The sequence below is a fragment of the Melanotaenia boesemani genome, chromosome 16 (assembly GCF_017639745.1).
Source record: "Melanotaenia boesemani isolate fMelBoe1 chromosome 16, fMelBoe1.pri, whole genome shotgun sequence".
Taxonomy (NCBI): Eukaryota; Metazoa; Chordata; class Actinopteri; order Atheriniformes; family Melanotaeniidae; genus Melanotaenia; species Melanotaenia boesemani.
Genome location: NC_055697.1, coordinates 16,432,240 through 16,546,721, shown reverse-complemented (window position 1 = coordinate 16,546,721; position 114,482 = coordinate 16,432,240). Strand labels below are relative to the sequence as shown.

The 114,482-nt window shown below is 37.7% G+C and overlaps 2 protein-coding genes across 5 annotated transcripts; one reads left to right on the top strand and one right to left on the bottom strand.

Annotated features, from left to right (window-relative positions):
• Window positions 1–720: 720 nt before the first annotated feature.
• Window positions 721–7,501, top strand: LOC121655640 (cytochrome c oxidase assembly protein COX15 homolog). Its single transcript, XM_042010418.1, has 9 exons — window positions 721–909; window positions 2,195–2,382; window positions 2,480–2,602; window positions 2,780–2,966; window positions 3,091–3,258; window positions 3,380–3,461; window positions 3,994–4,148; window positions 4,291–4,404; window positions 6,817–7,501. The coding sequence occupies exons 1-9, from the start codon at window positions 835–837 to the stop codon at window positions 6,946–6,948; spliced, it is 1,224 nt and encodes a 407-aa protein (XP_041866352.1). The 5' UTR covers window positions 721–834; the 3' UTR covers window positions 6,949–7,501.
• A 1,780-nt stretch (window positions 7,502–9,281) lies between these two features.
• LOC121655641 (Kv channel-interacting protein 2-like) lies at window positions 9,282–107,241 on the bottom strand. Of its 4 annotated transcripts, XM_042010419.1 has the most exons (10): window positions 107,153–107,241; window positions 106,950–107,049; window positions 16,812–16,910; window positions 13,610–13,734; window positions 13,345–13,414; window positions 12,934–13,004; window positions 12,625–12,732; window positions 12,278–12,382; window positions 12,113–12,175; window positions 9,282–11,255 (listed from the first exon to the last, which is right to left on the bottom strand). In XM_042010419.1, exons 2-10 carry the CDS (start codon window positions 107,020–107,022, stop codon window positions 11,208–11,210), a joined length of 762 nt encoding a protein of 253 aa, XP_041866353.1. In that variant the 5' UTR covers window positions 107,023–107,049; window positions 107,153–107,241; the 3' UTR covers window positions 9,282–11,207. The 4 variants fall into 4 exon arrangements, with proteins under 4 accessions (XP_041866353.1, XP_041866356.1, XP_041866355.1 ...); XM_042010422.1 differs by lacking the exon at window positions 16,812–16,910; XM_042010421.1 differs by lacking the exons at window positions 16,812–16,910; window positions 106,950–107,049; window positions 107,153–107,241 and adding an exon at window positions 59,093–59,330.
• Between the last annotated feature and the right edge of the window lie 7,241 nt (window positions 107,242–114,482).

Below are 114,482 nucleotides of genomic sequence, written 5' to 3'. Positions count from 1 at the left end.
AAGCACCCCCCTTAAGGAACATCTCACCTTACCAAAAGCCTGAACTAACCTGCTGCAAAAAAGAAAATTATCAATAACTGTTTTTTGGGGGGCTGTAAGTGATTTGGTGTCAGATATAGAAAATCAGATACAGTACATCTACGCCTGTTGGTCCTGGTCCTACTATTTCTGTGTGACCTTATACAGACCATTTAAGCATAATTGTTTTTCTGTGTTACACACACACACACACACACACATATATATATATATATATATATATATACATATATATATATATATATATATATATATATATATATATATATATATATATATATATATATATATATATAATCATATTTGTCACTCCCGATGTGGTACATCAACGGTGCCCTATGTAATTATTTCATTTTATTTTATTTATTTATTTATTTATTTATTTGTTTGTTTGTTTGTTTGTTTATTCCCCATTTTTGTATTTGAACCTCATCTGGCCAGCCAAAACTATTGCAATGTGGACCTAGCCTAAGATGTGTAACAGGCAGTAACATGAAAAAGAAAGTGTGTCTGTAAGATGCCCTAGTTTGATTATAGTTTTTTTTCCCATGCGGACGTGGTTCAACCTCGCCATAAACAACTATTTAATTCCCCAAAAGGCAGAGAAATTAGCCACTTCCTTAGTTGCATAAACACTGAATCAGAAGCTAACATCAGTTTTGGTGACGTCGGGAGGTTAAAGTTGAACAGCGTCATTCTGAGTTAGGTTAACCAGTGGGGTATCAACAGTCCTCTCATGCATACATAACAGCATAGCGGCATCTTTTTAGCTCTGGTGGACTTTGATACACAAAGATGTTGCTTTCTTCTTTACGAACAACTATTTTTTGCGGTTGCAGAAGTGCTGGCAAGGAGTTTCAACGCAGCAGCGTGAGTAGTTAGCTTCCGCTGCTATTATGAGCTAGCATGTTATATGAGGTCACAGCAAAAAAATTAATAAATAAATAAAATATCACAATGTGTCAAATAACCCATCGACAACTACTGTGATTTTGCCATCAGTGTTGTTTGCGTAGTAAATAAAGGTAGAAAATGTGAGTATGGCTTTGGAAACCGCAGTCACGTCCGCATGGATCAGTTAACAACTAAATTACATCACTGTCCTCCAGCCATCCCAAAATAGTAATAATAATAAAAAGAATAACATTGAAGGTCAAAAATTAATTTGATTACCAATATAAAATCTATTTATTTTTATTTCAGAAATGCTGCTCCATATTAGCAATTAAAACAGCAACGATTGAAAACATCAAAACATTAAATAAAACTACAGTGACCATTTAAAATACTTGTTCTTGTGCATCCAAAAACAAGAGGAATACCTTGTATCAATTCTTGTTATCCCGGTCAAGATCATTATAATTGCATTTTAGAACCATTTAACAGACACGTGAAATTCCTCAATACAGCATGAATGGTAGAAAAAAATTGATAAAATCATGGGGCTTGTGCTTGTTCACTCGGCTTGATTTTCATGACGGCATAAACAAACGATATGTTTATGTATGTGTTAACTATAAGTAATTTGGATTCCCCGTCAAGAAATTGTCTGCATCCAGCGTTAGCTACCAGCACTTGTCCATATTTAAGAATTCAATCATACCTCCCCTTTTATAATTTAGACATCAGATGGAAATTAGAAATATTACGCAACAATGCTGTCAATGCATTTTGTATTCTTTTCAACCATTTCCTCTACCATCTTTTAAAAAAATCTATTTTTTTTTCTGGTTATCTAACCACACCGTTGACTAACAATTTGGTTCCAGTTAATTCATCGCCTGTATTTGGCTCATTTTTGGGAGGATTTCTTTTATGTTAAAACTTTCTGCACATTAAGAGGAGTTCAAACAAATCTCATTATGTTTGGCAACAAAGATCATATGAATATAGGCATGTGTTCTCCTGAGGGTTAAGCATCAAGTCCACATCTATGTGCATCAATTCAGACTTGGCTTTAAAGTGAAGGTCTACTTAATTTGTGTAAAATTTCATTGGAGCTTCTTGGAAACACTCTCAGCTTTGGAAGCATATATTCTTTCACACCTTGCAGTTAAATCCTCTAGTTATTATTACATTTTTGTTACAGAGAAGAGGGGATTTCAGAGATGTGTTTTTATAATAATTCTTCTCTCTCTTTTGTTTACAACATCAGCGGAGTCCCCAGCTACGACAATGGCTTGTGAAAAGAAATCAGAGCACCATCACAGTGCAGACAGGAGCCGCCTCTACTCCATCAGCAGCTGCTGTTCCCAGCGCAGCCACAAATCGCGTCGTGGGCCGCTGGTTAATCGGCTGCAGCGGTCTGGTGGTTGGAGCTGTGGTCTTGGGGGGTGTCACAAGGTATGAGTGGTGGAAAGGCAATTTGTCTGTGTAATACTCTTTATGTTGTACTGGTGTTAATTAGTAATTAATGTGTGGGTCCACTTGTTTGAATCAGGCTAACAGAGTCTGGGCTCTCCATGGTTGACTGGCATCTGGTCAGAGAGATGAAGCCGCCTCAGACAGAAGCCCAGTGGGAGGCTGAGTTTTCTAAGTACCAGCAGTTTCCAGAGTTTAAAATGTGCGTCCTCTTTTTTTCCTCTTTACCATTATTGGATAAAATTGAACAAGGCTGAAGTTTGTGGTGTTTTTATAGTGATGCTGCATGCTCAATTCTAAAAGTTTTCATAATTATGTTACTGAACACATCTGAGTTTTATACGTAGGTCAGAGCTTTAATTAAAAAAATTCCTCCCAGATTGAACCATGACATGACTTTGCCAGAGTTTAAGTTTATCTTCTACATGGAGTGGGGTCATCGCATGTGGGGCAGACTGGTTGGACTGGCATACATCCTCCCCACCATTTACTTCTGGAGAAAAGGATACTTCACACGCTCCATGAAAGGAAAAGTCTTGGGAATGTGTGGATTTGTCTTTTTCCAAGTAAGACTATTAATTAAAGGTCCAGATGAATGTTTTGTTTAATTTGTCTTGACGGAGATGTAAAGTTGCAGTAGTGGGAAAATCATATTTATATCATTTTATGAAATTGCATGCATCTCCTTAGGGCCTTCTGGGGTGGTACATGGTAAAAAGTGGGCTGGAGGAGAAGCCTGAGTCACATGACGTCCCTCGGGTCAGCCAGTATCGTCTGAGTGCTCATCTTGGTTCAGCATTGTTGCTTTACACAGCCAGTCTCTGGACTGGGCTTACTCTGCTGCTCCCAGCTCACAAGGTAAGCAGAAATGCTTACTTAGTTATTGATTTTAACTCAGACACCTTGATTTTTTTCCTGAGTAAATAGTATGCAGTAACTAGGCTTTTTTCTTCATTCATGGTGTCATCTCATTTTATAGTTGGCAGAAACCAAACATCTCATGCAGCTCAGGAGGTTTGCCAAGGGTACTGGTGGACTTGTCTTCCTTACTGCTCTTTCAGGTACTAGTTACTGTCCCATCTAAACTTGTTTGAGTGCAATTTAACAGGTTTCCCATGAAATGTCTGCAGGGATGGTAGTACTTTCAAGGGCTTTTTGCATTTAAACACTTGAGTTTTCATATTTTAAAATATTACAGAGGTCCCAACCACTCTGCTTTTAATCTACCACTAGCTAGTTATTGATAGTATCATTTCATGGTCATTCCCTCAGTCTTGAGGGATATGAATATCGAAGAAGGCAAGAGCCGAAATGAAGGAGTAAGTTTAACTTACATTAAAAGTAAAGAAAAAGTTTTTCATCATCAGTAATATTATAAAAAAGATGATTATTTAAATCATGTTTTTAGATATGTAGAATATGTGTTAACGAAGATGAGTTGTGTATCTAAGAGGTAGTTTTTGTAATTTTTTGTTTTAGGAAATTGGATTTGCTTCATGCTAACTAATGTTTTCATTAGCTTACGTCTCTGTTAATGCTGTGTAATTCCATTCACCTTCACTTCTAACAGCTTGGCTGATGGTTTGTCCACAGGTGCTTTTGTTGCTGGTTTGGATGCTGGGCTGGTGTATAACTCCTTCCCTAAGATGGCAGATAAATGGATTCCTGACGATCTGCTGGCCTTTTCTCCAATCCTCAAGAACTTCTTTGAAAATCCCACCACTGTGCAATTTGACCACAGAGTTCTGGTATGTCTTTACCTGAAAAGACGTTTTAGTGTTTGTGACAGTGTTTCACATATAAAGTCTCTTGTATTTAACGTCAGTCAGTAAACAGATGGGCAGCAACAGGTTGTTGATGTTTGTCTGCGTTTTTTCCCCGTATTTTTAGGCTATCTCTTCCCTGGCAGCGATTACAGGCCTGTATCTGTTCTCAAGGAGGGTGATGCTGCCCAGGAGGGCTAAGATTGCCATCGGCCTCCTAGCAACAATGGCCTACACACAGGTATGGTGTTAGACAGATTTACATATACAGATGAGTCCAGAGGGTTATTGCACGAAACTAAGATAAGGGATTAAGCCGGGATAAGTCGGTTGCATGAAAGCAGCTCAAACTAAACCCGGCCAAGTTACTGTGGTGATTTATCCGCTGCAGCTAGCCTGCTCCAGACCAGGCTAACTGCCGGAAGATTAATGCTAGCAAGTCACCTGCATGTCCAACGTCAATTCTGTGAGGAATTAATGTGTTTTACAGCATGTCTATGGTCTTCCTAAGTATGGCGCGTCATTTTAATCATCCAGTATTAAAATATTACATATACAGTCACTGTACATTTAATCCAAATCTGTTCGTAATCGCAACAGCCTTTTTATATGGATTCGAGTTGCAGTATTATTACTCAGGCCAAGTGTTATATTGCTATGCTAATGAAGACTGCTCGTCAAATTGCTGTCAGAGGTTTTATAAATATGTGTTTTATTGCATTAATTGAGATTACAAAACACAGCGGATGAGGTTACAAAGGTGTATTCAAAGAAATCCGTGATGAGGGCAATGTAGAATATATAGGTCCAACTCCCCTTCACCTGTTCCCTCTTCATAATGGCTTGCCCATTTTTCGGCGGATGTGCTGGACGAGGAAGCCCGCATCCTCAGAAGAGCATTCAGACGTGAACGAGTCTTCAGGGACAGGTCACATCCCCTGGCCTTTGGAGATGACTATGTCATTGAGAGATACAGATTTTCGGTTACTGGATTTCCAGGTCCAGTTTTCTGAGTGTCCGGCGTTTAATCTCAAGATCCAGCTCCAGTCCTTGGAGCTTGCTCTTTTTGAGTCAGCTTTTAACATCTGCCAGCTCTATCTCTCTCTCGCCCTGAATAAAGCGTTCTGACAGTTTGTGAAGTCTGTAACGGAAATGTCAATTAGCACAGCAGGATTTGTGCATAACGTAGATTTACTTTAGCCAATACTCACAATGTTACCAGGCCGCTTAGGAGACTGTGCAGTATCCGGGTCCTGCTACACATTTTCTATTAGCACCACATCACTGACTTCATATCCTTCATGGAATAAATAAGCAGGCCAATCCCATAAAATTGACATGCCTCAAGCCTTCTGGACTCCACTGACACAGTCTCCTCATCTGCAGACGTGCATTCTGCAGCTGCAGATGTGCCTTCCCCCTGCCGTATACATGCAGCGAGAGGACTCGGATTAAGATTTCACAGAACATACCAAGCCTGTGATTTCGAGACACTGTACTAACCGGATCATCTTCTGGTGGCTCCAAAAGTGTAATTGTGTTCCCAGACACTGCAAGGTTATCCAAAGTCAGACACTATATTATATTTGATTGTGTTCCATGTGCAGTAGAATTGCAGTACGTGATGTACCTTGTATGAAGCGGACAGTTTCTGTGGCTGGGACAGAGTCAGTTATTGTCCCTCCCTGGATCCCCTCCATCACTGGCCTCCCTTTATTTAAATGGAGTGCCAGTTCCTCTGCTGGAGTCACATCCTGGCTTGGTGGGCCGCCCCCTGTGCCAGTTCTATAGGCCTTTTTTTTAACTGCTACAATCATAAAGACATTGAACATGTCAGCAGACACCTCATCTATTCACCTCATTTGTTCACGGTTATCTACTTTGGAGTCACTTACCAGCCTGCAAAATGTTCTTATATTTAATTTTTTCTTGCTGCCAGGTCCTTTTATGGCCAGACAGGTTTGTCCTTTATGAAGGACAGAAAGATGAAATAGATAAAAACGTTACATGAGGAAAATAGATTAAATGGCACATTGTGGATAATTGTTTACACCTAATCATACTCTACATTTCCTGAGTAACATGCACCTGCTTGTCACTCTTAAAGTATACAACAGTTAGTGGATTTGAAAAGTAACTCCTTTAATTGTAGCCTAATTATGACAGTTCCAGTGGAGCACTGTTTATTAATTGTACAGTTTTTGACTACTTACGCATTGAGCCGGTCGGCTATTGTCTGCCAGGCTCTCTCGCGTTCTTTACTTATGGCATTGGTATTGCCTTTTTTCCTTATAATATCCGTAACTTCGTCAGAGAACTCCGTCAGGAGCTGTTGTTCAGCGGCCGTGACGTAGGACGCGCGACTTTTATCCATTTCCCCATCGGTGATTCTGTGAGCGATCGCGAGGTCTGCTTCAGTATGCCGTGCACACGCACTTATCCCAACTATCTCCACCTGGCTTAACCTAGCCGCACCTTCTCATCCTGGCTCAGCAAACGTGCAACCAATTAAGCCAGGATAGGCCGCGCAAGCTAGGTCAAGCTGGGCTTGCTTAATTATCCTGGATTTCTTTATTCTGGTTTCGTGCAATACCCCTCAGTACCTTTTAGTGTAATCCTCACTGTGTTGTTTTTTTCTGTCTTTGCTCTATAGGTGGCCCTTGGTATCAGCACCCTCTTACTGTATGTCCCCACGTCACTGGCAGCAACTCACCAGTCTGGCTCGGTGGCTCTTCTGTCACTTGCTATTTGGGTTCTGGCTGAGCTTCGCAAAATACCCAAGTAAAGTACTTAACAGTCATTTCCAAACCCTGGAAGCCACACGGCTAACCTGTAGGAATCAGCAGTGTCACTACATCAGGAAACTGTGAAAAATGGAGGAATGTTCTGGGTTTAATCTTGGATTTGAAGTTATATGCTGTATTTTTCTTGCATAGTAAGCCTCATGGGGGATGGTAAGATGTATTTATCATGCTATTGTGAATGCAAGTATGTTATTTGATTTTCGGTGATAAAAATTACAAGTACACATCTTGGCTCTCAGGACCATTTTTAAAAACTTGTCATCAGCTGTAACTGCATGGGAATGAAGTTATGGAAAAGCAAAAAAAAAAAAATATATCCAGCTTTAATGTATCTACAGGTTTGCAATCAGCTGGATTCCTGTAGGTATGTTTTGTTTGTACAGAATTTTAACAAGATTTTAGGAATGGAAATCTGGTATCAGATGTCTGCTCTTGCTTTGTATCTGGACACGAACAGCTTCTAAATGAAAATGAATTATAATCCATCTCTTTTTGAGATTGTTATAAATTATTGTTAAATAGTAATTCGCTTTCTTGCTGTTTCAGGTTTTAATGTGTTATTCTGCACTTTCCTCAATTATTTTTTTACTGCAACTAAAATTTGTGGGAATTTTTAATTTTTTAATAAAATACTAACTAGGGACATTTTAGACATTTAGGGATCTTTAATGTGAACTAGTCAGGCTTTTCAAAATCGATTAGTCGTAGCATCATGACTTCATCAATAATGAAATGGGGGAAAAATCTATCTCCAAATGGAAATTGTAAAACATGTGTGAGATGTTATTTGTATATTGTGTGTGTTCCATAAACAAGTGTTTTTTACATTGTTATATTTATAAGATTGTGTGGGCTTTAGTGTCCTTTATTGTATAGCAGGTAGATGAGAAAGTGGGTCAGGGAGAAGTCGGGATCGAACCTGGGTTGGCTGCATTTATGCCATAAACACTGCACCCCCAGGAGTACTCACCAACAACAAAACCAGTTATTTTCCTCGTTTCCAGCTGGTCTTTTTACTCCTGAAGCAACATTTCTGAGGGTTTAGTAACCATGCCGCTCTGGTCTGTTGCCTCCACTTTCCTGCTTCCACCTCCAAATCGAGGTTGGGAAGCGAAGGAGGGGTGATTACTCCTGGGTGAAGCTGGAGCTAGCTTTGGGGTTAGCTCCCTTCACTTTACCCAGCAGTGGTGAAACAAACACGGGACACTGCTGAAACTAGAAGAGCTGTGTGTGTAAACAGGCTGTTTCTCACAGCGACTTACGCTGCTCCAACATTCCTTCAACCCCTTCCTACCTCTCTGACGCTGTGCGTCTCTCTTCTTCATCAGCTCGACTATTCTTAAAGGAACCACAATGTTCTTTTAGCACAGCGCTGTAAACACCATCCTGTCTCTGCGCAATAACACATAACTCCTCCAAACAAAACGCTGACTTCTAAGAAAAACAGCTGTTGATGTTTAATCGATAAGTCCTGCACATCCCTAATACTGACTGTTGTTAAATAATAGCTCAGATTCTTTTGTTTAGATGTTTTCAACCTAAGTTAGATCTGGTCCAGCTGTGCGTAACTGACATCTTTGAACATGATGAGATAGTGAAGTTATCAGCATGTACAGTACCAGTCAAAACTTTGGACACACCTGTTCATATATTTTCCTTGAATTACTGTTTGTCGGCACGAGAATCGTCCATGAGGTGTCAAGCTACAAAAAACCTTAACAGTTCCCTAAAGCACATGAAATTAAAACACATCGTTATGAAATGGGAGAAGTTTAGAATTTTGTATTTGGGAACAGAGCATCTTTATATCTAAAAAAAATCCAACAAGCCAGTTACAATGAAAGAGATCCAGTTAGTCCACGTTAGTGCCGTACACTCTGTAGTTAGAGGCCTTTCTTTATTAAAAAGGCACATAATGGGAATGATATGATGAAACATTACTGTTTGGTTTTAATTTCTGAACTGTAGGGACAACCTCATCAACTGAGCATCACTTCATTAATCCCATCTTTATGGTCAAACATGGAGATCAGCATCACTCTGTGGGAATAGTTTTCTAGGATCAAGAGACGGTTACTACTCAGGAAAGCGTCAGACAAAAGATATAAAGAATTCCTGAAAACCATTTCTTGAAAATACCAGTGTTTATGCAGTTTGAGTCTGAACCTTATCTTCTTAGTGGCAAATTGGTTAGTTGGTAATGGATACTGCTAAATGGACTTAATGAACATAATTCCCAGTTTTGCATAGTAACTGTGATTTTTATTGTTTCTGTACAAAATATACACATTTTAAATATTTAATGCAACCGGTTGAGGCTAGCTAATTAGACAGTCATTACAACAGGTTAGTAGGATTTCATTGTTCTAAACACAGTACATGCGGGTATAGACAGGTTTTTACTTGTGGTCAAGACTTAAAAATTCTTGGCAATCAAAGCCGAACCACTTTTCTCCTGGGAAAAAACTAAAAGAAAAAAAAAGAACAAATCTTGAATTGCTAAACAGGGGAAAAAAAACAGGGCTGGAAGTGCATATTTTTTAAAAGAACATTACTGCACCCCTATACTGTGCTCTGAGAGGAAAGAGAGGTTGGATGAGTGGAAAGGTACTGTGATAGAGAACATTATTGCTATTCCATGTTAGTCTGCACTGAATTTAATTAAGGTTTGAGAGCCTCTGGTACATCATCTTAAATGGAGTAGAAGTTTCAGTGTAAAAAGAGGCAAATGAGTGGCTGCAAATTATTCTAAAATATTCATCCGAGCTCAACATGCAGGTTTAAAACCCAGAGTTACACGTAAGTCAGGACAGTGTGCAGGCATACCAAATAGCTTCTTTTATCCAGCTAAATACATATGATCTCCCTCTATCTTCACCCACTGCTGGGCTATAGGTCATAGCATAGGTTTTATGTACCTCTTTAATATTTTCTCTTTGGTGTTACAGAGAAAGGAAGAATAAAAAGTGGGAGGAGTGGAAAAGAAAATGAATCCATGTCCCTCAATAATGATGCACACAAACATGATATGCCTTTTTGAAACTGGATTAGCCTAATTTAATGCATTTTTGAAGTGGTAGAACCTGCTACAACCACATGACATCTCAGAATACAATAAGTTCACGAGTACAGTCTGCGATCTAATAAATTTCCTTTGATTGTATTTCAATAAACCAGTATGACAGTGGCCCATTTTGAGAGATGCTTGATTGATCAAGAGCTTATTGAGCACAAAGCAATCCCCATATTGTACTGGCTAATTATCACACCACTGGGAAAGCTATAAATAGTACGACAGTCAACAGACAACTACTGCTAGGTCTGTAATAGTTTGGAAGGCCAGGAATTATTCCACCAGAATTCCATGAATGGAGGTGGTAGTGTGACTAGACATGGATATTGTCCCATAGGTAAGATGGTCAGCCTCTCTTTCCATTACACATGCACACACACAAACATACACAAAGGGTGAGGCACCTGTGAATGACTAGGAACAGCAGACAGACGAGCAGACTTTGGAGTATCTCTGTAAATACGTAATTAGATATTAGTGACATCATCATGCGATACTGAAATCAGTTCCTCATGGAAAAGAATACTTTTGACCCTCCATCTGTCATACAGGGTCGCTTCCATCTCCAAACTGTTGGGTGTTCCCCCAGGATGTGTATTTTTTCTCTTTTGTCCACCAGGTGGCCACAGACTCATTTCTATCTTTATGGGCCGGCTCCAGGGAGGTGTTCCCACACGCACGGAGGCAGGATAAATCAAGTCACCACATCAGGAAGAAAGTGAGCTTAAATCAAGAATAAGGGCAACTTCCTCCCTCTGAGAGCAGCCATCGGGGGCTGTGATAGTTCTTCCATCAGTTATAAATAAAAGTTCAGATAAAACAGGTGGGTTGGGGGGTGCTGTTAGGTGTGGCGGCAGCTGTGAGCCCAATGCAAGCGATATTTCTCTGTGCCTCTGGGTTCAGACTAAGGTTCTGCATGATGATGATGGGAGTCGAGGAAACTCTGCAGTTGCTTGGAGAAATGCCACTGAGGGTCCAGGAGGAACCACCTCTCTGTGCCCTCAGGACTCACGGCTCTCAACAGTGACACAAGCACAAGCTTGCGAGTCATTCGATCACACAAACACACACACACATTCACAAAGTCTCTTTTATCTGTTCCACTTCGGTTTCACTTCCACATCCACTCTCCCCCCCTGGTGCCAGTGTCCCTTCAAATCCGCATTCCTAGATGACGTTGTCAAACAGCTGCATGGACTGCATGATGTTGTCGTCCTGGAAAAAGACAGGAGGCAGTGAGATTTGTACTTATGTGGAAAATAAGTGGCTCAAACTGGGGAAAGTAAGGATTAAAATAGTCTTACAATCAACAATTTTTTTATTTTAGTTCCTTTTATGATTTGATATGAACTGTAGTGACTGGACTAAATCAGCATGTGATATATCAATCATTGACTAAATTGAATCTAAATTGAGTTGTGGTAGAATTTGTGATATCGGCAGCATTAAACATGTAATATTGTATTGATGACAAACTTGTGATTGACACCTCTTCTGTTAACGTATTCTTGTTGAGTGTTATATTAAAAATAAATATATATATATATATGTTTGTGTCAAAGTAAGGGAAACAGCTGCTCCAGATAAATCAAATGATTAGGTTTTATGAATGATTTTTCCATGAAATCTTTTCCCCATAGCCCCTGTCCTTCATTTCACAAGGAAGTTGCCCCTTTTCTAGATCAGGTTTTAGACATCATCTAGCCATCCAACACCCCTTTTTGAAGAGCTAAACAACAACTATGAGTTGATCCCCAAAAGAAATGAGGCCCATTTCACTTGCAAACCAAGGTGTGGGGATAAGGGGAAAGAACTGTGTGAGGCCTAAAAAATTATCTACCAGCGCCTATGACACTTGCTAATTAACACATGTGTTTATGAATGCAGCAACAGATGCAAAACCTATGACAGAGGCAAACTATGTTTCCCTTGACATTCAGTCTTTATTCTACGCTAAGCTGAATGTCTCCTTATTCTTGTTGCATGCTTAATGTGGCAAGAATGCAAATAAGCCAGCAAAAATCCACAAAAATGTCCAACTATTCCTGTAGGACTTAGCTTTCCTGACATACCTTTTTACAAGACTCGATGAACTCATCTATGGTGACCACTCCATCTTTATTCTGGTCCATTTTCTGAAAGGCAACAGCAGCCAGGTTAACTAAAGAACAGTTTCTGTGGTTTGACACAATTATGCAGGGGAAACTAATGAGAAAGCAAAGACTGCTGAGTTGGACCTGGAAGAAGCTCTCTACATGTTCTCTTGGGGCATCGTCCTGCATGGTGGGGTACGTGTACTTCCCCATCATGTCATAGATGGATGTCATGATGTCCAGCATCTCCTGCAAGTTGCAGGTCAAAAGGAATAGGTTACTAACTAGCGTGGTAGACATTATACACTCATCTTTCTTTTTAGTTCACATGTTTTTTGAGACATTTGAGCTGCCAGATATAAAAGTTGATGTGCTCATAGATCAACTCATCAGTAACAGGTTGCCAAAACCTCCACAAGGACTCATCATGGAGAGATACCACCTTAATCAAACCAGCTTATGTCAGTGTAACGTCTGCATGCGTGTGATACCTCTTTGGTGATGCAGCCGTCCTTGTTCAGGTCATAAAGGTTGAAGGCCCAGTTTAGCCTGTCATTAACAGTCCCTCTCAGGATGATAGATAAGCCAAATACAAAGTCCTGAGATAAAAGGGAAACTGTTTAAGCTTCGCTGAGGTTCTGACAGTAAATAAAGTCAAATGGTTGTGACAGCTTTTTCTCTCTGGGTAGGTATTTAGAAGTAACACCTTTGTGTGGATACAACTGTTGTGGCAAGTTTCAAAGGGGCAGATATGTGTTTTTATCCCTTCAAAAGAGGTCAATTTTTTTAACAGCGCTCACCTCAAAACTAACGGAGCCATTCTTGTTTGTATCGAAGGCTTCAAACAGGAAATGTGCATACATACTCGAATCTGCAAAGGTAGACACTTCCAGTAACCCAAGAGCCCTTTGAGCATTGAGGATTAGCAGTGATCTAAATATAGACTAGTTATAAAAATAATTTCAAATACAACTGGAGGCAAGTGGTTAACATTTCATCAAGCTAAATATCACAAAATGAAAAATGACTTTGCCTCTGCGGTGCAAGTATTACAGCCCAGCATCATAATGAGTTAATTACAGTATATTCATTCATTGCGGTTATAAAACCTCTCTTTCTCTCTTTTATTTTAATATCACAGACAGATAGAAGTATTGTTGTAAAAGTAGGTATTTACACAGGTGCACATCTCAGTGTTTGAGGGAGCTCACCTCCCTGAGGAAAGAACTGGGAGTAAATGTTCTTAAAGTTCTCCTCATTTACCACTCCACTTGGACACTCCTGGGACAAAAAAGAAAGGTAATTGAGAGAGGCCATTAATTTCCATCTAGCAGAGAACACAGAAAGGACAGCATAGATACTTCACCCCTGAACAAATTGATACTGCTTTAAACTCCCATTAGGATGTACCACAGCCATATTTCTAAGATTTATTTATCATGTACAGTGTTTCTTCTTTCGTTAAACCAGACCTACATTTTTGAAGCCCCTGTAGAGGACTTGCAGCTCTTTCTTGGTGAACTTGGTCTGCTCCTGCAGCTTGTCCATGCTTTCAGGGCGATGGCACACAGTAGATAACTCAAAGTCATCTTCCACGCTGTCTGTGTGGGACAGAAAATGATTAGTTAGAAGCTGTCGGATGGGTGACACCATCCTAATCCCCAGAGTAGCTACAACCTCATCTAGATAGTTGACCAGATTTATTAAACTATTGTTGAAATTATCATGTCTAGCTTGTATGTGGTGCTTGAATGTTGGTAAGACTTTTTACATATTTTAAATATTCCATATATCATCACAAGTATGAAGTTAAAATAAATAACATAATCAAAAAGCAGACAATAAGAACTCAGTTAAACCAAATGTTATTCTTGGTATTTATTAAGGAACTGAGCCTTTTTTGAATGACAGTAGCATCAGCAGGATTAGTAGTTAGTTTTTGGTGATGTTAGAAATTGGTATTTAGGTATTCTCATGTCATGGGATAACACTGTGGTTTGATTGGGATTCCTGTTTGATTTAATGAACTCTGAAACATCAACATATTTTTTTGTGGACGTGCATCATGGCAGTCAAAGAAAGTTTCTTAAGACCTCAGAGTGAGTTGTTGACACTCATCAGGAGAAAGTTACACAAATCTCTAATCTCTAAAGAATCTGAACTTGGCCAACTGGAGGAAGAAATCTAACAAGCAAAGACCCCTCTGAAGGGAAGGTGTTGAGGAGGTTCAAAATCATATGAACAGGACAAAGGGACATGGAAAAAAAATGTGTAGTGGACAGAAGAGCAAAAATCTAACTTTATTTTTCAAATGAGGAAAATCATTTGCATTAATTTCCATCATTAACCCTTTCACACACTGCCACTTTAAGGAGTGACTACTGCACCTTAATTGGACGCCATTGTTGTTTTGGGGAATAGTATCCCTCTGAACCTGCTTTGAAGTTAGTGTTCAAATCAACATGCAAGAGAGCCTCTAGGTACCAATGCTGTTATCACTTCTCTGATTCCACTGACATGATACAGTATTTAAAAGCATTATAGGGTGTTGCACCATCTCTACATAACCTACAGTTTGGTTGATTATTTCTTTGCTGTAACAAAGCTACTTGACAATAAACCCAAACCTTTTGAAAACCTGTTAATTTTCCTCTTCTCTGTCTATGCCGAACAGCTGAATCTGCTTTTGACTGTTGGTTGATGTCATTTATCGGATCAGATTATTACAGGTTGAATATTCAAGACATATTAACAAACAATTTATTCATTTAACAAAGATGGGCCTCAGTAGCATAGAAGAACGACACATAGCCACAACAGCATGGCACCTCCACCTCATGCTGGCCACCAGTTTGGTCACACACCGCTGTAGAATAGCATCCCATTCTTTAACCAAGCCAACCAGCGTGGCTGTTTTGGTCACTCTAGCATGAATAGCATGGCCAAGTTGATCAGACAAGTGTTCAGTGAAGCTGACGTCGTGACTACAGGCAAGCTATTCCACCATCTCCACTCCTAAGTTGCCAAGTTGGAGGTAGTCTCTGATAAGTGTTGTCATCTTGGAGGATAAAATTTGGTCCCACACTGGGGAGATACCAGATTTCCACTGGTTGCAGGATTTATATCAATCTGCTTTGATATTCCCTCCAGTGATGACAAGCCTTGTTTTTCTGATGAGGGACATACTACCTCACATCGTCATACTGCTTTTGTCCCTGTCTTCTCCACAGTTTGACCCTATGATCCAGCTGATCCAGCTGAATCTGGACTTATCGCTGAACATAACATTCCTCCATATGTCCAGGTTTCCGTGCACATGCTGTGGACACCAGTGCAAAAGGGCCTGAGGATGAAACACAGTCATGGCAGTCAAAAGCAGCACAAGAGGGCAGAGAAGATTTGGCAAGTTTACATGGATTTAACCTGCATACTCAACTCTGCTGCTTTAAAAGGGGCATTAAACAGGCTTTCCAGTGGTATAAGACTTGTTGACATTAAGCATTGTTACAACAAAGAAATAATCCACCAAACAAAATTTCTTTACTTTTTGTGCTAAATTGATATGTAGAAGCAGGAATGCACAGGTGTACTAAACAATGGCTGCATTTTCCTTCAGTGAAGGTTAATGTTCATGCTGGTTTATTGTCAAGGTTTACTGGGGCATTAAAAAGAAACACATTACACTTCTGCTTTTCATGCTGACAAGTCAAAAAGTCTTCTACAAAGGAAACTTTATTCGGTCAGTGTGATCAAGCAACAACACACAATGATGAGGGCACATTAAAAGGAAAATGTCAGGATGTCTGTTAATGAACTGAACCTGCAGAGTGAGTGGGTTCTGCAACGAGAGGGTGATTATACGAAATTAAACCGATAAAAATGTTGTGAAAAGAGGTGAAGTGAGCAGTTCAACTGAGGAACCACTATTACAGAGAAATGAGCTACAAGTCCTTCAAGCTGACTAGATTTATTTAAGTAGCAATTACTGCAGCACAGGATACTGTGTAGACACTTGCCACAGATATATAATATGTAATATGGGCTAATTTTTCTCAGTAGTGTTTCAAAGGCTCTCTTAAGAACTTACATGCACGTCAATGAAAGGTTCACAAAATTTCCAACACTTTTTTTTTTACATAGACCAGGGATATCCTTAATTTACTCATTGTTTTATTTCATTATATATATAATTGTTTCTATATCAGGAATTTCCAAGCATATTTGTTTGAATAAGTACTTTATTACAGAGAAAAGCACAAAAAAGGAAAGCATTATGTCAAGCTCAAATACACAAAAGAAGCTAAGACGAGGTCTGAAGGGAAGAAGGGAAAGAGATGTTTTATCATAATGAAAAACATTTTAAAAGTTATAAAGAAAGTCACTGACTGATGAATTTCACATCCTAGACTCATACCACCTGTCTGTAAAGTTAGCACACCTCTTGGATGTATTATAACTTAACTTCATAACTGTTAAAGGACACACACACACACACACACACTCCACCATCAAATGCCACACAAATGTAGTCCAGAAGGCCTTTGTAGATTTTTTTTCTATGTTAACACTGAATGTTTAAGTAACTGCATCCACACAGATGTCTGTGTGAATCTTCTCAATCCACTACAGATGCTGGAGGAAGGAAGCAGAGATGTATAGAGAGTGAAGGAGCACTTGCTTTGAGTGATTGAGGGGGCAGTCGAGGGCTGGCAGCACGGCAGCAGCTTGAGGAATCGCTGCTTTATGGTTTTTTTACTTTGGCTGGTGGAGGGATTACCTGCAATCGCCAACCATAGCACATGGATTAGATACACACACGTGCACGCACACAAGTCTGTGATATACTTCACAGACAAATGCCTGCAAAACGCACACAACATGCAACAGACAGATGCAACAATAAATCATGGTAGTTTGTGTTTTTTATGCAAACAGGCATCTGTCTGCTGGCTTGGCTGAGCAAAGGGAGACCATGTGTACTTCAAATAAGTGTGTCATACTGCTTTACACAGTGCTGTTGTTTTCTTACTTCTGCTGAGGATTCTTTATGAAAATAGTTTCCCGATTCAAATGACACTCATACATCATGATACATTATTGTAAGTGCATTGCAAAGGTAATAGCAGAGAGTGTCAATGCAAACTTTCCTCAACCACGTCAGACTTCATGATAACAGAAAAGCTTTTGCCAGTAGATTACGAAGCACAACACCACATTCTGAAACCCGAACACAACATGTGGCACCAGCTCGTACCAAAACATACAAACTTCACATTTCCCACGATGATAAAAATCAGAACACACAGACAAAATCTTGTACATAAACCCAGGTACGTGTTCCTTCCTCTAAGTTTCCATGGCAACAATCCCTTCACCTCTTTTAGGAGGACCCCAGCAGTCTGAGGGATGAAGGCCATTATGAGGTGAAAAACCAACAGAACCGCTGCACCTCCACTGACAACATAACCTCTGTGATGTGTCATCCTGTTGTCTCTCTGGTTCGTGCAGCCCGCGGGGGCTGTGAGTCTCCTGACCTGTGGCTCTGGCATTATTTGCAACCACAGCAGGCGGAGCACATTGTCCAGTGCAGATTCATCTATCCAGCTGTCTAACAGGCCCAACCCCATGCCCAGGGGTCTGTAAACAAGTAAGTCATTTATCTTTTTCCACATGAACCGAACAACTGACCACAATGCAGAAATCAATATAATATACTTTAAAAATTGAACAGAATAAGTCTGAAGCAAGGCATGGGAGATTATACACCTGAAATAAATTTCCCAGCCCCTGTCATCCTGCAGCAGCTCACTTCCTTACTGTCAGAAAGCTTCAAAACAGATGGACTCAGAAGTGAGTGTGTTTCATTACTACTTTTTGTAACTTCTTTGAGCATATTTTATCTTAATTCAAATATAAAGGATTTATAACATAATAAATTCATAGTACTTTTAAAAACAATTTTAACTGTTCACTATGCCAAAGTACTTCTTGACTGTTATAATTGATGCTCTGAAGGTTTGATATAGACAGACATATAGAAAAGCAACAATGACATAAAAAAGAAAAGAAGATCTATTTTTTCCAGGATTTTTACTGCCTCTGCATGAAGCAGTGAGATTGAAATGCTTATAAAGACCATAAAGGCTGACTCTCCTGGAAACTGTCAGTCATTAGGTGCTTGTTTTAGGACTGAGACGCCTTTTCCTCCATCAATGTCTCACAGCCCCCTTCCTATCTGTTTCTGCCTTTTTTGGCTTTACCTTCACCTTTACATTTCATATCTATCTATCTATCTATCTATCTATCTATCTATCTATCTATCTATCTATCTATCTATCTATCTATCTATCTATCTATCTATCTATCTATCTATCTATCTATCTATCTATCTATCTATCTGTCTGTCTGTCCATCTATCTATGAAACAGTCTGGTCTTCAGTACAGTTCAGTTAATTCTCTCCTTTGATGTTGAAGTAATGTGATAAATTTACTCTCAAGCTTTTGGTGTTACTCTTTTTTTTTTTTTTGAAATGTGGTGCTGACAATGACACAAGAAATTTTTCATTCTCAAACTGTTTCTTCGTCCATGCTCTTGGCTGTTGTGTGGCATTATGATGCTGTTAGCTTTCAGCAAGCATTATAGTGATTATGCAGTTGCAGTTCAGATGTTACCATCCAGGTAATGATGACAGACAATCACAACTTCTCTGAAAATAGAAAAGAATTTAAATAAATAAATAACAGAATCTTTCTTTTTTAGCTTGATAGTATCATTTTATGTGTGTGTTTGTGAGTGCATTATCTTGGAAAAGTTACAGAAACTTTGAGTTTTCTTATCCAAAAGATAATTTTTCACAATATGAAAACAGTGCCACAGTTAGTATATAATATATACTAACTATGGCACTGTTTTCATTACCAGCTTATCGCATACAGTGAGATTATTAGAAACACTATTTATTACTTTTAAGTGGACATACTCTAATTCACCATTAGCATTTTTTTTTAAACGTGCCAGCTAATTTTAAACAAAGATACAATGAGACCACGGCCAGCAGCTCAATTGTATAGACAATTGTTGGATGAGCGGATTGAGATCACAGTCTACCATGCCTACCATGTGGTTAAAATTGTCAAAGTACTTAAACTGAGACCTATACATTTCTCTACAAACCACAAAATAGTTTTAGTGCCTAAATCAAACAAAACAGTGAGTAAAGACAGCACATACACTTTTAAAGTTTAACATCCTTACAAGACACTTCCATTGGTCAAAGAACTTGACTTTTCTTTGAAAGTCTTATATTTTATTGCTCCATTACCACTGTAAGCTGCCTTCAAATAAGTCCTCGCCCAGTTTCATGCAGCTGTAGATGACTACTTTGCATATTGAGGAATGATGCCAAATGGGTATCCTGTGCATTAAAATAGAATAGCAAGAGTTCCTGAGGAAATGTCAGTATGTGAAGAGTTGGAGGTCAGAATGCTTTGTGCTGGTCTCAAAATGTAAAGCTGCCAAAAATAATAAAAAACTGCCCTCTTTGAGCATGAGCTCAGACAGCCCTGGTGACACCTCCAGGGTTGCATCTCCAGAGTTTATTAAAGCTCCCTCTAGTAACACATAGGCAATGCTGTTCATGATGAGAAAACTGATTTATAAGTACATCTTCATTTAATTAAAAAACTGCAAGTTATGTCCATACCTGGTAAAATAAATTGAAGACAAAATCTTTAAGATGTTTAAAATGTATAACTATATTAGATGGAGAAATGTGGATACACTGTGCATTTATCTTCAATCCTCATACAAAACCACTCACATATGCACAGTATGTACAAAAAAAGGGGCGCGACAAACATGATAGCTATTTAGTGAAGAAATTGGGCCAACATGTTTAACTCTGATAAACACAGAAAACCCACTTAATAAATGCTTATGTAGGCACCTCTTCTTTCCAGCCGTGTGTGTTCACTCCCCTACCACGTTAAACATTTTGATAAACTCGATGCTTCTCTTTCTTGCTTTCTTAACGTTTCTCTTACCTGCCACAGAGAGGTCAATAAGCCCCAGAAAGTGCATCAGTTTGAGGGAGCTGCAGACCACCAGGAGAATACCCACAGTCTGCAGCCCCTCCACCTCCCACTTTTCTTGGAAGAACAGATGCATCCTTTTCTCCTTCTTCTCCCTCTGTTCCTGTCAACAAAAATCTCTCTCCTGCCTTGGGGCGACCACGTTCCCACGCCCCCCTCCCTCAGTTTCCAAGCAGGAATGCACTGCCTTCGTCTCCTCCGTCTTTCATCTCAGTCTCCCTCTATATGCCGGTTTTTTGGCCATCCTAACTCCACACAGCTCCCCACCCGTTTTCTTCTCTGAAGGTAGATTGTTATTCTCCTCGTTTCCTCTCCCGGAGCAGTAACTGTGTGGCAGCGGGGATGTCGACTTGCTACTCCACCCCCACCTCCACTGGGTCTGTCAAAGGTAGCTTAAGTTCCAGGTGAAGTCCGGACAATTCACTGTGTGTCCTGGCAGGTTGGTGGCAATTGTTTTCTGAGTCTCTTGGTTTTCCAGCTACAGATTCTCAAACTCTCTCCACTCTCTGCCTGTCCTCCCTCTCTTTTCTCGCATTACCTCCGTCACTCTACTACTGGGTCCCTCCCATGCTTAATTGGGTCAGTGATGGGAGTGAGTGAAGGGAGGGAAAAGGTGGGGATGAGAAATTTAAGAATCAGAAAGGATAATGATGGAAGAGAACTTGTAGTGTAACTGGGGAAACAGAAAGGAGTAGACAGACAGAAGACAAATGAGCTGAATGACTTGGGAAATGAGGTAGGAATAGACACTGGGAAAGGAGGGGCAAGACAGAACAGTCAAAGCTGGAGGAAAAAGCTAACTGGGAGAATGACAAGGACAATATCCAAAAACAAGCTAGATATCAAAGAGGTGGCAGGAGTAATGAAGGACAAATTTAGAAGAAGAAGCGAAAGACAATCACAAAGGAGGAGTGAAGCTGACGACAGGAAACTGAAGCATCTGACCCAGTAGCTTCTGTGGACAAACTCACAGATGTGGCAATCTCCCCTGAGTGTAAAGTCGACACATCTGCACACACAAACACACAGCCTGGAGGTGAAATCTGACTGTAACATTTACTACATATGCAGTCCGGCATAGTGCTGAATGTTTCAGTTGGGATGAGATATATCGCTGTCCCATCTGGCACACTGACATAAACACAATCTTTAAAGCAAACAAAAAAATATAGAATGAAAAGAAACTGAATCGTGATCATGCTTTTTATTTTGTTGCTAAATTTTAGAAACCAGAGGAAATTCATGACTACTGTTGGCTACTTATTAACAAAGTAGGCATTACATTAAAAATGACAGAATAAAAACCCTTCAGCCTTTGAAACATAAAACTGGAATGACATTTGATTAAAATGGCCCAATGATTTATCCACACAGGGATAACCCAGAGTCATGTTGGACTTGAACCAAATTCAACCTTACAATATTACTATAGTACCCAATTCTGTCTAACTTGCATAAATACAATTCCAGGAAGTTTTGTGCATGTTTTACAGTTTGGAGAAGAAGAAATCATGGATCTGAATGGCAAAAGTCAACTTTTGATTTGTTTTGTAAATTCAGATGAACCGTGATTAAACTGTTCAGACAGATTTAATCTAGTTAATCCCTGAAGTATAACTTGAGGGGAAAATGATTGACGTAAGTTTATTGGAACCAGAGCCTCACAGCCTGAAGTTTAATTTTTTTTCTCAGATGCCTCTGATGTCTGTCTATTTTAATTGTGTATTTATTGTTTATTTGATTAACACAAGCAACTATAAATTATTACTATGTTCTACACTGTAAAATCAAATTAGTTGGCTTTACTAAACAAACAAAAAAAAGAAAGAAAAACAAAGCACAAAAAAAAAAAAAAAAAAAAAAACTTGTTGCCTCAAAAAAAACAAAAACTTTTTTATTAACTGGAGTGACTGAGTACAATTAACTAGAATGGTTTTAGTTTGTAGAACTTTTATGAACTTGATAAATATGATTATGATGTAAGTAAATGTGGTTGTGGAAGAAACTTGACGTAATAAAATCCACACTTTTTAGGTTTTATTTTCAACACACATGATGATTGCAAGTTCACCTTACATAAAGTAATTAATGGATCCAAAATTGTTCTTGCTTTGCAGCAGGACCTAGGTGTGAGCTGGGTTTTTGCTACAACTAATGTCAGACCACAGACATGGATAACTGTTTTAAACACAGGGATGCTCAGTAACTTGAAAGCAGTCACATGACACTACCAACATTAATCTGTTTTAGATGAGAACATCACACAAGGAGATTTGTAGCTAGACATCAACTAGGGTGACATGGGATTATGTTTTTTTTTTTTTTTTTTTTTTTTCATTTTACTATTCCTAAATAATACAAAACAAAAATTTGAGACATTTTAGCTTGGATGGTTTGAAAATGGACATTACAATATGTTAATGTCAATGTCAAGTTCATTTATAAAGCACATTTAAAACAGCCACCACTACCCAAAGTGCTGGAAATAGGCAAAACACAGTGCATTCACAAAAAATAAAGATACTGACTACAAATTCACAGAATAAAAATATACAATAAATTAAAATCCCTTAAGCTACATTATAAGACAAGAGCTGCTGGAATTCTGCTCAGGTTGTGCTGAAAGCCAGCGCAAACAGATTGGTCTTCAGAAGACTTAATATTCAAAGACTGAGCAACACCACGACGCCAGTAGAAGTTATTTCTGATCTTTCTGAAATCAGTCATTTGAATTTTTGGTCAACAAACTAAATTAAATAAAAACAAAAAGAACTTTCAAAAAGTACTGGGTAATTTCATGACTAAGCTGTTAAAGTAAAAGTAAAAGTTTCATGCAGTCAGGTATTTCTTATTTGTTGTTAGTAAAAGTGAACAGCATTGTGGGAAATCCTGCTCTCCCACCATCATCATTTGTCATGATCTTAATCACAATGATTCAGTTTAAGTACATTAATTTATGTATTACTAACAATTATACTGAAGTTAAGTAATATCCACTATATATATATTCTATTTTTATAGATTATTTAAAACCAATGTTACACTGGACTGTATATAAGTTGCAGAAAGTAACACCAGGAATCACGTTTACTTCTCTGAAACTTCAGCTTTCATATTTTACATCATTCCTCAAAATGGCTGCTAGGCTTCAAGCATGAAAGCTTTTGTTATTCTTGATCTACTTTGAACTTATTATACCCCATCTGCATCTTTTTATCTTTTCAGTTAAGTCGACCTGCATTTCTGTTACATTGCAATGTTTTGTTTTTACATTTTGTACATCAAACATTAAAAGCTGAAAGTGAAATAATTTTAAGGTTCAATTTTCTGTTTTCAGGTCTGCAACTCAAACTCTGTTCTATTAAAGTAGCTTCTTAAGTCTTTGCTGTATTTCAGGATAAATGTGCACGTGTCCATCCCTTCGCGTTTGAGCATGTTGGTCCAGAGCCAGGAAGAGAGGAGCTGGGAGATGGAGACGAAGGTAAAAGGACAGTCAACATCTTGTCTGAACCTGACTGTTGTGTGATTAATGAGCCACAAAGTCAAACTGAGACCCAGAGTTGCAGTAGTGATGCTGAGCGGACATGACAGCTTCGTGAGAACAGCAATCTACATTCAGTCAGAAAAAGACTCATGCGGTTTACCTCACAAAATGATAACAAGCGGTGCAGTCAAATATCATGGTCAGTGCAAGAAACTGAGAGTAATGGTTGCTCAAACCTACAGCCGTCATTACAATCACTATCCTCACTGTAACACTGCCAATAAGCTAAATTACACATGGGAACTGAGATTATAATGTACCTAAGAAAAATGTTACCCTACAGCTGGTTCTATAAAACCACATTGTACCCAGTAATTTAGACATACATATGGACATAATGAATTAAAGACACCGTATAAATTCCTTTATACAGTGACATATTCAGGCCAGTAAACTCACAGTGTGCAGTCAGAAAGTCAAATCAAGGGTGAGAGTAAATGAGATTAAGACTGATCACCACCTGTCATTCTTTCTTATGGTAACTTGAATACTCTCTGTAATTTTGGGGTATGTAAAAGATGTACAAAAATATTTCAAATAAGTGAAAAAACAACATATTTTAGGTGAGCAAGGCAGTCAACTGTCATGGTGTTCTCCCTTTTTACCTGAACTTGACTTGACTGACTGGCCTGTATGGTACAACAAGCTAGCTTACAACAGTCTCATGACAGAACGAGTCACGCTGTGTTGGTCTGAGATCCAAGTACATACTGACAGCATCAACCAACGTTCTTACACAGAATATTAGTCTTCCACGTATCTGCATGATGATGTTTTTATTTGCAACCTTGCTAAGAAATAAACATACACTGAACACTGTTGAGTTGCTTATTATTAGAATTAGAGATGGTGGGTGACTCTTCTATACTTTGCTGTCATTCGTGATCCCTGTCGTTTTTACATTGCTGTCAGTTAAGAGTGAATAGGATTAGGAGTTTGAGGCACATGGTTAGGACTGGAATTTACCTGCATGGTTAGATTAAGATAATATAAAATATGTGGTCAGGGTTAGAAAAATGTAGTTAGGTGGTAAATGTCTTTCAGAGACATATTACTTGAGTGATTGTTTTTACAAAAAACACAGCTTTCGCTCTGTTTTCCAACCCTGAATTGTGACACGTATAAAAACATCAGCGCATGATTTCTTTTTAGATTGGGTTGTCCGAAGACATCACAAGGTATATTATTTATTTTACTCTATTCACTCTGTTCTTACATTAATTTATACATGAACACTTAAAAACCAAAAGAGCTGTCGTCTGCTAAGTGTTATCAGTTGAGGTGCAAAGAAAGTAAGTTTCTGTCCAAGAAGCTTCCACCATTTTTCACCTTGGGAGGTGTGCACCCAAAGTATTGAAAAAAGTACCTTATACCTTCTCATTCCACAATTCTGAGCATAAACAGCATAATGAGCTTAAAGCCTAGCGATGTCAATAATGTAGGAAGTTTTATCATGTTATGAAAGTTGGGTAAATAAGAAAATCTCTTTGAATATCTCCACATGACAGCTGCCGTTTCAGTGCTAATCTAGCATGAGCCTTGTGCAATCTGTTGCCAGCTGAGTGAAAGTGTTGCTCCATTTGCTTGGAAACTGAGAGTCTGTGTGATATAATTAGCGGGCCAGTGGTGATCTTACAAAAATGCTTCCAGAAAAGTTCCTCAGATGTTCCTTTTCATGCTCCCTCCCTATCCACTCACCATCTCTTAAGGTTAAGTGAGGGCAGCCATGTTCCCTTAAAATGAGAAATCACTGAGCCTATTTTAGCCTAAACTGTTTATGGCTCATGTGCATGAGGAAATGATGGCTTCAAGACATTACATAGGATGTTATGATATTAATATAATGTTGGACATTCACTTACCAACCTGAAATCTAATCTATGGTAGATGTTGACACTCTCACACAAGTGCACATACACACTTAGGCTTTAATAAAATGTTAGGCTAATCAGTCTTAGTTGATTAGTCTCTGTGAGGCATATTTTGCCTGAAGCCAGACACACCATGTAATTGAAATGCCTCCATATTTAGACATCTACCTGGGCAATTATTTCTCTCAAAACTGATTAAAATGTCTAACAGAGAGAAAGGGGTGTGTGTGTGTGTGTGTGTGTGTGTGTGAGTGAGTGTGTGTGTGATAGCATGCAGTGAAGGAGACACGGAGGAGGTCATTGACAAATGGTGCTCAAAATTGGCTAGTGTGTTTTCAATTAGATAAGTGAAATAAGAGATCCATTTGCATAGATCATTAGCTTTTGAGGATATTTTTAATACTGCAATGTGGGACAAAAAGAAGAAGAAGAAGAAGAAGAACAAAAACAGACTGATTGCAACAAGGCTGAGCTTTTACAGCAGGAACTACAAAGACACCTGCAAAAAGACCAAACAGGTTTTCTGTTTTGAGGAATCAGTAGACCCAGTAATTCAGTTTAAATACATGAGCGACAGAAAAAAGTTCTATAAAAAAATATTTGAATACAAATATATCTCTACATAATATAATATAATATAATATAATATAATATAATATAATATAATATAATATCATATAATAAACAAAGATGTACTTAATCTATCTGTCATATATAGATAGATAGATAGATAGATAGATAGATAGATAGATAGATAGATAGATAGATAGATAGATAGATAGATAGATAGATAGATAGATAGATAGATAGATAGATAGATAGATAGATAGATAGATAGATAGATAGATAGATAGAAGTACTTTATTCATCCCAAGGAAAATTGGGAAATATATATATATATATATCTTTTTGTGTTTGACCATTTTTATTGTGGTTTATATTCTTTTTAGCATTGTTAGGAGAGCCTGGGATCTAAGAATTTCACTGCCAATGACTATTGATGTAATTCTTGTGCAATGACAATAAATTCATTCATTTATTCATTCATTCATTCATTCATTCATATCACATATAAAAAATTTCTCAAAGTTTCAGTTTCAGGTTTCTTGAATAGCATTAATTTAAATATATTACTTTCACCAACAATTGATCAAGGAATTACACATCTTAGTTGAATGAGCAACACACATGAAACCATCTTAAACAGACTGAAGACCGTGTTGATCCTGACAGAATTGAAGACTGATTAACTGTCTGATTCTCCCAAACTTCATGCTGCAGTAATTAACTTCTCCACCTGCAGAGGGCAGTGCAGTGTAAGGCATTTGATTTGCAACTCTATTAAAAAGCATTGTCAACTCCACCAATGCAGTCCCTCTCTGTGCTTTTGTGCTTCATTTCAATTCTGCACCGAAGACCAGACAAAGATCAAAAGTCACTGATAATTTCCAAAGCCACCTTATTCATAAATACAATGCTGAAAGCTATGGAAACAGTTATGTTTGCTGTCATACCATTTTCTGAGATCAAAAGCAGTGCACACCATACAGTTTCAAAAGTTAATAGTGAACTTTATTATTATTATTTTATTTATTTATTTATTTATTTTTGCTGGAACCCAACTGCTTTTCATGCTTTTCCCTTCGCGTCCTGTGTTTCTGAGTGGAGTAAAGCAGTCAATCTAAATTGGATTTGCATGGCTCACAACAATCTTCCAAACCTATTTCCATCAAATCATAAACACTCTTCTCTGCTGTTTCCTGCCAGGAGTCAAGTCAGAAAAACATCCTGACTGGGTCGATACTACATTAAAATAGATAAATAAAACAGTACAGTGTCGAACATAGTTCAACATCAGCCCTCTGATGGAAACACTTTCAGCTGATGACTGACGATATTCCAAAAACTTAAGCGGACGCAACTGTCACTGCAACTATATCACAGAGCAAACTAACTTTATTTGCAGGCAAACAACATATTAATATGTTTGAACAAGTGATAGTGAAACACTGAGAAAGCTCAATCAGCTTGCAGCAGCATATGGTCAAGTTGTTCCACTGTTTGATGTGATGTCTCCATGCACAAGCGTCAAACTGGCAACAGAGTTGTAGCATTTCTTATTGAAAGAGGGCCACAGTCTGTTCAACATAAACGCTCAATTCTGCTGAGTCTTTCAGAACTGCTTGCAAGCTCTTTTTCTTTATTATTGCATGCTGAATAATAAACAGGCAGCACAGTACAACATTAAAACCACTTTTTTAATTTTTGTGTAGGTTAATCTGATGCTACCAAAATCACACTCTGCAGTGACAAGAGATCTCTGGAAGTGTTGTTTTATGTCCAAAATCTGGATATTGGCAAAGGATTCTTTCAGTCCTTTGGTTTGAAATGAGATCTTTATAGATGGGGCTTTTCCCAGAGTGTACAGCAAGCACTCGATCAAACTGGGATCTGGGGAGTTTGCACGGCCAGGTCACTGCTTGTTTGGTCTGCAACTATGTTGAAATAGCTGCTATAGGACAAAGAGGCATCAACATCAATCCCTAAATGCACCAGAGTATTATATCATTGTAGGATGATAAATGTTCTTCTTTTGACATGTCAGAACCTGTTGTTAATGACTTTATTTATTTATTTGCACACTAGTTAGTGTTGACAAGAAACTTAAATGCCCCAAATTTCGTGTTATACCAAGATGAGTTTATTTAATATAAAAGGATAAAAAGGCAAAAAATAAATAAAACAAATGCTCTTTGGCTGTGTAAATGTCTGCTAGAGAGAAATGAAAGCAGATGTTGAGAGTTCAGTGCTGATGTATATTGCTAGTCACCAGAAATGGAAATTACGTAAGATTGTTAAACAACAGTTATTTCATTTTTAAAGCGTCTGCTACAGAGTTTAAATATGCAGTGTGTAACAATAAAGGACACCCCCAAACAATTTAGTAATAACTAATTGTATAATGACATTTTCTTTACAAAAACTTGTTTCTAGATTTCTACTGTCAAAACTTATCATTGCCCAGATTTACATTGTTCCTCCAGAACATCATTTTGGAAGACCAAAAAGCATGTGAGCTGATTGTTACCAACTACTCTGTTTAACTCCTACTCCACTAAAATACTAATACTATCTACTCTAAATGATAGCACCATAGAGCACAATCAAGGCTGCCAATTTTTTAATTAAGACATAGATCTTTACATAGTGGTCTGTTCACATATTCCCAGCTTATTCTTTCCCATCTACTTTTAGAAACAAGATAAATTAAAGCTATGAAAAAATGAGGGATATTCAGTTTGCTTGTGCTTTTTCTGTGGTAAAGTTTTCTTAAAGCAACATTACATAAGTTTCCAGCCTTAAAGCTGAGTCATTTTGATGGTACAGAGACATTTAATTTGCACATTCCCGGAGCCTGCTTTGCCTGCATCATCCCAATGCTGAGAAACTACACTCCACAACTTTTTCTCCAGCCAGCGTCGCCATGCGACAACTGCTTTTCACTGTGCTGCACAGCATTACAAACTGGAAATCAATACATTGGCATTTAAATGCACATCATGGTTGATACAGGAAAAAATCTCAAGAGGAGATTATCAGAGGAAGAACAAGTGATAAGACAAGTCAACATCAGACTGGCTTTTACCGGCTGGAGAGAGAGAAGAGAGGGTGTGCAAGACAGGCCGTGTATTAGCGTTCTCTTTGGGACCCGATTTAAGTTTCTTGGCTCCCAAAATGCCAGTATCATTTGAATGAAACATCGAAGATAAAATACTGTAGCGGATACACCTCATCTCAATGTGGACATGGGCTTAATGGAGCCTGTCTTCCTGGCTTTGAGAAACTCATGTCATTCGACTTTAGAGTGCAACACAGATAAAAACATCAATGATAAAAGTTGAAAGTAATTATATACGCTGTGGTTTTATATTTCCAAACTTAAATCTGACTATTAAAAGGAGTATTTCTGCCTCTCGCTAATAGTTACTGTTTGGCTCTATGTTAAAAAAACTTTTAACACTAGAAAAGTGAAAATAACTCTGTTTGCATTTTGAATTTGAAAAAAAAAACCAAAAAAAAAACAAGGATAAAACGTCTTTTTGTATAAGTGAATTTATACTGCTTCACCAGTATTATTTCGATATCAGATCAACAGAAATGGAGCTTAGAATGAATCGATATTGTAAAAATATTAGTTTTGGTTGAAAATTCAACATCACTCATAATCAGCCATCAAGGATTTGGTTTAGTGTCAGAGATCAAGTCTCGACATTCATGGCTGATGATGTTTCACTGCTGATTTAAATATATTTTTCTATCTGGGCTATGAAGTGAGAAAGTACCTCTTCATAAAAACATCACATTGTTGTTGCATCCCAACATTTGTTTGGGGCCCCTAAGTTTGAGAATTTAGTGTGGGGTTTAGATTTACAGTATATTACACTCAGCCTAAAGAATAAATATTCAGTTTCCACCTCGTCATCTTGCCCCAACTTCAAGTTTAGATACATGTGAGCACATATCTGTTTTTTCATGGTGTTTTCTTTATGCCTCAAGTATGACTCCAATTACTAACGTTATATCTAACCCTATTTCTCCTAGTGAATTTTAGCAGAAATATATGAAAAAATATAGAAACTAAATTAGGTTTAAGTGAGAATTACAATTTTGTCTCCTGAGCGTTGAAAGAGAAAACTGAGCAGTAAAATTGTCCTCTGGGTAGCTGCACCAGCAAAATGGTTATACTGTATTCTAGTATATATTCAATCTCATTTTTATTTTTCTGCTTAAAATGCTAATAACTTTTCACAAAATAGCATTTTATAGTTTATGCAGGGAGACTGAAGCTGCCACTGTGATGGTTCTTGGCCGAGCATCACTTGAGACCAAACGGTGTCTTTTTAGTTAGCAACAAGATCTTCAGACATGAGGCTAAGCTGAGTTAATGCAAATACTTTACATTCTAAGTTGGCAAGGGATGTTTCCAAGGGCGGGTTTGTCAGTGTGTGCTTGAATTCATTAGTTTGTTCTTAATGTTATCATCTTTCTGCAGACATGAGTTAGAGGGAGAGCAATGAAACGTCAACAGCTTCGATTCTTTTATCCACAGAGCACCTGCCATACTAATAGTCTCCCATTCAAACTCATGTACACCCACAAACACAGATGCACATATATACAACTACTGTAATTAAATCAAGAAAAGCAGTGCCAAAAGAAAAGGAACAGACACAGACAGTGAATGGAGGAGAAATAGAGAAAAGCATAGAGAAACAGGGGGGGAGGGATGGAGGGGAAAAGAGAGAGTTGCGTATTAAATATCCCCCTGTCTGATCCTCCGGTGTTCCAGGCTCTCATCTTCTAGCTGGCTAGCTATCAATGAGGCAGAGAAAGGAAGAGCGCCAGACAAGGACAACAAGGACAGTCTCCTCCACACTCACTGCAGCTTTATTACTCTTTATAAAGTTTGCCAGATTCAGAGCACCTGTTGCCAAAACCGCTAAAAGGGGCTGTTAGTTTTATACCTGTTGCTATTTTTAGCTTTCCCCAACACAGCAGAATCTAGACTTATTAAACAACTCTAGTAAAACAGTAACCTTCAAATGACATAATTTCTTTTCCATTAAGACCTGTATAGTGATGACTATAAAGTCCTAAGAGCGTGTGTGAAGCAAAACGCACACACACAAATACAGTGTGTTCTCCCATTAGCTTGCCTACCTGCTGAAGGAATAGCCAATATTTCAGATGTCCATGTTATTGTGTGGTTATGACACAAACATATAAACATATGTATGATGTCCATCCATCCCATCCACCCATTTTCTAGCAGCTTATCTGGGGTTGGGTAGCGGGGGCTGCTGCTTATAAGCAGAGAAGCCCAGACTTCCCTCTATGTGTGATGTATGATACAATTTACTGTAACAAAAATTGTTGCGCTATTTGTAAGTATAGGCATTTATTCATGTCTGTGTTACATTCCAGCCCACACTACAGGGAGAAAAAAGAAGTATGAGGCATAAAAGAAAACCTAATTACAACAGAAGAGCAAACTCTAAAGTAATGTCTTTGTAGTGTCCAGCTAAGAACTGAGACAGGACCTGATAAATGCATCTGACCCTTCAGCGGATGCACCTACTGTTCACCGAAACCTCATTAGAAATAGTCTCCAAGGCTGAGGTATGTCAAATTATAAAAGAACTGGACTGAAAATCAGTGGCAATAGGTCTTATGGACTAATTCATCTCCAGAGCTCAGACCTCAACATTATTGAGGCAATGTGGGATCATCTTGTCAGCCATTAACCAAAGAAGAACTTTGAAATCTTCTTCAAGAACCCTGGAGAACTATTCCTGAAGACTTCTTAAGGAAATGACAAGAAAGTGTGTCTAAGAGGTTTCTGGCTGCATTAAAAAATAAAGGTACTCCATCAAATAACGACTTTTGAACTTTTGAAAACTGTTATTGACTTAAATATTGTATTTCAAATTATGTTTGCACATTGTTTAATAAATAACTGCATCTGTAATTTTCTGTAATATCTGCATTAAATTAACAACTGTTTGTTCCAATTCTCTCTAAATCACAAGAGACTGACACAATATTTCACTGCATAGATTCACCAGTGAATCACTTTATTCATCCCTTACTCAATTCACACACTAAAGAAGGACCCAAAATAACCCATTAACCCTTATTTATTCTTAATAAATGACTATCCAAGAGGAGAAAAACAAAACAAAAGGATTATGTTCGGCAGGTTCCTTTGACATATGGCTTACATCCACTGCTAAATCAAATATGAATTGATATGAGATATAAAACTTGCAGAAGTGATGAAGCAGCGCTTGAGCACATCTCTGGCATCTGCTACCTCATCAAGCACAGTGCCAGGTCGTTTTTCTCCAAAATCAAAGACTGCAGTGCATGTGCCAAGATGCCACACATTTCATTTATGATGTGCGTGACCAGGAACCACAAAACATTATAGCAAAACATTTCACATTAGGTTATTATTAGTCACTCAAATCTACTAGGAGAAGGCAAGGAGTAAATCTGGATGACAGGTACAGCAGGGATAAAATAAATAGATTTATCTATAACAGTCAAGCAGAGAGTTTTTCTTTTATTTTTAGGTCTGGTGAGGTCAGCAATCTCTGTTAAGCTCTGGAACAAGAGGATAGAGAAGGATAGGTTGTTAGAAACTTTTTCTTTCAGGCACACAGCCATTCAGCATCATCTAGAACATCCTATTCAATATCCACCTCATAAAACTCTAAAGAACACACTCCAGTCATTAGCCATTAGCTTTAAATCTATCAGTACCTCATAAACTTCCTGACCAAAGTGCACCTTGCACACGCTCAATAAAGCATTTATAATTTCCTCTACTTTTCCACACAAATTTCTGCAGCATTCAGTGGGTGTGTGTGTGTGTTTAATTTATGTACAATCAGCAGCACAGCTCATTTAAGTAATTAGTCACAAGTGTCTTATATTATTTGACTTGTCTCGCTCTGTCTCACCAGTAGATGACTCGGTGTGGGTTTTGCAAAACAATTTGAGCAAGAGAGAGAAGAGAAGATGTTTCAACCACCATTGATTATTTATCTCTTTTTTTCCTCTTTTCAAAACTTGACCCTTTGGGTATATGCTCCCTTTGGGTCAAATATTACAGAACTATAGCATTAATTATCAAAGTTATGCAGATGATACACAACTTTATGTGTCTCTGTCACCAGATGACTGCAGTCCAATAGACTTATTGTGTCAGTGTCTGGAGCAAATAAACACCTGGATGAAGGAGAATTTTCTAAAATTATATGAAGACAAAATTGAGATTATTCTGTTTGGTAGCAAAGAGAAGAGGGTCAACATTGGTAAACACCTGGAGACTCGGGCTCTTAAAATCACTGACCAAGTTTGTAACCTTGGAGTGTTGATAGATAGCAGCCACATCAAAGCTGTCACTAAGACAGCTTTTAACCAGCTCAGAAACATCAACAGAATTAAAAGTTTAGTCTCCCAGAAAGACCAAGAGAAACTCATCCATGCATTCATCTCCAGTAGGCTGGATTACTGTAATGGTCTTTTAACAGGACTTCCTAAAAAGAGCACTAAACATCTGCAGCTCATCCAAAACGCTGCTGCTAGAGTTTTAATCAGGACTAAGAGATCTGAACACATCACACCAGTTTTGAAATCTTTACACTGGCTTCCAGTCAGTCACAGAATAGATTTTAAAACCCTTCTGCTTGTTTACAAATCCCAGAATGGTTTAGGCCCAGAATACATCTGTGATATGTTCAGAGAATATAAACCTAGCAGAGCTCTTAGATCCAAAGACTCTGGTCAACTAGTCCAAACCAGAGTCCAGACTAAACACGGAGAAGCAGCATTTAGCTGTTATGCTGCAAACAAGTGGAACAAACTGCCAGTGGAGATTAAACTTTTACCAAATGTAGACATTTTTAAATCCAGGTTAAAAACATTTCTTTTCTCATGCGCCTATGCATGAAATCTGCACGGTAACTTTTTTTTTTTTTTATTTTTTTTTTAACTTATCTTGCTTTTAATCATTTTAATGTAATTTATTATTGTATTGTCTTTCCCCACACTGAAATTTTATTTCTTGCATTTTATCTGTTTTATTTCCTTTATTATTGCTTTCTGCACCCTGCTGAAATGTTTTATGTAAAGCACTTTGAATTGTCTTGTACATGAAATGTGCTATACAAATAAATTTGCCTTGCCTTGCCTTCCCCTACTGAAAGGTCAGTTTTCCGTAACTAAAAGATACAATTTTTTGCCATCCACACCCCATTCTATGGGAATAGGTATGAAAAGAGACAGATTACTGTCACATGTCAGTTTTACACACATGGAAGCACATTGATCTAAGAGAGAAACTGACCTGTCACACTGTAGACAACCAGGATATCGAGTTGCTTTCATTGTGAACATCCACACACTCATGGAGTTATGTGAGTATGCATGTGCATCAACTGAATATCACATACTGTACTCATATAAAGAGCAGCTCTGAGCCCTTTAGTGATCTTGCAGATAGTCTGAGCACTCCACTCATTCTGCCATCTGGACTGGGGTCCTCCATTTAAAAAAATTCATTATCTTAAGTACTCACATGGGAGTTGGCACACATACACACATACTCTCATTAAGGTGGCCATTTTTCATAAAGCATGGTCAAAATATACTGAAGACTGCTGCTCAGATTAAAATTGAAATATAAGTGGGGTCCCCAGTGTGTACGTATGTGTGTGTATGTTTATTTATGTCCCCACAGAGTGGTGTGGCATAGATGATATGCTCCCTACAGGAACATTTCTGAGATGACAGAGCTTTTGGCACACCTTGACTACTGGGTGCAGTCCAGCAGGTACATCAGGGATGAAGAGTGTTTCTGGTAGCACAGCGTTCAGAATACTCTAGCAGAGTAAATACTTAAACTGTGTTGTATTCATATGAATAAACTGCAAGCCTGACTCATGAAACAACTCGAAACTGAAGAAGAGAATGTAGGTATGCTTATCAGGAGAAGAAAGCTTAAGATTCTGTCAGTGCCACTGTTGCCTGGAGTGGAGACTGAGATAAAAGTCTAATCTGTCCATTTGTCACTAAGAGATTAGTGATATGCAAGTGTGAACAGTGCAGACTGGACTTAGGGGGGACCAAGCATGGGTCATCCTGATAAAACAGGCGTTGTTGCATAATGACAGCTCCTTTAGGTGAGCCAGAGCTGGGCAGTAGACTCATCAGCAACATCCAATTGTTGTAAATGCAGCATTTAAAAAAACGGGACATTTTGTTTATTACTCAACAGTTATCAAGGATTTATATAAGGTTTTGCCACTTGGTGTTAAAGTAACATTATTGACTGAAAATCTTTTAACGAAAACTAAGTCACTTGAGACCCGTCAAGGCAACCGGACCACAAAACATGTCGACCTATAATCTGCTGTGAAGTCATGGTTCCTGCCATCATGCATCCTAATATAAAGGCTATAAGCTAACGTAAGTACTAAAAGTAAGGCTGACACTCCCTCTGTGAGACTAGTGCCTCCACAGAGCACTCAGACCCACTCTGTCCATAGTGTTATCGATTGAAAGGTAAAAGCACACACCCTAGGGGGAAAGAGAGGCCACACACACAGCTAAAGTTTCTCTGTACGTGTGTGTTTGGGAAGGGGGGGTTGAATGGCCCACTGGTAACCGAAACCCCTCACACAGGACTGCAGCTCGGTCAAGACCAAGAGGGAAAGGACAGTGTACATGAAAGCACTCACTCATGCACACAAATACACCCTTTAAAATCTCAATTTTTACGTCAAGTCCCATCACTACACCAGAAAAAGTCCATTACCTTCCCCACCGACGGGCTCGAACATCCCAAACTGCTCCAAAACTTTGATGAAGAGTGCCATAACCACCAGCACAGCAATCATCTCCAAGCCATCCAGACTCAGCATGTTGGGGGACCACTGTATGTCATCGCCCAGGACCGTACCAGAGAGCCAGGTCGGCCTGGCCCAAGTCTGGCCAGCAACACAGCTGCACCCAGCTATGTAGTTTTTCCACTTTAGTCCAGCTAAGTTGTCTTCCACCTTCTTCTGTATCCGCTTCAATCTGATCCCAAGTATTTTAACTTGAGATGATGAACTTGTATACACCAGGATAATAAGGAAGCTCGTCTTGTCTTTCTCACAAAATCTGGCCTCAGTTAACTCATCCTATCCCCCACTGGAGGTCATTACAAAAAGCTGGAGAAGCTACAGGCTGAATTACAGACATCCGAGTTTTCACAAAAACTGGGTGAAAGTTTTAACTTTTTTCCCCATTCTCTCCTGTCTGTGTTTTTCCTCAGGCCCCCGCCGACTGATGGAATCAGGGGATGTGCTGCGCCTACGAGTCCTTTGGCAGTGGTTGTCAGGAAGCAAATGTTGTGAGGGGGAAAGAGGGAGTGAGTGAGAGAGAACCGGCAGATAAAATGAGGGGGAGAGGATGAGTAGGAGATGGCATAGAAAATGAGAGAGAGAGGGAGAAAGACTAAATGTGCAAAACAGAGGGGAGAACACACATACACACACAAACATACACACACACACACAAACACACAGTGAAACAAAGATTGTTTGGGAGGGATGGTGAAAGAAGTTCAGGTATGCTCTCTCTCTCCAGTGGCATTACCTTGATTAGTTTGCCTAATGTGGTTTCCTTGGTAACTAGAAGAGAGATTAACTAACAACAAGAGAAGATGTTTTGGTCCATCCAAAGTCAAAAACGATCTAAAAGAGTGTATTTGGTTTTATGGAGATTGCTGCAGCTGTTCTGCAGCCTGTTGATCAATAGAATTTCCCATTAACATTTGAAATGGCTTTAAATCAAAGGTGCATGAGCAAAATATTTATGGCTCCAGTAAAGGAAAAACTGAAGAGAAAAGAAAAACACCACAGATGAGTAAAAAAGCAGCTGTATGTAATAACTATCGATGAATATTAGGGCTGTAGATAAAATGTTCTTGTGCTTATATGTTAAAAAAGCAGCCTATCAGACTTATTGACATCATGTATTCATGAAACAATACGGTTATTTCCTGTGCCAAACACCCCAGTAATGTCTATCAGTAATCATGGGATGCTGGGCTTCTCAAAGCATCAACAAGAAGAAATTTAGGCTGTTACTGTTACCTACCATCTTCCATTCTGAAACTCCCAGTGAGGGTATCACTTATAGGCAGCAGGAAATAACCAAATGTGTTTTACTGTCCCAATGTGTTTCCCTTTCTGTCCATTTCTTTGGAGAGAAGCAATGGAGAGAGGCAAGGGCTTGACAAATGTGCACTGTTTACTTTCTCCCCTGCTGTTGTGTCTCTTTCTTGACATTCCTGTTGCTTATTTACAACCAGGTAATACAGCAGCATGTCTCATTAAAGTCTCATACAAATCCTGATGATAGTATCAGTGTAGACCGTGTGGGTAATCCTAATGTCCACTGATACACACACTCACACACGGCAGATGAGTTGATAACAATGTACTTTTATATGACATCACTATTCTCAAACATGATATGATGACAAATAAACAGTATGGCACAGCTTTTTATAACTATGGCAGTAATGCATATGGGTTGTATTGGAGCAGAGCTCTGATTGCAAACATAGCAAATGTAAACAGAGAGATATTGAACCACACACTTTCACCAGGACAGAAAGAGGAGCAGAAAGAGAAATCTGAGCCTGACCTGTTGGTTGGAAATGATTTCTCAGTCCACTTACTTATTGAAGATGTGTCATTTGAGTGGAGAGATGGAGATAAGGAAAGAAAGATGAAAGGAGGCATGTTGTTGCATGAGACAGGGTGGCAGGGGAAAGCAATGGAAAGTAAGAAAATTCAGAACCCGATAGAGCAAAGGAAGGACAAACTCAAGACTAAGGTCAGATCCTTCTGTGTACAGAGAGAAGCGGCTTCTATTCCTCATTACCCTCCAGCGCCTGTCCCCTCCTGAAGGCATTTCCCTCTTGTTCTGGCTGTTACCACAGAAAATTGAATCTGCAGATGTGTTCTCTTCTTCTTCATCATTCTTTCACAAGCAGTGTGAGAACTGGCACTAAGAAAAGGACTACTCCTAATAAAAATATGTTTACTGTTATACATGTCATTTTATGTAAGTGTAAGATATAATTGCAGATGTAGAAACAAATGAATCTACAAAAAATATTTCGGCAGTGAATTTACCTTAGATTTAATCTTAGCCTTTCCTAGCTTCACTGGTAAAAAAATAAAAAAATCATATAAAAATGTTTTTAAAAGAGATTGTCAGTAATCTGACATTTGCATGTGTAATGAGCATTTTGCAGCTCACAAAGGATAGAAATTGTGTTTCTGCCTTTCTTTTTTCTTCAACTTCATGAGAGTTATTTTAAGCGTAATAGGATCAATATTTGTATTTTAAAGCACTGAGCCTGCAGACTGGATGCACTGCAGATTGCTTGAACTTTATCTCAAGAAAATCAGGAGCCATTTATTTTTCCTAAAGCAACAGTATTAAATTTTTGTTTTGTCTGCATTATAACAGAAAGCAGAGCTGGTGGTGAGGTTAAATGTGGAACAGTTTAATCCGTAAAGTGAATCTATAACATGATGCAAGTTCAACATCTTCAGCATCATACCACTAACATAGTTATATTGTGCATTATTCTATGTACTAGAGGCAGGATTCAACATGCAATACCTTGTCTATCTCATTTGTGTCAGACATCTTTGACTGAGGAGTCTTTTAAAAGCACAACAATGACATTGGCGCTCTTTAACTGCTTTCAGCTAAAATCTAAAACAGTTGTAATCGTTCAGCTTTAAGAACAAAATTCTAACTTTCCCCTCCAGCTCCTATTGATTTTTCCAATTTTACTCTGCTTCTAAATATACTGTAAAGGATGCCGTGAGACGTCAGCAGTGAGGGTAAGTGGATCAAATGACAGATGCTAAACTGAGGAGATTGTTGCTCACGTTTGTACTGTTGGCTTCATGGCTTTCATGATAGACTGAAACGAATGGCTTTATTGACTCATGTGTCAGCATTTACATGTACTGTTTGCATGCGTCAAGCTTAAGGCCTCAGGGGAGCGTTATGTATTTGCGATTTGATCTCCATCAGATTACTTCAGGTAGATGGACTGTGAGTTAAAGCAATAAAGAAGGAGGCGTGATAAATTTCAGAAATTTTAACTACAACACTGAAGCTCAAAGTTAGATGACAATGGAGTTTTTATGGTTTTATCTTGCTCTTTGGATCCTTACATGTTCATCCGCTAATCAACAGACTGCACTAATTAAAGAACATGACTATTGATCTCTGCTTCAGTAAGGCTTGGTTAGCCATGCTTAGGAGAGATGACTGTCCCAAATACACACACACACACACACACACACACACACACACACACACACACACACACACACACACACACACACACACAAATGAGAAAGAAAGAAAGAAAGAAAGAAAGAAAGAAAGAAAGAAAGAAAGAAAGAAAGAAAGAAAGAAGACGAATGGCAAATGGCCTCTAGAAGCACAGATGACTTCAAATTGATTTGATTACAATGATCACAGTCATTCTCCTGCCATCACAAAGAGTAAATTCACCTGAGCCTTTTTCCTCATGATAATAAGAGCATTTTCAATTAATAATAAGATAGCTGTCTTCCTGATAATGACGTCCTTAGTGTCTTATTGTGAGCTGGGCTGCACAGACAATAAAATACAATCCAGCGTGACGGAAGAGACAGTTTGATTGGAAACTAAAGGGTTTGGCTGTTTGCAAAGATAAACTAGGACATCTAGTGGGCACAAAGGGCAGAGATCAAACTTTGTGGTGCTAAACAAGACAGTACACTGACTTATGGGATTCAAATGAAGGAAATAAGCTCTGGAGTCACTCCTCATGTGTCATCATCTCATACAACTGCATTTTTATGTTCTGTTGTCACAATAATTAAACAGAAAACACTTGATACACAAGGTCAATTTGTTGATTGTTTAAAAACTCACATTGTAACTTTTCCCTAATTTTACTAAACCCTTTTTTTTTATTTTCTCACTGTTTTTTTTTACTACTTTACTTCTTTACTTGCACTCACTTTTCTTTTAACTATCGGCTAAGAATTCAGAAGAGCATCCCAATGATTTGATAAATGAGGTGCTTACATTTTGAAATAAGGATAATCAAAATAAGGGTCACAGAAACTTGTAATCACAAGTATGAGTCTGGAGAGATCAATTTTTAACTTCTGATAATCTGTGAAATCTTTCACTAGAAAGCATATGTTTGGGCAACAACTTATTCATTAAATTCTATAACTAGCTAACAAATATGCAGTGTGTGGGTCAAAATTAATCCATGAAACTTGCTTACAAAATATCACTCACCTTTCTTCATAAACAGCCAGTAAGTTAGAGGAAATATTGACATAATAATAATCGCATAAATGCCTCCCATGCCCTCCTCAGGCCCTCTTGCAATGACCACCAATGGAAGAGCCTGCATATCCAGCTCAGACTGGTTATGATCATCTGGAAATGTGTGACTTTCTTCTATGAAACAGCTATAAACAAAGTTAATCAGCAGCATTATCAGGCATCTCCTCCTTCTGTGGGTGAACTCACAGACATAACAGTTTGCTCCATGTATAATGCAGACCCACACATGAACACACACTCATGGTCATGCATCACCTGCTTCGACAAGCTGTGCTTGGTTTTTACTAGATGATGCTATCGAACAGGTATACAGAAAAGCCACCAATCAGCAGGTCGGAAAAAGGCCTTTGTTGCCTTTCATTTAATGTGCACTGACAGTGTGTGTTGTAAACGAACACTGTTATATTAGTTATGACCCGTAGCAACGCACAATACACCAGTAACTGTGACACGCAGCACAGCATGCAAACAAGTGCAGCAACAGGAATCTGTTACACAGCTGCTGAAAACGTAGGGAAAAAAGCAACACAAAAATAAAAAACAGTCCTATATGCAGGGTTAGAAATGAGCAATGTATTATTTATGTCATGAATCAAATACAGAATGAGTGAATTTTTGAATTTCACAGTGCCAGTGAGCAGGTGCTGGATGAATAGAAACCTACTGGGAGAGAAGAAAGAGAATGAAAAAGAAGGTTGTGGGGGAAGAAAGACAGACCAACAGACTGTAAAAGAGGAAAGAGAATTACAAAATAATACAGAAATGAGCCTGACAAGTTGAAAAAAAGGATGATGGGGGCAGTAGGAACACACAGGATGCAGAGAGGTATCATCAAACAGAAATGTAAATTCACAGGCACACACAGAGTCTCTGAAACACAACACATGCAAATTCAATCCACCTCCAGCAGAGGTCAGTATAGATTAAAATATTTACATACATTTCAAACACACACATACCCTGTGGCTTTTTTATTCAAATACACAGTGGCGGACACACACACAGATGTGCACATTCAAGCTTTATTTCATTTGTCTTTCAAATGCAATCTGCATAAAAGTCAACCTGATGAAAGTATGGGGCAGGTTAGGAATGTCGGTGATAGTCTTTCATCAGCCAAGGCTGTGCAGTATGTGAATAGTGTGTTTGGCTTTAAAGCAGCTGTATGTCATGGTGTTTGACCAGTAATGGCAATAACTAAGAATCACTGATTGATTTTATGAGCTTATTCAAACGCCTGTTCCAGCAGCATAATGACTAATCTCAAATGAATGCATACAGAAGACAAAATAGGCTCCTAATTACAGCATGTGTAATAATTTCTCTGTCACCTCATGTGATGATGAGGCTAACCACCAACTGAATGCAGCATTCATTGTTTTCACTGACTCACACCCATTTAGTTATGGACAACTAATGTTGCCAGGTTCATATCCCATCCACTGGTTTCTAAGTGAACAGGGTGCAGGACAATAGGGCAATGACAGAAAGCACGTGGAGCTGACGCAACGCTGACTCAGCAGCTAATCAAAAAGCACAAAATGATCCAACCCACAGCAAAGGACCAATGTGTCCATACTGCACACGCAAAACCCTGCAATGTCAAACAGGGTGGATGGGTGGCGCAAGGTTGGTAAACAAGAGTAATAATACATTCAAGCATGCAATCACACACAAACAAGATGGATATCAGGAATCTTTAGCCACACAGAGAGCCAATTTGTTCAAGTAAATACATGCAGCCAGTTGTTTGCATCAGGGAATACAATATATTGTGGGTAACTGTGGAGAAAAAAGGAGAGGAGTAATAGCAACAGGAGGAGAGAGAAAGTCGTGATTGTCTCTGACAGCAAGACTCGGTCAAATACTCTATTGTGTTAAACCTGTCAACTGTTACCAAAGAGAGCGAGCAAGAGCAGAACAGACTGACAGTGAGAGAGAGGGAGCCTGTCGTCATGGACACGAAGCACAGCATCAAGGTTTAGGTCTACACGAGGCTGCACATCTATTTTAACACAGACCCATGTATTGGTGAAAAGGACACAAAAAGTTGCTCCCATTTCATCTGTTTTATTGATCCAACATAGATATAACGTCTATTGTAACACACACTGAAAGAGGCACACAGTGCAGATGATGCTCCATCATTCACAGGTAAGTTTCTGCACTCCTGTCTCCTTCATGTTACTCTGTGGACATGACAGACCTCATTATCATGGTTATGCAGGCTATGCAACCCATTAGTATTCTGAAGAGCAGACTCACTAACAAACACATAAGCCCACACAAAGTGGGGTTATTCCACATAAGAGATGCCTCCTCCAGAGCAATTATTTCAAATCCTTTTTCTGCTTCTCCGCTGTACTCATAGCATAAAGGTACTACAACAATTTGAAAAGAATAATGTTTATAGACTGGTTGAATCAACCTTTTCTTAATAAATATGAATGGTTATTGTCATAATAAGTAATTGTTTTCAAGCTTTTGATTAAGGAGCGACTATATTTTGTTTTCATTATTTCATGTTAGACTGCTCGTGTGACCCACAGTTCTGTACAATGGTTCAGTTTATGGCAATGACTCCAAAATGTAACGTAGAATGCACCCAAATTACATCCAGGTACACCCAAGTCATAGATTAAGATTTTACAATGAATTGTTGTCATATTTATTCTTCACTAGAAGGTGCAACATGGCCTGTCATTGTACCAGTAATTGGTTTCATCTACGGTACACACTGTGACAACATTAGCTTACCTTCCAGAACAGCCCTGATTCACTAGTTTATGGACCTCACCGTTGCCTCACTGTTTGTCTTTTTCTTTCACATCTTGCCCACATTGTTTTTATTTGTGTGTGTGTGTGTGTAACTTATTACCTCTACTTCTGTGTATTTGAGAGGAAAATAATAGAATTTATTAAACTTCACTATCAATAACTGACAGTTTTATACATACATGTGCTCTGACAGTACAAATGACAGTTTCTGTAGAAATTAAAAATCACTGTTTATAGCACTAGTGACATTTTTGGTAATTTTAAGGAACAAATCAGTTTATCAATAGGAAAAAAAAAAAACAGTGGACACAAAAGTGTGATGAAAGAACTTCCGGCAACACATGGAACTATGAATACTTTTAAATGCACAAAGTACATCTCATATTCATGTACTATTTGCATTTAATATAATACTTTTAGTGCAGAATTTTAATTGTAAAGGGACATTTTCATTTGGATGGATTATTTGTTTTTGTGAGGAATGTGAATAATTCTTTCAAGTTAAAGATGACTTCCATCTCCAGGCTGTACTGGAATAGTATATTTACCTCAGTGAGATGCTGCACTCACACAATTGTCAGCACAGAAAAAGCTACAGTTAAATGAGAAAATACACTTAGGCAAATAAATCTTGCTAAAGAAATCACATTTTCCTTTATAATACATTTACCTTTATTGATAACCCTTATTTATGCAGGGGAGCTACTTGAGTCAGAGCTGTGTCAGGGCATGAGAAAGAAAAGTGAAATAATAACATATAACATACATACGTAAAAAACATAAATATGATTCAATAAAAAGAAAAAAAGAACATGTATCTAGTTTTCACACTGCATTTCAATCGCAATTTAAGTTGGTTAAAAGTTATTAAGATATCCAAACCTCCAAAGCCTGTTTTCCAAGCTCTGAACTAAAACTGTGACTTTTTAAGGGTGAGATATTTTTGGACATTAATACAGTGTGAAGTGTGGGTTTATAATTAAATAAAGATGGAAGATAACCTGGGAGTTTACCAAGAAAAGCTTTAATGATGAAAAGAAAGCTATGCTGTTCTCATCTTACTGCCACCATATGCTACACATGTTCTGCATGAAAGATCCATACAGAAACAGAACATTTTCTAAGCGCTCGTTAAAACAGAAGAAGTGGAGCTTCTCTAAAAACCTCGAAACACAATGCGAGAGAGCAAATACTTCCTGGAAATCTGCTACAGACGGAACAGAGACACACACACAGTCTCACACCTGATAAAATTGCTTTTAAGTGTCTTGTGCTCCTTTTTTTCCCACAAAGGCAGGAACACAGGTCATGACGTGTTACACAGAGTGGAGTGGGCCTCACAGCTATAAATAACCCTGAGAGGAATCAGATTTAGAGAACCGGAGGTGGGAACTGATGAGATCACACATAACCATATGTGAGTGTATGTGCATGCGCATGTGTATATGTGAGCGCACATACACATGCAGACACACAAAAGGCTTGGATCTGAGGAAATTGAGATGGAATCAGACTGACATCATGCAGACTGGCAGACAGACAAGCAGACAAAACAGCGGGGAAGCAGCAGAACAGAGAGCAGGAACAGGCTGAGCACACCCCCACGACTGAGAGACGGGTGTGAATTGTTACTGAGGTGCCTACATGGTGAAGGAACAAGGGAGGGGCTCACGGTGACAATCACAAGGAGGATGGTGATACACAGGGTCAAAGCTAATTTTTGAAAAATATATGAGAACAAAATGAGAAAAAAGATAAACCAAAGATGCAACAACACACTCCTTCATGTTGAATATGACACTGCAGCACTGATGTGCATTTAATATGCATGTATGCTCTGCCAACCTTTCAAGGACATCATAGTATTAATAACACATGGAACTGTGTTTGATAGATTATTCGTAGAGTATATAGTTTGGTTTGCAAGTGAATATGATTTGAATATGTTTGTCTTTCACCAAGGGCATAAAGAGATTGTCCACAGAAAAGTGTGTTACACTTTTCTGGTTTTCTCTTTCTTTACTTTTTGTGTCGTAGGGAGTCACAAAAGACACATTTTCACTGCAATAGAAGACACTGCTCCTGGACTCCATTAAAAGTTTTGTTTGTAGTCCAGCTTTTTTTTTTTTTTTTTCTCATATGTAATCATATTTGCACAATGCAGCCTGGAGGTAAGTTTGGCAAGCCTCAAACAAAAAGTGAGCAGAAGCCTTGTAATTTACCATTTTAACCAATCATCTGACTGATCACAGAATATTTATGGTGCTTTATGATAAAGGAGCTAAAACTATAGAACTTTAGTAGCTTTAATAATTGATATATTCTAGTAGACCCTCAAGGAAAATACATCAAAACTTCTAAAACCTTTCTGCAACACTTTTTCCCTCTAAATGTCCGTTTCCTGCAGTAACCTTTAGATCATGTGAGCGTCTGCATGTGACATAGAGTCGGAAAAAGGTTATGCAAAGTTTTCTTAATATCCTATTTCATCTGATCCTATCTGCATGCTGCACTCTCTATTCCCCTGACTATAAGACATCTCACTTAGCTGTGAAACAGCCACCGAGAGGCACATGCACAATCTCACTCACACACACACACGGATGTTTCAAGAGCACACAACTGACTGACAGACATCAAATTGACCCAGAGTGTAAAAATGACAGTGTCACTTGAGAAAAATGACAAGCAAGTGAGACATTTACAGTAATAGAGAGAAAAGCGACATTGGGCTTTGTCAGACACGAGAGGCGGTGGTGGTGTCGCTGCAAGCCAAGATATATTTATGTCTGCTTAGTTGTTTATTAAACATTTCTCTCTATTTTTATTTTTCGAGTTACTTCAGTTTGTTGAGCCAGGGATTTATTGTAATGAACTGTGCTCGTTACTATAAATGCTAATATATGACAAGAAAATCAGTGCTTGCGGTTGATGCTGAGATAAATGATTGACAACCTCTGGCTTCAAAGTTTGAACAAGATGTGAGACAAAATAAGGAAAAGGCAGCAGTCAAGGGTAGGCAAGGAATTTATTTATTATTTATTAACAAAAAACAAAAACAGAACATATTGTACTTTCCTTGTTGAGCTATACTTCTTTTAGTGTCTCTCTTCTCCCTTGTTTTGCTTCCTCCTGCTTAACTTCGCTTCTCTTTTTTCCACTTTATGCATTTCTTTTCAGTCTGATTACCACAATCTATTTTTTTAATTGTCTTTTTGCCTCTCCACACTTTTGACCTCTTCTCACTCTCCCTTGCCTTCAGTCTGTGATGTTGAGTGGAGGTCAGCAGCACAGTTTCTCAAGGTTGTCCCTGTCTGAGGTCTGCCCTCCTCATGCCCGGGTGGCTGAGTGGATGTGACAGCTCCATCCCAGATGGGGCCCATCAGACTTTTAGTGTCTCTGATCACTAGCCTCCCTGGTGGAGAGAACGGATGTGCACCCTTTTCTTTGTTCCTCTCTTTCCATTACAAAGAGTCTCACACAGAGAAAGAGACAGTAGCGGAATATAAAAGAGTTCCTGATTAAAAGTTTCTCCTAATGAGTCCATGAGCTTTTTTATTATTTTATTTTATTTTATTTTTTGCCATGGTTGCCATTATCTCTGTTTTTGTCATGCTCTTTGATTCTGTTTCAGTGTTTTCTATGTTATTTGGATTTCAATGTTCAACTTAAGAACCTTTCAAGTGAAATGACCCAGAATTATCTGAGTAGCAGCCATCAAAAAAGATAGCTGGAATCTCTAGATGCCATAGGAAACACTGTGCCAACCTTTAGAAAAGAAAAAGAAATAATTCCATCCAGTGAATCCTTGCGATTGAAACTTTCCGCACTCCTTATTTTTCAAACAGCTGGAATAATTAGGATTCATTTAAATAAATTTAAGGAGAGTAGGGTGACTGAGCACAGCCTGTGAGAACTTCATTCTTTCAGGCTTTTTCTCTTTTCGTTTTTAATCGCCCTGATGATGAAGTACTAGTTTTTCAAACATCTTAATATACTAAGATGATAACCTCTCTGAAAAATTGTGAAAAGAATCTATTAGACAAACTGCGTAATGTGTTTTCTGTGGAATATGTTTTGAACAGCTGTAGATTCATTACTGCAGACTCACATCACAGCTTATTATGAAATGTGGTTGGATTCTCATTACAGCACAGCCATCTTTTCATTGTCCATGAGTAATCTCATACCACCCTCCCTTAATCCCTGGAGGTTTGTCAGTGAGGTTAAAGAGAAAATGCTTGGGGAAACACAATAGAACATTATTTTCTTGGCTGTTGGACTGTATCACAGTTTGTAGTTGCTGATAGCCTCACACCTGCATTGTGTCAGTCTTTGCCTTATATCTACTTATTTTGCAGCTGCAACATTATGATTTAAATACCAATCTTAACACAAAATACAGCATGTGCTACTTTTAGCATAACATTAATAATAAGGTGTTTTTGTGTGTGGAAGGTCAAGTGAGATGATACAAGACACTGCACCTAAATAATACTGCCATAATACTTCAACTTGTTTTGCACATATAGATGAAGAAAGAATGAAAACCCTATCACCACGCTTCCCTAAGCATCTGATTGCAAAACAATTTGCATTTAGACCTCAACAATAAACAACAAGACTCAGATGTGCACATTGTGCATACAGCAGCTGAAGTGTAAGTGGGAGCTTCCTGAGGTGTAACATGGCTATACTTAGATTCATTAACTGCACTGATCGCTATAGTTAGCAGGAAATTTATCCATTGGCCAGGGGAAGTTGTCAACGAAGAGTGGAAAATGCATTTTCATTGAGTTAGCTAGTCTTTAATGACTGAGGAGCTGGGTGGAAAAAGATGATTAGAAAATGAATTATTTATCAAAATACTACTAAAAATTTCTCCTTAAAACTGAAATATTGGGAGTGAGTCACAAAGGTGTAAAACTGAATGTTCTGAACTTCGAATCAGGACTTTCTTCTTTTAAGACCAGTTTTGATTATCATGTCATCATTTATCATTTTAACAGAAAAGGCACTTCATAAATATTTTCACTACTAATCCAGTATTCATTTATTGCTGGTTATCTTTTCATTGCAACCAGTAAGCAAGTAAAAAATGTGAATGTGTCTGGAGTCAGTATTATTGCTAATTTTCATCTGTTGTCCCTTGACAGGTCACAGGTAAACATTCAACAATACCTAAATAATAAGAAAGTACAAATATAAAAAGTAAAGTGCAAACCAGTTGTAGTATATAAGGTGCATGATTTAAAGTGCAAGAGTCCATATTTCAAGTACATAAGGTTGGAGTGTAGTTATAAGAAAACAAGATAAAATACAACCACTATAACTCAGTTAAAACACTGTCAATTACAATTCAATCACACAGGATAAGTATACAGATAAAGAGAGTGCAACACATGTATACATATGCATTCTACATTGAACGCTTACACAAAATGTTCCTCTTATATGCCTATAATGAAAAAGTGTGAGCTTGTAATTCACTTTCAAGTCTAGTCTTGTTATGTGTACTTTTATAACTGCCATGAGCCAAGTTAAAATCTCTTATAAAGTTACTGGTTACCTTTATTTGTATGTATGTTGTTTTGTTTGTCTTTGTTTATACAGGAATGTAATATATTACCTCATTTGCTGAGTTTTATGCTGAGTTTGCATATAATGAAATGTTAATAAAAATTTCTATTGCCTTTAAAATCATTCAATTGTCAGGCTGTGATGTCAGTAGAAACATGAAATTAAAAAATATAAGAATGATAAATAAAAATAAAAGAAATTGGAACATTAAATGTTCTGCTTCTTTTATTGTAAGCAATTCACTCTGCCCTATTTATTTTATTAGTATTACAGTGGAAAATGCCAAACCACTCATCAAACCACACATACATACATACATGCACAAACACACACACACACACACACACACACACACACACACACACACACACACACACACACACACACACACACACACACACACACACACACACACACACAAATGGCAATATGATAGCATGAGATGGATTGTAAGGAGATAATACAGGATACAGGGAAATAGAGATAAGGATGGTGATGATGTAGCAGATGGGCTGGCTTTAACAAGTTGGAGGGAGGAGATAAATATATTGTGTCTGCTAAGGTAGTTCTTGATGTTCAAACAGATGTTTTAGATGTGAGGTTGTTCCATTTAGTTGCTTTTTGATCAACTAATTAAAAAAAAAAAACAAACTGCTAAGTTTGAGGTTAAAAGCAAAACACAGAAGAACAAAAGAGACCTTGAACGGCACTTCAGCACCAGGGACAGCGACACACATGTACAACAAATGTAGCCCAAGAATAGTCACATTTAATGTTTTCTTTGTTTTGACTTCTTTTACACAAGAACAAATTAATAAAATAAAAATGTTTAAAGTGAAAAAATCACAATAGTGCATTTTCCTGTTCTTTCACAGCAAAAAACTCACAGGAACAAAAAAAACTTAAACTCAACTGTGATCACACTCCTCTGTTTCCCTTATACACATTTAATCACACAGCGCATTAAGTCCTTACTGCTTGCTGCGACAAACACTCATTGTGAGTTTTTAACAGTAAACAGAAAAACAGTAAAAAGCATTTGCACATATATTTGTGACTTTCTGTGATTAAACAGTACAATATTCTTTAAATAATTTAGGGATGAATTAAATAAAATATGTGTTCAAAAACTTAGAATGGGAGGATAATAATGATTGAAAAGTATTAGTATTAGAAGGCATGTGCTGAAGAAGGAAATTTGAGTCTGTTTCTTACAGCCATGCTGAGTCCTTAATGGTACCTCTTCTTGCTTATGTTGTTTTTTAATCTTTTTCTTTTTAAACCTCTTCGCTCCTCTCTTAATGGGTACTGAAAAATATTCTCTTTCAAACATCCATCCTTTTAACACATCCTCTAAATGAGGTCATGTTTTCAACATGGTATCAAGCAAAGTCCTATATGGTACATTTTTACATATTAGATACATATTACATATTCTAATCAACATATTTAGTTCAGAAAATTTTAATTATAGAACAATAGAAAATGCAGCCTTATATTTTAATTTTTCCCTTTTTCCCCCCTCTGCAGATCGTATTGAATTTCTTTTGTCCTCCTTCTGAGTCCCTTTTACCCCTTTCACCTCTCTCTCCAACCTCGCATCACACTCAGACTGCTACTAATAGGAGTTTATTTTTAGCACAAGTGAGGAGTGTGTATACACATGATGGATGATGGTGATGTTTCACACATTTCTTGGAGGGAGGGTGGGGGGTGGGGGGGGTGATAAAGGGATGGATGGATGGAGGAGGTTGAAGGCAGTTCAAGGAGCTGGCTTGTGAGAGATGACACATGTTGAGAGAGCTTTCACTACACAGGAACAGAGGTGTGCAGCAGAAGAGAGATGTGCAGAAGTGATGAAGTGAGAGGGTCATGGCTTCCACCTGAAATCCCCCAGGCACAACAAACTGACCTCCAAGCAGCTGAAGATCAACAGGCTGCTCTGCACTGGATGATAGTGCTTCTCTTCAGAGAGATGAAGAATGACAGAAACAGCCTGATGTAACGTATCATCCAATTACAACATAGCTCACGCTGGCTTTAGCTTTAGGCGAAAACTGAAATTTAATCACTTATCATTTCTAGTTTCATGTCTTTACCGCAACATGTCCTGAGAGGAAGCTTGAGGGCTTCTCAGGGGAGAGAAGCAGTAACCTGCTATAAATCTTCTTGAATATCAGGAGTAGAAACTTAAGATACTACAATAATGTAAAGGGTCAATTACCTGACAGGCAGACCACGGGAAAGCAATGACTCAATCTTATTGGGACAGAGTGGAATGTGAACAGCATGGAGCAGATTAGGGCTCAAAAAATGGGACTATTGCCAGAAAAACAAAGGATAAGAAAGCAAGCAACAGATATACACAGGGATTATTCAGCATACACTGAGAGTACAAATAACTACAAACCAACTGTCGCTTTTCCTTAAATAACCTGATCTGCAATGCCACTGCTTGTGCATAAAATTGGCAGCACATGTAAAACAGAACTGTTATTTTTAACTTTTCCTGCAAAGGCTTTGACCTTGAACAAGGAGTTTATTTTTAGTTCCCCGTTTTGTCTTCATTGTGAATGTGCGAGTCAGGAGGTGTAAACAAGACGGAAACGGATGAGGGCAAGCAAGATAATTTAAGTGCGAATCTTATCGTCTGGTGACAAAACAAGTGCGTTCTTAAACCGAGTGTGAGTGCTCCGACATGATAGAAAGTAGCACTTTTAATTTCTTTTCTGTCCTTTTCTATCTCAATTTCCACCTTCCTTTTTCTTTCTAATAGGTATAATTTTTTGTGTGTCATACAATCAAATGACAAAACAGTTGTCAACTTTGTCTGCAGATAAAACAGTCATCACAAATGAAGCAGAAACCAATATCTTTCTTTGGCTCTGCTTTGAACCAAAAACTCTTCTTCGGTCTTGTTTCCTGCTGGGCTGTCATATTGCCTATTAAGCACTGATATGAGACGACACCCAGCTCAGTCTGGCACAGTGTCTCCTCCTCACCCCGATGGTAAAGCACACAAGCAGGCGACATTAGCTTGGAATAAGTTATCCTAATGGTAATGAACAATTCTCTTCCCGCTGTGAGTATCATTACCACACACTGTGATATGACTTAGAACTGTATGCATGCTTACACAGGAGCACACATGGATCATACAACCCCCTCTGCCTGCAAGCACTTGTCTGAATTTTCTATCACAGGGAGCCTATGTTTTATTCATTATGCTTAAAATGGATGTTTAGTGTTAATTTTTGTCATAAGGAAAGTGTTAGACAAGTGAGTCAAAGGCAAAAGGGTGGCAATGCTTAATTTAATAAAGTCAAGAACAAGGGGGGATGCATTCGGAGGAAATGCATATAGAGTTCATACACATCGTCTCAGTAACATGATGGATTTCTCTTTCATGTTTAATCAGTAGGCAAACAACCTTCTGGCAGCTTTGGCTTGAAAAAATTGAAAGGTTGAGAACTGAATACAGAAGCCTGATAAAGTCAGTCAGAGCAACTGGAAACACGACTCCTCTTCGAATAGTCCACGTTGCAGAGTTTTTATAACAAAACAGTAAATAGTAGCACAATGATTCATACAGACAGGTACATACAATACTCTGCATCTCTGTGTAGAGGCCACTGCTAAAACTGAATTATTTATTTATAAATGAGAAGATAACAAAATCACTTCGATCAGAGCCACAAGTGGACTACAAAAAGAATGAGTCTCTGGAAGACTGTTTCTGTCATTCTGAGTCAATATGTGCATTTACCCTCAGTGCTGTGAAATTATACATGACCATGGCACAGACAGGTGGAGTTGCACATGGATGGAGTAATCAGGTGTTATTAATTAGAGAGTAAAAAGTTCTAATGGCCTTTGGAGGAAGATTAACACCCACTTTCATTTAGAAAAATGTCAGCGCCCCTAACAAATGACTTCTTCTCCGAGGAAGGAAATGAATGTGACTATTTCATGGTGCTCATATGTATACTCTGAAGTCCTTGTGAAAGTCTTATTTCAGTAAGATTGGTGCATTAATAGAAAATGTAGTTAGTAACACAAATAAGCTAGACTCTGCGATAAAAAAAACACTGCATGTAGAAATTTGCACTAATGTACAGCATTGGTCACTTTTAATTACACATCTACCAAACTAGTTAATCTTCAGACATAAAATATTCATTTTAAAGATGCATTATGTGATTTTCCAACCTTAAAACTCCACGTTCCAGGCTCATTTGGTGGCACAATGATATTTATTAGTTACATCTCTGGAACTGTCACTGCCCAGCAGCATCCAGAGGCTGAGAAACTGCACTTGTCTGCACTTGTCTTACAGGACGCCACATGACACAGGCTAGCGTGCATATAGAACCACACCGGCTGCTTAGAACACACACTGTGGCTGATTCACCAAACAAATACAAGAAGACATTATTGGAAAAAGACAGGAAAAGAAAGAGACAGAACAAGAGATAAGACTAGAGTCAAGACAAGACTTTTCCTGGCTGGAGAGATCTGACAGCACAGGTAGGATGCAAGATGGATGAAGAGAGAAAATCTGCAAAAGTGGAGTAAAGATGTTAGGATACATGATGTATATGTGAGGAAAAATTTACTAAAAATACATTTTTAAGGATAATTTCTTATTTAGGGAAAACAAGCAAAAACAATTTATCCACTACTGAGGCACAAGCTGAAAATGCAACTGTGATTGTTATGCTATTGATGACAAAGAAAAAAGTACCACTGCCTTTCTGACAGAGGACAAACACTGTTTAAGCAAAACTGCTGCTTGAATTTGTTGCATTCATTTTACTTTCATGTGAAAAAGATGCAATTACAAGGCTTTATGAATAACAATAAATAAATAAACAAATACACAAACAAACTAATAAATAAATAAATAAACCCACCACTAATATGAACTGTATGTCTTATTGGATAAATATGGTAAATGTTAAATGAGCTGTACTTATATAGACTTTGACTCTAGAGATCTGATAATTCAAAGGTGCAAGATTTGTTTCTTGTAATATAATTAAAAAAGATTTACTTGTTGTAGTCCACCATTGTGGAGAGATTACTGTTTTGGGTTTTAAGGAAGCTCTCTCTAAGCTGTAAAGGACTGTGGTTCCTTAATTTTCCTTGTTGTCTTTCCACTGGAAACTTGAAACAAAACTAGAACCATGTTGTACTGAATCTATGTTTGCACTGCTGGCTTATAGAAACAGTACCTGAGTGGTATTGAAAAAGCACTGAGTTAGAAAAGCACAAATTACATTCAGGATGTTCTGGTTCTGGTTCGCTCTGAACCAACCAGATCCCTCAGGTCATCAGGGTCAAATCTACTTTCTGTTCCCAGAGTCAGAACTAAACGTGGAGAGGCAGCGTTCAGCTTTTATGCTCCTCACATGTGAAATAAACTCCCAGAAAAACCATGTCAGCTGAAACTCTCAGTAGTTTTAAATCAGGATTAAAACCTTTTTTTATTTTATGTCTTTTATCAAAACAGCTGTTAAAGTCCCCACACTGGAACTTTATTTCTTGTATTTTTATCTATTTATTTTAGCTTTTTTCATTCTGTTTTTATTTAATTTCTTTTATTTCTTTTCAAGTTTTTTTTAATCCACTTGTAATTGCTTCCTGCACCCTGCTGTAATGCTTTTAATGTTTTATGTAAAACACTTTGAATTGTCTTGTACATGAGATGTGCTATACAAATAAATTTGCATTGCCTTGCCTTGCCCATATGTCATCATCGTCTTAGACCCAAAATGTATTATACACACATACTTTATTAAATGACAAGGTAATTTTAACATATTATGGTTTTTAAGTCTTATTAGCTGAGATTCCTCTTTCAAAACAAACAAAAACCTAACACCTTTACAGCAACAAGCCACATACTTATTTCCTATCTGAATGTTGAACAAGCCACTGCAATGATAAAGCAGAGCTATGAGACATGAATGGGGACAATAGCTCGACTAGTGTTTCGATTAACACAATGTTAAAAGACTCATCAACAATGCTTACAGAGATCCTGCACAGTTAAAGTCACAACTAAAATATGCAAGAAAGAGGAAGACTGCACACCACAAGTTCCTGTGAGGTGCTGCACTTAAAATTTTCATATATGTGTGGGTGGCCAGACAAGTTAAACAGTTTTCAAAACATCTTAATTGCACTTAACAGAAGTTGTCCCACTATTAGGCATGCTACGGCAGAGAAAGAAAACACAAAAACACAGGCATGCTGGCAGGGTCTCTTCCAAAGACTAACGAGCCAAGATAATTGGTGGGCAAAGTAGGGTAAAAAAAAAGATTACATTTGACTGTTATCAACAATACAAACACACACAACACTAACTGAACACAATCCGACTCCTACTCTATAGGTCTGTGGTGGGGCGGACAGGGGCTTGTGAGGTCTAATTAAAGACACAGTGGGAGTATAAATGAAAACATTAAAAAAGTAAAGAATTTTCAAACAGTTTCCGCAGACTAACCGGTGAATAAAAACCAAGCTATTACCTGGGGGCATAATGTCATAATGTGTAGTTTTCTTGGCACAAGTTAAATCAAGATTAGGTTCATACACATTTTGACGCCTGAGTGAATTCTGTCTCTTCACGCCTGACTTAAATGGCATGTCCCTCAGCACCTTGGATCAGCCAAAAATGCCACAATACTCAAATACCAAACTCTGAATGGCCTTGATGAAATCCCTATGTAGCACAGCCATTATACAGTTCAGCCCTCCCTGGCTCCTGCTGCACTGAAGCAGACGTCTCTCTCTTTCTCTTTCTCTCTTCGTCTCTCATTGGAACAGACAAGCAGGAGCCAGTAGTCATGGTAACTCCATTCTGGGTAAACTTAAGGATGCGTATGTGCATGCACACAGTGTTTTTTAATAAATACCGCAAGGATGGGGGCAAATGTGCTTGGAGACTGTGGTAGCTAGTTAGCTGTTAAAACTGCGAGTAGAATCAAAGTGTCAAAAGTTTGCATTGCCGATTAGCACAAAAGATTATTAATTTTTTATTTTTTTTTACATACATAAGAAAAAAAGATATATATAAAATCCTGATTATGGATGTTACTTACAGAGTACAAATCTGATAATTTAAATGAAGACTGGTTGAAACCATAAAATAATAAAAAAAGGTTTTTAGATCTATTAACTACCAGCTGCTTTTATTATTTACTGTCTTAAAGAGGCAACATTATGTTTTTGGGTTGTCTCCTTATCTTGAGTGTGTTATACAGCAATGAGCTATAAGGTTATAACCACATCTTCTATATGTCACCAGAACGTCTGGTCAGTCGGTGTCATGGAAATGGATGTTAGGGCGTGTCTGGTACTGGAGCATTTGTTCTTTGAGTCCTGTCATGTGATGCGGTCTTTGTGGGTTGGGGTTGCTTTCCACAGATGTCGTAAAATTGACTTCAAACTTTTTGTTGTCCTCTTTCATCACTTTTCAAGGCCCCAAAGTTCACTCCAAAAAGAGATTTTCTCATCTACATTAGGTATGGTTAATGCTCAGTAAATCAGAGACAGAATCAGACCTCAACCTAAAAATGTAATTGGACTACTATCTTTGTCCCAGTATACATGCATGCATATGCCTGAAACTGCAACACTGTGGACTGTGTTCAAGACATTTTGCTGCTTCTGACTTTCATTACAGCAGGCCGTTGTGCATGTAAGCGTAGCTTAATTCACTTCACAGATGTCTATCAGAAATTTGAATGATGGTTTTGTCAGATGATGATGTGGCTTTAGAACAAGAATTTCATTAGAGCAGAATTACACCCTGGAAATGCCCTGGAAGTGCTCTTAATAAACTACTTTCAGTCACAATTTCTGATGTATATGAGCATCTGAAAAAAGGACACAAAAATTTTACAAAAACATGCACAAAAAAGTAACTTTAGAGCACATACAGCTCCTCTAGGCCCATTTGAGTCTGGTTGAGTATTTACCAACAAGACTTATTCAACCTCTTAACCTATTCTCGGTATATTAGTCCAGCTGTTGGATCTATAATAACATGCTGACTGCTCTTACACTGCCTCAGATGCCTCGTTTAAGTCCAGGCTTTTCTTCCTTCACATAATAACATCACCATAAAGCACTTTGATGATGCCTAGTTTGGCATCCCTCATTCAAAGAATCAGCAGCTGAAATGCACTCTGCCACATTTGACCATCCATCTGACCAACATGAGCAGGGCTTTGGGAAAGTGAGGAGTTCAGCAGACAGAGACATTTGAAGAAAAAATAAAAATGACAAGAGACAATGAGAATTGTTTTAGTTTTTCTTTTGTCTGTTTTTACATTTAAGAATATAAATATACATACATTTCCCTAAACAAAATTAACATGCAAATGAGGATAATTTGGCTAGTTTTATTTTTGGTGGTTGATTAGCTCGTTAATAATCTAAAGACTCACTCTTATAGCGACATAAAAGCCTTATGATGACAAATACTGTTTTTTGTTACCGCTGCCAAGGCAGAGGTCATGTATTTGGTGGTGCTGGTTTGTCTGTCTGTCTGTCTGCCTGCTTTCAACATAATCCCAAACATTATGGACAAATTTTAAATAAATTTCCAGGAAATCTCCGAAATTGATTCGATTTTGGAGGTGATCCAGATCACCACCTGTACCCAGGAATTTTATTTAAAGGCTTCTTTACAATGGGAAGATAAGAGATAATTTTGCCATTAGAGCTTCTAATTCAGAAATAATGCCCACAATCATTGGCAATAAATAAATAAATGCATACAATGGCTTTACAGTGGGCCTCACTAAGTGCTTCTAGTTCATTTTGTAAAAAGTTGTCACTGTTACTGTTTTTGATCAAGACATACACACTGGGAATGTGTGTATAAGCGCAGAAGCTCCTCTCTAAACATGCCCAACCCCTGCTTTCAGAGCACGAACTTGAGGCTGTGCAGATGTTAAAGTCTGAAGAGATAACAAGGAGAAAAGCTGGGGTGGAGACAAGCATCACAATTGTCAAATTAACATTCACACTCTGCTCTTTTGACAAGGTCATGCAAACACAGCTTTACCTCCACCCTCAGGATCAGCTGCTAGGGTTTAATAAAACCACAATACACCACTGTGTCTTCCCTGAGGCAATGTGAGCTGCTGCTCAACATAACTCAAAAGTAAAATAAAGGGAAATTGGTGTAAAGCTCAGCAGCAGGCTGTCAGTAAGCAACAATAGAAAAAAAAGAAAGAAATATAAAAAATACTCTAATCTATTTTGAATTCTAAACTATTCTAACATCTGTACACAGATTAGCATTATAAAGTTTTGTTTAATAGTAGAGTGAGCAATAGTGAAGAGAGGAGGATGGGCAGGGTTGAGTTAAAGTCATACTGAGAGCTGGATGAAAGGCTGGATAAAAGGCAGCATGTGACTTTCTCCCACTGAGAGTTTCTCAATGGAAGTGGACTGCCACATGCTTCCAGAGAGGGGACAGGAGGAGAGAGAAGGACAGAGCTGTGAAGGAGAGAGAGGGTGTCGAAAGGCAAATCGAGAAAAGGAAAGTGTGAATCCATTCAACCTCAACTGCTTTCTGATTCTCACTGTGCATTCTGAACATTGGTTCTATTATTATGCATATGAGGCGATCCAAGTGAAAAAAATCTACTGTATGCTCACAAGAAGACATTCTGCAGACACATGATGTAGAAAATAATGACTGGCATCCTTAGGCTGTTGATGTCAAAGCTTAGTATAGTCTCACCTCTGGACATGAAACAAGGCTCTGGACTGTATACACACATAAATGCCCAATATGGACACACACGCACACACATACACCCAACAAGTCACATTCTATGAAAGAAAGTACATTTTTCATCTACTCAAACATAAAGAGCACCTATTCTTCCATCATTCAGGTTGAAAAACTGAGCAGCAGACACAAGAGATCTGAGATGCACAGATCTCAAACCAGTTCTAAACGTCTTTGTCAACTTTAGTTACAAACATCCCATTTCAGTTTAGCGATCGCTTAAAGAAGCAGACCCACCAGCAAACCTCAGGGTGTAGAAGAGGAAGTTCTGGGTGCCTACCTTGGGTAAGTGTTCCCATGAGGAAACGGTAGAAATAGCGAGCCACCTTGGTAAGCTGCCTCTTGCACCTTTTCCTGCACTGGCTCATCTTGGTGCAGCTGTGGAGGTGGAGGTGATGGTAGTGATGGTGGTGTTAGTCGGCTAATCTACCCAGGGAAGGGAGCTCTAAAGGTAAGGGGGGAGAATCGGAGCGCCGGTAGTGTGTGTGTAAATGTGTGTGTGTGTGTGTGTGTGTGTGTGTGTATGAAAGTCTGACTGCAGCTGCTTCTCTTCTTCTCCTCACTCTCCCTTCCTCTTTCCTCTCTCTGTTGTCTTCTCCCCTCTTTCCGTCTCTCCGCGCTTCTTTCCACCTGTAGGGCGCTGGCTGTCAATCAGCCAGGAGGACTCTGTCTCCTCCTCCTCACGTTCTGAGAAGCCCTGTTCTGGATCCCCATTGGTTGGCAACAAAGTGTGGCGGAAAATTACGGACCGGCGCACATGGGAGTATGTATGTGTGTGAGAGGCAAATACTACGAGGAGGCTGGCTTGAGTGGCAGGTGGTGGTTTTTCTGAAGCTGCATGCTCCACACATCTTGTTGATATCGTTCTTTTATGTTTTTCTCTCTACTCACGGCTCATAAAGAAGACAGCCTGAAAGTGTGTGTGTATGTTGGAGCCAGCAGGAGGCTGAGTTAAGTGACAGGAGAAACAAAGTAAACCCATTAATTTGCATCACACACCATCCCTCTCCTCCCTGCTCATTAACAGAATTCATTAAAGTCGTTTGGAAAAAGAAGCAAAAGAGGAAATTGAAGGTACTTGAAAAGACAGGTAGAGAAGTGGAGATGGAGCAAAAAGGGAAATGCATAATTTTACTCTTTCTCCACTGTGGTAAAGTTTCAAACAGTAAAAAAAAAAAAAAAGAAAAAAAAGCTTGATAAAGGGGGAAAGAAAATGACAAAAACCAGCCTCACCGTCAGTAGATGAACGGATTATTATGTGGCAGCAGAGAAAATGACAGAAAAAAGGAGCTTTTAAATCCTGTGGGACTGAGAAAGAAAGGTGTTTATGTAAAGCCTCTCCGTCTTATCATTCTGCCTCCAGTCTCTGAACGCTTTCAGAGTCACTAAACAGGGAAACACACTTACCATGTTTTCCCTGCTGTCATATATTTATTGTTTTCCCCTCTACAACTCTCCTCTCAACTGCTGCCACTCCACTTTTATCTATTCTCTTTCTCCCTGATGTTGAATTAAAAGTGATTACCGTTACCCTGGCAACCCCAGACCCCATGGATTTTTGTTGTCGTCAGAGCAGCAAATACACACACACACATAAATACTATATGTACACACTTGTCTGCTCTACAGGTCACAGAGAAAATCAGTTAAACATCAGGCAGATGCTTCCTTTAACTTTTGGTTGTCTCTACGTCTTCTACAGTCTCTACAGTACTGTTGCTGTTGTCTAGAAGTTACAGACATGTCAAACTTCAGGTGAATGTGTGACTGCGAGGAATCAAACAGACAAACACTATCAGAGCCAGTAATAATTCCTGATGTAATCAAGCTTAAATACAAATCGTTCATAACCATATATTTAATTTTTTATGTCGTGGTCCATTAAACCAACTGACATTGCTGTTTAGCTCTTATTACATTATTAATAGAGCAGCCAATAGGACATTTTAGAGAGGAGAGGCTTCAAAGGTTAGGTGAAGTGCACAAGCTCAGGGCACAAACTTTAAATACAGAGAGGAGGATTAGAGGACAACCTTGGCAAAGGGATTGCTTCATCACTGTAAGATTGTGTTTTAAGGATGGATAGAGAGGAGGGTTTTGTATGTGGTGCATTTGTGTGTGGTGATTTTGTGGCTCACACTTGTTAAATATGACAGCTAAAGTCATTTAACTGCTACTCCATCACATAACGTGCATCTCACAACCTAACTAAAGTAAATTCAACCATGTTTGGTTTGAATCTGTCATGAAATTAGTAACAGTAGTTTTGCATGGTTTGTGACCGAATTTCTGCATAATAGGACAAAACAGCAGGACATAAAAAAAAAAAACATGAGAAAGAAAAAATCTTGACAGCTAACCGAACAAAATTAATTCTATATTTAAAATGGCAACAAAAGGAAAATTCAGTCAGTGCTCCCATGCCAGGGGCAAGATATGTGTCATCACTGTGTCCACTCAGGGAAAACATAAACACCATGACACACTTTTTTCCAATCAGTCCTAAAAACCTGGATGAGATCATGCCACTTGAAATTCATCGCTTGCTATCTTGATACCCTGCCAACAAAGCTTTTCCAGAATGTTTCAGGATGCATGGCCTCAGATATTTTAGAGATTGCAAATACGTCTCTGCTTTCAGGTGTCTTTCCTTAGACCCTAAGAAAAGCTGTCATCATTTGATGTCTACCAGTCAGGTTTTCGGACACACCACAGCACGGAAACTGCTCTAGTTAAGTTCTTCAATGACAGCCGCTTGAGCACAGATAATGGAAACATTTTAGTCCTGGTGCTAATGGATATCATTGTTGCATTTGACAAAGTCAACCATAACATCTTATTAGATCGGCTGAAAAACTGGGTAAAGCTTTCTGGCACTGCAATTAATTGGTATTAGTCCTATTTAAAAGACAGGGACAAATTTTTGTCTATAGGTAATCATAAATCAGAGTGAACAAAAAATAACCTGTGGAGTTCCCCAAGGCTCCATCCTGGGACCACTGCTGTTCAACATCTAAATGCTGCCACTCGCTTAAATTATGAAAAACAACAAAGTATGTTAACATATTCTATACTGATGACACACAAATTTGCTTAACCGTCTCATCAGGAGACTATAGCCCAATCCAAACACTGATCATTCTGATATAATAACTTTTAGAGCCCAGGAAGAAAGATTAAAAAGTCAAACAGCTAAACTAAATACCAAAAACAAAGCCATCTGAGAGTAGCTGTGGACTCAGACCTGAATTTTAGCAGTTACTTCAAGACAGTTGTGAAGTCTGCTTATAATCACTTAAAGAACATATAAAAGATTAAACACTGATGTCTCAGCAGGATTTAGAAAAACTTCCTGTCCTTAGAAGTCTCCCTAAAAAGTCCATCACACAACTAGTTAGTCCAGAACACTGCTGCTTGAGTCCTCACCAAGAAAGTGAGTCGTTTAAGTCCAGTCCTCAGATCTTTACACTGGCTTCCTGTCTGTCAAATAAAAATGGCTTCAAAATCCTGATATTAGTTTACAAAGCACTGAATAGTACTGTAGTTTGGCTATGTATGGCCAAAATATATTCCAGATCTGCTGGTTCTTTATGAGCCAACCAGATCCCTCAGGTCATCAGGATTTTCTACTTACTCAGCAGTTTTAAATCAAAGTGAACAATGTTTCTATTTGATGCTACCTGTCATAAAAACAACAGTTTATTTCTCACCCTGTAACATTTGATCTTTTATTTTACTTTAGATTGTTTTTGTTTTTATTTCATTTATTTTACTTCTTTTTAAAGTTTATTAAAATTTTGTTGTACTTTTTGATCTGTCCTCTGTACCTCACTCTAATACCTTACCTTGATCCCACCTCAGTGATGGAAATATTCAATATAAATGATTAATGAATCTGTTGCTTTTTTCTTTTTTTTTTTTTTTTTTGAGATTTGAATAAACATCCTACTACAAACAGCCACATGCAGTGAATTGCTTCTTTTCTGGTTACAGCTATGTTTCTGGGCCAATGTTGGTACTAGGGGAAAAGCCTGTGTTCAGACTGTAGATAAAAAGCATGTTACTAGTCCACTGTGTAGTCCCTCATTGCCACACAGTGGTGAATTGAGTATACAGTCCCCAGTGAAACTCACTGCAGCACAGTAACTACAGGTACAGTTACACTGTGTGAGCAAGTAGAGTGGACAGCACTCAGCTGCGCTTGTCTTCTCCCAGTACTCCCTGTTTCCATCATCTTGAGGGTGTATGTCTGAATCTGACAACATGTTATGAAATATTGAGTAATTCTCACTGCACTGCTCAGCTAAAACAGCAAAACTAAAAGAGCAGAAAAAGAGTAACAAACAGTAAATTTGCATGTAATGAGAAGATCTATAAGCAGAGAATTCCTGCAGGCTTAGATGTAAAACTGCTAAATATCCTCACAATATGGTGAAATCTCATGAATATTTATACTGTTGATAATCTATACCAGCATACAATATGTCCTGTTAGATTATGTTGTTTACACAAATACTCCCCTCTTTGTTCCTGCTATAACTAGACAGGTAGATTATGATAAATTCTTGGATACTGCAGAGAAAAAACTCATGTATTCATGCACCTTGCTTGTCTCTCCAAGCCTATAAATAATAAAAATTGATGATCCTCTCAAGAAAGAAAGTACCCAGCCACTCTCTCACATAAATCTATACACATACAGAGTGATAAAACCTGCAGAACTGAAGCAGCATATTGTCTATTCAGTGTAGCATGAAGGATTGTCGATGTGCAGTGGTAGGCTATCAAAACACACCATCTCCTGCCATGCACATACACTAATACTCACTCACTCACTCACTCACAAACTTCAGATCAAAACTTATGATCTAATTTTGAAATATAAGTGTTTCAGACAGACAACTCTGTCCTAATGGAATGGAAGGAGCAGAAAGAGGAGATTAAGTATAATTTCTATGTCTGGGGTTGTAGATGTTATACTGTGTAGTACATGAATGCAATGCTAGAGGTATAAAGCAGTAAGTGAGAACTAGAAAGAAAAAACAACAAAACACAGCATTTCTCTGGTAAAACAAAAAATCACAGGATAAGATGGGAGGATATCTTAAATGGTGATATTCTTAGATAAAAAAAATACAAGACAGATAGTGTAGCTACTCTTGTCATGTATTTTTTTTCTTTCTTGTAAACTAATTTGTGTCATATTTACACCCACTGTTACTCATCAAAATGGATTATGTGTTGATCAAAATTCTACAAATTTTAAGATGCTAAAACTTTGTTTTCGGCACATTACCACCACCTGCTGATCCCTGTCCTTTCAAAGTCCAACCAGGGTCCCCCTTCTTAACCAGTTGGTAGTGCATTCTAAGCAGTGTTAATTCAAGTTATTTTTAAAAGTGAATTAATGTCTTTAAAATTTAATGAGCAATATTACTGCATATTTTGCTACTCATTAGATTACTATTGTGTTGCCAAATGAAACATGCATTTGCAGTTCCCTGTTTATGGGATATAAACAGGGCTATTTAATTCAGTCCCACGAGGACTGCAGTCCTGCAAGTTTATAATGTTTCCCTGTTACAACACACCTGACTAAAATGAATGAGTCAATGCAGGGAAATGTTAAAAACATGCAGGACTGCAGCCCTCAAGGAAACTGAATTTAGTAGCCCTGTTATATAATCTGTGGAGCAATGTAAAATCAAGAACTATATCTTTTGCATAAATATTTGATATCTGACTTATTTCTGACTTATTTATGAGTTTTTATCTGACTTATTGCACTGAAATATAGGGATCTACTTGTAAAACATAGATTGATTCAGTTTTCATTTCACAAAAGAGAGATAATAATCATTAGTAGAAGCAGATGTAGAGGTCCATTAAATCAATTATTTGCAAAGTTACAATTATCACTTAATTTAATTTAATGATCTAGTTGATTACAATGTTCTCAAGGGAATGTACAGAGATCACAGGAAATGTTTGTCAATCAATATTCAAAAAAGATTTGAAGAAAGACATTATGCTATTTTATTGCACATCTTTTTAAATCATAAGCCATTATGATTTAAAAGGATGTGAGTTATCTAAAAGAAAAAAAATATTAAAGCCAATGATAAGAAAACGTAATGAGAATAGCTAATCTGTTTTGCTATATTTTGCACTGTGGTGATGAATATGGTAAATGAAGTATAAAAGAATACGTATCTTTTGGAAATTGTTGGCCTGCAGCTGTTTTTAGTTCAATTTTAAGTTAATGCATGATTTGTTGATGATGATGCCCTGGCAGGGCCCTGCGATGGACTGGCAACCTGTCCAGGGTGTACCCAGCCTCTCGCCTATTAATTCCTGGGATAGACTCCAGCTTCCCTGTGACCCTGAATTGGATGAGGCAGTACAGAAAATGAATGATTGAATGAATGAATGAATGAATGAATGAATGAATGAATGAATGAATGAATGAATGAATGAATGAATGAATGAATGAATAAATGATGATGATCACCAATCATGCATTAATGGCGATAGCTAATTTATGTAATTAATTGCGTAAAAAATGTTAACACATTTAATGCATGCGCAGCATTCGTCATTTATGAAAATACACGAAAATGATCAGAAGAATGAAGAATATAAAAATGTTGATAGCAGCCTTTTTCAGTTTAATATTATTTGACTTTATTTCATATTACTTTTCAGTATTAATGAGGTTTGCTAGTGAAACAGCTGTAAAAGTTACATCAGACATCTATGAAGATAGATCAGGTTCAGATATCTAGTGAGAGTAAATCAACAAAAGGAAGCAAAGCGATCTGATCTAAATCAGTGGTGCTGTGCAGACGTTGAAGACACAGGTCTGATCATTTAGGGGCCATGAATGTAGTGAAAGAAATTATGAACAGGCTCTAAAATACAAATCAGAGCAGAACCCTTCTCCAACAAAGAAGCTGACAGGTGGTAGAAAGAATGTATGCTTCATCTATGCAGGGGTAGGTCTACAAAAGTTTTGATGGACTTGAATGCACTTCTTCAATGGCTTCGTCTAGGTCTCTGTTATATATACCATGCTGATAATATAGCTTCTCCTGCTGGCTGAGAAGTGGCTAATGGTTCTGCAAAATACCCAAAATAAAGGCCTTTGACGGTGAAAACAAGCACAACTATTCACACTCACAAGGTTTCAGTTTTTCAAACTAAAATACACAGCTTTGACATTGTGGGTAAAGCAGTGTGCAGATTATGTGACAGGTTTAAGAAGAATGTTTGACAAGCTTGTCTGCAAAAGGAAGGCCCCATGTGCACGATTTTTTTTTTCAAGTTTCCTTCCAGGAGTGTGAGTCACTAACAGCAAGATGTCCAGGGTGTGAAACGAAGCAGAGCTAAATCCAGGCAACAGCACATTAGCAACTATTACCAAGAAACACAACACAAAGGCCATTACATTTCACACTGTAGATGCTTTTAGTACAGGTTAGTAATGTACAAAATAATTTGCTTTCAGTGCTTATATGTTGATTGATTAACTTGAAATGCCTCAAACTGCCTGCTGTGTGACCAGAAAACAAATGAAAAAAGGACAGACAGAGATAGAGAGGTCAAACAGAAAGTTAAGAAGCAAACTTACTGGTTCATTGGCCTGATGGCTCTGGATCTACAAGCTGTCTGGCTGAGAAGAACCACAGTTTGGGTGGAAAACCTGTAGCCAACACTTCAGATACATTTTCCAAGCAGAAGGATAAATCTTTCAAAATATGTGACTAAATACAAAATACGTTGAGCTTTTCTTTATCAATTTTTTTCTTGTGGATTTCTATATTGTGGTTTGTGCTCATTGGCATTCAAATGCAAAGGATAAGAGATATGAAAGACCAAATTTGTCATCAATTAAAAGATCATGATTTTCCCTGGATATGGAAGTGATGCAGCAGCCTGTGTAGACTTCTACATGAACACAAAGACAAACAGAAATTTAGGAGGGCAGATGTGACACTTACACTCTAGTCTCTGACAAAGACACACACACACACACACACACACACACAGATGCATGCATGCATTTGTTGTTAATACTATTTATGAGGCAGGCAAAGGCACCAGCTGGTGAAACCCACTCAAGACTCTATTCACTGAGAACACGTGACTGTGAAGGAAAGGAGAAGAGAAAGAGAGAGAGGGGGGGAGGAGCCAGAAAGAGGCACAGGTGGAAACACTCATATTTGAGGATGCATGGTCTTAAAACAAAAAGTAAGAAAAAGTGAAAATGTGGCATTCATTATTGTTAAAAAAAAATGAAGAACGTACCCACCCCCACCCCAACAAGTTGTTAATGCTAAATGACACATAAGTCATCTTTTATGTGTAGCTGATAGTTGATCTGAAATAAGTCAGGCCAAAGCTAAATAGGCGCTGAAGCACAGAAGAGAAAGGATGCTAGCTACCTAGCTAGCTAGATGGATGGATGGATGGATGGATGAATGGATGGATGAATGGATAAATGGATAACCAACATTTGTTTTCAGAGAGTAAAGTCTGGGACACTGCATTGCCATGCTTTGATAGTGATTGGATGATCATGCATAATGATATCTTTGTTAGTGAGGGCTCATCTGTATTCCTTAGTCATAAACAATATTAACAAAAAAATAATAAAGATAATAAAGATAATAATAATAAAGATGCCGAAAAAAATGATATGTTACAAATATTTAATGATCCCACAATATTTATACTCATCATCTCAGAAGGGTTTGGTGTTATCCAGGTTGTAATCTGCCTCACACCATAATGATCTTATTTATTAACAGAACAAAGCTGATGAACAGATGAGATGGATGGTTTGTTTTTAGGGTTAGTAAGCCTTATAAAGTGGACCTAAACTCGCTCTGGATTTCGTGTAGTCTGCACTGGAACATGGTTATAATGCCTTTTTTTAATATTGTATTATTTAGTTTTATTCTTCATTTCGTAATTATCAGAAATTATATTTCAAGGCAACACTGTTAAACTGCTATTAAAAAAACAGGTTCAAAACACAATTTCGTCATCAAAAATGAATGATTAGAAGTTTTTGTCCATATGTTCATAACATCCATAAATAGTGACAACCTCAATAACAGCTCAGCAACTGAAATAAAAAGTCAAATGTAAAAGAATGTATGCTGCTTGTGCATCATGCATATGTTTAGCAGCAATACACTGAACATAGATTTTGAATAAGTCAGGTGGTGCAGAAACCACATGCCAGAACACAAGCTCTATGATGCTGCTGCCATCTAAAGGCAAAAACCTGCACAGCCACAATTTCAGGAACAGTGATCAGCCCTCAGGCCAAACAGAAGGGCCTCAGAAAAACCTCAAACTTATAAAATTCAAACATACACACACACTTCAGTTTTGCACTTTAATGAAGACCAGAGAGGAAGACAGACTATTAATGAAAATGCAATACTGTAAGCAACTAATGATGCATGGCTCTTCCAGCTGGGCAAGAAATACTACTTCTGTTTGAGTACTAATGAATATTCATTAAAATCTGTTTGAAAGATAAGAAAATATGGGTTAATTACTCCTCTGCGTGTATGAGCAAAGATATGAATTTGTGGGTCTGGGAGCGCCTCAGGGAAGGAATCCTGCCAGGTGAAGATTTTATATCAGATTTAAGATAAAGTTTTATGTGTAGGGTCTCATTACTAATGGACAGATATATGAGTGGAGTGGGGCTTTCACAGTAAGAGTACAGACTAGATGGCTGAAGCAGAAACATCATCTATGAACTAAAAATACCTAAAAAAAAAATTAGGATATTAAAAGATAAAGTAAAGATGAATCAAATGTGGCACTAATGTAAACATACATACTTCAATCCATCTGATCACATTGATTTTGATTAAATATATAAATATAATGCGTTGCAGGAAGCAGCAATGATATCTGCTCCTTTGGCTTTAAAGGTGCAACATAAAAAGACTTCCCTGTGACTGGAGTACCATTACATGAATGTGTTTTCATCTATGATATTTATATAGACAAATTAAAGAACTAAAGGCCAGGAAAGGAATTTAGTACCAGAAAACACACATTTTAATGGTTTTCCTGTACCAAACAGGTTAGACCAGTAGAGGGCAGATACACACCACTAAATTCAAAGCTTCTGTGATCCTATCAAATAATGTTATAAAATTATATTGGGTAAAATATTTTTATACACAGTTAAGTTTTAGTAAGACTGAAATACTCAAAGCATCATGTATTTAATCACAGCCCTAACACACTCTAAGTTTGTTTGTGGTGAGATGCTCTTAAGTTAACAAAGCCCCTTTGTATCAAAATGATGCCCTAATGACTTAATATCTACCACACGTTTACTGCACTCTTCTTCCATCAGCTCTCCTGCCAGCAGAAAGCATGAAAGCTGTAGTTGAACATAAGAAGGCAAATAGTGGGAGAATAAATACAGAGGCGATATTCATTTTTCTGTGCCAATATATCTTTGTTGCTACTGATTTAAGGATATGACTTGTGCCTTGCTCCTTGCTCTGGGCATCAGGATGGTCTGTCAGTTTCTATCAGTTCAGCATTGTGACTGTGAGAGAAGCTGAACGATCACAGGAGCACATCCAATGGTCAGGGGCTCGTTAAAAGAGGATGCAAAAGATAAACCAGAAGAATAAAAACTTTACTGTGTGACAGCTGAGAAATAAGCAAACCAATAAATAATAGACACGGGCCACGGCTCTCTTCCTTTTCCTCTATTTTGAAGTTACAAGCACATACACTCTTGTACTGATCTAACCTTTAAACCCACTGGGACCTCCTCAGGTATTCTACCAGATAAAGCCAGGGGTGATGCTACAACTGTATGGACATATAGTGATGGGAAGAGGGCAGACCCAAGGGACACAAGAGTAACAAAAATTGGATAGGGATAAAGCAAAAGAAAAGACTGAAAGGCCATGAGGTATGAAAATAACCCATGAGGAGATAAAATGGCTTTCACACTGATTTTAATGTCAAGCCTAACACTGGAGAAAAGAAACCACAAAATCACACGCTGCTACTTCCACCTGCTTCAAGGCATTCAGCATCCTCCCAGTAATGTAAGTGTCAACTCCTGCTATCATTCCGCCTTTGCTACATCTTGTTGCCCTCTTGTTTTACATGTTATCCTGTAACACATACGCTGTATTTCCTCTGAAGCCTGTGTCTATCTGTCTCTTTCTGTCACAACCAACCTCTTGGCTGCTTGACTGCTGTTCTTCCCCCTCTTTCTCCATGCTTGTCTGATGGCAGGCAGCAGGTGTTTTGTGACTCGAAGATCAGAGAGCCTCAGAGAGATGGAGCCCCTCTGAGCTAGGCTGTGTAGGAGGAGGAGAGAAAGTCTGCACTTCAATTTTCAGAGTCTGTCTTCTCTTTGCAACAGGAGAGAGCGCTTATCCCACCCCCAAACCACAATTGCACCAGTCTAAAATCAGTGCATGGGCTTTATCCATGTAAAATGCTCATACATGTGTCTTGCAGGCTGTGGGGAGCCTTGTCATTAAGAAGCATGTGAACTGCTTGCTGCTGAGTTTAGGTGCCACTAGGGAGAAACACAGCGTGGGTGCACACATGCATAGACTAATATGGCAAATGTGGAGAGGAAAGAGGATGGGTGAGATAAAGCAAGAGAAACTGTAATCATCAGGTCCATACTGTGTAAAGAACATACCGTTTTACTCAAACAAAGACACACACAAATATACGCACACACATAATTACAAAAGAAAAAAAAAAAACAGTATGACTTTGCACTGATTAAGTCTAACATTTCTGGTGTATCCCAGTTCCAGAATTTTCCACTCTGAACTAGAATCAGATGCTGACTCAAACACACCGTCATGGCTCTTGTCTCTTTAGGGTTGTTATAAAAGTCAGTAGCTAAGAGCTAATCATCTCTAACAGATAATTAATTGCAAAGTTGTACCTTTCATGCATGAATGGTACGGACAGGAATAAATTGGTTAGGGCCAGTACTGCCATCCCAACCCATGAATATACTAGTAAACAGCTGTCAAATACAGTAGGTGTCCTCTGTAGTGGACACTATACATGAAAGGGTTAATGTCATAGCAGACCAGAGACGAATAATTTTTTACTGCTTTTGGTATAATGTACGCTCACAATCCTACACATTATTGGACACTGTGTTAATAGAGTTGTCTGTTGAATCCAGTTTTATTTGGCTGGGTGATTATAGCACAGAAATGTCTTGTAAATCTGCATTCCCAGCATGATGTCCGCTGAAGCTAAAACAGGAGAGGACAAGGTGAGTATTGAGCTGCTTTATGTTTGGTGGCAGGTGGAGGTTTTCAAAAAGTGGAAGCTGGTTAAATAATGTATTTGGTTCATCTGAGTCAACAGTGTGTGAAAGTCTATGCACATTTAAGGTCAGCACATTAGCCAACTGGGGACAAAAAAATCAGTACATAGTCAGTATGGCATGTTCTTTATGTTGCCATAGTAATGATTAATATGAAGCTCAGATTAGAAAAGAAACACAAGCATGATATTCTGATGTTTAAAAAACTAATAACACCTTTTCATAATGTTACTTTATGTTTTACAACAGCAGCAGGGCATTTTTCAAGTTAGGGGCCATGAAGGGGCCATATTTATAAAAATAAATAATTAAATAAATACGTCCAGGTATACATCCAACTTTCATACATGCAGTAAAACTTTGGTGAATTATCACATCTCTGACTGTTGACTGTGCTCCAGTCTCAAGTCAGAAAACTAGTAGGATTTGTTCACTGACGGGTGCCGTTTTTAGTAAGGCAATTATACATTATACACATAGACTATACATTATACAACACCATAGAAACAAGTTCACTGATACATGTTGCTGTCTGACAGAATTTCTAATTGCTTTTGTTGTCAAAATAGTTTTAATTTCAGAACTTTTAACTTTTCCTTATCTGAAAAGTAGTCAAGCCACCACTGACTGGACTGGGGCACTTCTGGGGCCTGAATTAAGCAGGTGTCAGAGCCCCTCTTGCCCCGCCACCAGATCGCTCATGTCTTCTTTTAAAGACAGTATAAATATATGGAGGATGATCAATGTGTTACATCTGTTATTTTATTCTAACACTCTTTAAAGCAGGGTGGCCAACGTCGGTTGGAGCAGGGAAATTCACATTTGGAAAACCTGCAGGATTGTGGCTCTCGAGGACCGACGCTGGCCACCCCTGCTTTAAAGTGTAACTACACCCCCTATTTTGGGTAACTCACTGTGAAAGAACAGAAGTCTGAAACTAGCAAATCGACACCATTTTACCATTCAAATTCGTTGGTGGGCACAGTTCTTCATGCCTGCAAGGTGAGAACCCGCCTATCTGCATCTGGAGGGAGGGGCTATGAGATTTTTTAAATTGTCTCGTGATGTAGAGAAGCACCGGTACGGCTCTACATCACAAAAAACAAAAGCCGGTTTTACCCTGTAGGGGGCTTATGAGCCATTTTTTACCCACAAAATCCCATTTGTTATATAAATATTTTTAAAAAAATACAAGTTTTATCAACAGTATAGGTGTTTTTTGTCACAATTAAGTAAGACTGTGTTGTTTACAGCTTTAAAAACAACACATTTTTGGGTGCACTACCCCTTTAAGTATTGGTGAGTTAAGGGGATGAATAGAAACGAGTAAGAAATTTATACATATTTGGCTCTAAATAAGAATAACTGTCTGTTGTTATGTTTTAGAAAATAATTACTTATTCGATTTCCTACTACCATTATCACACCATTTGACATGAGTTGAAATATTACATGACCAGAGGGTAGTATCTCTAGAAGCATCTCTAGTGCCTTTGCTTGCATATCAACATAATTTAAAATGAAGACATTTTAAAGTGTGCTGTGACTTTTTTTTTTTTAAAAAAAGAACAACTTTTCCATTGTTTTAAATGATTATACATTTACTGTATGATTTATTCATTTTGAGTATGGATAACAGCCTGGCACCACATATTAATAAAAAAAGAGTTACAATCCTAAATGAAAGGCAAGATTAATTTATGCTGAGCTATCTTAATATTTAGGAATCATGACTGTCCTCACACAAGCATCACACACCAGTCTGATGATTAATTAACCTGAAGCTTCTATATTTAGCAGAAATTGTGTCCAGTTGAGAATTAGAGTTGCTATAATGATGTTTACCTGGTTGGACTCCAAAGGGCTCATTATATGGTTAAGTCGATGAAAGAATGAAAGCCTTTGTAGTCACAACTTAGCCGCTCCAACTACTTTGCCAATCTTCATACCCGTGCATCTAATCTTTGTTCCCTCTTCATTGCCAGACGTTGCACCACTCATGGTTTTGAGAGCCATTAACCAGGGGGTTCAGTCTGGTGTGTCTGATGAGGACAGCTGCTGGGTTAAACGACCCATCTGTATCTAAATGATATAATCAGTCCTAATAGAAGAGGGACAGATCAGTCTCACTGCTGTCAACCACTAGAGGACAAGGGGTCACCTTCATCATGATTTTGATATATTCCACCTGATTGGGAATCCACAGAGAGGCACCCCTGAAGCTCTACAAATGTGTGAGACTGCTTGTGTTTGTGTCAGTGTGTGTACTGTTCTATCAGCTATGCAACCGTCAGCAGCATCATTTGTCTTTTGATAAGCTGGCACTGGACTTTATGGGAGTTATTCATGGGAATGTATTTGTTCATAGGAACCTGAGGGGATAATTCATCAGAAAGTGTCATTGCTAAGGTTATACAAGTATAAGAGCATGCTACAATTCCATCTAAACTGGGTGGTGAGGGTGACTGCTTCAAGATGAATTAATCACAAATGAGCCATGTGCAACCCCTGGCACAACATATGGAGTCATCACTTTTAAAGGATGTTAAATCAGTTGAACCAAAAACAAAATTCCGATTATGGACTTCGATGCAGCTCATTCGCCTTTTACTTGAATTCTTTGAAGCACGAACTTCACTGATGAAAACCAATTTTCATCAGTCAGGTCTGGTTGTAACCGGACTTGCAATCAGACTGAGATTCAGACTTTTTGCTGGACATGTCACTGAGTTGGTGTGTTTTTCTTTTATTATTATCTCAGTTGGCATCCTCTCCCTGACATGTGTAGGTTCTCTCTCTCTCTTACTTGGGTGATTCTAAATTCACCACAGGAAGTCAGTATGATCATGAATGAGTGTTTGTCTTCTTTATCTTTGTGCTGTGATAGACTGGTGACCTGTCAAGGGTGTACCCCACTTCTCCACTAATGAATGAATGAGTGAATGAATGGATGGATGGATGGATGGATGGATGGATGGGTGGATGGATGGATGTATGAATGGATGGATGGATGGATGGATGGATGGATGGATGGATGGATGGATGGATGGATGGATGGATGGATGGATGGATGGATGAATTTACTGACTGCCATCTCCCTCTGATCCTTAATATATACATATAATCCTGTGTCATCGGTGACAGTAGAAATGAGCTTGTTTTCAAAAAGCAAAAAGTGGACCTGCATCAAACTAAAGTTTCATCATCATCTCCGTGTTCAATGCAGATTTGTGATTAATTACAGATCATTTTCATCCAATCATCCACAGTTCATGACTGTTTTCTTTCCAACCCACTCTGACCCTGTTTTTATGGTTTAGCTGTTAACATTGGTTTATGTCTATGTCTGTCTTTTATTGGGTGTAAACGTGTTAATTTGATCTGGTTTAGTATATTTTGTTAAAAATATTGCCTCCTGTTTCTTCCCATTTCTTAATATATTCCATTTGTTGTGAATTTTCTATTTTCAGGCATATAGCATTGAGTTCTCTAACTTTTTTACATCTTCCTTGGTCAACCTATGTGTTTCCCTTTCATGAACCTCCCGTTTTGCTTGTAAACTCTTTTATTTTAGACACAAGTTACTAGAAACAATCAACATTTTTAGCTTTTTCGCATCAATCAGCCAGGTGCAACACCTTGAGCTTTGCAACGGCCCTTTATTAATTTCAGGCTAACTGTCATGTTTCAGCTTGTGCAAGTATTTGTTTAAGAAATGCAGATTAGGAGGAGTTTCCATATATTTTTAAGTATGTTTTACAACTTCTAAATGACAAGTTCTTAAATCAAATAGTTTTGTGTCATATCATTTATTTATGTATTTACAAAACATACTCACTCAATTAGCAAGATCCAAGAATAATAATAGTTTTCTGTCAGTGGGTGTTTACAGTCTCCTTTAACAAGATCCATTTCCACATCTTTTCACTCTGACAGAGAGCAACCAAACTGCTTGAAATAAGCAAAAAAAATTCTCTTTTTCTCTAATTTATCTCTTCTTCTTTCTTGTAATTTGAAAGCTTCTTAATATGCTCTTATGTTACATGCTTTATAAGCGTGATTTGATTCTTACTATGAGAGCAGTAATAGCAGCTTTGATCAAGATAAATGGTGCACTTATACTGCACTAGTATAATCACTATCTTTCCTAATGTAATCCCTCACTTCTCTTGATGCCACTTTCTTAAGGAGCTGTCTGTGTCTGTCTATCCTGCAGAGCTGCAGCTGAACTTTCCACCTCGCTCTCAGCTTCATTTTCAGAGATCCCTCTCGTGCTTTTGCTGGCTTTCTTAAGTGCTTCCACTCTTGACTGTTTCTGCTGAGTGTATGATTATGTACGGATGCAGCACATGCCATTGTCTAATGGCACTGGTATTATGTTGCGGAGGTGTCATGGCATCCTAAGCAGAGGTCCTGGAGGAAGGGGTTATGGAAAAATAAGTTTTTCTCTGTTTGTCAGTCTCTATTTTTGTGTTTCTATTTCTTTTGCCTTGTGAGCTAAGTGCAGGGATGACCCTGTGTGAACTGTATCTCACTATAACAACAGAGAGATGACAGACTAGAAAATAAACAGAGCCTGCAGCGTTTAGACACAGCTGACAATGTAAACACAAATGCACATGAAAACATCTTTCAGAAGAAAAAAAAAGATGTAAGTTGTATTGATTACTTAGGCAGCTCATTCATTCTCCATCAACAACACTGAAACAACACTGTTATATAAGAAACAGCAAATAGTTAAAAAGAGTGTGGGAGTGTGAGCTAGTGTTAATGTTTGAGAACAGCATGTGTTTCTATATGAATGTGCACTTGCATGTGTTTTTTGTGCAGATGACTAGCAACGCAATAGAAAGTAGCCTAAATTAGCTGAATTTGCACAAACACCCAAAGGATTATGGGAAATCAGTGGGTGGACAGGTATGGATCTGTGACAGGAGGAGGGGGAGGAGAAGGAAGGCGGACAAATTGGATCAGGTTCAGTCGCTATCACACTTAAACGGTGTCGTTCAGTTTGTGTTTCTCTCTGAGATTCTTCCTCTTCTTTTCTTCAAACTAAGCGTATATGTAAGTGGATTTGGGAAAGAAAAAACACTTTAATTACAGACACCCTGGTATTCTAAATATAGCTTTGACTATTCTTAGAGCTGAAGATGCCTGTCTTAAAAATTAAGATTTAAGTCTTAATTAGATAAAATTTATAGTGCAAGATCAATAAACACATTTTCTGTCTATGCAATATGTTGCACGGCCAATATGTCCTCTGTACATCCAAACCCACCCTCACCAAACACTGTCAAACATAAATGTTTGTCCACACATACACAATCCAGCCTCCATAACTGTAAGATAACCAATGTTATATTTTTTGCAATTGTTTTGTGCCAGGTAGCACCACATAATTTGACGAGAGTTTCAATTAGTTTAAAACTTCTCAGTGTGTAACATTTGTCATGAAAGTGTGTTTCTAAATGTTTGATATTTTAAAATGTTCTTAAAATATTTATATGTTTACGCTTGGTGGTATTTGTGAGTTTAAAAGTTGATAACTACAACTAGAGTGTCAAACAGAGAAACAAATACTTAAAAATGCATCCAAGTATTAACACAAACAGAAAAGACATCCACCCACCTCTTATACATAATTTCTCTCCATCAAAAGAAAGAAGAAATATTTCAGAAGCATAGAAACATATAAATTATTGGAGTTCAAAGGAATTAACTTATCACTCATGCAAATAGGTGCCAAATGCAGGTTTGAAATATTTTTGCAAGTAAATATAAGAGAAATTAGTAAATCATGCATAGAAATGTGTTGACTTAAGACATACTAAAATCAATATTGTAAAAGAAGAGTTCTCAACAGAAAAATAAATATTTGAGAGCAGACCTAAGAGCTTTGCTGTGTTATATAATTGTCACTTGGTGCCTGAATTTTGTTTGTCCATCATTTTAAGATATTTCCACAATAAACTGATTCATAAAAGGTGCAATTTTATTTCTAAAATTCACCAGAATGCAGGAAATGAAGTCTGATATTTTCCAAGACATCTCCTCCTGATGTTCAGCTGCAGCCTTTGCCTGTGTCAGTGACACAAACAAATGACGGTATACCTGCCGACTGCCGCGTAACACTTAGGAGTAAGTAACCATTGTTTGCCTGAATCATCTTGCTGGTGATATCCTTAGCTGTACAAAAACATAAAAACAACAGCTCAGTTCTAAAAATACAAAAAGAGGCACAGCGCTTCCTCCTTTCATCCGCCTCAGTGGCAGCCTTGAGTATTTGATGCTACATAGATACAAAGAAACAAACAAAAATAAAACAACCCTGTGAAGGTATGCTCAAATCATGCAGGAATTATTGAAAAAAATATTTTTTTATATACGAGTGGGTTTAGATGTGTTGTTGAGATGTGGTGGCAACTCATACAATTTCATGGACAAAACAAAAATTGCCCCATTATCATCCATCAAGTATGGAAGAAAGAAGCTCCATGGAATGAACTTTTTATTTTCCAGCACATTACAAAGATGCTCAGACTGAGATGTGAAGTTCCTGAAGTCTGATTCTACCCCAAAACATTGTCACGTGATTTTTCACCCTCTATGCCAACTCTTAATTTCAGTTGCTTAGTTCTTATTGTATGCCTTTCCTTGCAGATTGTATTATACTGGAGGTGGATTAATCAGTTCACATGCATGTACTTTTAATGTTGTGTCTTGTCAGAGTATTTTCTCCAGAAGTCAGCACTGCCTCATATTTCCTCTCATGTTACTCCTCCAATGGTTTCTTCTGAAAAGTGAAACCCTATGCTCTCTCTCCTGCTGCTCACTTGTTTTTTTCTGCATGGGTGACAAAGAATAGGAAGCAGCATGATATGCAAGGCATAGGGGAAAGAAAAGAAACTCTTCAAGGCTTCACAAGTTTCCTTTATCCATAATATATAGTGTGGCTGATATTAAATGCAGCAGTGCTGGCCCTTGTTCCCAATCCTCTAAGTCTTCTGGTTTCATTTTGGAGCACTCCAGTGAAGGAAAAAAAATCACCAAAAAAAAGCTCTTTCTCTGTAAAAAGGCTGTGGTTTAACCCTGAAGCTCTGAAAGGATGCTTTGGGCTCTTTCCTCCCATTTCTTCATTTATCCATCCCTCACTTATCAACTCATCTCTATCCACCAATTTAGTCTATTACACCCACTTTCTCTGACTTAATCAGAGTTTTGTCTCCCATCCTTTTCTCTCTGCTTTGTAATTGTTAACACAAAGTTTGGAGGGACAGAAAAGGACAAGGGAAGGAGGGGGCGAAAATGAAATAGTGGGGGGAAAAAATAGCTAAAGCAGTTAGTGGGAGAATGAGGAGTGTAGGCACAGAATAAAACAGAGGTGGGCATTCACCCAGAGCTGGAAGATGAATGATGCAGGGAATTACATGCACAATTTGAGCAGTCTTTTGCCTTCCTGCTTCATTGTCTTCACACAGTTTTGCTCTTAAATTCATGAATGCATAAAAATGATCTGTGTGTCTGCAGAAAAATGGGTCGCAATCACATTCTTATTCAACCATATCAGGAGAAATGGTCATGGACAAAGAGTAAAGGCCAGAAGCTGGTGAGGAAAAAAAAAAAAAACTCACCTATTCTTGCACCCACCCCCCTGCATACACATGCAGAAAACGTCCTAAGAGGATAGCAGGGAGTTTTACACCAACCAACCTTCAAATTAGCATACAGAGGACAGATAGTCTTTTCTTTTTCCATGCTGGCAAATTGCCTTGGGACATACAAAATATTCAGTCTGACAAACAAGAATGGATAAGGAGAGATGTCATCGCAGAAGCAACTTCTATTTTTGAAGTGCTGAGGTGACATGTTTACAGTAAAACACATCCAAGGACAGATCGCCAGAGAACCAAGTCACGCTCTGATTCTACATACTGACAAAACTACATTATCTTTTATTCATGATAAAAACGGTGGAGCTCAGTGATGATTATGAACATTACATCTGTAAAAATCCACAAAGATTTATAATAAAGCAGAAGCTTTTGAACATATATTTATAATATAATACAAACATCAGTTTGTCTGCTCATTACGGTTAGGCTTAAGGTGTCATGAATTTTATGACCCTATAAATTTTTTTATTTAACCCTGATAAAAGGTCTTAATCTTAATTTATTCAATTCTTTATGGTTAACTTTGTTTTTGTTCATTTAAATAAACCGTCAATATGCTCTTCAGATTCAATACTTACAATCAAAACTGAGCACACAAACACTGAACTGCTGGGGAGTTTTTTTTGTTGTTGTTGTTGTTGTTGTTATTGTTGTTCTTTTTTGGATTGTATGTCTCATTTTGAACTGACATGTTTTCAGTGTGAAGCACTTTTCCATTTTTTTGGGAAATGTTAGCCCCATAATAGAGGTGGGATCATCTGACATTATGGTAATATCTCATGTTTGGTATTTATCTGGTCTTAATGCTGTACTCCTGAAACACATGAAGTGCATAAAACAGTATCCACAAGGATAAATCAATGCTCACAAATGTTTATTTCTGTCTGATGTGCACAAATCTGCTCCAAGGAACAAATAAATGTAACAAGTGTGCAATATTTTGCCCTAAGTAGAGAAGTGACTTCATAAGTAACTGAAATGTCAGTGTCATCCATTTTAATCTGTAGCAGAAGTGATGACAGGTACAAGAATTAGATGTAATGCTGGTTTTACTGGCTGTGCTTTATCATGAATAGGATATATACTTTTTTTTAACAGAACCACTTTCTAGTGGCAGATTGAACAAAGACACAGCTGACTGGCCAGAGAAAGGTTTTGACAAGTAATTGTGCTTTTTAAATATTCTTAATAAATATATTCTTAACAAACTTATCTAAAAATGACCAGAGATGAAAGGAAACTTCAAGTTCTGCTCTAAAGCCAGATGAGTAAAGGTGTGATAAACAGCTGCGAGAGGGTGGGTGGGTACATTTTGGCACCCGTAGCTTTCTGGCTGCAGTTGTATAAATGTTATTATGTTGGAGAGCAAAACACACAGAGCACTTTGACAAAATTACAATCACTAAAACATTTGTCACTAATTGTCTTTAGCTGACTGGCATTGAACAGAAAGTAGTCCATAGAGTTGGTGTAAATGCATTGTCCATTACTGGATAGTCGAGGGTTTGCCAGATGTTCAGACATATTGGCCATTGCTCCCAGATGTATGATCATTACACTTGCTGATGGATTCACAGATTGCTTCAGCATAACAAAGAAGTGCTGCAAACAAGGAAATCCATTAATCCATTGTTAGTTCCTAAACTTTACTCATAGATTCATAATCCACACAAGTATATATCCATGCCATTCATTCCATTCCATCATATCTGTTCATTCATACTTCTGTTCACTCACACACACACACACACACACACACATATATATATATATATACTTTTTATTCTGTTTTTTTTTTGTTTGTTTTTTTTTCAGTTGGTTCATATTCAGCCCAGTTGCATACTTGTCTGTGTGCAAGGTATTTTACTGGTGGATTCCACTGGAGGCAACAGCGGCAAGCTTTACAGTTAAGATTTGTAGGAGATAAAAAATGAGAATGAATATGATAATGAAAGTTAGTGTGCAGCTGATGATAAGATCAGGCTTTGGAAATATTTATGACTTTCACGGCCCCTAAATCAAGGATGCTGGATGTCTGGTTAAATATGTCCTCTACTGCCTTTAAAGGTTAGGTCCATGTTGCATCTTGTGTATGCAGAGTTAAAGAAATATGATCATGGAGGATTATCTTCTAAAGAGAGAAGACACAAAATATACATAACTGTCATCAGACTTGAGTTACTGTTACCCTGTAATTTCCTAACTGGTCACAATCTAAATGTAACTTGTCTTACTTTTGCAGATTTAAGCATCTTGATACTAACTTTTATCAGTACAGAAAAAGCAGAAAATGTTTCCCTTATATGTCCTGGTCCACTGCCAGAAATAGCAACACAGGCTTTTTCCCACTGCCTCTTTGTACCAAAATATGGAGCTTGCATACGAACAAAATTTAATCAAAACAATACCATTAAATAGTTGCTTTAAGAGATGCACAACCAACACTCCAAACCAAAGGTGAATGTGGGGAAAATGACATGGCAGGTAAAAAATGCTGCATCTATAACAGGAAACTGAACTACAATCAGCTATACCCTGCAGCAGAACACTATTAGATGATGATGAACATAATATGATTAACATCTAAAATTCTGATGTTAGCAAGGACTAGATAGCAAAATTGATTTTAACAGTAGAATTGCTCAATTTTAGTGTCACTTGACACAGTTGTTGTAACCTATTTGTCTAGAACCCAAGTTATGGCAGTTTGCTATCAGGTTAAAACAAGAAACCTGCAATCCCAACAATTTGAAGGCAGAAAAACTGACCAAAAAACAACCAACAATTATTCCATAATAAAGATAATCTGGCAATTGAATAAGCAAGGTTGCTGTTGAAAAAACAAACAAATATTTACAATTATATACTCAATACCTTAAATATACTAAATTTATAGTAATAAAAAGCATGGCTTGTGTCTAATCAAACAATCAAACTCTTTTTTTGTTCCCTGCACATCAGTCTCTTCCAGAAACCTGCTGATGTTGGGCAAAAGGCCTCTGAGGTCGAAAAATGCTTTGTGTGTGTGTTTTGAATACAGCATCACTTCCTAAAGACAAAAATAGACACATTTTTGCAGTCCTGAGTAAAAGAAAGCAAGTGTGACCCTCACCAACCAGATCAGACCGTGTGTGTGTTTGTGTTTAAACATTAATAGTTCTCATAAATTCATAATAAAGCTTCTATTATTTCCTGCATCGCCCATGAGAAAGTTTGATTCAAACAAGGACGCGTTCAAGCTAGTACACATAGACCTTAAATGCACCCACATAACCACAAGCTTGCACATTTGAAACACAGTGCTCAAACACACAAAATAAATGTAAAAAAAAGTGTGGCCCAGCAAAGAGAAATGACTGCAAAGCAAGGATGGAGGGGCAGTTTTACTGGTGGTAAGGCTAACTCTCTTCCATATAATATACAAGTGGCCAATCAATCTCTGGAACTTTGCATATAGTTGTCCTGTGCTCATTGCTGCCTTTAGGTCAAGGGACATAAAAGTTTAGAAACACTGTGTGAGCAAGTTACGGTTTTATTATGTGAAAATGTCACCCATGCCTTAATGAAAGTAACACTGTAGTTCTTGACAAGTGTGGCGCAGAGTTATCAGAAAAGCTCTTTGTATGTAGCATGTAGGTGTGCTGTTTTATATTTAGTTGTAACAAAGACATTACTTAAAAGGAAGCAAGGAAGGAGCAGATGTGTGACATTTGAGCACAAAGGCCATTCTGCCTCCTACCGTCGCTGTGCGTGGGACACAGTCTTGTTACTTTGGAGACTAACTCCCTGTAGAGCAGCTTCTAGCACAATTTACTGTAATGTAGAGAAAGGAAGAAAAAAGTGCACAGGACATTTGCATGTAAAAAAAGCACACTAGCAGAGTCTGTCCATGCATGTGTGCAGTGTTGCTCTTAAAGCTACTTACAAATGAGTTGTGTATGTCTAAATGAATGCATAAATAAGTTAACAAACTTCATATGTCTTTAACCCTGAATGATCTAAGGCACCAACCAGGGAGCAAAATACAGGGATTTTTAATTTTAACTACAACCATAATGTCTATGCACATGTAACCAGTTCAGTCAACACTTATAACAATGAAGAGACCATTAATACAGCTAATGATGGCAGAAAAAGCCCTCAAAACATCCAAGCACCATCAAGATTTGTGCTAGGATTACTATACTCAATTGCAGAAAGTTGTACATGAATATTTTTACATCAACAAATGGAAAAAATGAAATGAGCAGGGCTGAGATGCGATACTCAGCAGAATGAAAGATTTTTATGTCCATCTGGGTCCATATGTGACCCACACAGTCATGACTGTGCCACATGTAAACCATCAATGATGTAAAATCTACAACCACCTAATTTAGAAATAACAATTTAAACTGACCCAAGTCATTACAGAGAATCAATGATCTAAGTTTCGGTAAAAATGGAATAGCAGAAAATAAATAAACATTGAAGTTTGCTTAGAAAAATGTAACTGCTTGTGTTCTACATAGAGATCATTGTTGGGGTTATACCATTGGGCTTTTTTTTTCATCCTTCATTATTAAATTGTGTGATAATGACAAACTAGCTAATGTAAGAATACCTTCTTCTGCTTCCTTTTTAACTTCATTATAAGCAGCTAACACACCTGTAGCCTGCAATTTCTTTTTACCATTGTCAAGGACATTACCTCCAGGTGCTTTAATTCTCAGAACCCATTTTTCCCTTAACTAAGCCCAGACTATGTTCACCACCTCGAAAACCACAGAGAACTGGGAGCCAAATTCCTGTAACAGCCCAGCAGGTGTTCAGTAACAAAACTAACTTTCTTTCAAGATGTAGTTGGAACTGCTGGGTCCCTTCATAGGCCTCAAGCAGCTGTTCTGTTCTGTTGCATTTTGGTTAGATTGAATCGACTGTCCAGACTTACATTTAAGATATGATGAACTGGGTCATAGACCTCACCCCTGAGAGCTACCAGCCTGCTAAATTCAAATTCAAGTGAGTTCGTGGAAAGATAACCAGTATTTGTTAGTGGTTTTTTTTAGACATTCGATGCCTTCGCCTGACAGGCTGTTGTCCTGCTGTTTATTTTTCTGCTTCACTCATCACACAAGGTTAATTGATAGGATGACCTTTATCTTAGGAAACACCTTAGAGACATTACAAACCTAACAATATCCTCAGCATGGAGAAGTGATAAACACACACAGTATGTGTGTTTGTTTAGACAGCGAACACCTTCCTAATCTCAGAGGTTGCTATGGAGGCATGAAATAGTTGAAGAGATGGAATTAGATTGTGTGACATGTCAGCCAGTCAAAGTATTAAAAACTCCTGTATTTTTGACCTTTAGTGAGTGCCAATAATTTGTTCTGATGCCCCTTTTAATACATGAGCAATAACTGTAGGAACATTACCATATATATATATATATATATATATATATATATATATATATACATATATAAAGAAAAAATAAAACCAGTCCAGCTTCTTTTGGAGGAATTTCAAAAGCCTTGGACACATTGGTAAATGCTGTTTACTAAACAGCTATCCCAGTGGATTGGAACCAGTGCCTGTGGGTTCAGGTAATCTAAAAGTGGCGGGAGGAGCAGCATAAACAGAGAAATTACTGTCACCTACACCAACATCACTACTTGTAAAGACTAAAGTTTTATTAGAAAAGGCCAGGGCACAGCGCAAGTGATGAGAAACAGTCAGAGGTTTAATTTGTGTGTAATTAGACAGGCCTGGTCAAGCGTATCTGAACAGAATCTTGAAAGACAGTCCAATTACAAGCTGAAGTTTGGAAAAAGTTGTTCCCTTTAAGGCAATTATGTTCCATCGTATTGAACACAGTGAATGTGACAATCAAAGATTCATGAACTTATGTGTGGTCAGTGGAGCCACAACTGCCACAGAAAAGTAACCAAACTTGGCAAATAAACTTTATAAGCTGACAGTTTTTTTTTCTAAGTAAGAATTTTGAACATGTGAACAAAATAAGGCACAAATTTATTTGCCTCTTTGCCAACAGCTTACATGAACAAGTTGAAAAAAATCTAACAAAACTAAAGTGGAAAACAACATTAAGAAAAAAAGGATATTTGAAAAAGACTGAAGAAGCTTTTCCACAACCATAAATACAACCACTTGTTTCACTTCCTTTACTGACCTACATTACATTGTTCAAAAAGCTGAAAAGTGCGAAGACGAAATAGAAGGTAAGTAAATAAAAAGGAAAAACAAAGAAAAGTAAGTAGAAAAGAAAAGTACTCATTGTTTAAACACCTTCCTGGTATCTATCAATGTGTTTACTTCATCTTAAACTGCTTTGTGTTTCGACATTGCTCACCCCACATATGGTATCTATATATGGGTTTTTTTTTTAGATACAGAAAAAATTCTTCTTGTAGCTCTTCCTTTTGCTTTTTTAAAAGAAAAATAATCCCCTTGGTTTGTCTGTGTTGATGGTTTCTTAGCCTTCCTATAGTGACAAAATTCATACAGGTTTAATTTTTGAGTCTGTAAATTTAAATATGTTTGACTTACATCAACAGTTTTTCCCACTTTAATTGCTGGAATTTGATTCAGATTATCAGCAATTAAAGCCGTGACAATTCTGAAATAGAAGCATTTTACATTTCCAGCTGTATATTTGATGCCTACTCCTATTATATTAAGTTAGATGGGACTCAAACTAGCTAATTTTCTAACTTAATTTCTGTTGAAACACAGTTTTGAAATATCACATTTATTTGTAATTGAGTTTCACATAATACAATAAGTTGTGTGTGAGTGTAAACATTTTAAAGCTGGCAAAGGAAAGCTTATTCATGTAAAGATTTGGTAGCTAAAAATTGATACAATTTTTTGAGTATCAATTTTACTTAATGTAAGAACGATTCATGGTACAAGTGGGAACTGTGCACTGTGGATCAGTCTAGATAATAATTCTGATGTTATGTTGAAGAAAAAGCCGGAGAATGTTTTATTCTCTCCAGCATCACTAGTGTATCTATACATGTCCTCACTTAAGTTTAACACAGTGACTTTACACATTCTCATGAGGCCATGACTGAATGCATGCATTTAAATGACATAAGCATTACACATTATTTAGTTCCTGGAGCCAATAATTGGTTTCTGAGGTAGCTGTGATTTAAAATGATTAAACTGTCTAAATTAAAGATCACTGCTTGGCAAATTCATCTCAATGATTAACTCAAATCTCTGGCCTCCTTCACAAACACACCAGCACATGCACTCCTTTTTGTTGCCAAAGCTTCCTTGAATCCACCTCATCTGAATTCATTTTAATGTAAGTCGAGAAAGGTAAGTAAAGATAATTGGTTTATATATACAGGGGACTACCCTCCAGCATTCATTATATCTTACACACACATGCATATATACAGGCAAAGACTTGCACACACACTGTACAGGTGGCTCATTAAGGTGTTCTAGGAAGTGGGGAGAATGGGGAAATCAAGACTGGCTGTTTTCATTAACAGCCACTGGCAGATGGCATTAGTGTCCAAAGCATCTAATGACAGCATCAAGGGGGAAAAAACCCAGCTAAATATTTCCTCTTCTGCATTGTTATTATAATATTTCAAAGGTTCATAAAACTAACAACCTAGAAGTCTGCATGATTTCCATGAGCATGTGACATTTGCTTCTATGTAATATCTGTCATTTCTTGTGGGTCTTTGCATGCTTCCATGCATGCTGTAATTGTTTATGAGTTTATGAGAAGCATGCCAAATCATTGTCCCCTGTCTTTTAGCGCTGAGAGAGCTGAGGGAAGAAGAGACACTGAGATCCCCAATCCAAACTGCAGCTGTCTCAGGCCGATAAGACAAACAGGCTCCCCCGTCAGGACGCAGCTGAATGGGAGCAGAGAAGAGGATGAGCGCAGATGAGGGGAGGGGAGGTGTACAGCAGACAAATGTCACACTTCTATAAACCTACACAGGGATGTCTGCGTGCATGTGTGTGTGTACATGTCAGTGTGAATCTGTGCATGTGGGCGTGTGTTTCAAATCATACTTTTATTGCGGGCCATTAGCCAGTGCCATTACCCAGCCGTATTTCCCATCTGTCTCCAACTTTCTCAAAGTATTGGATTCAAAATGCCAAACTTCTGCAGGGTCAGAAAGACACAGACAATGCAAAAAAAAAAAAAATAAAATAAAAAAAATAACTAAGAAAAATCATTTTCAACTATTCAGTTACAACTCACAGCTAGGAGCCCATAAAAAGAACTAACCTTATAACGTACAGAACAATACAGAGGCTACTACACAGAGCATGGATAAATTCATTTAATGTTCAGTTAGCTTAAAAATTTACATCAATATTGAAAATCCATTTATTTCTTTTATTATTATTATTATTTCCTTAAGCATGTATAAGGAGGTATGTGGTCACTCTGTTTACTTTTGGGGAAGTCACAATGCTGAAGATGCTTGATATTAAAGGCAAATGCAGGTATTTTCAAACGTGGGCCCATCATTTGAGTCTAAATTATTAATACAGACAAAAAATTGTAATGTTGTCAAAGTACACGATACTAGCCACTGTAAAAACAAAGTGTGATGCAATCTCATAGGGGTAATTCTCTGCTTCAAAGGAAATGTGCTTGTTTTTGGCACTATTACATGACTGCATAGTAAAACAAAGAAACAAGTGGTCTGATAACTGGTTGAACCACAGCTAAATAACACTGAAGCTTAGACTGAAAAATGGAGACATAGGGACGTAGATCCTGTGCTCATTACTCTGCTGTTGACGGAGAAGATTTGCTGAAGAGTTGAAAAGGGGCATGTCCGACTTGGAAAATCTCCATGTGTTCATGGATGTGAATAATAACAACTGTGGAACTAATGAATTTGCAGCTTTGGGAAATGCTTTGTTAGATTTGGGACTACATGGTGTGTATCTCATCATCTTTTTCATGGGATTTAGAGAAATTGGCTATTTTATCATGATTGCTGCTATATCTCAAGAAACTGCTTATCTAAAATCCTCAAATTCATACAAACTCCGTGATTCAGTCACCATCTTGGATGGAGATAATAAAGACTTAGATTATAATACAGCTGGATGTAAACCACCAGGTGCTGCTGTTCCCTGATACAATAACTGCCAAGGCTGTTACCCACTGGAGTATTGCAGCTTATGTATGATTACACCCAACTCCCAAGAAAAAAAACTGTCAAAACTTAGCTAGTAAAATCTTTGTACATTGGTTTGCATACATGTACAACAATGTGCCTCTGACAAGATCACAGCATATCACTTTCATCCATAACAGAATGTAAAGGGAAGCCTGCTTGAGTGAGTTGAGTAGAAACCCATACTTTGCACAAGGCTGCCGTCCTTTTGTGATAGAAAACACTTTCTGTTGTGCAGGCTCAGGAAGAGGGAGCTGATAAAGCAGGTGAGGACAAGAACAGAGGCTAGGGGATTATTGTCATAGCTTTCCTATCATCCCTGCCACAATGCAGGTCCACAATTTTATGAGAAGCGAGGGATGCTAGAGAAGGCAAGAAGAGGTAAAAAAGATTTCTTTCAGAGCCAAGATAGCCTGCATATTAACCAACAACGGAGGGACAAATTGTGTCGTCAGCATTACAGAGGCTCTTCAAATGCTTAAGACATGCAATTTAATTTTTGTGCAATTCCTGTCTCTCTTCACCTCAGTTTCCTTCTCACAAAACATTAGGAAAGCAAGAGCAGCTGCCATTTTCATCATTTTCCCTTTGTAAGTAGACAAACACTTAAACATGAAATGCTGCCCCTTGATGCCAACCCACTAAAGGCTTGTTTTCTAATTGTAAAGTAGGTTATCAAAACAGGATGGTAGCATGGTCGTCACTGCTTAGACCTCCCATCTAAGGATTGTTTAAGGAGCTGTGACAAACTGAAACACAAAGGGGTGAATTCCTCTGCTGCTGTGAAGCTGAGGAAAAAATGAGCAGCATATTTTTGAAAGAGCAACACACAACCCACACCTGTCTGATTTTTCTGACTCTTTGTTTGAAGGCATAATACACACACATACACACAATCTGTCACCGACTGTCTCCAGTGTGTATTTCCCTCTTTCACTGTCTCCCTTAAAATGCAAAGGAAAGCAGAAAGATGGAAAACTGAGGAACAGAGGGGTGAACAGTTTCCCTCTGTTGTAGGTGCTGTCACTGGCTCAGGGGTATAGAAACACACACGTCAACAATATAACCCATGCAGTACTTGAAACTGAAAGTGTCTCCACACGTCAATGCAACATCCATAAAAATTTCATATAACTTCTGAGAACATATAATGAAAATAGTTGGGATGCTGCATAAAAGCAAATTACAGTCAGTTAGCAGATGATTTAAATCCTACACCAGATCTATTCAATTTGGTCCCATGAGGGCTGCAGTCCTGCAAGTTTTCAATGTTTCAATGATCCTAAACACCTGACTTAAATTAATATTTTATCATGCAGAAACTCATAGTCTGTTGGAATCATTCAATTTGTGTCAAGTGTGTTGAAGCACCAAACATTGAAAACATGCAGGACTGTGGCCCTCATGGGATCGAGTTAAATAGCCCTGCCCTACACTAATAATAGAAAGCAAGACACAAGACTGCTTGGCAATGTTTACAGGTTATCATTGATTGATATTTAGAGGAACTGAACATGAAGACTCTTTATTGAGTCATAAATTGACAGGATAGGGCTGGATATGTTCACATCATTAGTTTATTGACAGTAAACTGGTTCAAGTCAACAAAAATCCTTTTTCATTCTAAAGGCTTCCAGCAAAGCAGCCCTCAAGTTTCACAGGGCTCATTTACCAAAGATACATTCAAAACTGACAACAAATGCCCTTCTGGACTGGTAATTTATTTAAAAATCTGATCCTGTCCTCAGATGCTGGCTGGAGGGCAGGTGAAGCAAAGCCATAGACCCAGCTATCATGAGAGTAGTATTTTACACCATCCTACACCTCTTCTCTAATTTCCATCTTTAATTTCACTCACTGTAGACTTTCGCTCTCAAGTTTTGGCAACACAAGTTCTTGTTAGGTTTAGGAACAAATACTACTTGGTTAGGTTTTGGAGTAAATATGATTCAGTTTTCCAAGAATAAATAGTGATCAAGTGTAATTTAATTTAATCACTATTTCCTCATTTATTTCAGAGCTTAAATGCATAATGGTAGCACTGATGTGTTGCAAACAATAGTAACACATAAAGAACATCAGACTAATTTTCACTCTTGAGACAAGTTCATTTGTAAACATCATCTATATAAAGAATGTTATAACCAGCCTCATCTTGTCACCTTTGGTTGTAGCATACTTTATTCAAGGATAGAATGAGAGAGGAACTAAATATATTTCCAACGAGCATTATCCTGATGTAGAGCCAAACTAAGAGGCAGGCAAGTGGTGACAGAGGTTCTTTTCTAGCTACTTGGAAGTGATGACACAGAGCAGCTGTGGCAATATAGTCCTGAATCAACAGATCAGCAGCCATCAGTCTCACCTCCACTGTGTGTGTGCATGTGTGTGTGTTTGTGTGTCTGATTGGCTTCAACTGACTGACTTCTGGATCCTCTACACCTTCCTAAATGGATGATGCATTAGTCTATAAATTTTTGATTTGGTTCACTGCCTGTTAAACGAGATACAGCACAAGACCAGATAATATCAGGGTTCTCTGAGATTGATGTTGTTTTTTTTTTTTTAGAAAGAAATGACCTACAGGGTCATGTCTGAGCTCATTAATTTGCTGTAGCCTAAAGTCTGTGAGTGTTATGTGTGTATTTTTGTCTGGCTGTTTGCCCAGACTGCATTTCACTGCATGCAAAATACTTTTTTTTTTTTTTTTTTTTTTCCTTTTTCTTTCTTTTTGGAAATCTTTGATAGAAATAGAAAGAGGTTCAGAGAAAAAAAATTATCAGAGGCCACACGACTAGTCTTTTCATTTTTAATGATCACAATCACAGAGACGATTGAGAGGGCCTTCAGAGACGACTTCAATCGTCCTTCATCGCTCTTTTACACACATGCACGAACACACACACACACACTGACACACACTTGCTCTCACATAAATAGCATAGCAGGGACCTTTGATCTGCTCTACATGGACTTTTTCTGTTTTTTTATTAATTTATTTTTTTCAACATTTGCCCATGAATTACAAATTACATGCACTTTAAAAAGGAGAAAATTGTAGTCACCGCTGTGACAACTTAGATTCTTTCATGTTTTTGTATTTTCAAGTATTTCAAGGTATTTTCTTGTGCAGGAATCAACATTAAAGCACCTCTAATGTAGACAATTCTAGTAAATATCAAGTACATTTTGTAAGACTCTTGTTTCAGCTCACATAACTGATGTAAAAAATCATGGAGATTTCTTTGTCTTCTGCAATTTGACTGCTGCTACAACCAGAATCTACATCTTCTCCTAGATAAAGGTTGACTTGTAGAATTCAAACACGGAAACAAGTCTTGTTGAGTTGAGGCAGCAGGAGTGTTGTCAATATGATATGCACATAAGTGCCATGAAAGATGCAACCAGGAAAAATGCAACATGGAAAGAAAAAATTTTTTTAACAGCCTGCATTATGTGACTGTTAGATTTTTGTCCACTGAAAATTTACTCAATAATATGAATCGTCAGTCACAAAAATGCATAAGGAAATGTCTGCATATGTCCATTTTCCCACCATCTGTGTTTTTGTGCTCATGGAAATCAGTATACCTTTATATGCTAACGTTGCAGCTATCACAATAAATGGATGTTTGCTGCAAACTTTATGTTTCAGGCCTTGGAACACCTGCTGTTTCTTTGTCAACTGAAATTTCATACAATTTAAAGTCTAAAAAAACAACAAGGACAAATTTAATACCTGCCCAGTTTCCCTGTTAATGGAAAACTGAGCACAAACGACAGCCTTTTAATTACTGGCATCTGATCTGGTAATACAGCCACAACTTACTGTGTAAATAACTTGATGATGTAAAAAAAATTACAACTTCCAACGTGCAGTTTTATAAGAAAGGCAAGGTCAGACACTAATTAAATGTAATTAACTGTAAAAATGTATAACAAAGAAAACAATAAATGTGGAAGGAAGAAATGTGCATGCTACATAATTTCAGTACATGATCTGACTGACTGTGTGAGACTGTTTTAATGATATTTTGTTCACATTGTACTTCTCTTCAATGAATAAAAATAAAAGTTTGAAATTCATTTTAAACAACTGATCGATCCACCTCATCTGAAGGTGTTATTTTCACCCTTCAACATAAAGACTGACTCATGTGGATGATGTCTGACTGGTATAGAGATGTTTGCGTTTTGCTTCTTTTACTCTTAGACCCCACAGCACAGTTGCCCCTTGCCCTCAATCAACTGAATGGCTAATATGAATAAATCCCCTTTAGTGACAAACATCCCTGATTCGTACATACGCATCACTTTCCATCAGTGAAAGCAAGGAACTCTCAGCTTGTGCTCACCCAAGCACAGTAGCGGAAACTATTAACTTTATATCCAGAGGAGACAGCTTCATTACCGGCACTGTCTCTTATTCGTATATGCATGCCATATAGAGGAAAGATGATGGTAAAAGGTTTTGGTGTGAACAGAAGTAAGCAAGACCTTGAGTTTTGCTTGATTTAAAATCTGATGTCAAGATTTACTCAGTAACATGCTGAAGCTTTGTCTCCTGTTTGGCACCAGGACTTTAGGATTGCATCTTAGAGCTATCACACATCGTTTGTATTCCAGCACATCTCTTTTTCAAGAAATGAGACAAACCAACGGAAAAAAAAAACTGTAACATGCCTGGAAAGTTCTTTTCTGTAACATTTTGATTCAGAACTAAAACTGTAATCATCCCCTTCACAAGTGTTCAAGTTATGAGCACCTTGTGTGGCCTTTCATGCCAAAATCCAGCAGAGCCTCTCTTCATCATGAGCACACAGGAAGAAAACAACAGGCCCATATTTCAGCACTTGAATTTCTTGTGGGACTCATTAATAATCATTACCTTTCTTAATGACTTTCTCTGAGCATGCAGCAAAACCTGCGCTGCATTTCTCCTCAATTCACCTTCATTAGAAACAAACATCTTGAGACTGTAAAAAAACCGGCTAACAGATGTTACTTTGACTTTCTCCAACTTTTAATTATAGCTTCTATAATTACAGGTAATATTATTTGAAAATAGATTACTGCTGGTGAGTAAGCTGTGAATTACTAAGTCACTCTTTAGTATAATTCCTAATCCTACATGCCCAATTTTTTTAAAAGTTACTTCTATTCTTAGAATATTGTGTTCCTATAAAAGCAATTTCTTTTTCGTTTACACTGTTGTTTGCTCAGTTTACCCATTAACTGTGAGTTGAGACCTGAGGACTGGTAGGCTGCATTGGTGGCAAATACTGTGTGTTATTGAAATGCAAAAAAAAAAAAAAGAACAAAAGAAAGAAAAAGAAAAACACTGAGGGGGGAAAAATCTGCAAAAATATACAGGAAGTAAGGAAATACACAGAGTAGAGTACATGGGTTCAACAGATAAAACCTATAAAATAAGAACACATCTTGATATTTTTATTTTAGTGTCAAAAAGTGGAAAAGTCTTTATGAATTTCTCTTTTAGTTGTGAATGCTAGATAGATAAATATAAATATATATATATATATATATATATATATATATAGATGGACGGACGGACGGACGGACGGACGGACGGACGGACGGACGGACAGACAGACAGACAGACAGACAGACAGACAGACAGACAGACAGACAGACAGACAGACAGACAGACAGACAGATAGATAGATAGATAGATAGATAGATAGATAGATAGATAGATAGATAGAATATGTGCACTTTCGAAACCCTCAGAAATTTCATGCTGAAGGCAACACAAAGTCCTTTACATGATAAAAAAAAACAACTCATGCATAAAACAAGATTTTACACATATCAAAATAGATTACATAATAAATTCTAATGGCTTCCATTTTAACACTTGTCTGCACTTGTCCTTGTTACACCTCATGTCCCCTAGCAGAGTCGAGTTGAAACATCGGGTATTTTTAGCTAATAGCAACATTGCTATGTAAATGTAGCGTTACAACAGGGACCAATAATAAATAATAAATTAAGAATAATTCCATATTAAATTAGGTACAACTGTTTTTCAGTTATTCATCATTTTAAACAAATGTGAAATTTAAGGAATGACTGGAATTAAGCTGTCAGATCAACAAATCCAACCAGAGAAAGAACAGATTTACTCACACAAACAAAAGCAATGGAGACTTTGTGGGCAATAAATACTGAATAGGTGGGGATTTACTGACTTTTCCACAGTTATTGATACATTTGAAGTATTTAGTCTTGAGTAAAAGTAAAATTTGGTAATGGGTAGTAGTTGTGCAGCTCCCCTCATTATTCTTTCCTCCTTTTCCATTTCAAATCATCACTCTCTATGTGTCTTCAAGTGGGTTCAACTTTAATGTCAGAGACTGTTGCACTTCTCCAGGTTGTTAATGATCCCATTCCTGTCTAGACTGTCCATCTACCAATCAATCAAACCTACCTTTGTGTGAGTTTGTATGTCTGTGTAAATGTGTGTTGATCAGTAGACTCTATTAACGCTTCTAAAATTGTGGTGCTGGGCCATGGTGCCTGGAGAGAAGCACTTATGGAACGTCAAGTTGGTGTGTGAGTAATCAGTTTACCAGTGCCAGAGGAAGATAGCAAGAGGGAAAACAGGATTTTCAAGCCCCAAAGCCAAGAAGCAAACATGTAGCATGAGCAAAGTGAAAGCAAGATGATTAAAGCAAAAGGATTTGACATGTAAACAAATGTTAAACCTCTAAAGTATGCATCTTTAGAATTTACAAGACGCTAGTATGGCATAGCTGACTGAAAGTGTCAGCTGGTTTGACAGTTAAGTCGGGACACAGAATGACAAGGCTTGATCAAGCAGAACACAAAATTTCAAGCTCAGCATTTCAGCAATTCCCAATAATTATCTCTCACACAAGTGCAACCATATTTTGAATCATATCACAGCCTCCAACTGGTTTCATTTCCTTCTACCTTGTCACAGTGTGCATACTTAGCTGGTTAAGAATTTGGCTGACTTCAGCATCTCTCCAGGGAGAGATAAAGACCAACCTGTCAGAAAGTGTCCCCCATGACAACCTGGCCTCTGGCTGACAGAACAGCGATGATGAAGGTGGCCATTTTAGGGCCAGGGTAAGGGCAGTTAAGGGCTGCCAGGGAGCTAATGATGCTGGCTTAACAGTTTCTGTTCACTGTTCAAATGACAAGACTGTATGATGGAGCAAGCAGGCTCACTGAATCATCTATTACACTTCTTCTACTTGTACAATTTATTCTCTACTGGTTTGACCTGTCTTCACAGCAAGACCTTTTCTCTGTATCTAATTATGTGCTGTATTAAATATGTGTAGATGTGTAGTTGGACTTGGGTAATTTTTGGTCTCATTCCATTGCTGTTATAGCTCAATCCTTGACTCAAATCATCTAACTAACCAAATAACCCAGTGTGTTTGTTTTGTTTTAGTTTTTGTAACAAAAAGCTGTTACAATACAGAGACTGAAAATTAAACAAAGTCAACTTTTAAAGCAAACTAGGTTAAAAATCAAGTGAAAAGTAAAATGATAAGAGAAGACACACTCCACTGGATTTTCACACCAGTAGACCAGTATAGTAGTTAAACCTTTTGATGTGAGACTGGGGTGTTCAGTAATCTTTAGTCCAGGTTGAAATCTGTGGACAGTTTAGAACAGCAAGACACTGAAACCAGTTTGCATCTCACAATCTCATCTTCTGCTGTCCAGAGAAAGCAGATGGAGTTCTCAATTAAACTTGCCTTGATTGGCCTGTCAGTTTGACACTGTGTGCACAGGGAGACAATAAGTTTACTCTGATTGGTAGGCTTATTGACAGATATTGATCATGCTTTTCCCACTGTGCTTCCATTTGTAACTGTGCACATGTGAATGTGTGAAGATGTGTGTGCACGTTTGTGTGTGTTTGTATGCCAGTTATTGACCGGACCTTGTCCAAAGTTCTGTCAGAGCTAACTGATTGATTGCAAGACTAGCTGCGGTGTTCTCCCACACTACCATCCCTCAGGCCAAAACCAAGTGTCTGTGTGTGTTTGTGTGTTGGATTGTAAGACTCTATAGGTGCTATGTAGCTACACGTATAAGCATGTTCTTTTGAGCAAACCCCAGACTTCTTGTAATCACCTCCAACACTCTGAAGTGGTGACAAAGACACCAGATTTTATACTCAATACCTTCATTTGGCTTGTAATTAGAAGAGAACAGTTGCATTATTATTGCTTATCTTTTTGCATGTGTTGTCTCTTACCATATATACACACATGAAATTACACAATAACATACATCACATATGCAAGATTCAAATAGAAACATGCCTCTAACCTGCACTATTATGACAGGAAAGAGGGCGAGATAGCAGCAAACACCCACAGTTTCCTCCAGATGGGCTTCCCCACAAAACATTTAATGCCAATCATACGTACCCTTCAGACAACTTCTAGACAAATGCATGTTGTGTACAACACACACACACACAGCGACCCTCTAGTTTCAATCAATGAAATGCATGATGATAATTTCTGACAAGAGAGGGCTCTCTGTTATATGTGCATGTATACAGAATGAGTCTAAGAGCATAACAAAAGGGAACAATGTTGCAACTTGAACTGCGTCATGCAGTGTTGCCTGGTTATCTGCTGGACTCCCCTCCTTCCCATACAGATGAGTTACCCTCCATCTAATGAAGGCTGGCTGAGCTAATGGACAGAAAATCATCCTGTAATGCAGATCAGATGCTGTGAGTGACAGAGCAGCAAAGCGATGGTTAGGAGCACAATGAATGACACAGGGCTCTGTCATACTTAGACACATTTTCTGTCAATCAATCAGCTGCTTGTTTTTAAACATCTGAGACAAGGTAGCGGCATCAAACTGCTGTTGAGAGAACAGAAAACCCTGATGCTTGTAGCAGAGACAGAATCAAAGCTTTCTTCTAACTCTTTGTACCTGATGTGCTTTAATTCTTTCATCCTCAGTTTGAGACATACATTGACTTTTCCCGGCCCAAGTGTTCCCGTCCTTCCCATCTTGAAACTCCTGTTGCTTCGCTCTCAACTCTTTTTCTCTCTTTTTTTCCCCCTGCAGGCATTTATAAATGAATGTGTTTACAGAGAATGAGAGCAGGAGAGGAGAAGAGGTTGTGGCACCAAGGGAGAGGTGAACAGGGCTTATTTTAATTAACGATCGCCTGGCCCTCTGCAGATTCTATCAAAGATTAAAACTCGTTAGGATTGATTCTGGCTTCCCGTCCTATTAAACTACGGTCCCACTGTGGCCTGACAGACTTGGCAAGGGACAAGGGTCAGAAAGGGAGTTAGAGGATAGACAATGAGAAAGCTAAGAACCGACATAGACACATATGACATAGGAGACTGCAATAAAAAGTGGGACACTGATGATATTATAATTAAGACAGACATGTATTATATTCTTATATAAGCTAATTTGTAGGCTTGTGGAGTGGGGGGGAGTCTTGTCAGATTATTTAGACATGTAAAGAAGACAATTAGGATGAGAAAAATAAAGAATGGATGTCCAGTTATGTGAACTATTTAATTTACCTTCAGTGGAATATTTGAATGTTAAGGTCTTCTCAGGTGACTAGCTTCCATATTATTACAGGACAAACCCCAACAAACACTGACAAAGAGCATCACTAGGATTTACCCAGCAAACGCAATGCAATGCATTTTAATGAATCTTCTTGCTTTGTGCCATCCATAAAACCACATTCCTTTCTTCTTGTTTTTTATTATCCCAACCCTCTTTCCTTCCCTTAGTGATGTAACTAATGTGACACATTAAGCTAAGTGAGCCACTCTAAGTGCCTCTCCATGTAGGAATCCAGTCATTTTAAATCAGCAATTCCAGGCACTTCCAGGAGGAATCAGCACCCAGCAACCAAGACAGAATTCTCTGTGAGGCAATGCATCATACATGTCCTGGTACATGGGATGGCAGATTAAATTAAGATTTTTTAAGCAGTGCCAGTGGTCATGGTGGTTCTTGCTGCAGCAAAAAGTAAGATACCAAGTAACTTGAAGCTAGACTCCCTCTGACAAGCTCAACTATGAGAACAATTTTTACCCTGAGCTCACTTCAGTCTAGAAAATGTAAATTAAAAAGGGGTCTGGCTCAGTCACAAAGCTGAGGTTTTAGTCATACAGCCTCTAGACCAACATATAACCTTCCCCTCAGCACCTTTGGCTTTCCCCTTGCCTCTCTGTCTTAATCTAAGAAAGTATGGCCTAATTGACATGTCACACAATGCCAGCACTTCAATGTCACTCATTAAGAGCTGTGTGTGTGAGAAATAAACTGCCTGGATTAATTAAAGTCTAAACCTCTCTGCCAGAGTGAGGTTAAGAGCTGAAGTGCTGCACTTCCATGTACAAGTATAATATTGGGTCCAGGATAAATTGTATAAATTCTTAGCACACATGATGGTGGTAGTACACTATTCTATCTATCTATCTATCTATCTATCTATCTATCTATGTAACTAGCTAGCTATCAGCTTCTGCAGGTGTCGGTACCATTGCTAAAAAAATCATCTTTTACTTTAATTTTTTTAAATCTGTGATTTAAACAACAGAAAGAAGTCAGCTTTTTTTTAGCTTTTTGTTGACAAAAATGAGAAAACTGTACTAAATATCAATCACATTAATTTATTATGTGTGAGGAAAATATTGTGATTTCAAATTAAACAAAATGTTTGTGGTTTGTTTTTGGTTTTTGTTTCTTTGCTTTGTGTATTCATTTTTTAAAAAAATAATGTTTAATAAAATGTTTAGGTTTTGGATCGACTGCTGTAATGTTATGGAAAACTCTTGTTTATTCTGGCATCATTTTGGCTGAGATGCTGATGACATTCTTACACAAACCACCACATGCAAAAACAACAGAAAGCAATGGAGTATGTGGACATGTCTATCTTGATAATTGTGTTTTTGTACAATAGGTTGCTAATTATTGTGAAAGATGGGTTCCATATATTCCATATGTTTGACTAATATCAATCATTATATTTTACATACGTGATTAATCAAATATCCAAACTGTTGCACTGAATCAATAACAACTGCACCCTTAAAAAAGAGAACCTGACCTGACCATTAACCAGATTTTGACAGGATGGATCTGACAGACAGTCTAAGCCTGAAGTAAGAAAGATCAAACCATCTGAACCAAAATAAAATAAAACAGTGAGGAGCAACAAATAATTGTATGATGCTGTAAAATGTAACACGGCTGTCTTCTTCATTCGTGTATCCAGTGATGTACTCTATTAGCCTGAGACAACAAAAGGGATAATTGGCCAACTGGCTGCCAACCACCTTAGATTTAGCCTTTAAGTAATATCCTGAAATTAGAAGGAGGCAAAGAAATTATGGCAAGGTTGAGATAATAGCTTTATATGATATATTGCGTGTGTGTGTTTTCTCTTGTCTGTGTGTGTGTGTGTGTGTGTGTGTGTGTGTGTGTGTGTGTGTGTGTGTGTGTGTGTGTGTGTAGGTGATATGATTCCTCTTGAGTGTGGCTTGTGAGGTGGAAGAGGAGATTACTGCACCATGCATCTATAATTACCTCTCATCTCTCAACCGGTGCTCTTAAAGACAACACAGACCGTGAAGCTACCACACACTCCGACACATGCGCTCACGCAAAGGGGCACACTTCAGTAAAGCGTAACAAGCTGAGAGTGAGTTATTTCTAGAGGGTTACATTTCACTCAAATTGGGATTGGAGACCACCCACACTGCCTTTAAGCAATACAGGTCAGCTAAGCTTCAAGAACACACACATGTACACTCTCATCATGCTCACTCACAAGTCACTGGTACTGTAAGTAAGAGGAATGACTCACCTGTAACCGTTCATCCCACACACACTTACACAGAGACATGCCTCCATTCTCACAAATACTTATCTCCTCTCATACTAAGAGTTTTTTGTGTTTTAGTTAAAATGTTGCAGACTATCAAATATAACGTGAATAAACACACAATCAGAGTTAATAATTAATGTCACTTACAGAACTGTGATTTTTATATATATATGATGTATATATTATTTTAAAGCTACTAAAACAGCACAAACCTCAGAAAGATTTAAAGGTATACAAAGCAGTATCTGTTTGAAAGCAATTCAGACTTGGCCCCCCTTGCAGTGCAGCAACCCAGTCTCAGCAGAAAGTTATTAAATAGAAAGATTTGTTCAAACATCCATTATGTAGTAGTTTCCCAATATATATTTCCCAATAAACATTACTTTAAAAATAACTCATTACAGTTACATTTGGATGTACTGGCTTTATCTTATTATATGGTCTATATTATGGTGTATTATCTAAAACTCTGCTGGCTAATTCAGGAATGACAGATACAACATCCCCTTTACAGTGCTTTATAAATGATTATGTTTAAAAACAAACATATAATCAAGCATGTGTGACTTGGTTTTAGTAACTCTGCAGTTGCTGATTGCATTCTTCTTCACTAGAAAACCAGAAACAAGTTCTCTTATTTCCCTCAGAAGTTGTGTTTCTGTTACAGTTTTTCGCAAAATAAAAGCAATATTTCAAAAAATTTTGACAAGGAACAATGTGCAGGTGTTTCCAATGAATGGTGTCTAGCACATGAGCCATAATTCTCGTAAAATCTTGTCCTGCGAAACTCCACTTTAAGAAGAATGGAGATTTTTAATTCATTGTAAAACTTTGCATTTCGCTGTTGATTGCTATCAAGGATGACGGTTATATATATTTCTCTTTAATTATTTGTAAAAAGATTTCCATCTCCCCCTCTGTCCATACATGCGGCCGAAAAGCCACCTCATGAGAGCGTAAAAACTTTTAAGTGATATTTGAGAGGTTTTTCGAAATTTAGGTTTTTCCATTAACAGATTTTATTACAAAATTTTAGGTTTTGCACAATGGGGTAATGGAAACTAGAAAGAAAGCCTGTTGTTGCTTTAAGGCATCAGAATCACCAGAGTCATGGAGACAGACAGTCCCAGTACCCCCAGGTATAATCTACTGTACAATTCAAAGTGATTGCGCCTCCTTTATTGCACACAAATTTGAAATGCCATTTTCTCCGCTGCCTCAGAAAGACCTGCATGTGCACACTGACATAGGACTGACTGCTGAGGATCTGAGGGTACATTTACACTGGCGCTGTTAAGGTCTGCTTAACCCTGATCTGTGTCCATGGATAGGACCAAAGCAGCCCTTAAGCTTACACTACCACCATACCTACAGAAAAACAGTCAGTGCGAAAAGGTCAGTCAGATGTTTATCTCTTCATTTACATCATTACTTATAGAATTTTTAAAAAGTTTTAAATTTTAATTGATAGCTTGTTTTTGTAGAATTTTGTTTTATTTAATTTAGAGAATATATGAATGAGGTAATGTTTATTTAAGTGATTTTTAATTTCAGTTCTACTTTTTATAGTACTTTATTGTTGCACATTGCTGTTACAGTTTATTTAAAACCAAAAGTAATAAAGCAGTTGACATGTATATACAGTAAATGCATTTTATGTTGATTTATTTAATTACTTTTAGTAGGGTTATGACATTCATCTCAGTTAGTACGATATCACTTCGAATATAAAGTATAAATTCTTCTCAGGCCACATTTGGAGCTGAATTTACTACCATTTCAGGTAAAAAAAATAAATAAATAAACAATTACCCGGCTGATAAAAAGGATGCTGTAAACAACGCTCCTTTAACTGTGCAGCTCTTTTAGGTTTTGTGTATTGCTTCGCTGTGAGGCTCGCAAGGAGAGTTGCTGACTTTTCCAAATATTAATATTTTTTACTAAGTTTGAAAATCTTTTGCCTGCTTCCATGACCTTTATCACCATGGATTACAATCTAACAAACAACAAAACGTTCTCACATTTAGTTTTACAAGGAAAAACATAATGGCAGATTTAAAAATTAATTAAGTTATTGGTAGGCATGTGAATTAATGTGATGGCCATACAAGAGGTAATATCCTCACCTCACCACCAGTATATTTCCACTTTCATTTTCTATGCAGCCATAAGACTTAACACCATACATACTATTTCACATTATTTATTTATTAAATCCTTTTCATTTCCCCTACAATGTTGAATACACCCTGGCACTGTAAGGTTAAAAGCTGCTGCCAGCATCATTGGACTTTACCACATACTGCAGTGTCAGAGTGTTTGGTAAAAAACAAAATGTTGAAGCCATTTTATGGCTAGTTGGAGTGGTGTGAACACTCATTTGCACTCTAGTCTGGACCAAAGAAGCAAACTCTGGTCCACTTGAATGCCTGGGGTTTACTTGTGCACGTCCAGAGTGAAAGCAACCAAACCAAAGAAAGCTGCAGCATTTCCCTGAATTTCCCATCCAAACAAACCAAGTCTCCCAGACTATCCTAGTTTGGGTGTTTAATGATAAATGCAAAGTCTGATATAGGAAAATGTTGAGAATAACAGAATGCTTATTTGAGTACATGTTACTTTTTTCAATGCTTTGCACCCAACATGGTTCACAATCTTGGTTTTAAAATTATGAGATGACAAAGTTCTGGTAGGCAGTTGTGCAGAAGGTAGCATTGAGTCACATAACAGGAACTACTACCAGTGAAGATTAAGCAGTGTGACGGTGTGCAGTTTTCCAATCCTAATCCTGTATTTGTTCATATAAATCTAATCATGTATTCTAATTCTCACTGTGCACTTTTAACACCTCCACTGGAAGACAGGTGAAAATCAGAAAAATCACGTTTCAACAGGAATGGAAAAGTCATCAATAGCATGACAACAGAATTGTAGTAGAGAGCTGAGGAAGGACAATGCAGTAACTGTACTCCTTTTTTTTTTTTTTTTTTTGCATTTAATGTTAAGCTGCTTTGTAATTTCTGTGGACCAAAACATGTGTTTCACACTCTGTCATGAGATTGTCTTGAGTACAAAAAAACTTTACTGGAAATTAAACAGAACCAGATCAGAAACCAGGGAAACAAAACATAATCTATCAGCTGTTTTACAGAATATTTCTGAAGCACAGCTAACCTGCACAACTCTTTGGGAAGGAGCTGAAATGTCTATTTTTAAGTTAAAATCTATATTCAGAACATTTGTACATTTTTTCTTTAATATTCTGCTTAGTATGCTACACCTTATGAGGTATAAGGGTATTTTTGAAGCCTTGAAAGTGGGGAAATATAGATTAAAAAGTGCATTTCTTGAAATTCTTGAATTATGATGGTGGATCCTTCAACTTACAGGGTACTTATTTTTCATTTAGTTTAAATATAATGTGGCCAGGTTGGTGCTGTGGTACACAACCTGAAAACAAAATCTAAACTAAATTTAGCTGATGCCAAATGACAAATGATGAACTAAATAAAAAAATGAGTCACCTTGAATTAGACAGCTGTTTACCCCAGTTCTCCACTGAGCTGCCATTTGATCAATGTAGAAGAAAGTGAACAGAATGATGCAATGAAAGGAGTGCTGTTTAAACTATAGACACTGTGTAAAATCATGACATGAAATTTTCATTAAGCTCCCAGGGTGACCATAAAGGCGTAAAAAATATATATTTCTTTTTAATGTTTTAATTTAATGCCTGAATAAAATACAATTCTTTTTTTTTTTTTATTCTTTCTTTTGTGCTTTTTGTTGATCTGTGCCTAAGAGATAAGCCCAGTACAGAGTCAGGACTACAGACCTGATGCCACTCAAGGAGGCTCCCTTTTATAAAATATAGGCTATTGAAAGTTTGCCATTCTCACCATTCATTTTTTTATGGATCATGTGGAAAATCTACCATTAAGTGATGAAGTCTCTTTCCTTGGTGCTGCTCATGCTTCAAATCCGCCTTGATGATATAATTTTCATATTTATTTCATTCATATTCCCTCCCAGTGGTTAATGTACAAGCCAAAGAGGATGTTGGTGCAGGTCTGTCTGCAACATTCTACAGTATCTCCTTTATCTTGGACATTGCACACATAAATAAAGGGAGTCTCCATTTGCTGTCTCTACACACTTCCCCTTCTGATGTAAAAGGTTATTGAGAATGTCTTGATTATTAAACGTAGAGCTAAATAAATAATGCATTATTTAATCAGACACAAATCATGTGGTTTATGTCTGATTATTGTTTAGTTCTATTAGGTTTTTATAACGACGGCCTTGTCTAATGTGCTACATGATGTGCATTTTGAGGTACAATTTTCTCTGTGGTGACCAACCAGAACAGCATCTCTGTGTTCTGAGATCCCCTTACAGTAAATTTATACATTAAAGTGTGAATGAGACCATGAATAATAAAAATAAAGGAACAACAAAACATCAAGATACGTGTCACAAGATGCAGAACATGCTTGTCTATGACTTTATGCATGAGGCATAAAATTAGAAATGCACAACACAAACAACAAAAGAAAAATCTATATTTTAGAGACCCCCCCCCCCAAAAAAAAGAAAAGAAAAAAAATCCCAAATCATGTTCTCAGAGGGGTTTATACTTATTAAAAGGTGCCAAACCTCTCTGGGTGTGTACTGGTGCACTGCAGAGGATGGCTGCTATGCTTGCTGACTCCGTATAAATAGGCTACTCTTATCTTATGTCCACAAATTAATTAAAACATATTAACTAAATACAAACATGAACTTATTTAATATCGTGGTGAAAATGTGGTTCCAAAGTAATAAATAATAATAATGTCTGTAGAGGCTCACGGAATCTGTGCATATATGTTTGTTTTTTGCAGCTATATGCAGGTGAAGAGAAACGATTTATGCGACTATATAAAACGCCATCTCAAATAATTGGGCAATAATGCCACATTGCACATTGGGTCACTTTGCAGTCAACTGCTTTCACGATAAATAAAAAAAAGTACCATACACAAAAGACAAGTGCTATTTCTCCACAATTTAAGTTGCATCTCATAGAGCCAGCCTTAATAAGCATGCAAAGTATCGGGGCCAAGCATGTTTGAGAGCTGACAGGGTCTTACAAAACATGAATTAACCATGCAATTCACAGCTTTGAAAAAGACATTAACTATGCCAGAAGCAAATTGCTTAGACACAGTAAATGACTTAGTGCACTCTTTCTGTCCCGTTCAACTATTAAAAAAGCAATAGGACTTCTTGTGGATGGACACGGGGGACCATTTCAGCAAGCTAGAATGAAAAGAAGGGAAGAGATGATGTAAAAGGCAAAATAAAAGATTCTTTTGAAGAATTGAGACTAACGTCCCAAAGAGTTTGATCTCCACTGCTAAGTTTACTAATCATCTTTAATACATGACTCACTATTTCTGCGTCTGATTAGAGGAAAGTAGAGCCGTAAAAAAAAGAAATCTTAACTTGTTTCTATAGCAGAGAAGCAAAACTGCTTCTTAACCATACAAACACAACCCAAAGCCAGCTTAAAAATGTAGTGCCCAGAATGACTTTTGATTGATTAATTGATTGATTGATTTTATTAATTGGTTGGTTGGTTGAGATATTACTCTCAAGAAAGGTTTTAACGACCTTAAACTTAAATCTAAAGTACAATCATTTGGGCAGGTTTTGCAGAATGTGGTCATTTAATTTGACTTAATGCTACTTAACTGCTTTTTTTTTTCATTTGTTTGATTTTTGTTGAGGGGGATGTTGATAATTTGAAGGTTTGGATGCTGTATGGCTTAGCAGGAAAGTTCTCCTGATGTAAATAGCCTATAGGTTTTTAGTTTTCATTCCACAAACACACAGATAAAGCAGATAAATCTAGATTATACCCACTCACTGGCTATATGTCGCAGACACACTTACATCTTAATTTAGGATGCATTAAAATAAAGCTCTGCTTAGATGCTAATGCGTGAACTCGTGCAAATGAGATTATGGTCTCCATGTCGAGCTGGAGGCATGCAGTTGTCTGGACGGGCACAACTTCTCTTTGAAGGTCTGAGATGTGTTTAAGCTTAAAATTAAAGATCTCATTTAGGGTTGCAAACGATCCCCACAGTAGCAGAAGATGCTGCGCGAGTCAGTGAAGGCTGCGATGACATGAAACACCTGAAGAGAGTGCTCAGCTCAGCTCAGCTCACAATGGTGCGTATACAAGAGGTAGTCTGTGTCATCAGGCATCATTGTGTGCGTCAAGTATCATTTTTGTTCAGAAAGTGGAGGCAAAATTTCTCTCACGTACAAACAGCGAACACTAGTTTCACTCCACACAGCCTGGACCAGGTTGTTACACTATAGGACCAAAGCGCAGAGATGAAATTACCCACAGATTTATCCCGTCTGGCAGGCTCCCCGTGAATTTCAGACCCTATTTATTAACTGCAGTTCTGACCCAGACTGGGAGTCAAAGCTCACAGGAATGTGAGAGATTCCAGTCTGGCCTGATATCACGCCAAGGCACAGGAATGTGCACGGAAGTACACAATTTGGTCAGACAAGTGTTTTCTACCCGCGAAAGTGAAAGCCATAGAATGAAAGGTGGTCTCCCGTTGCTGAGCCAAACCAGCTTAATCACATTACTGTTCTAAAAATTCTTCATTTTAACAAATCTTAATTACATACCACTTGCTGCAAACACAATGACATGCAATTCCGACTGTAAAAGATTCAATATATTTATTTTATTCAAACATTTTTCAACTGGTGTTCCTCTTTATTTTATGCCGTTTGAGGAGGAAAAACTATATACTAATGCTGAACATTAAAAGGCACAAGAAATAAACTTAAAATAAATGACAAACCTAAAACTACACAATTTTTTGCAGAAACATTTTAACCCACCTGAAGTTGGGCGGATCAGTCTCTATTCAGATTATCAGCCATTTATATTGAATCTTTTTCTACAGGTACTTCAACAACATCCAACGTTATTTCTGACTCACCCGTCAGCTGGTCATACGATCCGTCCAGCTCCCTGGAGTCCGACAAGCTTTGGTCACGGTTTTTCGCCTTCATATTCCCCGTGTGCGCCGGAATGTGGAACTGTGGCAAGCAGTTGATATGTTAGCAATTCTTGTACAAGGGAAAAAAATGAATAAGAGTTTTTATATTTAACCTTGACGGAGGGTGGCTGCAAGTATACTACCGTTTAATAAGTCATATTTTGTGTGCCAAAACCAGAATAGAAAGCGCTGTTTATGTCGTTATCTCCCGTCGCTGCTTCTGTGTGCGCTTTCGGCATCCAGGGGCTGAGTGAAACAAGCGCGCTTCTCGTCGCCACTCTCTCACGGGCTGGCACGCGCGCACGCGTACACTTGAGTGTGCACAGAGAGGGAAGGCGAGAAGTGGATGCAGAGAGATTTGGTTTAGCTTTATTACCCCCACACCATCCTTTACTTCAGAGATTCAAAAACAACTTTAAAAGGGTAAAATATGAGTGACACTTTCAAGAATCTAATTTCTCCAATATACCGCTATACTGCTGCTTCACTCATCCAGATCTGTTACTCATCTATGTGTTGGCCTTCCGCTTTTCCTTCTGTCATTAATGTCACTATCACATCTCTTCCCAATGTTCCTCACCGAGTCAGAGCCACGTTGAATGTGTACAGAGACATCAGCAGGAGCAACAAGGAGCACACTGCTGCTGCCAGGCAGAGGTTCTGTCTATATCAGATCTATAAATACTCGCTGGCTCTGGGAAGCCTTGTGTCTATAGCTTTTCTTCCTCTCATCTCTTCCTTTTAGTGTCTTTGCCTTATTTTGCCTTACTCACTTACTACAGTATGACATTTGGTCATAATCTGTCAAACAATCTGTCTTGTTTTCCAACATTATCTCATGGTTTATTCTTCATCCCTCTATGCTTGCTTTCATTCATTTATCTCAAGCATGAACAAGTGTAATTTTTGTCATCTCTTAGTTATTTAGATGTTTGGGATTTCCTTTGCCAGTGTTTAAAGATGCTAGATTTCTTTCATTTCACTGCTCAGTCATCCATCTTGCTCTCACAGAAGTCAGTTGACATCTGAATCAGACATACGTCAGTAAGAGGTTTGCAGTAAGACCCTGACTTCATCTGGGCAGCCTCAAGTTACTGAAATTATCATTCAATTATTTATTTATTTATTTAATTTAATTTAATTTAATTTTTCTCATTGAGAATCAAAGATTTCCCATATTAAAACACAAACATACTCAAAATGTCACTTTCATTGTCAGTTGAAAAACTATTTCAGTTCCATTTGTTTTCATTTAGAGCTGACTATGTACAAATCTGACTTAATTTGACATTTAAGCTGTTAAATTTTGGGAGGTTTGAATGTGCAGTGGCTAAAAAGCTCAGAAAAAATGTTTCTGTGTGTTTGCCTCAATGGCAATTTGTATTCATTCATTCTGAGCATTAAAAATACATCTGGTCAAATTTTACTGTGTCCATTGGAAATGTAACAAGAGAGCCTGATCTTAAGGTGTCATGTAGTATAAGGAGTGAGAAGATGGCTTGTCAGGATCCAAAAGTTTAATAAGAACAGAGTGAAATGAAAATGTCCACTCTGGTGTCTAGGTCTGTGTGTGGTATATTCCCCAAGAAAAGTTATTTACTTCGGTTACGCGTTAGACTAAATGTTGAGGTTTGCTTCCAAACAGACCCATTTTTTCCCTAAACATATCCAAAAAGGCAGCGAGATCAGTGGAAAAAAGACAAATGACTTTCCTGTATTGTCTTGTAATGACATTAGTTAGTTTATGTTCAAAACAATATACAAATCTTTAGCATTATTCATCACATTCAGCAGCTCATTCCATAAATGCATATTCTTGTGTTTTGCATTCATTACATAAGATTTCCTAGTGTTTCTGCCAACTGATAGTTTCTTCACCTGCTAGCAGTAACACCAAAACTTAATGTTATTATTTTATGTTCCCAGATACCATAAACACAGATGATGCCAATGAATGTTGTGTTGATATTTTCATTTTCAACTCAACAATAAAGATGATCTGAAACTTTTCTAAACCAGCAAACATAGATAAATAGAGCTGTTTATTTTTAGATTTATACTGTTGGATTTTTGCTGTGAAAGGTAATTAAAAAAAGAACAGATTATCACCCAACAGAGGTCAATGCCACAGAGAATTTTTTTCTTTTGTGTTTTGCTTTAGATACAATACTTCTTTTTGTTTCTTGTTTTCATTCCAGTTTCTGGGGCTTGGGCCTGGATAACCTTGGTCAAGTCCCCACTGTTGGCCCCCCAGCAAGGCCATTAACCTCCCGACTGCTCCGCTGGGCGCCAAAACAAAAAATAGTTGCCCTCTCCTCCGAGTGATGGGTAAAAAGCAAAGCAGAGGACTAATTTCTTTGTTTTGTGAGATATATACTGACAGATAAAGGTTTCTTTCTTTTATTTTCCTTCTTCTCTCTAGGTTTAGGAAAATATCTTGATTTGGTGGAAAACTCTGTTTTTCAAAACCCTGAACATTCCCCACAAAGCACCTCTGTGTGAGGACAACAAGACAGCAGGCTGTTCTAACTAAAATACATTTTATGTTTCCATGGCTGAGAGATGTTGAGATGACACGTTCCTCTGGTTTCTAGAAAAGAAGTGGCAGTGCTTCTGTGTGATTGGCCTACAACAATGATAAAATAAAATAATAGGCTTCCTTGCACATAAATCTGGCTTTTGCAAATCAGGTCAGCTTTGGTGTGCAACATATTAATTTGCGGAAATCTTATTGACTCTTTCTCTTTTCAACTGATCCCATATCAAAAAGAAAAACCTTAAGGATGCTTCTTCTAGCCCATTTTATCAAACTTCAGGATGAACGGATGAAAATGACCCCACATGTGGCCCTCTGATTTCTCATTATCGTATACATTAGATGCCTACATGGTTGGTTTACCTCTGATTATTTCCAATTTCAGTGTAGAGTATGACTAAAACACACAAAAATATTTGGCAATGTGAGGACTTAAGGCCATGAAGAGTTGGATATCTCATGTTTAAGCTTCATTTGATCCCTGCGTGCTGCCAATAAACACAGAGAGACCCGCAATAACCACAAGGCCAGCTCTTTCTGTCATCTAATACCAGCAAAATATTTCACAGATATGGACAATTGGATAGTGATTGGATTTCTGTGTGTGGTAAATTAAAGGAGACAAGGAGAGGTGGATTCTAAATGAAGATGAGGAGTGTGCAAGAATGAAGGATAGGGGAAGTGGGGAGATCGATTCATGCTTAGTTAGAGGGGATTTTGTGATTCACAGCCTGAATAAAGGGAATAGGGCAGTCATTGATGAGGAGGCTGTCTGTGACTGCAGGCGTTGTGGGAGAGTCTGGACTTTTAGACAAGCCCAGATGTTGATGTGAAGACGTTATAACTGTTCATTGACCCAGAGAACAAGATTGTTGTATTTCAAAGTAGAACTCCAGCCTATTGCCAGCAAGACAGTGAGATCTGCTGCTGTTTTGTCAGTAATGTATTATTTGCATCCATACTTTTGAAATTAGAGAACATCAAGCAGAAGGCAAAGACATTATTAAATGGTTTTTATTCAGCATTATTTTAATGTTAATTGTTAGATTTTATGATAGAACTCCTTAAGCTCAATGTATTCAGCCAAATTTTTGCTTTTAACTCTAATGCCAGCTATACGTAGCTTGGGCCTATTACATTTAGATTAAGCTTCACATGTTTTGTTGCTTTGATTTAGCGTGTACTTGAACATAACTTCATATTGCAACAGATTTCAAATTAAGTCTGAATGAACTATTTAGGTCCATTATGAACCTCCAGTACCTCTTGACCAAATTATACACGCTTGCTCAAAAGCTTAAACAGATTATGTATTTGTTGTCTGCAAGTAACTGATAAAAACTCTTAGAAACCATGCAGAAAGGAAAAAAAGAAAAAAAAACTACTTGGATGCACTCTGGTACTTGCTGCAACCTCAAGGTCAGTCCCCTTGTCCTTGGTAACTCTCTCATGAGCCAAACTGCAGCATGAATATTAATGGCACAAAACTCCTGGATCCCCAAACAATGGTGTGTTTTAAAATCTAGACTGATGCTAACCAGAATCTCTCATAGACTGCACTGTAAGACTAAAACAGTTTTATTATTATTATTTTATGTAGAGCTTTGTTTTTCCTCAAACAGTATATAAAATATCATGGAAGTGAGGGGCTGAAGATTAGCCAGAATAATTCTGCATCTCAGTAGAAAAGACGAAGTAAGTAGGATTAACTTAGAGATGGCTGTCGAGTATATTTTAAAACTTCAAGCTTCCCAAAGAAATAACCCCCTTCTTGTTAAGCAGCATTAAAAAGCGCTTTAAACATCTAAGTGACATTTCCACTCATTATTCACTGCAACCAGCGACCTCCAACACTGAGCTGACAGCTTTCCCTCGGTCACACAGCCAATACTGGCTGACTGATGATGTCCAGCGAGACTCTGGCACACACACACACACACACACACTCACATTTTTTGTCCTATACAAATTGGCTGTAATTTGGAATCCATATCATTCACATATAATTTTCCTTACAGCTGATTAACACATTCCATTTCAGTTGGAGATCTTTTCAAATTGGTTGTCATGTTCATATTATTGAGGTCTCAGCTCTTTAGATCCTTGTAGGTTATTTTTGTATAATTCAGTGTGTCAAAGGTTTGAATAAAAACTAATACAAACCTGTAATATCAAGGTGATTCTAATCACCCTCATTTAATCGCCTTGTTTTTTGTTTGTTTTTTTTTTGTTTTTTTTATTTACTTTCTTCTTGTGACTGACAATGTTTTTTTTAAAACATTAACGTTAATGAAATTGACTACAAAATGTAAACCTTTGCATTACATTACCATGTAAAACTGTGATTAAATAAAATGTTATTATAAAACTTATTTGGAAACTGCAGCAATGGCATATCGAGGAAAATTTTAATGGGATGGCAAAGACAGGACAAAAGTTAGTGTGGGATGGGCAGTCAATAGATACCACTAGCTGCAATGTTCAACAGGATTTGAACATTGCAGCTAGTGTCCTTTATCTCACAGAGGAAAGAAAGGCTTTACATATTACTCATATTAGAGAGTAAATACACAGAAAGACCAATGATTAACCAATCAACACCAATGCAGCTGTTGTTGTAGCTGATGGAATCAATATTAAACTTACAAAAAAATAAAAACTATTTTTATTAAACATTATTTTACAGCACTGCAAATGCATGATAGCAACCCAAATTATTTTGCAAAGCAAATGAGATCATTAAACCAACACAATTAGAACTATTTAAATAAAACAATTAAAAAAAACAATATAGACTAAAAACTGACATTTATATAAGCAAGTTGCAAATAATAATTATGATAATTAATAATATAGACAATAATAAGAGCAATAAAACAGGCATTTAGTTTGGTTCTCATGTTAATAAACTTGACGAGCTACCAGTCAAAAATGGGATGGTCACAGAGGTGGCCAGTGAAATTATAATCCACATACTATCATCTGAAATTAAGATTAGTTTCATAACTTATTGAAATTTTCTTTTTAAACAAGAGTTTGCCTTTTTTAATGTTGCCTGCCAGCCAGTGCGTGCTCAGGAGGGGGGATTGGAGCAAAGAGAATATTTGATGCGATCTGCTGATTTTCTTTGCAAGGTAACTTTAAATGAACTGGTTTTATATGAACACTGTTGAGTTGGACCAATGTGGATTTGAAATAATTCAATTTCATTACAATATAACCAGAAGTTATATTTAAATTTTAATAATGCTTTGTTTCAATTATAATTTTTAGATGTACAATTATGAATTTCTGTACAGGATTAAAAAAAAAATAATTAAATCGTTTACATTTATTTTGAAAACAGGGCTGCATTTTTCTAAACAGCTCAAAGACCAAACCCAGTTTGCTGAACACCCTGGTTTGTTTGCTAAATTTAACACATCAACCACAACCATAAACAAATTGATAAAATGAATGAATCGTGATCCTGTATTTACTTAAAATGACTACAAAAAAAAAAAAAAAAAATTAATTCACTGCACTAGCACTACATGACAGCACCTAGGTCCAACTGGACTCAAAAGTGGTCTGACACTTAATTATGACGTCCCATCTTGTTTGAATTCATGCTTGTGTTGTTCTTGCTCTCAAATGTAAGTCACTTTGGATAAAAGCGTCTGCTAAATGACTGTAGAATAGAATAGAATAGAATAGAATAAAACCTTATTGTTCCATGTCAATGATCACACTTTCTACTACACACTACCACAAAAAATTCAAAACACGTTTATAAAAAAACTTTTTAGGATGATGGATTCTATTCAGAAATATTGTTTGAGAGCATGGTTGTGAGAATTTAGATGGCAAATATACTGACAAACACAATACATTTCTTTATGATTACTTTGAGATATACAGGGAAAGTATGCAAATACTAAAACTTACTTAGCACTGCAGAACACTGACACTGCAGACTGAAAACACTTTTTTCTTACCATATACTGTCACACAAACATAATATTCAACAAGGAAAATCTTTGTTCAGGTGTCATCTCTTCAGGTCCTTCTCTGCCTCTTCTTTTGTGAGACCCTCCTCTCATTCTTACTCTTGACCTAAGTCTTTCCTTTTTTGTTGAAGACAGGTGAACTCACCTACTAGCTTTTGTAGCACTTATACCCACCTGATAACTGTGTTTTTAATAAAGCACATGTGTGTTTCCACACCTGATGGATGTGGTTATCCATTTTATTAGTGTGATCACTTGCAAGCGAGGGCTCTGTAATGAGAACGAAATAGCCTCACAATCCTTATCTGTGTCTAAGGTGTGAAACTGCGTGCAGAGTTTTGCAAAACGTGTGAAGCTGAGTTTGTGCTTATTGTTGTGCAGCTCTGGAGAGGCGTTTTGTTTGTTGCGTGTAAAGATTCATTTGTGTGAAAATTTTCATTTTAGTGTATAAACAATTGTGGAAAAACTGGTAATTGTAACTGGATTCCAGTGAAGTGGATGATAACTGAATTGAATCAAACTGCATCTTTAAAACCACTGAGTGGACTTTTTTCATGATTTGACACTATAAATAAACCTAAAATGAACTGAATAGTGTCTGTCTAGCCCTGATCTTTGTTTTTGTCATCTTATTTTTTCACCACATCAGTTTACTACTTGCAGTTCATTCTGTTCTTATGAAACCAGCAGTAATCCTAATCTAATGCATACTTCCTGTGTCTATCCCCTCCTCTAAGCCATAGATACACAAATACCCCACTCAGGAAAGGGAAAGTATTTGACCTTCAGAGAGCATTTTCTACCATGTAATTGCACTTGTGTGTAATTGTTTTTATTTGATTCCCTGCTGCCGTCTCAGGAAAAGGAGGATAACCTCTGACACACAGGTCAGTTTGCTGTCTCAGAGAGCATTTATAACCTGTGATCGCTTCTGACAGATGTCAGCTG

What these genes read in the sequence shown, in the direction of transcription:
- LOC121655640 (XM_042010418.1), top strand. Translation starts at nt 835, where the DNA reads ATGTTGCTTTCTTCTTTACGAACAACTATTTTTTGCGGTTGCAGAAGT. An exon ending in GTCTTGGGGGGTGTCACAAG is followed by an intron (nt 2,383 to 2,479) that starts GTATGAGTGGTG and finishes TGTTTGAATCAG; the next exon opens with GCTAACAGAGTCTGGGCTCT. An exon ending in CAACAATGGCCTACACACAG is followed by an intron (nt 4,405 to 6,816) that starts GTATGGTGTTAG and finishes TTTGCTCTATAG; the next exon opens with GTGGCCCTTGGTATCAGCAC.
- LOC121655641 (XM_042010419.1), bottom strand. Translation starts at nt 107,022, where the DNA reads ATGAAGGCGAAAAACCGTGACCAAAGCTTGTCGGACTCCAGGGAGCTG. An exon ending in CCAGTTCTTTCCTCAGGGAG is followed by an intron (nt 13,005 to 13,344) that starts GTGAGCTCCCTC and finishes CTACCTTTGCAG; the next exon opens with ATTCGAGTATGTATGCACAT. An exon ending in ATGGCTCCGTTAGTTTTGAG is followed by an intron (nt 12,733 to 12,933) that starts GTGAGCGCTGTT and finishes CTTTTATCTCAG; the next exon opens with GACTTTGTATTTGGCTTATC.